Source organism: Crinia signifera, chromosome 6 (genome assembly GCF_055691185.1).
Source record: "Crinia signifera chromosome 6, ASM5569118v1, whole genome shotgun sequence".
NCBI lineage: Eukaryota > Metazoa > Chordata > Amphibia > Anura > Myobatrachidae > Crinia > Crinia signifera.
Window position 1 is genome coordinate 38319119 of NC_139222.1, and position 144179 is coordinate 38463297.

The 144179-nt window shown below is 48.1% G+C and overlaps 3 protein-coding genes across 4 annotated transcripts; all 3 read right to left on the reverse strand.

Annotated features, from left to right (window-relative positions):
- Positions 1-50356: 50356 nt before the first annotated feature.
- LOC146007563 (gastrula zinc finger protein XlCGF66.1-like) lies at positions 50357-59328 on the reverse strand. 2 transcript variants are annotated; one of them, XM_083146022.1, is made up of 7 exons: positions 58969-59328; positions 56480-56617; positions 55664-55855; positions 55459-55582; positions 55125-55189; positions 54215-54308; positions 50357-51475 (listed from the first exon to the last, which is right to left on the reverse strand). In XM_083146022.1, the coding sequence occupies exons 2-7, from the start codon at positions 56555-56557 to the stop codon at positions 50733-50735; spliced, it is 1296 nt and encodes a 431-aa protein (XP_083002148.1). In that variant the 5' UTR covers positions 56558-56617; positions 58969-59328; the 3' UTR covers positions 50357-50732. The 2 variants fall into 2 exon arrangements, with proteins under 2 accessions (XP_083002148.1, XP_083002147.1); XM_083146021.1 differs by having other exon boundaries at positions 58919-59326.
- An 8517-nt stretch (positions 59329-67845) lies between these two features.
- Positions 67846-97306, reverse strand: LOC146009588 (uncharacterized). Its single transcript, XM_083150035.1, has 7 exons — positions 96978-97306; positions 92013-92090; positions 91770-91905; positions 88126-88308; positions 86287-86410; positions 81627-84322; positions 67846-71839 (listed from the first exon to the last, which is right to left on the reverse strand). Exons 3-7 carry the CDS (start codon positions 91848-91850, stop codon positions 70103-70105), a joined length of 4821 nt encoding a protein of 1606 aa, XP_083006161.1. The 5' UTR covers positions 91851-91905; positions 92013-92090; positions 96978-97306; the 3' UTR covers positions 67846-70102.
- Positions 97307-104079: 6773 nt separating this feature from the next.
- Positions 104080-116115, reverse strand: LOC146007570 (uncharacterized). Its single transcript, XM_083146033.1, has 5 exons — positions 115902-116115; positions 113136-113254; positions 107470-107643; positions 107199-107277; positions 104080-105417 (listed from the first exon to the last, which is right to left on the reverse strand). Exons 2-5 carry the CDS (start codon positions 113211-113213, stop codon positions 104114-104116), a joined length of 1635 nt encoding a protein of 544 aa, XP_083002159.1. The 5' UTR covers positions 113214-113254; positions 115902-116115; the 3' UTR covers positions 104080-104113.
- Positions 116116-144179: the final 28064 nt, after the last annotated feature.

A 144179-nucleotide genomic window follows, 5' to 3' on the forward strand; every position in this document is an offset into this window, starting at 1 on the left:
TGGATTATCAGATGGGGGGGTGCATTTCTGGGTTGTGGGCCCCCCTGGACTGGTGTGGCTGTTTGGCCTCAGGAGCAACACAAATTAACACTTATTTTCATTTTCACTTTCATCCCTATTGTGTGTTTTATTTCAATGTAATTCATTTCTAACCTTTACCTCTCACTACTTCACCTCTCACTACTTTATCTCTCATTTTTTTACCTCTCACTTACTTATCCCTGCTATCTTTTAGCAGCCTCTCTCACTAACCTATCCTCACTTTGGCCCTTATTCTGGTTGGTGCGGTCAGAGCCGCACACGGGGCTCCGACCGCACAAACCAAGGGCCGCCCACCGGACGGATCGCCACGGCCGTCCGTACACGGACGGCTGGCGATCCGCACAAAAATGGTGGAGGCTACGCCTCCACCATGGTGGGAGCTGCCCCCTGCCTTCGATGGTCGACGACCATCGAAGGCAGGCCCGCACGCCGCGGCAGCTCCCGCAAGCTCAGACCACACGGACAATCGTCCGTGTGGGAGCTTGTAAGGGGGCTGAAAGCTGACATCCGGCGACGTCAGCTTTCCGCCCCCATGTCATGGTAATGAGGGCGTCATGCCCTCATTACCATGCATACGCCCCGCGTTTTCATGGGAACGCCCATGAAACGCGGGGCGTACACATAGGGAAATGAGGGGCTGAAGCCCCTCACGCCCCTATACGCCCCCTTTGCGGCGGACGAAATCCGTCTGCGGCGAAGGGGGCTGCACATGCGCAGAATGACCTCTGCGCATGTGCAGACCACAAACATCGGCGGTACGGCCGCACGCGGGCCGTACCGTGCCGATCAGAATAAGGGCCTTTGTTTCACTATATATTTCTTTCAGTCTTGTGTTGCCCTGGGGTCACTCAGCTGCACCATTTTTGGGGTGCCCTGTGCCCTAGATTTGTACCCCGCAAAATGTTAGGGACTTGCCCGACTAATGAGGTCACCTGGTCGCGGTGGGCAAGCCGTTACTTATGGCCATAACTAAGCGAAGAACCTCGCTAAAAATGCAAAATTTTATTGCAAAAATTTTGAAATTGGGAGTTTAATTTGTGCACCTGCACCTTTGACTTTGTATGCAGTTCTACTGAAAGGTCTCCGCAGGGTCGCACCTCTCAATTGGTGTGCACCCCAGGACCCCACCCCTGTATATCTAATGCCGTGTATTTCCATACACATTAGAAGGCCAGAGACCCCTTCTGCGCCTGGTGGTAGCACCCACGCCCACCTGTCCTATATATTGGTTTTAATTGGGTTCCTGACATTTCTTAGACTGCATGCAGAGCAAGGTGAGACCTGCACAAATGTTTAATGGATTATCAGATGGGGGGGTGCATTTCTGGGTTGTGGGCCCCCCTGGACTGGTGTGGCTGTTTGGCCTCAGGAGCAACACAAATTAACACTTATTTTCATTTTCACTTTCATCCCTATTGTGTGTTTTATTTCAATGTAATTCATTTCTAACCTTTACCTCTCACTACTTCACCTCTCACTACTTTCTCTCATTTTTTTACCTCTCACTTACTTATCTCTGCTATCTTTTAGCAGCCTCTCTCACTAACCTATCCTCACTTTGTTTCACTATATATTTCTTTCAGTCTTGTGTTGCCCTGGGGTCACTCAGCTGCACCATTTTTGGGGTGCCCTGTGCCCTAGATTTGTACCCCGCAAAATGTTAGGGACTTGCCCGACTAATGAGGTCACCTGGTCGCGGTGGGCAAGCCGTTACTTATGGCCATAACTAAGCGAAGAACCTCGCTAAAAATGCAAAATTTTATTGCAAAAATTTTGAAATTGGGAGTTTAATTTGTGCACCTGCACCTTTGACTTTGTATGCAGTTCTACTGAAAGGTCTCCGCAGGGTCGCACCTCTCAATTGGTGTGCACCCCAGGACCCCACCCCTGTATATCTAATGCCGTGTATTTCCATACACATTAGAAGGCCAGAGACCCCTTCTGCGCCTGGTGGTAGCACCCACGCCCACCTGTCCTATATATTGGTTTTAATTAGGTTCCTGACATTTCTTAGACTGCATGCAGAGCAAGGTGAGACCTGCACAAATGTTTAATGGATTATCAGATGGGGGGGTGCATTTCTGGGTTGTGGGCCCCCCTGGACTGGTGTGGCTGTTTGGCCTCAGGAGCAACACAAATTAACACTTATTTTCATTTTCACTTTCATCCCTATTGTGTGTTTTATTTCAATGTAATTCATTTCTAACCTTTACCTCTCACTACTTCACCTCTCACTACTTTATCTCTCATTTTTTTACCTCTCACTTACTTATCCCTGCTATCTTTTAGCAGCCTCTCTCACTAACCTATCCTCACTTTGTTTCACTATATATTTCTTTCAGTCTTGTGTTGCCCTGGGGTCACTCAGCTGCACCATTTTTGGGGTGCCCTGTGCCCTAGATTTGTACCCCGCAAAATGTTAGGGACTTGCCCGACTAATGAGGTCACCTGGTCGCGGTGGGCAAGCCGTTACTTATGGCCATAACTAAGTGAAGAACCTCGCTAAAAATGCAAAATTTTATTGCAAAAATTTTGAAATTGGGAGTTTAATTTGTGCACCTGCACCTTTGACTTTGTATGCAGTTCTACTGAAAGGTCTCCGCAGGGTCGCACCTCTCAATTGGTGTGCACCCCAGGACCCCACCCCTGTATAGTTAGCAATCTAACAATATCGCATAGAGGGGAGTCAGTATAACCAATCAGCCTTCGGCAGCTATCCATTCTATGGCTTACTCCACTATTGAGCCCTTCTGTCTAGGCCACACACAGTAACCTATCACTGTTACCATAACAACACAACAGAGACGTTCTGCCAATGCGCATTTCACTTTAATGGCTTTATCAAGGTCGCACATGACCAGTAGCGGTGCCCGAACTGCCCTTCTGAGAGCACAGAGGCTGAAGCAGCACTGAAAGACCCCTACCCAAACTTTAGTATAGTACTTGGAAAGGCCTGATCCCATTCACAGCATTAAGACATGTTACATTGGTATAAAAAAAAACGCCCCAATCTGCATAGCTCCACCCAATTTGTTAATAATTTTGCGCCTTTCATGGTTGTAAATTAAGGCAGGTAGGAGATATGCTATTCTGCCCTTGCTTATACGTACACACAGTCTAATACTTTATTTTATACATATATTTGCCTGTATGGCTGCTGCTAATACCTATGTGATGACATCACAATGGTTCTATGATGTCACAATGCCTGGTGAGCCAGGACGGAACACTAGGAGTCATTCTGTTGCCTGGTCCCGACTTGTGCAGTCAGAGCTTTTGAATGTGCCTGAGTATTCAGCATTTTCAATTCTTATATTGATTTTGGAGAGGAGCAAGGAGAGAGAGGAGGAAGGAGGAGACAAACGGGAGCAGCCGTGCGCTGCGTCCCGTTCTATAGTGGCAAGGTAAGTAAGTGTGCTCTTATTTCTATTTGTACTTTGTTGTTTGAGCAATTAGGGTTCTTCATGGATTTCTTAAGGGGCGAGGCTCACCTGAAAGTGAGGTAAACTCCAGCCCACCAAAGGCACGCCCACCCCGCCACCCAAATACCCAACACTATGCTGTCACGTGTACGCTTACACATTCACGCGTATGCGCCCACACACTGGAAAGATCGTTCGATGGTTAATCACCATTGACTGATTTTTCCTCTGTTCATTGTGAAAAGTCAGGATTTACTTTTCAGATGAACGCTTTCATTTGGGGGCAGGCGCTGAAATCAAGTGACCTCATCCGCCCGTCCCGATCACGCAGGGTCATGACTGCGTGTGCTAGTCTCTACCCAGCATTTCTATGGGCCTGCCCACTGTTTTCACATGCGCATTATTGAGCAGACCCCCACCATCGGGGACCTGATAAAAGTAATGGGCACAATGTGAACACTCCTGCTGAAATGCCTGCGCCAGCACTTGGTCGCACTACAAATGGGAAAACAATTCAGTAGCACCTTTTGAGCCATCTACTGTGCCGGCGCTGAAAACAACTAGATTCCGTCCATTATGACTAGAAGGAATATTTGTGTATAGCTTATTTGTTATTTACTATTTTTATTTAATCTTTAATTAAGGTGATGCAGAGTGTGTCCAAACTACCACTAGAGAGAGAAATGGCCCAATTAACATCAATGGGCCAAGCCAAGCAAGAGCCCCGGGAGAGGCAGATGCCCCCGGCACCGCGGGTAAGACAGGTCCCACCACCTCCCCGCGCGAGAAAGGTCCCACCACCTCCTCGCGAGAGAAAGGACACGCCGACTCCTCGCGAGAGAAAGGCCCCACCAGCCCCGCGGGAGAGACAGGCCCCACCGGCACCGCGGGAGAGACAAGCCCCACCGCCTCCCCGCGCGAGAAAAACTCCCTCACCATTGAGGAATTCGCCGCCGTCAACATCCACGGAAAGGCAAGAGCCCCCGATACCAACCACGGAAAGGCAAGAACCACCGTTACCAACTACAGAGTGGTGGTCACCCCCGTTATCAACCACGGAGCGGGAAGACATCCCATTTTCAACCATGGAATGGAAAGAGTCCACGTTACCAACCACAGAGTGGCAAGTGGACGTGTTACCAACTACCGAGTGGTGGTCACCCCCGTTATCAACCACGGAGCGGGAAGAGAACCCATTTTCAACCATGGAATGGAAAGAGTCCACGTTACCAACCACGGAGTGGCAAGTGGACGTGTTACCAACTACCGAGTGGTGGTCACCCCCGTTATCAACCACGGAGCGGGAAGAGATTCCATTTTCAACCATGGAATGGCGAGAGTCCACGTTACCAACCACGGAGTGGCAAGTGGACGTGTTACCAACCACGGATCGGTATTCACCCCCGTCAACATCTACCGAGTGGGAAGAGTCCCATTCAACGTCCACGGAGTGGCAAGAGTCCCCGTCAACATCCACAAAGTGGTATACACCCTATGTCACCACCCACGGAGTGGCATGCGCCCCAGTCACCATCCACGGAGTGGCATGCGCCCAAGTCACCATTTACGGAGTGGCAAGTGTCCCTGTCACTGGAGTGGCATACACCCCCTTCACCACCCAAGGAGTGTTATGCACCCCTGTCACCATCACCGAGTGGCATACGCTCCCAATGTAGAGTCGTCGCACTACATCTTATCTAATAGATACAGACTACTTATTTATTTAGTATTGTCTAGGAGATACAACCTGATTGGTTGTTATGGGCAACATCCCATCTTCAATACATCTCCCATCTTAGTAAATTCACCCCATAATGTGCGATTTCCAACACCAATTTGTGTAATAAAATGAGTGGTGAATAATACTATCTCTCTGTGTTTATTTCCTCAATTGGAGCATCTCCATGCTGGGTGAATGCTTGGGGGCTACAGTGTCAGAATATGTCAAATAAAACGTGGAAATTTACAGTACTTTTTGAAATAGGCCTACACACATTTCAAAGGGTTCCTTGGTCTATGAGGAGACATGGCAATTACCTATGATTCTCCGGTACTTATGTAGTATCTGGGCGTCCGATTTTGTGATTGTATGCCTTACCTTAAGGCATACAATCAGATGCGATGCGATTCGATGCGATTTTGCATAGGATTCAATGTTAAGAAGGTCCTGTTCATTTCCCCACTATCCAAGTGGGCATAGAGTTGATTTTATATAGCGTGGCGAGCCACCGAGCCCGAAGCGTGGAGAGCGAAGCAAGCCCCGCGAGGGGACGCATATTTCTTAAAAAGTATTCTGTGTCCCCTCGCCACAGGTTTATATCCAACTCCATGCCCACTTGGATAGTGGGGAAAGGAAAAGGACCCCTTTTTCCCATTGAATTCTATGTTAAAATGGACTCAGACCATTTTAACATTGAATCCTATGGAAAAATCTTGACCATCGCATCGCATACGATTTGGTCGCATGCGATGCGATCCGATCCGATTTCTAAATCGGACGCCCAGATACTACATAAGTACCGATTCTCCTGTCTACACACATCTCAGATGGTTCCTTAGTCTATGAGGAGACATAGCCATTACCCGATTATTGTACTATCTTTTTTTTTTTATTATTTAATATTTTTTATCGATTTTTTGCATAAGAAGACATAAAAGAAAAACAAAAAACTAAACACCAAGTACAGCACACCACAAGGTACTAAATCATATCATGATAGGCAAAATTGGTATATATGAGGAGTGTTAGCACAGTTGCAAAGTGGAATAAAAGAAAGTGTATGAAGGAGATACATCATAGATATAAGGATGAGAGGATTCATAAGATAACAGTATAGCCTCACAGGTTCCTGTAGACGCCATACGGGCACCAAGAGACACACACATCTGAATAAATGGATCAAACACAGGACAAATTCTGCCGTACCCAACTAAAGCCTTGGTAACTAAATAGGTGCCCAGAATAAAATAAAATATATATCAAACTCAACACAAAAGAGAAATCCCAAAGCAACCCTCCCTGTATAATCGATCCCCAACTCAGGCATACTTGGATGCCTAAACTCAGAGCCGGCCCTAGGCATAGGCAAACTAGGCAATTGCCTAGGGCGTTTGGAATGCCTAGGGGCATCAGCAGATTCTGCTGATTAAAATGATATGCAGCATGCCTATATTCTATGTGTGAGTGAGGCTGTATCTGCATATGAAATAGTGTATTCATGGAAACCACTGTAACATAGCATTCCGTATGCAGGTACAGCCACAGTTGCACACAGAATATAGGCATGCCACATATCATTTTAATCATCGGAAGCTCCTTGTGTGTGCTGGTCATAACAATGCAAATAAGATGAATTTTCAGCAAAAAAGGCACCCAACGTTAGCAGAACTGGCCAGGAGCTGCATGGCCTATTGAGGCAAGATGTATGCGGAAACATCTGTATCCAAGCAGAGGCAGAGGTCACAGTGTTAGCGGATGTGCAAGTGCTATCTGCGGGTGGGTTGCTTGTGCAAAAGTGTTCGGCATATGTGTAAGGGGCATTATGTGTGTCATGTATAAATGCATTAATAATGTGCGACATATGTGTAACAGGCATTATGTGTGTCATGTGTATAAGGGCATTAACAATGTGCAACATATGTGCAAGGGGCATTATGTGTGTCATGTGTATAAGGGCATTAATAATTTGCAACACATGTGAAAGGGACATTATGTGTGTCATTATGTGTATGAAGGGCATTAATAAAGGTTGGCATAATGTGTAAGGGGAATTATGTTTATAAGGACATTAATAATGTGTGTCATGTGTAAGGGGCATTACTGTGTGGTATTATCAGGGGTGCCGAGAGAAAGGGGTAGGGGGTACAAATTACCCAGGCAAAAGTCTGATGGAAGTGCCCAGTGGGGACCCCAGGCCCCCTCCCCTTAAGTGACAGCAGCAGCTGCAGCTCTTCTCCTCTGCCCAGCACACACTGCTTTGTGCTGGTCTACAGTGTGGCCATGGAGGTGCTTAAAATACAATATTTTCTCAGGATTTTTTTTCCAAGGGTATAATGTGAATAATGTGAGGAGTAATGTACATAAGGTAAAGTGGTACTACTGTGTGATGTAACGTGAATAAGGGACACTATAACATGATATAATGTGAATAAAGTTGCACTACTGTGTGGCATAATTTGAATTGGGGGTACTATTGTGTGGCCATGCCCCTTCCCAGGAAGAACACACCCCTGTTTGGGCTGCGCACCGAATGTGTGCACTGTTTCTATTTAAAATATTGCGGGTAGGAGCACCGAAATGACGACTGCTATGATGAGGGTTGATGGTGCTGGGAAAGGGGAGCAGGGTCAGAGGCGGAACTAGTGGCGGTGCTAGGGGGCACCAGCCAAAATCTTGTCTAGGGCGTCATTTAGGCTAGGGCCGGCTCTGCCTAAACTTACTACATACCTTCCCCACTACCTAACCACTCCCATCCCCCACCTCCTCCTAGTGTGAGGCAAAAAAACGAATAACCCTGTGTCAGGATACGCCTAGCTCTCCCACAAAATATTAATTAAAGCAGCCCCCCCTCCATAGAAGGGTCAGAATAGACAAGCAGGATGTCTCAAAGACAAGCAGGATAAATGACAATACTAGACAGGTAGTAGAAATTGGAAACACAAGCAGGATATATGGTTATAAATCAGCTAACGGGCAATTATACATCAACATGCAGGTAAATAAAAATAATAAACTTGGTGGGAAATGGCAGCATCATGAGTACAGAGTTGAAAAGTGTCAGTCCGGCCAGCTCTCGACATCCCGACCTAAGATGGAGAAAGTACCAGGTTTGCTCCAGGGCCCTCCAGAACCAGAATAAGAAGTGTACCATACCGTAGGCATAAATATCAAGTCCCAAAATCCAAAGGCATCCAGCAAGAGCACAGGAGAAGTCTTTGAGGACTCTGCGGCATCTTCACAGTAGCTAGATACAGTATGCAGTGACTAGAATCTGCACAGTTAGGCAGTAGCGTGTCCAGAATAGAATCAGCTACAGCAGGCATGCCCAAAGTCAGGCCCGGGGGCCAATTGCGGCCCGTGCTGTCATTTCAAGTGGCCCTCCAGCTGGAAGCGGGCAGAGCATCAGATGTGGGAAGCACAGTACAGGACACTAAAGGTGGGGCCCCAGCGAGCGCGCCTTTACCTTGCTGTCTGCTGCAGTGAGGAGGTGCCGGCCGCCACAGTCAGATGTGTTTGGTGTCCTACCCCTGCTGCTGCAATCGTATATCACCCTACTTCACAATCACAGTGACAGCAGTGTTTGGGGAGGGGGGCAGCAAGGGGGAAGCTTGCTCCCATAACATGCAGAGTGAAGGAGGACAGCAGCGGGAGCCCAAGCATCTCCTGTTCTTGCAGTGTGTGCTTTGCCTCTTCTTCCTCTGGCTCACACAAGGGGCTGGGAAACATACAGAGAAGGGAGGGGGCAGAGTGGGGGACATACGGTGGAGAAGGGTCAGGCTGGGGGACATACAGTGAATGGAGGCAGTGATGGCCATTCAGAGACGGGGTAACTGGGGCAGACTGGGGGACATACAGTGAATGGGGGCAGAGAGGAGTACATAGTGAATGGGGGTCATACAGTGAATGGGAGTCATACAGGGGTCAGGCTTGGGGACATACAATGAATGGAGGCACTGATGGACATTAAGAGAACGGGGGCATGCTGTGGGACAGAGTGAATGGGTGCAGAGTGGGGAACATACAGTGAATGGGGGACATGCAGTGAAGGAGGGGCAGGCTGGGGGATATACAGTGAATGGGGGCAGGCTGGGGGAAATACAATGAAGGGGCAGGCTGGGGGACATAGAGTGAATGGGGGCAGAGTGGATGACCATTCTGATGTGATTAATGATTCAAAGAATGTCAGGCTGAATGGTCGGCCCCCACACATTTACACTTCACCAAATCTGGCCCTCGTCACAAAAAGTTTGGACACCCCTGAGCTACAGGTATAGGCCCAGATGTATCAAGCTTCAAAAAGTGATAAAATTGAGAGTAATAAACAGCCAGCCAATCAGCTTATACCTGTCATGTTACAGGCTGGGTTTGAAAAATAACAGGTAGGAGCTGATTGGCTGGTTGATTATCAAACTCCATTTGATCACTTTTGAAGCTTGATACATCTGGCCAATTGTGAGAATGGAAGGCTCAAAAGATATAGGTATATCTATTTTAAACTCTGCAGCAGGGGTGTAAGAGGAGGAAGAGTTATCCACTGTATGTTCACCAAATATTTTGAGCAACCTGTGAGTAGAGGCATGTCTATCCTCAAGATGGTGTACATAGTGAGGCATGATGTATGCGAATGATACGTAGGAGATTTCCAGCACAATAACGAGGCCAAGCAACCCTTTCAGGGATGACCCACAGGAAGGTGACGGTGGCTAGCACACAACCCAGCAAAGTAGGATATCCGATAAGTGTGAAGTTGCAGGCCATAGGGTAGCTGAGGACCTCATTCCATGAAGGTCCAAGATGGCAGCGGTCACACCCCAGACAATCTCGCCACCGAAGGTCAGGTTTTGCTCATTCGCAAGATGAGAGAAGGCCCTGCTCGTGAGCGCATACATTTTAAAAGATAGTGACACAGTCAGGTATGAGTGACACAGATGGGGGAAGACAGTGGCCCTTATTCAGACCTGATCGCAGTAAAAATTTGTTCCCAAAACGGGCAAAACCATGTGCACGGCAGGTGGGGCAGATGTAACATGTATAGTTAGCAATCTAACAATATCGCATAGAGGGGAGTCAGTATAACCAATCAGCCTTCGGCAGCTATCCATTCTATGGCTTACAGGTAACTCCACTATTGAGCCCTTCTGTCTAGGCCACACACAGTAACCTATCACTGTTACCATAACAACACAACAGAGACGTTCTGCCAATGCGCATTTCACTTTAATGGCTTTATCAAGGTCGCACATGACCAGTAGCGGTGCCCGAACTGCCCTTCTGAGAGCACAGAGGCTGAAGCAGCACTGAAAGACCCCTACCCAAACTTTAGTATAGTACTTGGAAAGGCCTGATCCCATTCACAGCATTAAGACATGTTACATTGGTATAAAAAAAAACGCCCCATTCTGCATAGCTCCACCCAATTTGTTAATAATTTTGCGCCTTTCATGGTTGTAAATTAAGGCAGGTAGGAGATATGCTATTCTGCCCTTGCTTATACGTACACACAGTCTAATACTTTATTTTATACATATATTTGCCTGTATGGCTGCTGCTAATACCTATGTGATGACATCACAATGGTTCTATGATGTCACAATGCCTGGTGAGCCAGGACGGAACACTAGGAGTCATTCTGTTGCCTGGTCCCGACTTGTGCAGTCAGAGCTTTTGAATGTGCCTGAGTATTCAGCATTTTCAATTCTTATATTGATTTTGGAGAGGAGCAAGGAGAGAGAGGAGGAAGGAGGAGACAAACGGGAGCAGCCGTGCGCTGCGTCCCGTTCTAGAGTGGCAAGGTAAGTAAGTGTGCTCTTATTTCTATTTGTACTTTGTTGTTTGAGCAATTAGGGTTCTTCATGGATTTCTTAAGGGGCGAGGCTCACCTGAAAGTGAGGTAAACTCCAGCCCACCAAAGGCACGACCACCCCGCCACCCAAATACCCAACACTATGCTGTGACGTGTACGCTTACACATTCACGCGTATGCGACCGCACACTGGAAAGATCGTTCGATGGTTAATCACCATTGACTGATTTTTCCTCTGTTCATTGTGAAAAGTCAGGATTTACTTTTCAGATGAACGCTTTCATTTGGGGGCAGGCGCTGAAATCAAGTGACCTCATCCGCCCGTCCCGATCACGCAGGGTCATGACTGCGTGTGCTAGTCTCTACCCAGCATTTCTATGGGCCTGCCCACTGTTTTCACATGCGCATTATTGAGCAGACCCCCACCATCGGGGACCTGATAAAAGTAATGGGCACAATGTGAACACTCCTGCTGAAATGCCTGCGCCAGCAGTTGGTCGCACTACAAATGGGAAAACAATTCAGTAGCACCTTTTGAGCGTCATCTACTGTGCCGGCGCTGAAAACAACTAGATTCCGTCCATTATGACTAGAAGGAATATTTGTGTATAGCTTATTTGTTATTTACTATTTTTATTTAATCTTTAATTAAGGTGATGCAGAGTGTGTCCAAACTACCACTAGAGAGAGAAATGGCCCAATTAACATCAATGGGCCAAGCCAAGCAAGAGCCCCGGGAGAGGCAGATGCCCCCGGCACCGCGGGTAAGACAGGCTCCACCACCTCCCCGCGCGAGAAAGGTCCCACCACCTCCTCGCGAGAGAAAGGACACGCCGACTCCTCGCGAGAGAAAGGCCCCACCAGCCCCGCGGGAGAGACAGGCCCCACCGGCACCGCGGGAGAGACAAGCCCCACCGCCTCCCCGCGCGAGAAAAACTCCCTCACCATTGAGGAATTCGCCGCCGTCAACATCCACGGAAAGGCAAGAGCCCCCGATACCAACCACGGAAAGGCAAGAACCACCGTTACCAACTACAGAGTGGTGGTCACCCCCGTTATCAACCACGGAGCGGGAAGACATCCCATTTTCAACCATGGAATGGAAAGAGTCCACGTTACCAACCACAGAGTGGCAAGTGGACGTGTTACCAACTACCGAGTGGTGGTCACCCCCGTTATCAACCACGGAGCGGGAAGAGAACCCATTTTCAACCATGGAATGGAAAGAGTCCACGTTACCAACCACGGAGTGGCAAGTGGACGTGTTACCAACTACCGAGTGGTGGTCACCCCCGTTATCAACCACGGAGCGGGAAGAGATTCCATTTTCAACCATGGAATGGCGAGAGTCCACGTTACCAACCACGGAGTGGCAAGTGGACGTGTTACCAACCACGGATCGGTATTCACCCCCGTCAACATCTACCGAGTGGGAAGAGTCCCATTCAACGTCCACGGAGTGGCAAGAGTCCCCGTCAACATCCACAAAGTGGTATACACCCTATGTCACCACCCACGGAGTGGCATGCGCCCCAGTCACCATCCACGGAGTGGCATGCGCCCAAGTCACCATTTACGGAGTGGCAAGTGTCCCTGTCACTGGAGTGGCATACACCCCCTTCACCACCCAAGGAGTGTTATGCACCCCTGTCACCATCACCGAGTGGCATACGCTCCCAATGTAGAGTCGTCGCACTACATCTTATCTAATAGATACAGACTACTTATTTATTTAGTATTGTCTAGGAGATACAACCTGATTGGTTGTTATGGGCAACATCCCATCTTCAATACATCTCCCATCTTAGTAAATTCACCCCATAATGTGCGATTTCCAACACCAATTTGTGTAATAAAATGAGTGGTGAATAATACTATCTCTCTGTGGTTATTTCCTCAATTGGAGCATCTCCATGCTGGGTGAATGCTTGGGGGCTACAGTGTCAGAATATGTCAAATAAAACGTGGAAATTTACAGTACTTTTTGAAATAGGCCTACACACATTTCAAAGGGTTCCTTGGTCTATGAGGAGACATGGCAATTACCTATGATTCTCCGGTACTTATGTAGTATCTGGGCGTCCGATTTTGTGATTGTATGCCTTACCTTAAGGCATACAATCAGATGCGATGCGATTCGATGCGATTTTGCATAGGATTCAATGTTAAGAAGGTCCTGTTCATTTCCCCACTATCCAAGTGGGCATAGAGTTGATTTTATATAGCCTGGCGAGCCACCGAGCCCGAAGCGTGGAGAGCGAAGCAAGCCCCGCGAGGGGACGCATATTTCTTAAAAAGGATTCTGTGTCCCCTCGCGGGGCTCGCTACGCTCGCCACAGGTTTATATCCAACTCCATGCCCACTTGGATAGTGGGGAAAGGAAAAGGACCCCTTTTTCCCATTGAATTCTATGTTAAAATGGACTCAGACCATTTTAACATTGAATCCTATGGAAAAATCTTGACCATCGCATCGCATACGATTTGGTCGCATGCGATGCGATGCGATCCGATCCGATTTCTAAATCGGACGCCCAGATACTACATAAGTACCGATTCTCCTGTCTACACACATCTCAGATGGTTCCTTAGTCTATGAGGAGACATAGCCATTACCCGATTATTGTACTATTTTTTTTTTTTTTTATTTAATATTTTTTATCGATTTTTTGCATAAGAAGACATAAAAGAAAAACAAAAAACTAAACACCAAGTACAGCACACCACAAGGTACTAAATCATATCATGATAGGCAAAATTGGTATATATCAGGAGTGTTAGCACAGTTGCAAAGCGGAATAAAAGAAAGTGTATGAAGGAGATACATCATAGATATAAGGATGAGAGGATTCATAAAATAACAGTATAGCCTCACAGGTTCCTGTAGACGCCATACGGGCACCAAGAGACACACACATCTGAATAAATGGATCAAACACAGGACAAATTCTGCCGTACCCAACTAAAGCCTTGGTAACTAAATAGGTGCCCAGAATAAAATAAAATATATATCAAACTCAACACAAAAGAGAAATCCCAAAGCAACCCTCCCTGTATAAATCGATCCCCAACTCAGGCATACTTGGATGCCCAAACTCAGAGCCGGCCCTAGGCATAGGCAAACTAGGCAATTGCCTAGGGCGTTTGGAATGCCTAGGGGCATCAGCAGATTCTGCTGATTAAAATGATATGCAGCATGCCTATATTCTATGTGTGAGTGAGGCTGTATCTGCATATGAAATAGTGTATTCATGGAAACCACTGTAACATAGCATTCCGTATGCAGGTACAGCCACAGTTGCACACAGAATATAGGCATGCCACATATCATTTTAATCATAAGAAGCTCCTTGTGTGTGCTGGTCATATCAATGCAAATAAGATGAATTTTCAGCAAAAAAGGCACCCAACGTTAGCAGAACAGGCCAGGAGCTGCATGGCCTATTGAGGCAAGATGTATGCGGAAACATCTGTATCCAAGCAGAGGCAGAGGTCACAGTGTTAGCGGATGTGCAAGTGCTATCTGCGGGTGGGTTGCTTGTGCAAAAGTGTTCGGCATATGTGTAAGGGGCATTATGTGTGTCATGTATAAATGCATTAATAATGTGCGACATATGTGTAACAGGCATTATGTGTGTCATGTGTATAAGGGCATTAACAATGTGCAACATATGTGCAAGGGGCATTATGTGTGTCATGTGTATAAGGGCATTAATAATTTGCAACACATGTGAAAGGGACATTATGTGTGTCATTATGTGTATGAAGGGCATTAATAAAGGTTGGCATAATGTGTAAGGGGAATTATGTTTATAAGGACATTAATAATGTGTGTCATGTGTAAGGGGCATTACTGTGTGGTATTATCAGGGGTGCCGAGAGAAAGGGGTAGGGGGTACAAATTACCCAGGCAAAAGTCTGATGGAAGTGCCCAGTGGGGACCCCAGGCCCCCTCCCCTTAAGTGACAGCAGCAGCTGCAGCTCTTCTCCTCTGCCCAGCACACACTGCTTTGTGCTGGTCTACAGTGTGGCCATGGAGGTGCTTAAAATACAATATTTTCTCAGGATTTTTTTTCCAAGGGTATAATGTGAATAATGTGAGGAGTAATGTACATAAGGTAAAGTGGTACTACTGTGTGATGTAACGTGAATAAGGGACACTATAACATGATATAATGTGAATAAAGTTGCACTACTGTGTGGCATAATTTGAATTGGGGGTACTATTGTGTGGCCATGCCCCTTCCCAGGAAGAACACACCCCTGTTTGGGCTGCGCACCGAATGTGTGCACTGTTTCTATTTAAAATATTGCGGGTAGGAGCACCGAAATGACGACTGCTATGATGAGGGTTGATGGTGCTGGGAAAGGGGAGCAGGGTCAGAGGCGGAACTAGTGGCGGTGCTAGGGGGCACCAGCCAAAATTTTGCCTAGGGCGTCATTTAGGCTAGGGCCGGCTCTGATCCTACTTTTCAGATCAAATATTACCCTAGTTGTATTAGAAGACTGTAACTTTAGAATCTGGGGCCATGGTGGAAACAGGTCAGTCCTGGGTCTGTCAGGCACTGCCCAGTCTGACACCTGTAGCTATGAAGTGTGATAGCTGCAGGCATCGTTGTCCATCCACCACCGCACGGACAGAGCTGTCCCTGGCTGCATCAGCTTCCGGCTCTGGACTGCATGGGAGAGCTTGTGATAGTAGGGAAATCTGGTGCATACCCAGTGAGCTGGCTGTGAGGAGAGACACAGCACATCAGCACTAGTCTGTTGTGCTGGAGGCGGTCATGCAGGGATCCCCAGCTACATCAGACGTGATGGTAATACATCTCATCACTGGTGCTTCCTGCTTCGCCAGGGTAATGAGACGATGCCGGAAGTGTTATCGTACCGGCATAATACATTTACCCAGGTGTTCCGAATCTCTGGTCAGGCTCAGGACTTGGCTGGAACAGAGGTATTACACTTATACAATACCAGAAATAATACAATGGATAGGCCAGTAACGCACTGCCAAACTCACTCCTATTCACTGGAATCATAAATATGGCTCTTCGTTATTAGGACACATGTTTCACGTTCTCCTGTCATTAGTCCATATAATACCCCCATCACATCAAGCTTCTGACCCAGGATATTGCTGGGGCAACCCCAGGCCTGGCTTTCCCGCTACCCAGGAATCCGATCCTACCATGTTGAACCCAGCAGTGACCCGGGAGCCTTTGGTGTGAACAGTGCGACCTGGGTCATGCTATAAGGACAAGAGAGTGGAATGACCTCATCTACAAGCAGCGGCAGATCAGGTAGGCTACACACGGGTGCGGTCTGAAAGGGTTTACACGGTAATATTGCCGGTCCAGCCTGCAGTGGGAACAGGGAATTAGTGTTTGGGACATGGCTTGTAACCATGTTCAATGATTAGTGTGAAAGGGGTATTATGAGAAAGAGGAAAGGGTTCTGCTGCTTCTCATTAAGGACCTCGGCTATCAGGCTGGACCCTGAACATTTATAAAGGAAAAGGAAACCCCTGACTGATACAGCAGAGGAGACTGGGCACCCCCTGACTGATACAGCAGAGGAGACTGGGCACCCCCTGACTGATACAGCAGAGGAAACTGGGAACCCCCTGACTGATACAGCAGAGGAGACTGGGCACCCCCTGACTGATACAGCAGAGGAGACTGGGCACCCCCTGACTGATACAGCAGAGGAGACTGGGCACCCCCTGACTGATACAGCAGAGGAGACTGGGCACCCCCTGACTGATACAGCAGAGGAGACTGGGCACCCCCTGACTGATACAGCAGAGGAGACTGGGCACCCCCTGACTGATACAGCAGAGGAGACTGGGCACCCCTGACTGATACAGCAGAGGAGACTGGGCACCCCCTGACTGATACAGCAGAGGAGACTGGGCACCCCCTGACTGATACAGCAGAGGAGACTGGGCACCCCCTGACTGATACAGCAGAGGAGACTGGGAACCCCCTGACTGATACAGCAGAGGAGACTGGGAACCCCCTGACTGATACAGCAGAGGAGACTGGGAACCCCCTGACTGATACAGCAGAGGAGACTGGGCACCCCCTGACTGATACAGCAGAGGAGACTGGGCACCCCTGACTGATACAGCAGAGGAGACTGGGCACCCCCTGACTGATACAGCAGAGGAGACTGGGCACCCCCCGACTGATACAGCAGAGGAGACTGGGCACCCCCTGACTGATACAGCAGAGGAGACTGGGCACCCCCTGACTGATACAGCAGAGGAGACTGGGCACCCCCTGACTGATACAGCAGAGGAGACTGGGCACCCCTGACTGATACAGCAAAGGAGACTGGGCACCCCCTGACTGATACAGCAGAGGAGACTGGGCACCCCCTGACTGATACAGCAGAGGAGACTGGGCACCCCCTGACTGATACAGCAGAGGAGACTGGGCACCCCCTGACTGATACAGCAGAGGAGACTGGGCACCCCCTGACTGATACAGCAGAGGAGACTGGGCACCACTGACTGATACAGCAAAGGAGACTGGGCACCCCCTGACTGATACAGCAGAGGAGACTGGGCACCCCCTGACTGATACAGCAGAGGAGACTGGGCACCACTGACTGATACAGCAAAGGAGACTGGGCACCCCCTGACTGATACAGCAGAGGAGACTGGGCACCCCCTGACTGATACAGCAGAGGAGACTGGGCACCCCCTGACTGAAACAGCAGAGGAGACTGGGCACCCCCTGACTGATACAGCAGAGGAGACTGGGCACCCCCTGACTGATACAGCAGAGGAGACTGGGCACCCCCTGACTGATACAGCAGAGGAGACTGGGCACCCCCTGACTGATACAGCAGAGGAGACTGGGCACCCCCTGACTGATACAGCAGAGGAGACTGGGCACCCCCTGACTGATACAGCAGAGGAGACTGGGAACCCCCTGACTGATACAGCAGAGGAGACTGGGAACCCCCTGACTGATACAGCAGAGGAGACTGGGCACCCCCTGACTGATACAGCAGAGGAGACTGGGCACCCCCTGACTGATACAGCAGAGGAGACTGGGCACCCCTGACTGATACAGCAGAGGAGACTGGGCACCCCCTGACTGATACAGCAGAGGAGACTGGGCACCCCCTGACTGATACAGCAGAGGAGACTGGGCACCCCCTGACTGATACAGCAGAGGAGACTGGGCACCCCCTGACTGATACAGCAGAGGAGACTGGGCACCCCCTGACTGATACAGCAGAGGAGACTGGGCACCCCTGACTGATACAGCAAAGGAGACTGGGCACCCCCTGACTGATACAGCAGAGGAGACTGGGCACCCCCTGACTGATACAGCAGAGGAGACTGGGCACCCCCTGACTGATACAACAGAGGAGACTGGGAACCCCCTGACTGATACAGCAGAGGAGACTGGGCACCCCCTGACTGATACAGCAGAGGAGACTGGGCACCCCCTGACTGATACAGCAGAGGAGACTGGGCACCCCCTGAATAATACAGCAGAGGAGACTGGGAACCCCCTGACTGATACAGCAGAGGAGACTGGGCACCCCTGACTGATACAGCAGAGGAGACTAAGTACCCCCTATACTCCGCACTACATCACTACACTATATACCCCCTATACTCCTCACTACATCACTACACTATACACCCCCTATACTCCTCACTACATCACTACACTATATACCCCCTATACTCCTCACTACATCACTACACTACATACCCCCTATACTCCTCACTACATCACTACACTACATACCCCATATACTCCGCACTACATCACTACACTATATACCCCCTATACTCCTCACTACATCACTACACTACATACCCCCTATACTCCTCACTACATCACTACACTACATACCCCATATACTCCTCACTACATCACTACACTATATACCCCCTATACTCCTCACTACATCACTACACTATATACCCCCTATACTCCTCACTACATCACTACACTACATACCCCATATACTCCTCACTACATCACTACACTATATACCCCCTATACTCCTCACTACATCACTACACTATATACCCCCTATACTCCGCACTACATCACTACACTATATACCCCCTATACGCCGCACTACATCAGTACACTACATACCCCCTATACTCCGCACTACATCACTACACTATACACCCCCTATACTCCGCACTACATCACTACACTATACACCCCCTATACTCCGCACTACATCACTACACTATATACCCCCTATACTCCGCACTACATCACTACACTATATACCCCCTATACTCCGCACTACAACACTAAACTACATACCCCATATACTCCGCACTACATCACTACACTATATACCCCCTATACTCCACACTACATCACTACACTATATACCCCCTATACTCCACACTACATCACTACACTATATACCCCCTATATTCCGCACTACATCACTACACTATATACCCCCTATACTCCGCACTACATCAGTACACTACATACCCCCTATACTCCACACTACATCACTACACTATATACCCCCTATACTCCACTCTACATCACTACACTCTACCCCATATACTCCGCACTAGATCACTACACTATACACCCCCTATACTCCGCACTACATCACTACACTATATACCCCTATACTCCGCACTACATCACTACACTATATACCCCCTATACTCCGCACTACATCACTACACTATACACCCCCTATACTCCGCACTACATCACTACACTATACACCCCCTATACTCCGCACTACATCACTACACTATACACCCCCTATACTCCTCACTACATCACTACACTATACACCCCCTATACTCCTCACTACATCACTACACTATATACCCCCTATACTCCGCACTACATCACTACACTATACACCCCCTATACTCCGCACTACATCACTACACTATATACCCCTATACTCCGCACTACATCACTACACTATATACCCCCTATACTCCGCACTACATCACTACACTATACACCCCCTATACTCCGCACTACATCACTACACTATACACCCCCTATACTCCGCACTACATCACTACACTATACACCCCCTATACTCCGCACTACATCACTACACTATATACCCCCTATACTCCGCACTACATCACTACACTATATACCCCCTATACTCCGCACTACAACACTAAACTACATACCCCATATACTCCGCACTACATCACTACACTACATACCCCATATACTCCGCACTACATCACTACACTATATACCCCCTATACTCCACACTACATCACTACACTATATACCCCCTATATTCCGCACTACATCACTACACTATATACCCCCTATACTCCGCACTACATCAGTACACTACATACCCCCTATACTCCACACTACATCACTACACTATATACCCCCTATACTCCACTCTACATCACTACACTCTACCCCATATACTCCGCACTAGATCACTACACTATATACCCCCTATACTCCACACTACATCACTACACTATATACCCCTATACTCCGCACTACATCACTACACTATATACCCCCTATACTCCGCACTACATCACTACACTATACACCCCCTATACTCCGCACTACATCACTACACTATACACCCCCTATACTCCGCACTACATCACTACACTATACACCCCCTATACTCCTCACTACATCACTACACTATACACCCCCTATACTCCTCACTACATCACTACACTATATACCCCCTATACTCCGCACTACATCACTACACTATACACCCCCTATACTCCGCACTACATCACTACACTATACACCCCCTATACTCCGCACTACATCACTACACTATACACCCCCTATACTCCGCACTACATCACTACACTATATACCCCTATACTCCGCACTACATCACTACACTATACACCCCCTAAACTCCGCACTACATCAGTACACTACATACCCCCTATACTCCGCACTACATCACTACACTATATAACCCCTATACTCCACTATATACCCCTATACTCTGCACTACATCACTACACTACATAGCCCATATACGCCGCACTGCAACACTACACTATATACCCCCTATACTCCACAAGAGGCAAACGCAGGATTTTCATGGGTGAATTTCCAAATATCAACAATAAAATAAATGATTAGGAGCTAAATATATTCATATCAATCAGTAAAATATTTAATGTGTGTAACCACAAACAGCTGGAGGTACCCGCTGCGTCTCAGTCAGGTCATAGCACAACAGATTGTATTCAAACAAGCAGCATAGCCTAGTGCTTTTTGGGACGTAGCCCCATTCTCAGGGCAACTGCAGATACCAGACCAACAGAGAATCAGTGACACTTACCCCCATATGTACCCCACAGTCTCTGCCATCTCGTTTTCTCATCGGGCACCACCCTGCCAGAAGCCCAACAGCCACACTTCAGGGTTCACGGGCCGCGTTGCCAGGATCTGTGTTCCACCCACCACACTTTTGCATTCCACAGCAGTCATGGGCACCAGGAGTATGACACTGGGGGAAGCCAGCACCCTGCAGGAATAAGAACAAATGACACACATGAATAACATACATATTATAGCACTATTATACCTTTATACAGAGACATGTTATATAGCCAGGCGTTGCACATATTACATTTATTACACTATACAATGTAATCGTGTCTGACAACTGCCAAGGACTGGCCAACACCCAGACTTAAGGTGCCCATACACAGGTCTGATTCGGTCTGTTTTCACCCGATTCTGACGGATTGGGCCGATATATCGGATAAAAACTGGAGGTGTGTGACATCAGATGGGATCCGATGCCCATTCCCGCACGCATCGGATCAGACCCCGGAGATCTTATGTGCAGCGCACTGGAACACCAGCCGCACATCGTGGGGGCTTTTAGCCTCCCATTTCCCTTGAACTCCCCCAGCAGCTCCCTGCCATTAAGTGCCAGGTTAGATGGGGCCCTCCCGGGGAGCTGCCGAGGTAGATCAAGGTAAATCAGGACCGACAGGGTCGGATGGTCGACACAAGCAGCCAAAAGGCCGACATGAGTTTTCACTTCTCTTTGTCCAAAGCAGGCGGTATATCCGACCCTACCATCCACTAGGGCACGGAGGGAGAATATTATAGTGTGCCGAGCGCAGCATATCACTGCGCCCGCAGCATGGCGAGGGCAGCGCGCTATGCGAGGGGACGCGGTGCACTGATACAGCGTCCATGCCGACTTATGTCACAATATAGGATAACAAATAGTGAGTAATTCATGTCAACCATTTGACTGTCGACCATCCCATTGGCCACCTAATGCTTGTGTCGACCTTTAGTAGTTAACCCTGTGACCCATACCCTCAGCTCCATTTACATTGCCACTTAGCACCCTAGTAGTGCTGGTAACGGCGGCAGTGGCATCAATCGCAGCCTTGGCGGTGGAGGCAGCAGCGGCTCTCACAGGTTCTCCTCTTCCTGGTGTCTCTGTGTGGGTGACGCCATCACTCCCAGAAGGCAACGCTGCTCCCACAGTTCCCAGGATTCGTGCACCTGAAAAAGCTGATCACAAAATCCTCCCATCATGCAAACAACCAGCCCCTCATGCATTATATAACGTATTCTTCCCCTGACCACTGTTTGCTGGATATTAATATTGTGACCTTCCATACGCACCATAAGCAAGTAGCACCTTTGAATATTACATTATATCCCATTCACACCGGCCACCCAGCAGTTACCCGGCATTTTTAAGTGGCGGGTAATTTTGCCGGGTTTTAGCCGGACCCCATTCACACCGCCCGCAAATTACAGAGTTAAAGGTTTGCTGGAAAACCCAGTTTTTTCGGTGGTGTGAAAGGGTCTTAAATCCCAGCACTCTGTTCAAGAGCAGGGTCGGGGTGCCGGGATTTAAGACCCGTGCTGACCGTTTCACACCACAGAAAAAACCTGGGTTTTCCTGCAAATTAGTGGGTTCAAAAACGTTAACCTGGTTATTTGCTTTGTGGTGTGAATGGGGTATTAGAATGCTACAAGACGCTAATCTGGCAGTTACATTCCTACGTGTATAGATGATGGCCCTGGTGATACACTGATATACATTGTTTTGCCCCTCGCATGTACTGTGAATATAGATGGAAGCTGAGTTATTATTCCCGGCTTCTCTGAGATCCGTCATTAAGCAGTACTATTACCCAGAGTGCACTGCATGAAGATGCTATATTTGCAATGTCTATCCCAGGGTACACAAGCCCTCATGGGTATCATAGTGTATATCTCAGCCTTGTACATTACTCAGATGTATATCACTTATTCTAGTCTTGTACAATGTCATTATCTGTGTTTTCCTATCTCCGCCACTGACTCCAATCCATAAATCACCAAATAAGAATCATTTATCCTGATCCTGAAGGGGTGAATGCACTGAAACTGGCGATTTAATAAACCAACTTCATCAAGTCTCAGAGTGCCGCTGGGCTTATATAGCTGTCTTACCTGACTCTGTGGCGTCTGTGGTACACCTGCTAATATACCAGGTGTACTTGGGTTCATTCCCTGAATACAAGTTTGTGTGGACATTTTTGGCAGCATTATGGCGGACAACACCTTTGAGCGTGTTGTATTGGATGTCGGAGATCTCCATTCATACTCGGATGTAGAGGCGAATGACATTATCTATAAAGACAAAGTCTTCTCATTTGCTGAAAACTCTCCACCTGCTGAGTTATTTCGAGACCTTGCCCGGCTGAAACGCAGGGAGGTAGATTTCTACTACCATGGAGCTACTTTGTCTGAGTACTTTACAGAAAAACGTATTCCACGCGGTTTCCGTATCAAAAACGTGCCTACCATCGGCCGACATAATGTGCAATTCTGTAAAAAATGGTGCGCAATCTTAAACAAATGCTCCTTTGACTTATTATTACTGGTTATCGAAGAATCCAAGAAGGAATTAAGCATCACAAAGGAGAAGATTGCCCAGTTTGAATCCTTGCACCAACATACTTTGGTGGACGACCACACTGAGGATTGGTTACAGAAATTGCACCAGCAATTGGAAACTTATAAAAAAGATCTAATAAAGTACAAACGCGAGAAGCATTCAAAAGTGGTGGCTGATTATGATGCCCAGAATGTATATGGTTGGCTCACAGGTTCTACATCTGAGAGAGCCTATCCATCTCGTCGCAGATACAGACGTGGCAATGCGGGTGACTCGTCTAATGATTCAGCAGCCTCTGCCAGTGATGGTGAACGGCGTGGTCGTGGCCGTGGGAGACCCAGGAAGCCATTTGTCCCTTTAGGGATACGTACCCGGGCTCAACGTGCAGAGGACGGCGACCCTGTAGAAGAGGGGGGCAGTGGAAGCGGCAACAAAGCAAGCAAACCCCCGAGTCGCAGCAAGAAGTAGTATTCAATCTGTCATCAATTCCCCTTACCCGAGATGAATACGATGTCCTTCAAAAGGGACTCAGTTTTGTGCCTACAACTAGGTTTGATCCCTTTACATGGAAAATTGAAACCCACAAATTGAAGCGTCAACTAAAAGTGCAGGAGTTTTTCGGGACTCATAAATCCATTCAAACACAGGATACTATACCTCCTGAACTTTATAAATTGGCCCCCAAGTCACAGTTTGATCCCCCTTCTGCAAGTGCTTCCATTAAATCGTTCGTGCGATTGGTTGATAAATCTGTGTCTGTTTGCAATAATACTGGGACGCATGCCAATCTGAATAAGAGTCAATTTGAAGCTCTTCAATCCTTAAGTTCTAGGAGGGATATAGTTATTCGAGCCGCCGACAAAGGTGGCTCGATTGTTGTACAAAATGTATCTGACTACAAGTCAGAAATTGCCAGACAATTGAGTGACACCACCACTTATCGATTGCTTGATGCTGACCCCACTAACGTTTTTAAACGCGAGTTGGATCAGTATCTTAATAATGCATATACGGCAGGTGTTATTACTGAAAAAATTAGCAAATTGCTCACATGTGATTTTCCAAAAAAACCTTTATTGTACACGCTTCCAAAGGTTCATAAAAACCTGGAATGTCCCCCTGGCAGACCTATCATCTCAGCCAGGGGGTCAAATTTCCAGGTTGTGTCAGCGTATCTTGACACGTATCTACAGCCTGTGGTGCAGCACTCTGCACACAGCCTACAAGATACCACAGCTTTGTTGCTGGCCTTACAAAAGTTAATTAATGTTCCTGCTAAGTGTGTGCTAAGTAGTATTGACGTGAGCTCATTATACACCTGCATTCCTCACGTAGAAGGTATTGCCGCTACACGCAAACTTATTTCAAACAGTATGTATTATAATGGACCACCGGTAGAATTTTTTTGCCATCTGCTTGAGATGGTGCTGACCAAAAATTATTTTTTTTATGATGGCCGGTACTATCTACAGGTGGCGGGGTGTGCGATGGGGTCCTCTGTGGCCCCATCGTACGCGAACGCCTACATGATGGCGAAGGAACATGACATTTTTCTTTCTAACCCTGACATCTATAGCAGCGTGTTTTATTACGCGCGCTATATAGATGATATGTTATTATTGTGGAGCGGCACACCTGACACGTTGGCGGACGTCATCTCTAATCATAATTGTAGTAACAGTCCTGTCAAACTCACTCACTCTTGGTCCTTTTCCTCCATCGATTTCCTTGATGTCCGCATTTCTTTGACAGAAGGTATTTTACACACCTCCCTGTATGTTAAGCCGACGGACCGTAACATGCTGTTGAGCCCAACCAGTTTCCATCCTCCAGCTGTGGTTAGGGGTCTGCCGTACTCACAGCTGTTACATGTCCGCCGCATTTGCAGTGACCCCGCAGACTTAGAGGTTCAGATGGATAGGATGATTGCTAAGTTCATCGACAGGGGTTGTGATCGTCACCAGCTGCTATTAACCAAACAGAAGGTTTTGGCAATCCCCCGCTCTAAGACCCTCAAACGCAAACCTAAGTCTGTTCATAAAAATAATATTTTTTGGCCCAACAAATATAACACCTGCAGCATTGTAGCCAAAAAAGCCGTTAAACAATATTGGCCGATTGTAGGAGGAGATGCAGACCTGCCTGGCCTGTTTAACAAAAAACTGGTTACCAGTTATTCACGTGGGAGAAATCTCCGTGACTACCTGGTACACAGTGACGTCACTGATTTTGAAAAATCAAACATTACTCCCTTCTTCGGGGCTCCTAAGAGGGGTTGTGTTAAATGTACCGGCTGTACCACTTGTGGGTACATGTCGGTGGGAGACTTTATTAAACATCCTGTTACCAACAAAAAATTCAAAATTAATTATAGGTTGACATGCACCTCAAAATTCGTGATATATGTCCTTATATGCCCGTGTGGCAAATATTACGTTGGTAAAACCGACTGTCAATTTAAAACTAGAATGGCCCAACATCGCCAGGCAATACGGGCAGCAGTTTTAAAGGGTGACAGTGAACAGCCAGTCGCTCGGCATTATGCGCAGATGGGTCATTCACCCACTGCACTGTCTCATAAAATCATCGATCATGTTCCCCCACTTACCAGAGGGGGTAACAGATCGAAGCTGCTTCTGCAACGGGAATCCAGATGGATTTTTTTGCTTAATACGCTAAGACCAAATGGTCTGAATGAATCTTTGGGTCTAAATTGTTTCCTGTAATCTCGATTTAATGTATATATCATGGATATTGATCTCCGCACCTTTATATACATTTATACATGATTATTTATATTTCTGCCATTAAGTTTATTGTATGTCTGTTCCATAGCTTGTATGTAACCATGGTGATGGGTGCACTGCGGTGACGTCATCATGAATAGCCGGCGTGGCCACGCTGGCGCGCGGCTTCTGCAGACGCTGTGGTGTGGGTGTGAGAGCACATAAATGGTGAGTTGTTTTTATTCATTTTGTATCGCCCTGACGAAAATGCACCAGCATTGAAACGTTGGCAAAGTCCTGGCTGTGTGTTGTGTATTTATTTCCTGAGTGCCGCCGACAATTCTGCATTATATATATATATATATATATATATATATATATATATATATATATATATATATCTCTTATATATTTAGCCAGATCTGTCACTCAACCCCTGTGGAGAACGTTCCTGTGTAGAACAGTTTCACTTTCATGTGTCTGACGTTCCACCCCCTTGACATCACCTCCCCCCGCCCAGCCAGGGCTACAGTACACGCCCACCACCCACCATTACTCCACAGCCACCATCCACCATTACTCCTGCACATCCCTACCCTCTGCCAGGACCCCCGCGACCCCCCTCCCGCGATTCGCGCGACCCCCCCCTCCCGCGATTCCCGCGACCCCCCCTCCCGCGATTCGCGCGACCCCCCCCTCCCGCGAATCGCGGGACCCCCGCGACCCCCCCCCTCCCGCGAATCGCGGGACCCCCGCGACCCCCCCTCCCGCGACCCCCCCTCCCGCGATTTGCGGAACCCCCGTGACCCCCCCTCCCGCCATTTGCAGGACCCCGCACCCCCCCTCCCGCGATTCGCGGGACCCCCGCTTTCCACCCTCCCGCAAGTCGCGGGACCCCCGCGACCCCCCCTCCCGTGATTCGCGGGCCCCCCGCAAACCCCCCCTCCCGCGATTCGCGGGACCCCCGCGACCCGCCTCCCGCGATTCGCGGGACCCCCGCGACCACCCCGGTATCCGGACTATTGTTAGACAGCACTTACATCGACAGCCATTACATCGACACCATTAGTTCGACACCTCAATAGGTCGACATGGTTTTAGGTCGACATACCATTAGGTCGACATGTCATTATGTCGACAGCTCATTAGGTCGACTGCTCATTAGGTCGACAGCTCATTAGGTCGACAGCTCATTAGGTCGACACTGTCTATGTCGACAGTCAAAAGGTCGACATGGGTTTTTTCACTGTTTATTGAGCCGATATGTGCCGACAGGCGGTATTTCATGCCCTACTATCCACTAGGGCGTGGTGGGAGAATAAAATAGTGTGCCAAGCGCAGCGAGGCACCTTGCCCGAAGCATAGCGAGCGGCTGCGGTACACTTCAAACTGTGTCCATGTCGACTGTGTCGACATTTCGGCCAAAAAACAGTGAAAAAACCCATGTCGACCTTTTGACTGTCGACATACACTCTGTCGACCTAAAAACATGTCGACCTAATGAGCTGTCGACCTAATGAGCTGTCGACATAATGACATGTCGACCTAATGGTATGTCGACCTAAAACCATGTCGACCTATTGAGCTGTCGAACTAATGGTGTCGATGTAATGGCTGTCGATGTAAGTGCTGTCTAATATCCGTCCCAGACCCGACCACCCCCTCCCGCGATTCGCTGGACCTCCGCGACCACCCTCTCCCGCAAAACGCGGGACCCCCGCGACCCTCCCGCAAATCGCGGGACCCCAGCGACCCCTCCCTCCCGCGAGCCCCCTCCCGCGATTCGCAGGACCCCTGCATCCTCCCCTCCCGCGATTCGCGGGACCCCTGCGACCCCCCCTCCCGGCATTAAAAGGGCCCCCCGCGACCCCCCCTCCCGCGATTCACGGCACCCCCCCCTACTGTGATTTGCGACCCCCCTCCCGCAATTCGCGCCGCCCCCTCCCGCGATTCACGGAACCCCCCGTAGCGCCCCCCTCCCGCGATTTGCGGGCCCCCTCGGCACTTCTCGCGATTTGCGACCGCCCCCTAATTCACACATTCGGGGACCCCACCTCCCGCGATTCATGCCCCCCTCACGCAATTCACGGCACCCCCCACACCCCCCTTCCTGCGATTCGCAACCCCCCACGACCCCCCCTCCCGCGATTCACGAAACCCCCCGTAGCGCCCCCCTCCCGCAATTTGCGGGCCCCCTCGGCACCTCTCGTGATTTGCGACCGCCCCGTAATTCACACATTCGGGGACCCCCCCTCCCGCGATTCATGCCCCCCTCACGCAATTCACGGCACCCCCCATACCCCCCTTCCTGCGATTCGGAACCCCCCACGACCCCCCCTCCCGCGATTCATGCCCCCTTCCGCGATTCACGGACCCCCGCACCACCCCCCTGCGCCCACACTCCCTTGATTCACGCCCCCCTCATGCAATTCACGGAAACCCCCCACACCCCCCCTCCTGCGATTCGCAGCCCCCCCACGACCCCCGCCTCCTGCGATTCATGACCCCTCCCGTGATTCACGGACCCCCGCACCACCCCCCCTTGACTCACGGCACCCCACGCGCCCCTCCCGCAATTCACGGACCTCCGCAACCCCCCCTCCTGCAATTCTCTAACCCCGACAACCCCCCTCCCGCAATTTGCGGACCCCCCTTCCCACGATTCAAGCCCTCCCGCGCCCCCGCCCACGATTTGCGGACCCCCGCCCCCTCCCGCTAACCGCGGATCCCCACACACCACCCCCCCTCCCGCAATTTGCAGACCCCCCAGACCCCCTTCCGGCAATTCCACCCCCCAGCGGACCACCGCGGCCCCCGCTCCCGCATTTCACGTACCCCCGTGACAATGGGGGATCCTGTACCACCACAAGCAGCTACCGCCCCTAGGTGGGAAATCCGGCCCTGGCTGCCGCACTGCAGGTTTCCCCACTGCCCTCTGCACCAGCGCCACAACTTTTATCAATGTCTTGCCCACATACCACTATTATACAGCCTCCTGCTCTCATGCACGCTCACTCCCTCCCAGTGGGAGGAGACGCTCACCCACTGCCGGGAGCTGCATACTGTCCCCCACCCTCCTCCAGTTCTAGGGATGCCCATCGACCATCAATGATTTTTAAATAATCGATGGTTTATGGCCGATGTTGAATACTTTTGCCATCAATGTGGGAGGACACTGCCCTGCCTCCTGTTCTCCTGCCCCGTAACTTCCGCCAGTGGAGACCCGCTCACCCTGTGTTGTCCACATTCCCCTATCATGCTTTACCGCCCAGCCTCCTGCTCTCATGCACCCTAACTCCCACCCAGTCGGAGGAGACACTGACTCCTGCATTTCTGTGCTGCCACGCTGGACCCTCACCCACTGGCAGAAGCTGCACAGTGTCCACCACCCTCTTTAGTCCCCCGTATGCCCACACACCCCTATCACTACCCAGCTTCCTGCTCTCCTGAACCGTAACTTCCATCACTGGGTAATCGCTGACGCTGTGTTGCCCACATACCCCTATCATGCTTCATATCCCAGCCTCCTGCTCTCATGCACCCTAACTCCCACCCAGTAGGAGGAGACACTGACTCAGGGCCACCGTCCGGTACTCCTGTGCTGCCACACTGGACCCTCACCCACTGCCAGAAGCTGCAATACAGGGCATCTTTCATACAATTCTAACCATATTTCTCACAATACAAATGTTCACAAATTAAGGGGCGTAGCCCCTTACGCCGGTGTGAAGAGCGCCCGTAGGGCGCGATGAATCACCTAGTATATATATATTTATACAGCAAGTCCTTGCTGGCTGGACTCCAGAGAGCACACACATCCAGGAGAGAAATAGGGAAGACTTTCCAATTTCGTTTGATCCAACCGATATACAACTGAGATTTTGTTTGTTGAAAAAAAGTTTGTTTGGACTGAAGGTCTATTGGGATTGGGAATAATTGTATGTACTGGAGCAGTATCATAATATATTGGGCCTCCAATACTAGGTGCAGTAGCACTCAGAGACGTTTTCTCGTCTTTCAATACACCAAGGTATTTACCATTGTAAAGGACTGAGTCCAGTTTTCTCGGTCCAGTAGGACAAATATTCAGAGCCTAGTTAGGCGCTTAGTTTGTAAAAGAAAAACCCCCGATGAAGTCTCCAAGAGAGACGAAACGCGTGGGTCTGTCGTAAAGCTCTTTGAAAATAAAAGAAAATTATTCTTCAACAAACAAGAAGCTACAAGTGTATTGCTTTTTTATTCGTTTATTGATTTTATTGAAATATTATTGAAGACATCACGTGGTTTAGGGCGCTGAAGACACTATTGTTGGTGTATGTTTGTAGTGTTAGTTCCGACTAGTGGGGAACTAAGTGTCTACAGCAACCGATTGAGTTTTTTAGTAGCGCAAATTGGAGATTCTGTTATATATATATATATATATATATATATATATATATATATATATATATGAAGCAAGACTGTAAAAAAAAGCGCTCAAACTGATTAAAAAAATTCCAGTCCAGAAAACAACCTGTGTACCACACAGGAGCAGCAAGCACCAGAGTTCCCAATATAAGGATCCACAGCAATATCTTCAAATGCCTCTGGAATCCACAGAGGAAGGAAATCTAGTGGGGGATAGAAGAAATGCGCTTCATGGTGCAGTTTGTATAAATAAAACACACTTTAATATTTATAGGGTCCACAAGTGAAACAACCGGGACTAGTAACAAATGAAAAAACACTGTGGGCTGGATGCCACATGGAATATATATAATAAAACCAAGGCAAGAGCTGCTCACGATACGCCGGGGATCATCAGCCGTTTTCTCTGTTCAGGGACAGGATCAGGTGGATGGATGGAAACACCGGTAAGCGTGTCAGTCTAGAGAGCATAGCAGGCCATATATATATATATATATATATATATATATATATATATATATATTATATAATTAGGGCATGTGCCAGTCCTCCCTACAATGATATATACAGTATCTATGTGCGGATACAGTCCCGGCACTCCCCTCCATGCTCTGGTGCCCTCTTACAGCTTAGAATAGCCCAACATATGTGGCAATGAAAGCGGCACTCAGGAGGCTTCTTTATTGCAGAACCAACAGGTTTCATGTCAGGGATAAAGGGCCTTATTTTGATTCATTCTGTCCTCCGCACCCTACACGCTGAAGGGGGGGGCAGAGAAGGCGGGGGGTGCCAGGGGCAGCCCCATTGGGCGTTCCCAGGCTAATGAGGCCTTGACAGACATGCCAGCTGCCCTCCCTGTCCTTGCACAGGGCGCCCGCAGTTTACAGTGACTATATAGGTCACTCTGAACTGTGCGCACAGGAGAAATCACTCGATGGTCTGCAACCATCGAATGATTTCTCACTGCCTGCGAATGGATGATTATGTAAATCAGTGGTTCTCAACCTCGGTCCCCAAGGACAACCAACAGTGAACGTTTTCCAGGTCTCCTGGCAGTTGCACAGCTGCACTCATTATTCACTGACACATTTTAAAAGATCACAGGTGGAGCTAATTAAGTCGCCTGTGATTCTGTGAGGAGACCTGGAAAACGTGAACCATTGGGGGTCCTTGAGGACCAAGGTTGCGAACCACTGATGTAAATCATCCATTCACAGCTGTGCGGGGGCACGGCGTGCGAGGGGGGGGGGGGCATCTAATGGAGTTCCAAGGCTGTGAATTTCGCAGCCTTGCAAGTCAATCAGATAAGGCCCAAAGGGAAGTGTAACAAAATATACATATATACAGGGCTATTTTTCAGCAGGCTCCAGCAGGAACTGAGGCCCTTATTCTAGTTCACTCTTTCTGACAAAATCTTTCTTAGATGGACAAAACCATGTGCACTGCAGGTGAGGCAGGTGTAAAACCCCACCCAAATCTAATTATCTCTGCACAAGTAACACCTGCCTCACCTGCAGTGCACATGGTTTTGTCCATCTAAGAAAGATTTTGTCAGAAAGAGTGAACTAGAATAAGGGCCTCAGTTCCTGCTGGAGCCTGCTGAAAAATAGCCCTGCATATATATACCCCTTAAGTCACACCCACAAATGTAATGAAACTCACCACAGCTGTGCGGCTCTCCGTCCTGGTGTCACACCGGCGTATCATGGAGGATACTATACCTGGGGCCCATATTTAGTGTTCCCGCTAGGCTGTTTTAGCGGGGCGCTGCGCCCTGCCCGATTTTTAATGGGCAAAATGCGCCCTGCCCCTCTAGCAGCGCCCCGCTAAATCAGCCTGCAGTCTGTCCTTTTGGAGTGCCCGGGCCGTCGCATCGCTGAAGGGGGCTTGCCCGGCCATGGCTACGTCCCGGCAGCTCAGTGACGTAGTCATGGCCGGGCAAGCCCCCTTCAACGATGCGGCGGCCCGGGCACGCCCCCATGTGCGATGCGGCGGCCCGGGCACGCCTCCTGTAGTGATGCGGCGGCCCGGGCACGCCTCCTGTAGTGATGCGGCGGCCCGGGCACGCCTCCAGTAGTGACGCGGCGGCCCGGGCACGCCCCCTGTAGTGACGCGGCGGCCCGGGTACGCCCCCCGTAGTGACGCGGCGGCCCGGGCACGTCCCCCATAGTGACGCGGCGGCCCGGGCACGCCCCCCCCCCCGTAGTGACGTCGGCGGCCCGGGCACGCCCCCTGTACTGACGTCGGCGTGCCCGGTCCGCTCCTCCAGCACCCTGCCTCATTTCGTTCCTAGAAGGAACACTACATATTGCCCACATGGACACAGGTGAAAGTTTCAGTTTTTATGATATTGAGGCTGATGGTATTTTATATACACGCACTTTAGACCAGGACGCCACCACCCCTGCAATGGATGATTTGTACAAGGAATGGTACCGACTTATAAACGGGAAATTGACTTTCTCTATCATGGGATCACTTTGTCGGATTATTATAAGGGCAAACAAATTCCCCGTGGCTTTAGGGTCCGAAATACTCCAACGATAGGACGGCACAACATACCATGGATAGGCATTTTAAATAAATGCTTTATGGACCTCCTATTACTTGTGATCGATGAGTCCAAACGGGAGCTGGGCGTCACACAGGCGCAGACTACTGCAATTGTACGAAGTAATAAATCCATAATTGTACAAGATACCAATACTACCTGGATAGATAAATGAACTACAGTGGTGGACAATTATAAGCGGGAACTAATAATATTTAAACGGGACAAACGACGTGAAGTCCAAATGGACTATGAGACTAACACAGTTTATTCCTGGTGAAACCCACAAAGACACCCCCGCCCATCCTTCCTGCAACGGAAGACCACATACAATCGTGGCCCTAGTGCAGGGCTGGGCAATTGCGGCCCTCCAGGTGTTGAGGAACTACACATTCCAGCATGCCTTGCATCAGTTTCAGCAGGGCCACATAGCAAAACTAATGCAAAGCATCCTGGGATGTGTAGTTCCTCAACATCTGGAGGGCCGCAATTGCCCAGCCCTGCCCTAGTGCCTCCAATAGTGATGCAGATTCACAGACATCTATTACTTCGGGACAACAACACCCTTTAGGGGTCACTACAAGACAGGCAGGCTTAAAACCTCTAATAGCCGCACAAAGAGGGGGGGCAAAACCAAAGGGAGAAAAAAAATCAAAAATCTGCCACGTTAATTTCAACTGTATTTAACTGATGTTCCACTGACTCCATCTGAGCAGAATATATTGTCAGAAGGACTCATTTGTGCCAACAAATCCACATGACTCCAGTGGAAAGTGGACAGTTTCATATTCAAAGTCTGAGACTCAAAGAATTTTTTGGTAACAATCCCCAACCCATAAAGATAGATGATATTCCCACGCAAGTATGGAAATTACAAAAAAAAGTCCACTTTTGACCCACCTTCGTCCAGTGCAACTATTAAAACATTCTACCGACTTATGGAACAGACAATACCAACTTCACCCAAAAAAGACACCACTAGACCAAACCTTACAGAATTAGGCGCTACAGGACTTAAGGCCCATCCATGCTGGGTGACTCTGAGCTAAAAGCGGCTCAAAACAGCATGTTTCAGCCAAAAGCCGCCCAGTGTTTATGCCCCGGAGATGAGCACTGAGCGCTGCTGCGCGCTCCCGCATCATCGCTGGGAAAGCCGCTCATCTGCTGGTATTACCAGCAGATGAGCGGCGAGGACCGCTTTGCATAGCTCTGAGCTATGCAAAGTCGCAGGGGGAAAGCTGCTCGGTGTGTATGCACTGATTGGCATTCCCCACAGCGATGAACACCATCATCACTGTCCATACACGCTGGGCATAGTCGCCCAGTGTGTATGGACCTTTAAGCAAGCGCACCGATATTGGCCCTTATTCTGATCGGTGCGGATATATCCGCGTGCGTTCGGCCCGCCGATGTTTTGTGTCTGCGCATGTGCAGAGGCGTCTCTGCGCATGTGCGAGCGGGGCGTACGGCCAAATCCCGCATGATATGTGAACACTCCGAACAGGGGGTGGAGAGGGGCGTGAAGGGCTATTTGGGCTCATTACCATATGCATACGCCCCGCGTTTCATGGGCGTTCCCATGCAAACGCTGGGCGTACGTATGGTAATGCAGTCGTGACGCACGTGTAGGGGGCGGACATATGACATCGCCGGATGCCCGCCCAGATCCCTGCTTTTGCACGGAAAAATGTCCGTGTGGTCTGAGGTTGTGGGAGCTGGTGGAGCACTCAGTCCTGCATTCGATGGTCTGCGACCATCGAATGATGGGGGAGGTTCCCTTAGATGGAGGAGGCGTATTCCGTGAAAAATACACGTGCGGTCCGTTCGGCCAGCTTCTTACCGCATACGGACTGAGTTGGCGATCCGTATGGAAGGCGGGGTTTCGCACGCACGGTCCTGGCCGCATAAATCGGCTCCGGCCGCACCGATCAGAATAAGGGCCATAGTCATTAGAAATGCTGACAAGGGTGGGGCAGTGGTTCTACACAATGTCGATGCCTTTGTTAAAGAATGTTATCGTCAGCTTGATGATTGTCAGGTTTATGATGTATTGAGTTGTGATCCAGCTGTACAATTCAAAGGTGAATTGGATGATATGTTACTAACAGCTGTTACATCTGGGTACATCACTAATGGATTAATTACTGCATTAACAGTAGGATTTCCGGTAGTGCCTCTTTACTGTACGCTGCCGAAAATTCGCAAACAGACCCATCATATCTGCCAGGGGGTCATTATACCAACCAATATCTGTATACTTAGACCAGTATTTGAACCCTTTCATCCAACAGGGTTCCTCATATCAGGGATTCCACGGTCCTAATTCATAAGCTGCAGGAGGTAGATGTGACTGAGAGCAATTACCATCTTATGTAGTGCTGACGTTGTCAGCCGTTATACATGCATACCTTATGCGGCTGGAACTGATCACTGACAACCCTCATTATAGAGGACCACCAATCCATTTATTTGTGGAATTATTGAAACTAACGTTAAGGAGGAATTACTTCTATATTGATGGGAGGTTCTTCCTGCAGAGGCGGGGCTGTGCAGTGGGGTCCAATGTGGCCCCATCGTATGCCAATGCCTTCATGATTCATTTGTAGACTCAACTGATATATCATCTACCGTAGAATGACAGCATTGTATTGTTTATGAGATTCATTGATGATCTCTTGTTTTTGTGGAAGGGTAGCCAAGAGTCCCTAAAATTGCTTTTTGATTCCCACAATAGCTCTGATAGTGTAAGTTCACATATAACATCAGCACAACAAGGGTACAATTCTTAAATGTCGACATACAGGTAGACAATGGGAGAATTGACACAGATATATACATCAAACCCACAGACCGCAATACAATCTTGCGCTCTGATAGCTTCCATCCCCCGGCCATGAAATTTGGGTTACCTTATTCACAGATGCTAAGAGTGAGACACATTGTGAGTAACCCAGATAAGGTATAACCAGCTTAAGACAACATGGCGGAAACATTAAAACAAAACAAAAGTAGTGATAGAGATTTAAAAAGCCTATATAATACAAAACTGATGCCTGCTTATACAAGGGGCAAAAACCTCAGGGACACGTTGGTCAAACTAGATGTGACCCATATGAATAAGCAGGCTCCAATACAACATTTCTAAACGTCCCCGGTGTTATCGTTGCACAGGTTGTACGACCTGTAGCTCATTGTCCACAGGTAATACCTTCCATCATTCGTATACAGGCAAAAAGTTTTTTATTAAATATGTCCTAACCTGCACACCCAAATATGTTGTGTATACCTTGACATGCCCTGGCGGATACATATATGTGGGTAAGACAACAACCACTTTTAAAGAAAGGATGGGGAACCATCGCTCCACTATCCAGGCTGCCTTATCCACTAAGACTAGTGAACATCCCATTGCAAGACACTGTGTAGAGGCGGGACATTCAGTGGCTAGTATAAGATCTAAACTTATTGACCAAATTCCTGTCCACGTATGGGGAAAAGGGGGGGGGGGGGGTGTGACAGGTATAAAAAACTGCTTCAGTGTGAATACACAAATGTGGATACACAAATTAGACACTGTCCCGAGAGGGTTAAATGAACCCTTCCAGGTGTCGCGCCTCCCGTCGCCGGCAGTTCTGCGTCATCAGAAAGACGCACCCCAGCCACCATTACCAAGATGTCCACAGATTTCCCAATTGCCCCCATATTCTACATGATCCCCAAAATTCACAAAGATGCACAGCACCCGCCTGGCACACCCAAACATAAGAAAATTAACTAATGGTCGGATTGTGAAATATCATCACCTATTAGCGTTCTGAATTAGGTCATAGTAATGATATAGCTGTCATATAGCCTTTATGTCAATCGGGAGCAGTAGTGCCAGTCAGGGCCAGACTACCAAACTACCAGTTTACACACTAGACCAGGGATCCTCAAACTATTTTGCTCTGGGACCCCATCAGACAATAAAAATAATGACAGGACCCCAGCAAGTTACTGCAGAAGGTCATCACATCACATGTGTAGTCAGCAGACAGAACATACAGATGGAACCGGCCTGGTCTTTGCAGGGGATGGCGGCAGAATCGCCAGCCGCCATCTGATATGCGAAAGGGGACCCTCGCGCACGAGATGCGCGCGCGTCCCCTTCCGACTGCGCTTCCCCCGGGTCCCCACCGATTCCCCCGGGTCCCCACCGCCTCTCCGCACCCCCCCCCCCCCCCTAACCCTGTCCGTCTCCCTGAAGCGGAGACGGACAGGGTTCCCGTCGCCCGGAAACTGAGACGCACGCGCGTCTCAGTCAGAAGGAGCGCCTCGCTGCTGGCGGATCGCCAGCGGAGACAGTCTGGCAATTCGCCAGCAAGAGGGAGCCCAGCTCCATCTGTACATGGCAGCATTGTGGAGGCACAAAATGATGGGAGGAGTCTGAAGCAACAGACAATTAAACAGACATTTCAGACAAAATGGGACATACTAAAAAGAATGACAGTGGAATGACAGTACTGAGATTAGAAAAGTCATCAGCCTGAGGTTGGTTTCACACACCCCGGCTCCTGCCGGACGGTAAAATCCCGCACGGCGAGGGGGTCGGACCGGGCTGCGTCACGTAAAGGGGCGGGCCCAGCCGGCGGCGTCACGTAAAGGGGCGGGCCCGACCAGCGGCATCACGCAAAGGGGTGGGACTGGCCGGCGACGTCACGCACAGGGGGTGCATCCTGGCCACCCGGACAGCTGTACACTGCCGGGGAAGTGCTGGGCATCGCTAAGTACAGCGACGCCGGGCTTCCCCGGGCACAACAGAGGGTACAATGCAGGCTGTTTTAGCGGGGCGCTGCCAAAGGGGCAGGGCGCATTTTGCACTTTAAAAATCGGGCAGGGCGCAGCGCCCCGCTAAAACAGCCTAGCGGGAACACTAGTGTCCGTTCACACGGGACGGCCCGGCCGCACGGCTGCAGCCGGATCCCGCCACTGGAAGGGACGGTTGCCAGGCTGTGGCCATCCCCTCCATGATAAACTACTGTGTGCGGCACGGCTTCCTGGCCGTGCGGGATTTCACCGTCCGGCAGGAGCAGGAGTGTGTGAAACCAGCCTGATGGTCAGCCACATGGAGTCGCGACCCCACGCGGAGAAGGTCGGGACCCACTTTGGGGTCAGGACCCACAGTTTGAGAACCGCTGCACTAGACTTCACTAGTAGGGTTATAACACCCAATGTGTATTTTGGCCATCCCTAACAGCTACACTATCTGCATTTATTTTAGTTTTCATTTATTTTTGTTTTGTTTGTGGTTAAATTTAATGCACATTGTGAAGCATCGGTGCACACATTGGTAAATATCATGTTGTTTGTCTTCATTTCTTTAGGCGCACAAAGTCTGTGTGATACGGCTGTCATTTGGCTAGTGTAAAGCACCGTAATGAGAAAACTGTACACGATGGGTTTGACAGGTTTTTTATACATTACAATGGCAGCATGGTTCTAGAGTTATCGAATCATAACATCAGTCAAGTAATATCACCTGAGTTTTTCACACAGTTTGTAAAAATAATTTTTTAAATTTTTTAACATCTCTGTTGACAGCTCCCAGCTGACCACAGGCTTGGATGACCAGTGGTGCGACACCTGGAAGTTACGCTGGTGGTCAGATGGTGGAGCTCAAGGGTGTGGATCGTATTATCGACCACACTTAGGTCGACAGTCATTAGGTCGACACCGTTGGGTCGACAGGTAGCAAAGTCGACAGGATTCTAGGTCGACATATGTGAAGGTCAACAGGTGTCTAGGTCGACATGGGACAAGGTTGACATGGGTTTAGATCGACAAATGCGTTAGGTCGACATGGTTTTTTTCACTGGTTTTTACCCGAATGTCGACCCAGTTGGAAGTCAACCGCAGCCCCTCGCATCGCTCGTTTTTCTACAAACAACACAGTCTCTGAGTGCCGCTTTGTTCATTCATCCATCTCTCTCTCTCTCTCTCTCTATACAGTATCTATCTATATATAGATACCAGAAAGAACCCCCACTGGGGGAATAAGCAACACTCACCAGTCTATAGTTGAATGGAGGTACAACCAGTTTTTCTGCAAGAGAGGTCTGCCGACGTTTCGGTCCCCGCTGGGACCTTTAAGGCAGCCACTGAGTCAAATAGTCACCACCTAAATCCGTGTGGGAAGGGGGATATATAGCCTTTGAGTAAAAATAAATTATAAAAATATATGATACAGCCAGTGACAGGGACTATAGAGAGATGCATAACCCACAGCAGAGAGAGACGGCACCGGGAAGGGTGATCCCTGGGCAGGACAAGGGCCTGTGCAGTGCTGTGAGCTACTGACCTGTAAGGAGCGGGGGCTGCGCAGCTGTGTGACCAGGAATGGCGCCAGGAGAGCCAGGCTCCTCCAAGTCCCCTACTGCTGCCACCTGCCAGAGGGAAGGGAACCGCGCTGCCCCCACTAGCTGCCAACCACAGGAGGAGCCCCAAACCCAGAGAGAACAGAATGATGTGTGCTGCCAAGGTGTCCTACATAGTGCCTGCCCGTGGAGGAGCCGAGAGGTTGAAGACTAGAACCTCAAGGAAGAAGGTGCTGAGGGGGTAAATTACCTGGGAGCACACCCAGCCGGAGGATTCTCCTGGGGTTGCTCCGAAGAAGATAGAGGACGCAGCAAGTGGAGACCAAGGCACACAGGCACCGCGGAGGACACCCGCTCTCTAGGAACCAGAAGTGTGGAGGACACGCAAAGGACCCCTAGCTGGAGAGACCTGTAGAAGCCCCCTCAGTGGTGCGGAGCTGCCCTGTGAGCTGCCTGCTCGAAAGTGAGCTTTGAACACGTTGCAACATCAAGGACAGGAGCTGCGCACATATATGGGCAGTGATTTTCAACCTTTTTACCTTGCGGCACACTAAATAGGACTTTTAAATTGCCAAGGCACACCATGAGATCCCCACAGGGCAAAACACATTGGCCACCACAGGGAAAAAAAAAACCTATTGGCCCCCACATTAAAAACAATCACACTGGTCCCCACAGGTAACAAAAATAAAATACATTGGCCCTTTACATGAACACAAGAGACCAGTAAATAACAGTTGAACTGGTGGTGGCTGTAAATGGGTTTGGGCATCTCTAGATCTGGGGGCACACTTGAGAACAGCTCAAGGCACACTAGTGTGCCACGGCACACTGGTTGAAAAACACTGCCTTACGCCATACCTCCCAACTTCTGTCTGTATGAAATAGGGACGCTCGCGCGGCGAAGCCGCGCGAGCGTCCGAAAAGGGGGCGGGGCGTATGCAAATGAGGGCGCGGCTTATGCTAATTAGCCGCGACCTCATTTTCATACGAGAATAGACGCTGTGCGCATGCGCACAGCGTCTATTCTACTAGATTGGGGGTCTCCCAACTGTCACCCCCCCGCAGCGGGACAATGCCTGCCGCGGGTGGGACAGCGGGACAGGACCCGAAAATCGGGACTGTCCCTCCAAAATCGTGACAGTTGGGAGGTATGCCTTACGCTGCCATCTCTGCCCATGGCATTCCTCCGCCCCACGAGGCTGCCCCATAGAATTCCACTGCCCACTCTGCCCATAGTATTCCTTCCCTTCCTCCGCCCCTAGCATTATGCTGCCCACTCTGCCCCCTAGCATTCCACTGCCCCCACTTAGGTCGACAGTCATTAGGTCAACACCGTTGGGTCGACAGGTAGCAAGGTTGACATGTGTGAAGGTCAACAGGTGTCTAGGTCGACATGGGACAAGGTCGACATGAGTTTTGGTCGACAAATGCGTTAGGTATACATGGGTTAGGTCGACAGTTCGACATGGGTTTCTTTCACTGTTTTTTTTACCCGAATGTCGACCCAGTCGACATGGACACAGTTGGAAGTCAACTGCAGCCCCTCACATCGCTTGCTTCGGGCACGGTGCCTCGCTGCGCTCGGCACACTATTTTACTCTCCCACCATGCCCTAGTGGATGGTAGGGCATGAAATACCACCTGTCGGCACAAACAAAGCAGTGTAAAAACCCATATCGACCTAACCCATGTCGACCTAAAACCATGTCGACCTAGACACCTGGCGACCTTCATCCATGTCGACCTTGCTGCCTGTCGACCCAACAGTGTTGACCTAATGACTGTCGACCTAACTGTGGTCGATAATACGACCGTATCCCGAGCTCATCACGGGTGGAGGGTAAGTGTTAAATGTACTCTATTATATAGATATGTAGTTTTGTATTTGTTATTTGATCCTGAAGACGGGGCAGCACTCACCAGTCTGTAGTTGAATGGAGGTACAACCTCCATTGGCAGACCTCTCCCACTGCCCACTCTGCCTATAGTATTCCTTCCCTTCCTCCGCCCCTAGCATTAAGCTGCCCACTCTGCCCCCTAGCATTAAGCTGCCCACTCTGCCCCCTAGCATTCCACTGCCCTCTCTGCCCCCTAGCATTCTGCTGCCCACTCTGCCCCATGGCATTCCGCTGCCCACTCTGCCCCATGACATTCCGCTGCCCACTCTGCCCCATGACATTCCGCTGCCTACTCTGCCCTGTAGATATTCCGCTACCCGCTCTGCCCAATAGCATTCCTCCGCCCCATAGCATTTCTCCTCCCTATAGAATTCCGCTACCCGCTGTGCCCAATAGCATTCCTCCGCCCCATAACATTCCGCTGCCCATTCTGCCCCATAGCATTCCTCCGCCCCATAGCATTCAGCTGCCCAGTCTGCCCCATAGCATTCCTCCACACCATAGAATTCCTCTGCCCAATAGTATTCCACTGCCCACTCTGCCCCCATAGCATTCATCCACCCCATAGCATTCGACTGCCCAGTCTGCCCCATAGCATTCAGCTGCCCAGGCTGCCCCATAGCATTCATCCACCCCATAGCATTTGAATGCCCACTCTGCCCCATAGCATTCAGCTGCCCAGTCTGCCCCATACTATTTGACTGCCCACTCTGCCCCATAGCATTGTCAACATCAAGGACACATCAAGACACATTGAGGCAACATCAAGGACAAGAGCCACGCGTAGGAGAGGACCCAGGAAGATCCCCAGCCTGGTAGGAGCCGGTGGTGGAACTTGCATAGGCCGACCCAGAACAGCACGACAGGCGGAGCCGAGGACGACCCAGCACCTCCTGCTGCAGGAGCTGAGGACACAAGACAAAGCCTCACCTGCTGTGGTGCGAGTCCAGAAGGAGTTGTGATGCAGAAGCGCTACAGGTGGCAGTGAGTACCCCCTTATCCCGGGTGCTTGTACCCCTCCTTCCTGATATTGCCCCATAGTCCTTACGCTGCCCACTCTGCCCATGTCATTCCGCTGTCCACTCTGCCCTGTAGATCTTCCGCTACCCACTCTGCCCCATAGCATTCCTCTGCCCATAGCATTCTGCTGCCCACTCTGCCCATAGTATTCCTTCCCCCCATAGCATTTCTCCGCCCCCTAGCAGTATGCTGTCCACTCTGCCGCATAGCATTCCGCTGCCGACTCTGCCCCATGGCATTCTGCTGGCGACTGCCCCATCGCATTCCGCTGCCCACTCTGCCCTGTAGATCTTCCGCTACCCACTCTGCCCCATAGCATTCTGCTGCCCACTCTGCCCATAGTATTCCTTCCCCCCATAGCATTTCTCCACCCCCTAGCATTATGCTGTCCACTCTGCCGCATAGCATTCCGCTGCCGACTCTGCCCCATGGCATTCTGCTGGCGACTGCCCCATGGCATTCCGCTGCCCACTCTGCCCTGTAGATCTTCCGCTACCTGCTGTGCCCCATACTATACTACTGCCCACTCTGCCCCATAGCATTCCTCCGCCCAATAGCATCCCGCTCCCATTCTGCCCCTTATCATTCAGCTGCCCACTCTGCCCCATAGCATTCCACTGCCCACTCTGCCCCATAGCATTCCTCCACCCCATACAGTAGCATTCTGCTGCCCACTCTGCCCATAGCATAACTCCCCCCCCCCCTTGCATTACTCCACCTCATAGCATTTTGCTGCTCTCTCTGCCGCATAGCATTCGACTGCCCGATAGTATTCGACTGCCCACTCTGCCCCATAGCATTCCTCTGCCCCATAGCAATGTGACACCCACTCTGCCCCATAGCATTATAATGCCCGCTCTGCCCCATAGCATTCCTCTGCCCCTTAGCAATGTGACGCTCACTCTGCCCCATAGCATTCCGTTGACCACTCTGTCCCTTAGCATTCTGCTGACCACTCTCACCGATAGACCTAGCGCTGTCCACACTACCCAGAAGCCCGCTGGCCACTCTGCCCTTTAGGCCTTCTGCTGCTCACTCTGCCCATACCACTACCGCTGCCTACTCTGCCCATAGACCTTCCACTGCACGCCAGTGTTTCTGCTCAAAAAGGGTTTGGTTTGCACTAACTCCCCTGTTAGTTGCCTACACAGACTGAGTGGCTGCTAAAACAGATCCAGCCTCAAGCCCGCTGTGGCAGCACCTGGATACACTACTGTCCTAAAGAATGTATCTTCTACTGCAGTTACTCCAGTGTGAGGACCAAGAATGTAGCATGGGGTTTTTACACCTACTAGTACAAGTACTGGGGAAGAATGGAAGGTACATAAGGGGGATACGGTCATATTGTCTACAGCATTTAGGTCTGCAATCATTAGGTCTACACCACTAGGTCAACTTGCATTTAGGTCGACCTGCATTTAGGTCGACATGACTGAAGGTAGACATGACTTAGGTCGACAGGGTCATTAGGTCGACAGGGTCATTAGGTTGACTTTTATAAGGTCGACAGGGTCATTAGGTCGATATGGGGAAGGTCGACCGGCAAAAGGTCGACATGGGGTCATTTGACTGTTTTATGAGTCGACCTGTGCCGACAGGCGGTATTTCATGCCCTACCATCCACTAGGGCGTGGTGGGAGAATAAAATAGTGTGCCGAGCGTAGCGAAGCACCGTACCTGAAGCATGGCGAGCGCAGCGGTGCTATGTTGACTCTGTCGACGCTTGAAAAAAAAAAAAAACATGTCGACTTTTTCACTGTCAACCTAATGACCCTGTCGACCTTATACCTGTCGACCTAACGCATGTCAACCTAATGACCCTGTCGACCTAATGACCCTGTCGACCTAACCCAGGTCGACCTAAATGCAAGTCGACCTAATGGTGTAGACCTAATGCTTGTAGACCTAAATGCAGTCTGACGAATGATCCCATTCCCATAAGGGAACCTGTACTTGGGGGGGATGCGAGGTGCATAAGGGAATTTGTATTGAGGGCTAATGGGAACTTGTACTTTGGAGGGAAATCAGAGTTACACAGTTTTGCCTGTGTTGGAGAGAGGGCAGGTACCAGCTACACATACAGCAGCTATGCTGGAACACAGCACCTGGCATCCTTTGCAGTGCTGAGCGAGTGCAGATGCGGGGGGTGCTTATAATAATTGCAGGTACCGAATGGTAGCACAAGGATTGTGGGTGTTGGGCAGGGCCGGACTGGCCATCTGACCCTTCTGGCAAATGCCAGAAGGGCCGATGGCCAGGTGGGCCGATTTGGAGTCCCGCTTTCTGCTGTCGGCGGCTGGGACTCTCTTCACTTCAGCGGCGCTGGCCGCTGCTTTATGGATATGGCCGCAGCTTCGGGAAAATGGCCGCCAGCCTCCTGCACTGAGGACCTGTTTAGACAGTGCAGGAGGCCAGCGGCCACTACAAGGCTCAAGGCTGTGTCAGCCCCTCCATCCTCTCCCCTCCCCCTCGCTCCCTTGATCAGGTCCATCCGGCTTCCTCTCACCTCCCCCTCAACCCCGCTGCATCCGGGGTCCTTGAGGATTGGCTCGCTCATCCCGCTGCTCACGGATGTTCTAGGCTGGAAAAGTGAAGGTTCCCAGCCATTGGAGAGGGGTACTGGCCACAGCTCCAATGTTACTGTTACTTGGGCTGAGGCGGGAGAAGGCACGAACGCATTGAAGCAGCTGTGAGAGGAGCGGTACCAGTGCTGTGAGGACAGAGGAGCATTACCACCAGAGCCAGCCTATTCTGAATGTGTGTTGTGAAAACATAAAATGTAAATGTAATGTTCTCAGGAGTTTTTACTTATGCCCTTTGTTGTGCAGGGGGAGCAGCCTGTGGTGTTCTGTTATTGTGCAGGAGGAGCAGTCTGTTGTGTCATGTTATTATACATTGGGAGATTGTTTTATATTCTGTAATGGGCATTATGTTGTGTTCCATAATGTGTAATGGGCGTTACAATGTGTTCCATAATGTGTAAGGCCTCCTTTCCATGAGACCACGCCCCCTTTTTGCCGCGCAAGGGTCCCGCCTACTGCAGGTGGGCCTGTGTGCTCAAAATGCCAGGGCCGATTTCTGGTCCCAGTCCGGCCCTGGTGTTGGGTGAGGTCAGGGGTGCGCTACAGTGATTGCGTGTGCTGGAAGGGACCTGACCGGTAATGTAGGAATGCTTAAATCCAGCAATGATCGAACTACTGCGCATGTGTATGACTGCGCATCACGCATGTACAAGGGTGAATAACGACAGAAATTGCGTATGGGTCAAAAACAGATCCCCCTGCAGTATGACAGACAGGAAGCCGGCGTTGGGGGTGTAACCTGCCATATAGGAGGAGTAGCCTCCTAAATTTTTGTAGGCATCTACCTACCAGAAGGGAGTCCCAGCACCGTTTCAGGTACCAAATAGCAGTTTGGCTGGTTGTATTGTTGCGCTAATGCCTTATGAATATTTTATTTGTGTAATGATGATTTATGCAGTCCTGTGATAACCACATATGATCCTATCACCACTCTGTGCCCCGCAGGACCATCTGGTGTGCTCCCCCCCCCCCCCCGGTACGCTGGCATTGGGGGCAGACAACTTTCCAAATGTGATACATGTGTGTGGTGACTGAGACACACATCATACACCGTGCAATCAGTGTTGTTATGCCTCATAGTATACACTACTACAATTGTCACATTACAGTGTGTTATACTGTGCTATACTGCATTTTACCTTGCATTGTGTCACATTGCACTGTTATTACATTATATTCTGTTACATTACACTGTGCTACACATTAGACATTATGGCATGTGGTATAATATGTAATAGGTATTATGGCGTGGCATAATGTATAATGGGCATTACGATGTGTGGCATAACGTGTAATGGGCATTGCGGCATGTAATGGGTGTGCGACGTGTAATAGGCCCTTAGTTTTGGTGGGTGTTTGGTCGTGTGGGCTGAGACTTTTTTTAACTGCAATGAGTGCCAGTAGGCGGTGCTTAACACGCCCCTCTCACACTGCAGCGCAACCACTATTTTTATTGCGAAGACCCCCACCCGGCTACTTCTTGATGCCACCCAGCTGGAAAAAAGTTTCTGGGGAGAACACTGCACAATTAAGAATCACTATTCAGTCCAATGGTAATTCCTAATTTACTATCCAGCCGTATGTAATATACGGCTGGTAATTGCCGCAAAATACTCCTCATTTTCCAGGCATATTTGACTTTATCCTGCATGGATCAGTCAGATCCGTGCAGGCTTCAGTATAAAAAAATAGATAAAATAAATAATTTTAAAACAAAATGGCGTGCGGTCCCCCTGCCCGGCAATTACCAGCCCCGGGCTCAGAGCCGGTCCTAGTGCCAGAAATTCATGGGGAAAATGAAGTTGGGGTCCCCCTGAATTCCTGAAATCATCACCAGGCTCTTGGCCTGGCCTGGTTCCCAAAATATGCAGCACAAAAGGAGTAGGTTTCCCCTTTATTTTGAGAACCAGCCCTGGGCTCAATGCCCCAAACACGCAAACAGGCTTGTATCCTGGAAGGAAAAATAAGGGACACAAGAAGTAGCCACCAAATGATACACTGTATGCCATCTTTCCACATTTTTATGTAGCAAATGCATAGGTGTATTGCATCAAATGAGTCTGAGCATCCTAAAACGGCCTGCCTTCCTGCATTCATCAATCAATCAATGATTCAATGACAATTACTGGCGCAGTGCAGGACTGAGAACGCTCGGAAAGCGAAGGCAGGAACTGTGAGCGGCGGCTGAGCGGGCAAAATAGCTGCAGTGTGGAGCGGGCAGAGCAGCTGGAGTGTGTCCCCATGTGTCCCATATCTGTCCAGCGGTGCCCCCATGTGTGCTGTGTAATTTCTGACTCATTCCCTGTGTCAGAATGTGAATTTTGAGCTCATTCCCTGTGTCACAATGTGAATTTTGGGCTCATTCCCTGTGTCACAATGTGAATTTCATGCACATTCCCTGTGTCAGAATGTGAATTTTGAGCTCATTCCCTGTGTCACAATGTGAATTTCGGGCTCATTCCCTGTGTCACAATGTGAATTTCAGGCTCATTCCCTGTGTCACAATGTGAATTTCGGGCTCATTCCCTGTGTCAGGATGTGAATTTTGAGCTCATTCCCTGTGTCAGAATGTGAATTTCGGGATCATTCCCTGTGTCACAATGTGAATTTTGGGCTCATTCCCTGTGTCACAATGTGAATTTCGGGCTCATTCCCTGTGTCACAGTGTGAATTTCGGGCTCATTCCCTGTGTCAGAATGTGAATTTTGAGCTCATTCCCTGTGTCAGAATGTGAATTTCGGGATCATTCCCTGTGTCACAATGTGAATTTTGGGCTCATTCCCTGTGTCACAATGTGAATTTCGGGCTCATTCCCTGTGTCACAGTGTGAATTTTGGGCTCATTCCCTGTGTCACAGTGTGAATTTCGGGCTCATTCCCTGTGTCACAGTGTGAATTTTGGGCTCATTCCCTGTGTCACAGTGTGAATTTTGGGCTCATTCCCTGTGTCACAGTGTGAATTTTGGGCTCATTCCCTGTGTCACAGTGTGAATTTTGGGCTCATTCCCTGTGTCGCAATGTGAATTTTGGGCTCATTCCCTGTGTCGCAATGTGAATTTTGGGCTCATTCCCTGTGTCGCAATGTGAATTTCGGGCTCATTCCCTGTGTCACAATGTGAATTTCGGGCTCATTCCCTGTGTCACAATGTGAATTTCGGGATCATTCCCTGTGTCACAATGTGAATTTCGGGATCATTCCCTGTGTCAGAATGTGAATTTCGGGATCATTCCCTGTGTCAGAATGTGAATTTCGGGCACATTCCCTGTGTCAGAATGTGAATTTCGCGCTCATTCCCTGTGTCAGAATGTGAATTTCGCGCTCATTCCCTGTGTCAGAATGTGAATTTCGGGCTCATTCCCTGTGTCAGAATGTGAATTTTGGGTTCATTCCCTGTGTCACAATGTGAATTTCGGGCACATTCCCTGTGTCAGATTGTGAATTTCGGGCTCATTCCCTGTGTCACAATGTGAAATTTGGCTCATTCCTTGAGTCAGATTGTGAATTTTGGGAATTTCCCTGTCAGAATGTGAATTTCACCGCAGTCCTTGTGGCAGGATGTTAGTTTTGGGCACATTGTGTGGCTTAATGTGTAAGGGACGTTTTGCATTTGGAGGGGTATATTTTACAAAGGGAGAGATGCTGGTAAATCCCCAGTTGGGGAGCTTTGCTGGAGTCGCCGGCAGCGTGAATAAGAAGCAAGAAGATGGAAGAAGGCCTGGACTACGTCGGACCAAGCCAGAAGAACTTCCATGGAGGACCTGGGTGAGTTGGATTTCCTTCCACAGGTCCACCATGGATTTCTTCGGACCCGGACCTGACGCCGACATGATGAAGAATGACGACATGGATCCGGAACCAGGACAAGGCACCGGATCAAGACTCTGGGACCTACCTACGGGATCAAGATAGGTAAGTATCAGTGTGTGTGTGTAATGTATGTATTAAACTTTTATTTTTCAGGTGTCAGTGTGTATTTATTTAACTATTTTTTTTACTGTGGAACTACAAGAGCCAGCGGGCCCTTTAATGCCCAGCAGGCTGGGTTCTTGTGGTTCTCCAAGTCCCAGCTTGCAGGGGAGGCTTGCTGGGACTCATAGTTCCACAGTTTAAAACAATTGTTTATTCATCTTTTTTTTACACCAAGATCAGCCCAGGGTCACCGGGGACAGCACCAGGCTTCAGCCTGGTCAGGTAAGTCCTGGAGGGGGGGGGGGGGCTGGTCAGAGGGTTAATGCTTTGGCCGTGGGAACTTGTATAAAAAGTCTCCCCCCGGCTGTGGCATTACCCTGCTGGCTGGTTTGGCCTGGGGCTGGTTCTTAAAATACGGGGGACCCCTATTTGTCGGGTTCCCTGATTTTTAATTACCGGCCCCGGCTCTTTCAGCCTGGTGCTGGTTACAGCTGTGGGGGGGACCCCATGCTGGGTTTTTTATTTATTTATTTAATTTTTCTATTTTTTTTACACTAAAGCCTGCACGGATCTGACTGATCCGTGCAGGCTTAAAGCAAATACGACAGGGAAAGCAAGGTGTATTTTCCTGTCGTATTTGCGTGGGTGTTTCACACCACTTAGCAGCCGTATTATCAGTACGGCTGCTTAGTACATCAGGAACCACCATTCTTTTGAATGGTGATTCCTGTCGCATCCTATCGATGGTGTGGACATTCGTATTTGTAAATACAAATACGAATGTCCCATCTTTAGGAATACGAATTGTTGGATTTTCGGTATTGTAAATCCCGAAAATACAAATGTGTAAAAAATAGGTGTATTTCTGCCTACGAATACACCTATTTTTTATGAATCCATATTGGTAAATTTCCCCCTAATTGTCCAAACCTGTTCTATAGACATAAATGCCGAAATCGTGACCAGTTGGGGGTACTTGAGGACTAAAGACATCCGTAACAGACCTATGTCATTAATTTACAGTTATTTACTACATTATGAACATATTAATTACATGCAAACATTCCCAGCTTTCAAAACATGACAGAAGTGACTTCTCAAGGGAATGGGTGTTCTGATGAATAAAAAAAAGCTATGACTTTTGGGTAAAACATTTCCCGTACTCAGGGCATGGAAATGGTCTCTTTATGATACATTTGCCACACCAGGTACATGAAAATGGCTCCTCATCAATGAAAGTTCTCTGAGTGATTTTTCTGTAAAACATTTCCTGCACTCAGACCTCTTTCTAAACCTTTTCCGACATTCAGGACAGTAAAATGGCTTCTCAGTCTTGTGGATTCTCAGTCTTGTGGATGTTATGATCTCTGTACAAAACATTTTGTTCAAAGAAATTGTTTCTCCACAGAGTGGACTCTATGGTGTTTAAGAAGGACTGACTTCTTTGTAAAAGATTTCCCACAATCGGAACAAGAAAATGGCTTCACCCCAGTGTGGCTTTTGTTATGCTCGAGAAGAGTTGATTTCTGTGTAAAACATTTCCCACACTGAGGACAGAGAAACGGCTTCTCCCCAGTGTGAGTTCTCAGGTGTTCCACAAGAACAGATTTCTTTGCAAAACGTTTCCCACATACAGAGCACGGAAACGGCTTTTCCCCTGTGTGAATTCTGTGGTGCTCCACAAGAATCGATTTCTTTGTGAAACATTTCCCACATACAGAACATGGATACGGCTTCTCCCCTGTATGAGTTCTCCGATGTTCCACAAGAATTGATTTCTTTGCAAAACGTTTCCCACATTCGGTACATAAAAATGGCCTCTCATCTGGGTGCTTTTTCCGATGTTCAACAGATTTTGCCACATGTTTAAAACATTTGTCATCTTCCACATGAGCAAAAACTTCACCACCACTGAAAGCTGTATGAGAAGCCGTAGTGGAGATACTGGGAAAACATTCGCCATACACAGAGTTCTTGGGTAATATCGATGAATTATCAGGTATTGGATATATATTTAAGGTATCTGGTATTTCTCCTGGAGAATTGCTAGTGATGTAGTCCTCATCCAATTCACAATACGGAGAGAAGAGGAGTTGTCCATCCAGCATAGTGCCAACGATCTGTCCGTCTGTGACACATACAATAAATATTTGTTACTAGCTGATAAATCCTTCCCAGCAAAGCTAAGGTGTCACACTGCCTCATTCACGTTTCACTATCTAAAATCAGCACAAAAAGAGTCTTTAGAACAAATAGTAGAGAGACAATCCGGAAGGGAAGGTCAGTGTCCTCCAATAAATTTTGGGATTAAAAAGGTCTCTGGGCTGGTAACAAACAGTGACATGATGTGAGGGGAAGAGCAGGTGTATAATAGGGGCTGATGGCTCCTGATGTATGAGATACACCAGAGAGTGTGGGGAGGAGACTGGTCAGATCTCTGGGCTAATAACACACAGTGACATGATGTGAGGGGGGAGAGCAGGAGTATAATAGGGGCTGATGGCTCCTGCTGTATGAGATACACAAGAGAGTGTGGTGAGGAGCCTGGTCAGATCTCTGGGCTGGTAACACACATTGACATGATGTAAGGGGGAGAGCAGGAGTATAATAGGGGCTGAAGGCACCTGCTGTATGAGATACACAAGAGAGTATGGTGAGGAGCCTGGTCAGATCTCTGGGCTGGTAACATACATTGACATGATGTAAGGGGGAGAGCAGGAGTAAAATAGGGGCTGAAGGCTCCTGATGTATTAAATACACCAGAGTGTGTGGGGAGGAGACTGGTCAGATCTCTGGGTTGGTAACTCACAGTGACATGATGTGAGGAGGAGAAGGAGTCTAATAGGGGCTGATGGTTCCTGATGTATGAGATAAACCAGAGAGTGAGGAGGAAACTGGTTAGCTTTCTGGGCTAGTAACACACAGTGACATGATGTGAGGGGGAGAATGAGTCTAATAGGGGCTTATGGCTCCTGCTGTATGAGATACACCAGAGTGTGAGGAGGAGACTGGTCAGATCTCTCGGCTAATAACACACAGTGACATGATGTGAGCAGGAGTATAATAGGGGCTGATGGCTCCCGATATATGAGATACACCAGAGTGTGAGGAGGAGACTTGTCAGATCTCTGGGATGATAACACACAGTGACATGATGTGAGGGGGAGAGCAGGAGTCTAATAGGGGCTGATGGCTCCTGATGTATGAGATACACCAGAGAGTGTGGGGAGGAGACTGGTCAGATCTCTGGGATGATAACACACAGTGACATGATGTGAGGGGGAGAGCAGGAGTATAATAGGGGCTGATGGCTCCTGATGTATGAGATACACCAGAGAGTGCGGGAAGGAGACTGGTCAGATCTCTGGGATGATAACACACAGTGACATGATGTGAGGGGAGAGCAGGAGTATAATAGGGGCTGATGGCTCCTGCTGTATGAGATTCACCAGAATGTGAGGAGGAGACTGGTCAGATCTCTGGGCTAATAACACACAGTGACATGATGTAAGGGGGAGAGCAGGAGTATAATAGGGGCTGAAGGCTCCTGATGTATGAGATACACCAGAGAGTGTGGGGAGGAGACTGGTCAGATCTCTGGGCTGGTAACACACAGTGACATGATGTGAGAGGAGAGCAGGAGTATAATAGGGGCTGATGTCTCCTGATGTATGAGATACACCAGAGAGTGCGGGAAGGAGACTGGTCAGATCTCTGGGATGATAACACACAGTGACATGATGTGAGGGGGAGAGCAGGAGTATAATAGGGGCTGATGGCTCCTGATGTATGAGATACACCAGAGAGTGCGGGAAGGAGACTGGTCAGATCTCTGGGATGATAACACACAGTGGCATGATGTGAGGGGGAGAGCAGGAGTCTAATAGGGGCTGATGGCTCCTGCTGTATGAGATACACCAGAATGTGAGGAGGAGACTGGTCAGATCTCTGGGCTAATAACACACAGTGACATGATGTAAGGGGGAGAGCAGGAGTATAATAGGGGCTGAAGGCTCCTGATGTATGAGATACACCAGAGAGTGTGGGGAGGAGACTGGTCAGATCTCTGGGCTGGTAACACACAGTGACATGATGTGAGCAGGTGTATAATAGGGGCTGATGGTTCCTGATGTATGAGATACACCAGAGAGTGCGGGAAGGAGACTGGTCAGATCTCTGGGCTGGTAACACACAGGGACATGATGTAAGGGGGAGAGCAGGTATATAATAGGGGCTGATGGCTCCTGATGTATGAGATACACCAGAGAGTGGGGGGAGCAGGATGGTCAGATCTCTGGGCTGGTAGCACAGTGACAGGATGAGAGATGGAGAGCAACCGTGTAATAGGGGCAGATTGGCCCTTATTCTGGTTCACTCACAAAGGCAAATTCCTTCTCAAATGGACAAAACCATGTGCACTGCAGGTGGGGCAGATGTAACTTGTGCAGAGAGCATTAGATTTGGGTGGGGTTTTACTTCAAAGTGAGCTCTATATTGCAATGTAAAAATAAAGCAGTCAGTATTTTCCCTGCACAGAAACAAAATAACTCACCCAAATCTAAATCTCACTGCACATGTAACATCTTCCCCACCTGCAGTGCACATGGTTTTGTCCATTTGAGAAGGAATTTGCCTTTGCGAGTGAACCAGAATAAGGGCCATTGTTGCTGATGTATGAGATTCACCAGAGATTATGAGGGAGATTAGATAGTGGGATAATAACACACAGTGACACGATGCAAGGAGGAGTGAATGAGTCTAATAGGGGCAGATGGTTCCGAACTGCCCCACTTGTACTGACAGAGGCTGTAGTAGACTGCTGTAGTGACCATACAGAAAATATGTGAATTAAGTGTGCTTTACTCACCTGTGCTAATAACCTCCTTACACTTCTGATCACCCAGTACACACATCTCTTCTACCTCTATGTCTTCTACTTTAATAACAGTCACATCTTCTATCTAAAAAATACACAAACAGAATGTCTGAAGTTACACATAGTGTGGGAATCAGTTGTAGATAGAGGACTATCCCTATTGTGGTAACTCCGGGAGAGAAAAGACAGCGCCGCAGGACCAATCTCCACCAAGTCAGTTTTCATTCTAGCATCCTGCATCATACAAAACCCATGCAGTTCCTCTTCCCTGCCTGGTCTGGTCTGCATAACAGTGCTGAAATACAGACCACACTGTGCTAAAAGCATCATTGAGGGGCGAGACACCAGGCAGGGAAGAGGAACTGCAAGGGTTTTTTAAGATGCAGGGTGCGAGAATGAACACTACAAGTTACTGATGCAGGGCAGATGGGGGTTGTGTAACAAGCAGCAGTGAGGGAGAGATTGCGTCTGCTACTTTGCTCCAGCTGGCACCACTGGCAGTAATGGGCTGGCACCACTGGCAGTAATGGGCTGGCACCACTGGCAGTATTGGGCAGCTATCTATCAGCAATGTGAGATCTTATAGCTTATGTATAAGGTAAGGGATATACAAGTATCAGGGGTAATACAGGCATTTATAGTCTAAAGCAGTGGTTCTCAAACTCGGTCCTTAGGACCCCATATAGCTCACGGTTCCCAGGTCACCTGACAGGTGCGCTCATTACTGAATGACACAGGTGGAGCTAATTATGTCACTTGTGATTCTGTGAGGAGACCTGCAGCACAAGCACCGTGTGGGGTCCTGAGGACCGGGTTTGAGAACCTGTGGTCTAAAGGTTGAACTTGATGCTTATGTTGTAGCACAATCCTATCTGATAACCAAGTGGGATATTATAATTACCTCTGAGTCCCAAGAGTATAGAAGATGGGGACATCTCTCGGGGGTATTTTTGCTGCTGGACCCATCTGTAAGAGACACATGGGGTAAATGTACTAAGATGGCAGTTCTGTTATAGATGGGAGGTTTCCCATAGCAACCAATCAGATTCTATCTATTATCTTCTAGAAGGTGCTAAATAAATAAGAAGTACAGTAGAATGGGATTGGTTGCTATGGGCAATATCCGATCTTCAATAGGACTCCTATCTTTGTAGATAAACCCCACAATGAGTACACATATTATTTATATAAATGTGAAATCTCTTTATAGAGCCCACACAGCAGAATAACCTTACCCAGTGATGGGAGAGGCCGGTCATTATCCATTAGTACATCCTGGTACCGATCCTTATGTCCTTCTATATACTCCCACTCCTCCATGGAGAGATAGACCGTGACATCCTCACACCTTATAGGAACCTGAAGCACACACCATGATACAGTTATCACCCAGACACATCCCCCGGTTATACTGTATAATGTCCCATCCCCAGCGGTCACCTCTCCAGTCAGCAGCTGGATGATCTTGTTGGTGAGTTCCAGGACTTTCTGGTCATTGTGTCTCTCATGTATCAGTGCGTGAGGTGGAGGCACCGTGATGGGGCTCTGAGTCTTGTTCAGTCCTCTCGACACACGGGGACTATTACTGGGTGTCACATGCTCTCTAGATGTCTTCTTCACCATTGTGTAATCCTGAAATTTGAAAAATGTATTAAATATGAATAAGTGTAATTATCGGCACAATGGTTGAGATCAGAGTAATTCCCAGAATAACTCAAATCTCCAATTGAATGTCTGTTTTATCAAAATATAAATAAAATCTCTACTATATCATTACAGGTTGTTGAGAAAATCTGGGACACTCTCATATCTCTTCATCCCTCCAATTAGGTCCCTGTATTAGTAACAGAGCGTAAGAGAGAGGAGTGATGTCACTGTGATGCTCCCAGACTCCTGTCACCTCCCCAGTCTGGTCCCTGTGTCAGTAATAGAGATACGAGTGATGTCACTGTGATGCTCCCAGACTCCCCTCATGAGTCAGGTCCCTGTGTTAGTAATAGGGATGAGTGATGTCAATGTGACACTCCCAGACTCCCCTCATCTCCCCAGTCAGGTCCCTGTGTTAGGAATAGAGATACGAGTGATGTCACTGTGATGCTCCCAGACCCCCTCACCTCCCCAGTCAGGTCCCTGTGTTAGGAATAGAGATACGAGTGATGTCACTGTGATGCTCCCAGACTCCCCTCATGAGACAGGTCCCTGTGTTAGTGATAGAGATAAGAGTGACATCACTGTGATACTCCCATGTTCTCTTACCTCTCCCGTCAGCAGGTATAGGATCTCCAGGGTGATATTTAATATCCTCTCAGTCATGGAAGTCCTGTCTTCATCCATTGGAGGCTCTTAAAGTAAAGGCTCTGGTTCTAGTGGCAGACAATGACCCAAAGGTGTTCTCTATAAACATAGAGATGCAATAAAATGGTATGATAATGGAAGAGGCATAGGAATCAAAGGTAACCGGGCAAAAGTATGGTAACACGCTGAAGCTAGCATAGGGCAACCACCTCTGGTATTACAAGATACAGTGCAGAAATCATGCCATCTGCCTGGGCTATCCCAGAAAGGCCATATCCAGGAATGAGTGATATAAGTGTTGCTAACAAGTTCGCCTGTCAGCCCTCTCTGCTCACAAGTCCCATGATTCTTAAAAATAAGGAGGGGGTAAATTTATGAGATGTTTCCCATAGCAACCAATCCGATTATATCTATTATCTTCTAGAAGGTGCTAAATAAGTAGAATTTGATGACGAAACGCGTTAGGCGCACACCTCTACTGGACCCTGTGGAATACAAATAATTCTTCATACATTCTCGCTTGAACCAGCTCTCTTTTACCAAAATCAAGGTACTGGACTTTCAAACAAGGGACACCACCACCTGCCACTATTGTGAAGCCCTCCATTCCGTGAGACGTGTGCCATCTTTCCTCACGGAGTATTTACATCAGGCTACAAGTCAGGTTTATGGACACCCGCCATTCCAGGAATCCCAATTAAAAACAGGAGAGCATCACCAGGAACAAGTGAGACTTATCCACATCCATTTCCCAATCAGGTCCCTGTAGGGGTGATTATTGTCTTATATTGATTTTTACCATATATATTGTGTTTTATTCTTTTTTATAGGATATGTTTATTAAAATACCATTGTAATACCCAATTGGTCACTTAGCCATAATTTTATTCAGTAGCGCTCCACCATTCACATCACTTATGAACATGTGCAGGCACCTTCGGAGACTTGAATAGTCTCTGTGGCGCTCAAAAAAGTTGGGGGAGTGGAGGAGGCGGGCAGTGGGTGTTCTGGGCGTACCCAGGAAAGGAAAACGCTGGGCGTCCCTATGCAAATGCAGGCGGGTACTTGCCTTTCCGGGGGTGGGCGGCTGACATAACCCAGACTTCAGCTGCCCGTCTTGTTCTCAGAGCAGCACGCCACAGATCTCAGTCAGCAGAGGCTGACTAAAGGCCCCCATACATTAGTCGGACCTGATTTCCCCAGAACACGCTTAGACACTTGATGTGCCAAGTTTTGCATATGATAAATCGCATACAATTTATCATATGCAGTCCCCGGGGAGCAGCAGGGAGCGTCGGACACAGAGGTGAGCCGGCGAAGGGAACAGAGAGCTGCAAGAAGAAAAAAAGCCCATGCAAATTAATGGGAAGCCACTGATTGGCTGAGAGCTCTCTCAGCCAATCAGCATTTATCGTCTACAGTTTCCCTCTCTGCAAACAAACCCCCAGATATACAGTTACGTTCACTGAATGCTGGGCGCACCACCGATCAATAACTACTAGAATTCTTCATAGAGTAGTTTTATATATTAGTTTCATACAAAATTAATAACTATATCATTTAGTCCTACCAGCCAACCATTTGTATTGGTTTTTCTTCTTCTTGCAGCTCCCTGCTCAGCTCTCCGTTTCCCTCGCCGGCTCACCAGCGTCCCCCGCCTGTCGCCTCTGTATCCGCTGCCCCCCTCTCTGATTGGCTCACAGTGTCCCCCGCCCGGAGGCTGCATATAAGATTTAGCCAATCTTATGTACAACCGGTCTGATCTCAGGATGTCTACACATGCGATTTGGGCCGATTTCCAGGCCCGATCCATCCGATTTGCGAGCACTAGAGAAATCATCAAATGATTTTGGGCGCGCACACTAGTCTGCAAACGGATGTTTATACAAAACATCCATTTGCAGTGCGGCAGGGGGGGGGGGGTGGATGGTGTTACGAGGCTTGCTAAGCAGCGAACTAACACTGCTTAGCGATACAACCAGAATGACCTCCAATGTGGGAAAACCACAAGGAAACAGCCAGTACGCAATGTACACAAAAAGAAAGATTCTGTCACATTTATAATTCAGTGTTTATTATACAATGCAAATAAGAAACTAGAAACTTCATATTCAGTTCTTTGCATGAATACAGACCATATTTGTGGACACTACCACAGACTGTAAACTGTACAGGTCAAAATAAATAAAAATAGATTTGCATATGGTTTACTACTAATAGGAAATGTAACCCTTAATGTATCTATCTAAAATAAGTACATTTTAATGGTTACAATTTCTATTGTTAGTGCACCATATACAGACCTCTTTTTCTTTCCCCACACCCTCCCCTCAGCTCACTCCTGAATATTCATTACTGCTGATTAATTAATCATGAGGTCAGCAGCACCCTTGCACTCACCTGCAGCGCCCCGCCCCTCCTATGGTCACACTGCTCCTTATCGGTCTCACCTTCAGGCACTGTCTATCTGGTTCCTCCTGGGACTGTGTGACTGGTCAATGAATGACTTAAAACCACGAACTCCGCCCGGGTCAGCTTCAGTGCAATCACCTACTGGGTGACGTCATCAGCACTAGAGCACCGGGTCATTGGGGGCTCTTATGTGGTTGGTAGAATGTTTCCCAGAAAGTTGCGGCCATTTTGTTGTAGCACAAATCTTAGACCGCATAGCAGCACTCACCGCCCGTCTTATTGATTATAATTAGAAGCACTCCCCATTCTTCTCACCCACTATGTGTTCTACAGGCGTAAATAACTGTATTATTGTATCACCCGGAGCAGAAAGAGTACAAGGGAGCGGCCATCTTACATGAGTCTGTGTGTAGTAGACACAGTGAGCATCTGACTGGGCACAACACGGAAATCATTTGGAACGCACAACACGGAAGACATTTGGAACGCACGAAAGAGTAAGTCACATGGGACGCTTGGCCCGGAAGTGTTTTGTTATGTTCTTTTTCAATGAATGGACTCGGTGGACGATGCATATAGAAGAGATTGTCAGTACTGTACTGGTATAGTATAGCATATATAGAACTGAAGTTAGACATAATTTTATTTAATTCTGCTGTTTATTTTTTGATTTTTAGAACATGGGATCCCCTGGTTGAGCACAACTGAACTGCTTCAGAACATCATTAAACTTACTCGGACCATTATATCGCCACAGTTTACTACTCCTAATAGATTTCCACACGGATAGTGCATCTAAATAATAGTTGTGATGAAACAGTGATACGAGGAAACAGCAGCACTCAATGCAGTCTTACCCAGTCTTGTGGCATATTGTGGAGGAGGGGCCCTAAATTGTATTTTTGCACCAGAGCCAACCACTCACTGATCTTAAAACTAGCATATTTTGAGAGACAATGGGCAAATCCATGCCTTTTAAATGATTGCTCCTTTAAAAAAAAAAAAAATCCAAGTTTGGCCCTTATACCGCACGACCACTGAAAGTGGACTTCATTACATCCCGCCCAATATGTGGGGGGGGGGGGGGGGGGGGTTGCTGATCTTTTGGACTCTCCTGTACAGTACAGCCACCCCTTATGTAGAAGCTGTATCAATAAATTGCTTTACAACAGAAAAGGTGTAGTAATGGATGGCATAACCTTGAAGGTGTGCAAATGAAGACAAAAAAAATGAAGACATGATTAATAGACTATGGAGGTTATTCTGGTTCACTCCTTCTGGTAAATTCCTTCTCAAATGGACAAATCCATGTATTCTGCAGGGGGGCACATGTAACATGGGCAGAGAGAGTTAGATTTGGGTGAGTTATTTTGTTTCCGTGCAGGGAAAATACTAACTGCTTTATTTTTACATTGCAATACAGATCTCACTTTGAAGTAAAACCCCACCCAAATCTAATTCTCTCTGCACAAGTAACATCTGCCCCACCTGCAGTGCACATGGTTTTGTCCATCTAAGAAGGAATTTGCCAGAAGAAGTGAACCAAAATAACCCCGTATGACAGGAGACATCGTTGATGTTTTAAGAAAGATCTAACCCCAGGATAATTTAGAGTAGAATAACAGTATGATAATACAGTATAAAAAAGTTTACTAATTAACAGTATGTTAGTACAGGACATTTAGCATGATTGGGATGCATTCAAAAGTCAGACAACAGACAGATCCAGACGGCCAGAACCCTGACCATGCTCGACATTTATTACACACAAACGTGCTTGTGGTACCTATATAGAACTGTGTTATAGGTCCAGTATAATTTACCTGCTGATGAGTGAGAACTTATTTATTTAGATATACAGTATATGTAGGATAAGAATTAACATGGGGCACATGACGACCCCACACGCACTTTTTTAACTTGCACTTTATTCACTTGCTTGTGTATACGTTTAATGTTGTTTGTCATACTTCGCAGTCTTTTAATAAAATTAATAAAAGGTATATTTTAAAAGAATCTTCTCTTTTTTGGTGCACCGCACCATGGCAAACCTTGTTCTATCTCATGCTATAATAGGGATGAATGAGGTGGTAACATATAATATTTATGAATGAATAATAATGGAGTGGTAACAGAAATTTTAGAGATTAAAGGGATAATAATAAAGTGTGGTATTATAATGATAATATAATATAAATGAGCTGAGAAGAGTGCTGATTATATACACTATATATACACTGTGTTGCAATCAGACCCATTGCCCCAGGTGTATAAAATCAAGCTCAGCAACGAAGCAGGCATTGAATACTACCCATTGTCTACGTCGACAGCCACTAGGTGAACCACTAATGGTCGACATTGACCAGGTCCAAACCTGGAAATGGTCTCCATTGACAAACGTTCGACACAAGGTTATGGTCGACATAGACATGGTCAACATGAATAAGGTCGCCATGCGTTTTTCAGCTTTTTTGGTGTCTATATTGACATATGTCGACATGGACACCGTATAATGGTAATGTGTCCCTTAGCATTATAGTCCCACTCTGATAGTAAAGTATGAAAAAAAAACACCTTTTTCATGTTGACCATGTGTGTGTCGACATTTTTATTCATTGTTAGCAGATATTTTGCACATCAGAGATGTCGGCACTCAAAGGGTTAATATAAAAACAAAAACCGTGTGGCTGAAGCTTAATGCAATGGGTTACCATGGCCGAGCAGCTGCATGCAGCATCACATCACCAAGTACAATGCCAAGCGTCAGATGGAGTGGTGTAAAGCACCAACACTGGACTTTGAGGCAGTGGAAACAGGCATACCTCCCAACTTTTGGCAACAGGAATGAGGGACAGCCGCGAAGCCCGAAGGCACGTGGCCGAAAATAGGGGTCGTGGCTTTCCGGCAAGGGCGCGTGGCCTAAAAATCAAAACTGACCCCTGCACCATCAGTCTGTCTGAAGCGACGAGAGCAGACAAGGGGCTTCTGTCTTTAAGCCATTTCAAATATGGCACCGACTTGTGATGTGAGCCAATAGGAGCTTGCGGTCTTTCAGCCAATCACTAGTCGTGGATGATAAACCACAAGCTCTGATTGGCTGGGGGCTAACACCACACCGCTGCGTTCCATATGGGCAGTTGAAGGAGCGGAGTCGGCGGCTGCTGCTACTCTGGCTGGGGGGAGGAGGAGGGGGGGAGCAGAGTCTACCGCTCTGACCTGGCATAATTTATTACTGCAATTACCTGGGTTGAAATTCATTTATTACAAACAATATAGTTCAATACAGGTGATGCCAATCATCTACGGAAAAAGGCACTTGGACCTCCATCTTTATTTCCGGATTTCTCAGCATACACACTGCTCCATGAAGGGAATGGTCATCTTTGCACTGAATATTGTTTGCTAAAGGGGTCCTTCTCATCTGGACACAGACTGGACAATTATCTGCCATTGCTGAATTGGCTACAATTTCAAAAGCCACCATGACTATTTTATCTCTGGCTGTGATCTAAACTCTAGGGACAACAAAATGTATTTATCTCCACATAAACGGAGCTATGTACCATTAAATTACATTTTTTATGCCATCATTTACATTTTTATTTATATGTTAACATTGTTATAGTATTACATTAAATCATGGCTTGACAATTTTTTTTAGATCTAGGAGCCAGGATGAAAGTGTAGGAGCCAGAAAAATTAGACACATCATGCATTTTGATTTAGATCACAAAAAGGGACAGTGCATGTTGGAGGCGTGCTCCTTAGACACACTGCAGCAGAACACATTGTGCCACCCACCACCTGCCTGTTACACATTGCAACACCCACCGTGATGCCCGTTACACAATGTGCCACCCACCGTGATGCCCGTTACACAATGTGCCAACCACCGTGAAGCTCATTACACATTGTACCACATAAGTGCCGCTTACCTACATGCTCAATGTCAGGGGTTTCATGCTCCTGGCACAGGAGGGGGGGGGGGGGGGGGAGAGTAGGGTTGCCACCTCTCCAGGATTTCCTGGATTCTCCCTGAAATTGATGGCAACCCTCCAGGACGTTTTTGCAGTCTCCCAGATTCTGGGATTCTCCCGGAATCCGGGTGACTTTGAAAGCCTCCACAGCCTCCCAACTGAGTGTGCACACTGTCAGTGGCATAGGGAGGGTGGTTCCAGCAGAGCGTGAGCTCCGGGTGCCAAAAAGGCCACAGGGCATGCACAGTGTGTCTCCAGCACTTGCAAGTTGCTGCCCGCCCCACAGATCCCTCTACCTCCAGAAATATTTAAACTGGGCAGTGGGAGAGGAGAGGACGGAGGAACACTGTGCAGCTAACAGCTTAGTATGCTGCAGCAGCGCTTCCTCCCAAACTGAGCCTCAGAGATAAGCCTGCTGCTACTGTGTATCACTCCCAGGGGCACTCTGTGGTGTCAGCTGAGAAAATGGTGAGGCCAGTGTTGAAGGGGGGATTTGTGTGTGTGGACGGTCAGTGTTTGGGGCAGATATGCATGTTAGAGAAGTGAGGGGGTGGGGGAGGTTGCTGTGAAGTTGTTGTCACTGGTGTCAGGGTGAGGGAAGGATGTATGAGGTATCTCTGTGTAGGAGTTGTTAGTAGGGGAAATGTGTTATTAAATGTAACAATAGGGACTTCAATACATGTCTGTATTAGAGGCCATGCCCACTTTTCTGAAGAGGTCATGTGTGTTTTACAAAGCCACGCCCACTTTTCTGGGAACGCACGCGCACATGGTGTGTGAGTAGGGGGGAAACTCCAGGAATCGAAGATGCCTGAGGTGGCAACCCTAAGGGGGAGTGAAATGCTCCTGGCACAGGGGGTGTGTGAAAGGCTCCTAGCACAGGGGGGAGTTAAAGGCTCCTGGCACAGCGGGGGGGGGGGAGGCTCCTGGCACGGGGGGGGGGGGGGGTGAAAGGCTCCTGGCACAGGGGGGGGGTGAAAGGCTCCTGGCACAGGGGGGAGTGAAAGGCTCCTGGCACAGAAGGGGAGTGAAAGGCCCCTGGCACAGGGGGTGTGTGAAAGGCTCCTAGCACAGGGGGGAGTGAAAGGCTCCTGGCACAGCGGGGGGGGGGGGGGGTGTAAGGCTCCTGGCACAGCGGGGGGGGGGGGAGTGAAAGGCTCCTGGCACAGGGGGGGGGGGGGGGGAGTGAAAGGCTCCTGGCACAGGGGGGGGGGTGAAAGGCTCCTGGCACAGGGGGGGGGTGAAAGGCTCCTGGCACAGGGGGGGGGGGGGGTAAAGGCTCCTGGCACAGGGGGGAGTGAAAGGCTCCTGGCACAGGGGGGGGGGGGGGAGTGAAAGGCTCCTGGCACAGGGGGGAGGGGGGGGAGTGAAAGGCTCCTGGCACAGGGGGGGAGTGAAAGGCTCCTGGCACAGAAGGGGAGTGAAAGGCCCCTGGCACGGGGGGGAGTGAAAGGCTCCTGGCACAGGGGGGGGGTGAAAGGCTCTTGGCACGGGGGGGGGGGGGAGGGATGAAAGGCTCCTGGCACAGGGGGGGGGGGGGGGGGGGGAGTGAAAGGCTCCTGGCACGGGCCTAGGGGCGGCACCTAGTATGGGCGGCAGCTGCTGCCTGTGAGTCTGTCTGTGAACAGGCAGGCCGCATCTGCAGCTTGGGCAGCGGCAAGTGACGAGCAGCGCCACCGATGCGATGCAGTCGGCGGCAGAGCTGCTCATCACTCGCCGCTGCCCGCTCACTACCCGCCACATCATTAATCACCCACCGGTGCGTCCCGGGGGCTCCTTCGCCGCTCAGGCTCACTAGCGTCCATCTCTCCCCACGCTGTATGCTTCCTCATCATAGCCCTTCATGTCCACCTGCCTCTATAACCTCCCGTGCTGCCCAGTTTCTCCATCTCCATCCCACGCTGTCTGCACTAGCGCCTGGTGCCCATTCCCATAAACTGTACTATACATACAGCCTATTGCTGCCTGCTGTGTATAGAACAGGGGGGTCAGCTGAGCAGCTAACTGACCCCCTGTTTCCTGAATATGTTGAATATGAATATGCTGAATATGGTAGTGGCGGGTTGGGGGGGGGGGGGGGTAAGGGGCGGCAAAAAATTTTGTGCCTAGGGGCACCCTGACCCCTAAATTCGCCCCTGCCGATGCCGCTGGTGCCAGGAGGGAAAAGGGGAGTCGGACACCGCTGCCTGCGCAGCCACTGGTGTCAGGAGGCGGAGACAGCAGTGAAAGCCGGGTAGACAGGGGTGCCCTGCCCGGCTGTATTCATACTCAGCTGCCGCCAGGAGGGGGAGAAGGGGGTAGGGCACCACTGATCGCGATGCCGCTGGTGTCAGGACTCGGAGGGGGAGAAGGGGGTCGGACACCGCTGCCGGTGCAGCTGCTGTGGTCAGGAGAGTGAGAAGGAGGTCGGACACTGCTGCCAGGAGGCTCCCTGCAGTGACAGACGGGCAGTGATGTCCGATGCCTGCCCAGCTGTATTCATATACACAGAGCAGATCCGCGCCTCTGTGCTATTTTGAAATCTCGCTCTGGCTCGCAAGCCAATCGGAGCTCGCAGTTGGCTCGTGAGCCAGGGCGAAATTTCAAAACAGCCATGGACCTGTTTCAAGTCTGAATACATCTGGGCAGTGCATCACTGCCCGCACTGCCGTTGGTGTCAGGAGGGGGAGACGGGGGGTCAGGCACCATTAACCTCGCTTGTGCTGATCTGCCCAAGACCAGATTCAGCTTCCTCCGTTGCCCCTGCAAAAAATCTGGTCGCCATGGCGACCTGGCCCCCGGTATTTGTCGAGCCCTGCATTAAATGGTGTGTTTTTAAATCTATCCTTTTGAAGTATATGGGCAGCACGGATCGTGTAATGGTTAGCATTACTGCCTCACAGCACTGAGGTCATGGGTTTAATTCCCACCATGGCCCTAAATGTGTGGAGTTTGTATATTCTCCCTGTACGTGCGTGGGTTTCATACGAGTACTCTGGGTTGCTCCCAGAATCCAAAAATACACTGGTTGGTTAATTGCCAAAATTAACCCTAGAATGTCTGTGTGTGCGTGTACATGTGGTAGGTAATATAGATCTTAAGCTCCACTGGGACAGGGACTGGTGTGAATGTTCAAATATTCTCTTTAAAGTGCTGTGGAATATGCGTGCGCTATATAAATAACTATGCTAATGCTACAGCTTATGGAAACAGATTGAAACACGCACCAATGACATTGCAGATCCTAATCAACCATCTGAGTAAACCATAAGAATGGACTCCATACTATCTACATACGGGGTCACAATTTAAGGCTGCATGTGCGCATTGCGGCCAAGAAGCATACCCAGACAGCCGATAATCGTTCAACTAGGAGAACATATTCTACCCGTACTGTACATACACTATGCACAGCGTTTACCAAAGATGTTCCACCAATACCTTTATGTAATATAAATATACGTATACACTTCAGCTTTTGTGACTAAAAAGCAGACACATTTTATTCGAACTATACTTTTACTGTCAATCAGTTTAGTTATTTCTGATTATCAGACGCTTTCAAACGTCAATTTATCCTGTGGAGAAATCACTGTTTACATATGGAAAATGTTTTCCAAATTCAAAGCAACAGATGGTTTTCTTCATCTATGTACCATACAATGTACTCTATTATTATTAACCTTTATGTAAATGATGCCACAAGGGATTGTGGCACCTACGTACATAAACAAATTAGCACCCATGAAAATAATTCAATGCGACCGGCAAGGGTGTTAGATGGCGGGGATCGCCGAAAACAAGCAATCCTCGCTGTTTAACCCCCGCGCCGGCCGCTCACCCTATTCAACGATCTGGGGGAATCCTCTCTATCAGATGACGGTGAGGATTCCCCCGAACAGCGAGGCTCGTGGCTAATGCAGGGAGCCTGCTACATTTAGCCGTGAGCCTCGCTGTTTTAGGGGCCGCACACGCCATTTACCCCTCGCTCCAAAAACCTAGCAAGGAGGGAAATGGCGTGTGCAGGGGGGACAGTTGAATACTGACCGTGTGGGAATTAAGGGAAGAGCTTCCATTACAAAGGGGAGGGGCAGACAGACTGAGGTGACACAGATGAGGTAAAATGTGAGCAGTACGTGGGTATTGAGAGTCCATTTGAAGTTCAGCAGAGAGGTGGAGTCTGATAGGGAGAGAATTCCTGAGGTAGGGAACAGCACAGGCAAAATCTTGGCGGACGTAACGGGAGGAAGTAATCATTCGGCATCAGGGGCAGTAGTCACTGATGGAACAAGGAGGGTTGGCGGGAACGTGAAGGAAGAGGAGTACAGAGCTGTAAATGGGATGTCAAGGGTAGGGTGGCCAATCCCGGGATCGGGATCGTCGGGATCCCGGGATTTGGCCCTAAAAATGCCGGGATTTGAATCCCAGGATTGGATCTTCCAATCCCGGGATTGGATCTTCCAATCCCGGGATTGCGGGATTGTCCTCCGCATGCACAAATCTAATGTCGGGCAGCGCTGAGACCAGCTCAGACGCTGCCCGGCTTCTCCCATACCCCGGCGCGCTGCTCTGCGGCTGCGTGACCTGATGTCAGAGGTCACGCTGCGCAGCCTGTCTGCGGCTCCGTGTCCGCCCACCGCCCGGTACCCGTGCCGCCTTCACTGCCGCCCGGCTACTCCAAGTCCGCCTCCAGTCCACCGCTGCCTGGCTCCCGCACATCTGCAGGCCTCCAGACCAACCGCACACGGCCCCCAATGAAAAGCCGGCCTCTGAACATCACTGCCCGGCTCCCGCAGCAATGGCCGGGTGAGTTAGACTGGGTTTGGGGGGGGGGGGGGGGGGGACGACTAAAGTTTGTCATTCTATTGACAAACTCAATCCTGGGATTAGGCATTTTTCAATCCCGAATCCCGGGATTGAAAAATAGCCCCGGGATTGGCATCCCTAGTCAAGGGTAAGGCTTGGTGAATGGGAGAAGCTTGATTTCGATTTCTGAAGAGGAGCCAATGTACGGCTTATAAAATAGGGGAGACGGACTCAGGGGCCGATTCAGAGACTGCCGCAGGGCAGCGTTTTGCAGCCCTGATGATGATCAGAAGGCCACGCATGTGCACTGTTCACATTGCACATGCGCGAGCCCACAGCCAGCCACGTCCTGTGAACGCAGGCCGTACGTTGGCTGATTGACAGCTGGCCGCAGTGTGTGGGTGGCACCCCAGTGTTTTCTGGGATTGCTGCAAAAAAACATAGGCGGACCCTGCCATTGGAAGGGAGGGCCACTGACATCAGCAGTGGCCCCGATCTCCCCAGGGCCAGTGCAGCGCAGAGTAAGTCTACACAAGGGATGGGGAACCTTTGGCTCCCAGCTGTTGTCAAATAGCATGGCCAAATAGCAAAACTGTAGCATGCTGGGATGTGTAGTTCAACAACAGCTGAGAGCCTACAGCCCTGCAATCAGGTCTGAATCAGTGCCTTAGTACGCCTTGAGATAGAGAGGAGTCAGGCTGCGGAGCGGAGGACTAATTGGCTTGGAGGGAGCGGGGATTCAGGGAGGCCAGCTAGGAAGCCGTTACCTTGCTTAGTCCAATCTGGAGATGACCAGTGAATGGAACAAGGTCTTGTAGCACCCAGGGTAAGAGAACATTTCATATGATATAGTATAGATATTCTACACATACACAACAGAAAGATATGATTTGCTACAATGTTTCAAAAGCAAAAGAAATAATACATATTCTATTCATCTGAATGGCTATTAAACACGTTCTTATTTCATCACTTCCTATTTCTATTATCATCATCCTTTACCTATATTGGCCACACAGGGTCTGCAATGCCTTATGCTGGCCACACATCAGGCCAACTTTCCTCCAACCATCCAACTAGTTGATTGGTTGGACTGAAAATCTGGTACTGGATGGGGGTAAATGTCAATAAGTAGTTTGCTCACAAACTCAGGAGAATGGACAAAAACATTTGGTGAAATTTTTTTAATCAAACAGGTCCAACTACAGTACATTGTCTGAGTGACAGTTGATGTCCATTTTCTGAATTGGGAAACAAATGACTTAATTACAACTTACATTTGCTCCCATCCAGTACCATGGTTTTATCCATCTGACCAACTAGTTGGATGGTTGGAGGAAAGTTGGATCAGGTTCATAAACATTACCGCTGCCGAAGCAGCAGCAGTCATAACGCCGTAATCAGCAGCAGGACATCCAAGATTTGGCACCGCCATTGGCAGTGGCGAGGAGAAGACAATATAAACAAGGGCAGGGGCACAGAGAGCCACAGCCAGCCCGGTAAGGGGGGAGTGGGGTGGCTTGAAAATGTGGACGTGACATCATTTAACACAGGGGGGGTGGGGGGTGCGGGGTGCAGGGAAGGGCAGTACAAAGCAAAAACTCTGTACCACTGTACTGGTTCCTGCATTCGGGATACGGTCGGTTGGTCGGCCTAAAGATGGTCGATAGTCATTAGGTCGACACCACTAGGTCAACATACTGCAAGGTCGACATGGTACAAGATTGACAGGTCATTAGGTCGACACAAGTGTTAGGTCAACGTTAGGTCAACATGGTCTAGGTTGACAGTCAAAAGGTCAACATGGGGTTTTTTTGAGCCGACAGGCGGTATTTCATGCCCTACCAGCTACTAATCTACTAGGGCTTGGTGGAAGAATAAAATAGTGTGTCGAGAGCAGCGAGTCATGTGAGGGGGGGACGCGGTGCACTTAATACCGTGTCCATGTTGACTGTGTCAACATTTGGGTAAAAAAACTGTGAAAAACCTTGTGTCAACATTTTGACTGTCGACCTAGATCATGTTGACCTAATGCTTGTGTCAACCTAATGACCAGTCAACCTTGTCCCATGTCGACCTTGCAGTATGTTGACCTAGTGGCGTCGACCATCTTTAGTTCCACCATATGATCCTTACCCCTGCTTTCAATATTCAGCCCATAATAACAAAGAAATCACTGGGAAGATAGCACCAGCCACAGGTATACTCCGGGGGGGGGGGGGGGGGGACTGCTCCACCTGCCTAGGTAACTAGCACCCGTTCCCCCTCTCAGAGCCACTGGGCAAGGGAAAGAAAAGTATATGAGAGAAGAGGGCCTAGCTGGTGAGAGCTTAGTGTAAAGGGGAGTGGCAATGAGGCATAGGGGAACGCAAGGCATCTCCTGTGCGGGAGAGTGGTGACAGTCATACAGTTACTTCCGTCCAGTGTGAATCCTCTGATGCGTCAGCAGCTGGGATTTGGTGGTGAAATGCTTCGCACAGTCAGAGCACGAGTATGGCTTCACTCCTGTGTGAACTTTCCGGTGTTTAATAAGCCCTGAAATGTCAGTGAAACTTTTCCCACACTCGGAGCAGGAACATGACTTTTCTCCGGTGTGAACCCTGCGGTGGGCCTTAAGGTTGGAGCTGGTGATGAAGCCTTTCCCGCACTCGGAGCAGGAGTACGGCCTCTCCCCTGAGTGGATTTTCTTGTGCCTAATGAGACCGGACTTGTCGGCAAACTCCTTCCAACACATTGAGCAGGAAAACTTTTCCCCAGTGTGAATGACCTGATGAATCTTGAGATTTGATTGGTGGGTAAAACATTTCCCACATTCGGGGCAAGGATAGCTTCTTTCTCCAGTGTGAACCTTGCGGTGCCTAGTGAGGGTCCCGTTGCCTGTAAACCGTTTCCCGCACTGAAAGCAGGCATACAGTTTTTCACCAGTGTGGATTCTCTGATGCGTCTTGAGGTGTGATTCAGTGATGAAGCATTTCCCGCACTCAGAACAGAAATATGGCTTCTCTCCAGTGTGGCTCCGGTGATGTATGGCAAGAGCCGAGTGCTGGGCAAAACACTTCCCGCACTCCGAGCAGGAGTAGGGCTTCTCCCCGGTGTGAATTCTCTGATGTACTACAAGATCCGATTTAAAACTGAAAGATTTCCCACATTCGGAACAGGTAAAGGACTTACTGCCAATGTGGCTCCTCTGATGGGTTAGGAGGTTTGACTTTTGGTTAAATCTCTTCTTACATACGGAGCAGCAAAATGGCTTCTCTCCGGTGTGGATCAGCTGATGCCTGGTGAGGTTGGCTTTCTGGGTAAAACATTTCCCGCAGATAGAGCAGAAAAACGGCTTCTTCCCAGGGACGCATTTCCCAAACTCAGAAGGTGGGGCCGGTGTTTTCTGCGTATGAGCGGCCTTGTGCTTAAGTAGTTCGTAAAGGGCTGTAAATATCATTCCACACTCAGAGCACTTGTAGGTCTGGTCTCTGTCCTGGACTGTCTGCGGAGTTATAGCATTACTGCCTTCGACACCAAGGTCACAAGTAGAATGTACATTACCTCCTGTCCATGAGGCAGATTCCTCCTCAATATGAGCAGCTGTATACAATGTATGATCTGTGGTTGTGTATATGTCAGTGTCTGTGAGGTCCCCTCCATCACATAAGACTGCTTCATCCTTAATATGTGCAGATGTATACAGTGTATGGTATGTGGGTGTATACATGTCAGCGTCTGGTTCTCCATCACACGAGGAGGATTCCTCCTTATTATGTGAAGTATAATGTGTATGATATGTGGGTGCATACATGTTAGCGTGTGTGAGTTCACATGATACCGATTCCTCCTTAATATCAGTAAATGTGTACTGTGTATGACCTATGGGTGTATACATGTCACCGTGTGTGACGTTTCCGCTGTCACATGATCCAGACTCCTCCTTAACATAAGCAGATGTATACTGTGTATGATATGTGGGTGTATACAAGTCAGCGCATGTGAGGTCTCCTCTGTCATAGATTAATTCCTCCTTAATGTGAGTGGATGTATACTGTGTATGACCCGTAGGTGTATATATATCAGGTACATGTCCATTATATAACATTGGTTTTTCTGTAACGCTCTCTGGAGAATTGATCATGTTTTGCTTGTATGTGATCCTCAGTCATACAATCAATCTGGGTGAAGGAACAGGGGTGCGGGATCCTGCAGATATTTTTGTATCCTCAGTGGGACCTGTGTGAGAGAAAAACATTGTGGTTAGATGATTATATATGCACAGGGATAACAAAGAGGAGCAAAGGCTCCTGGGAGTGACATTGCTGCACAGGACAGGATGTCCGTGTTACCACCTGCTGTAGGTGCAATAGGCTGGGAGAGGATGAGGTGTAGACCATGGAAGGACACAAACAGCTGTGACCATATTCACATTGTGATCTCCTAATCTTCTTAAGCAACCACATTTTCGTCATTTCCCCTTCATTTTGGGGTCCATGTCTACAGAAACATCAGCTGTGAGAATGGATATACATTGACTGAACGGAATGGGATCATTCATCAGACTGCATTTAGGTCTACAGTCATTAGGTCGACCCCACTAGGTCGACTGGCAGGAAGGTCGACCTGACTTAAGGTCGACATGGGCCAAGGTCGACATGACTTAAGGTCGAATTTGCATAAAGGTCGACATGAGGAAGGTCGACTGGTCATAAGGTCGACATGGGTTTTTCACTGTTTTTTTATCCGAATGTCGACACAGTCGACATGGACACAGTTGGCAATGAGAATCGGACCCTCGCATCGCTCGCCATGCTTCGGGCACGGTGCCTCGCTGTGCTCGGCACACTATTTTATTCTCCCACCACGCCCTAGTGGATGGTAGGGCATGAAATACCGCCTGTCGGCACATGTCGGCTCAAAAAACAGTGAAAAACCCATGTCGACCTTATGACCAGTCGACCTTCCTCATGTCGACCTTTATGCAAATTCGACCTTAAGTCATGTCGACCTTGGCCCATGTCGACCTCAAGTCAGGTCGACCTTCCTGCCAGTCGACCTAGTGGGGTCGACCTAATGACTGTAGACCTAAATGCAGTCTGACGAATGACCGCATCCCGACTGAACACTGAGAAGATGGGTTTGATTCACAGGGGAGTTGTCCACCTCTAGCTAGATGAACTGCAGCCCCAGATTGTCACTCAGCACCCGGGTGTAGAGCTCCAGCGTGGCCTGACAGTGTCCACCTCCCTGGTCTTCTGTGTACTGAGAGCCTGCTGGCTGAAGGAGTGGGGATGGAGCGCATAATGGCATGTGTCCTACTCCCTAGCAGGCTCCTGGTGTCAGCACCACCAACATTATGTCGGCAACAATGCTGCTGTTGCAGCCAGGAGAGTCTCAGGATGGCCAAAGGGTATGGTGTGCCGCACCTGAGCATCAAGGTCGACACAAGCATTAGGTCAATAATGGGAAAGTCCACAGCCAAAATGTCGACATGAGTTTTTCACTTTTTTTGAACCGACGTGCTGATAAACGGTATTTCGGCCCCTACCATTCACTATGGTGTGGTGGGAGAATAGAACAGCGAGCCACTGTGCCAGAAGCATGGCGAGAACAGCCAGCCATGGGAGGGGAGGCTGTACACTTTGACACAGTTCATGTCGACTCTTCCGACATTGGAGGCGGAAAAAAAACATGTTGATTTTGCCAATGCTTGTGTTGACCTTAGCCACATAGACCTATTACAGGTGTCGCCCTAAGCCCTGTCGACCATCAGTGGTTGTCTAAACAAATGTTGACCTCAATAGGCAGTATGGATGGTGTAACGGTTAGCATTACTGCCTCACAGCACTGTCATGGGTTCTATCCCCACCATGGCCCTAACTCCTCACAGCATTGTCATGGGTTAAATTCCCACCATGGCCCTAACTGTGCAGAGTTTGTATATTCTCCCCGTACTTGCCTGGGTGTCCTCCGGGTACTCCGGTTTCCTCCCACCAATCCAAAAATATACTGGTAGGTTCATTGGCTCCCAACAAAACTAACCCTAGAATGTTTCTGTGTGTGTGTGTGTGTGTGTGTGTGTGTGTGTGTGTGTAGGGATGGCCATCTTTGCCTTTGCCATCGATGGTTGCCATCGATGGCAAATGTGCAACTGGCCATCGATAGTGTATAAATATTCAATGGATGACCATCAATGTTTTTGTATATCGATGATCATCCATTTTCTGTGATTGAGTAGCCTGTGGGCCAATCAAAATGCAGGGGAGGGGCTATGCTCAGTGTCCCGACACTTTAGGGAAAAAGCAAAAACGAAACTATTCGTTTAAGCTTTACATCGATGGTGGGAAACTATCTGGTTCTCCCCCATCGATGGCAAAACTATTCGACATCGGCCATAAATTATCGATGATTTCTAATCAACGATAGTCGATGGCCATCCCTATGTGTGTGTACATGTGGTAGGGAATATAAATTGTAAGCTCGCCTGGGGCAGGGGCTGATGTCAATGTTAATATATTCTCTGTACAGCGCTGCGGAATATGTGTGCGCTATATAAGAAACTGTTAATAATAAATAGGGTCGACCCAATGACCCATACCCTTAGAGAACATGCAGGGATCAGTTGAATATTGGTTGCAATTTGTGTTTAGAAGTTGAATGAATCCCCCCCCCTACTGTTTGTGCATATATTCTAAACATACAGTATTCCCTATTCTATAGTGAAATGAAAATTCAAACGAGAGTAAAAACGTGACTGAATGCAGCAGCAGCAGCACCTTTTTCAATGGCACAGCTCTGCAAGGCGCTGCCTGTTACTAATACTATCAACTGTTATATATATCAACATAATAACAACCTGTAATAAATGTTTTTACCTGGTGTCACCCACAGTCACATCAGCAGCAGCATTATCTCCTATCTTGCTATTACTTCTGTCTCTCAGCCAGGATGTTGTCAATAGAACATTTCCTGTCTGTGCGTTCTACCTGACTTCCTGGTTGTGCGTTCCACATCACTTCCCTGTTGTGCGTTCCACATAGCTTCTTGGTTGTACGTTCCACCTGATTTCCTGGTCTTGCGTTCCATCTGACTTCCTGGTCCCGCGTTCCATCTGACTTCCTGGTCGCGCGTTCCACCTGTCTTTTACTTAAACCTCTTCTTAACTATATGTCTATGGTTCTGCCTTAAATGAAACGTCTAAATTATTACCATCTACTAGCCTGCTCTTGTGTTGAACATGGTTCCTTCAGTATACTGTGTCCACTTAGTGCCAGTATGTTATCCATTGACAGCATGCAGTAATGAAGGAATGGTTCCCCCTAGTTTGAGTACGTTACAGAGGCAAACGTTTTTACAGCAATCAGTCAGTATTCCCTCCTATGGGGTGATGAGATTAATACTAAACAAACCACCTACAGTAGGGATGGCCATCGACCATCGATGATTCGAAATCATCGATGGTTCATGGCCGATGCATACCCTCCAACTGTACCGATTTAGCCGGTACAGTACCGTTTTTTAATGGTCTGTACCGGCTAAATCTAACTGTACCGAATGTACCGATTTTTTTTGTAGCCAGCCAGCGCCTCTGGGAGTTGTAGTTTTGGAAACTGTCAGCAATGCATCCAATCAGAGTGAGGATGCTACTGTGAAAGTGCGAGCGACTTGACCAATGAGGGCTGTGCTGGGCAGAGTGATGTGTGCTGCAGCCAATGAAGCGGCTAGTTGTAGGCTGTGTGGGCGCGTGTGAGACTTGGGCCCTTATTCTGATCGGTGCGGATATTCCCGCTTGCGTACGGCCCGCCGATGTTTATCGTCTGCGCATGTGCAGAGGTCACTCTGCGCATGTGCAGGCGATTTCGCCGCATGGATTCTTTATACGCCGCACAGGGGGCGTGAGGGGCTACTTATCCTCATTACCCTATGCATACGCCCCGCGTTTCATGGGCGTTCCCATGCAAACGCGGGGCGTATGCATGGTAATGAGGCCGTGACGCGTGGGTACGGGGCGGGCATCTGACATCGCCGGATGTCAGCTGCCCGCCCCCATACAAGATTTCACACGGACCATGTTCGGCGACCATCGAATGCAGGGGCTGCTCCCACCATGGAGGAGGCGTATCCCCGTCCACATTCATGCGGATCGCCACATATCCGCATACGGACGGAGGTGGCGATCCGTATGGAAGGCGGGGATTCGCCAAGACGGACATCACCGCATATTTCTGATCGGGCCGCACCGATCAGAATAAGGGCCTTGGTGACAGTAGCCGAGTGCGCCGGGTGTATCTATCGGTCTGTGCAGGCGAATACGGGACATGGCTGCAGCGCTGGATGAGATGCCAGTGCCCTGCGCCAGCTTCTCCCTGATACCTGCTTGACATACTAGCGGCTTCCTTGTCGGGTGTGAGGGCCGCCCCGCACCTGATGTGCGGTGACCGGGTCTGGGTGCTGGGGAGTGGAGCGCTGGTGAGTCCTCCCCGGGGTTAGGGCGGCATGGTTAGAATATAAAATCATGCTGAGCAGGGAAAACGGGGATGGGGCAGCCAGGCAAGGAGTATGGAATTAAAAAAAAATGCACAGTACACATTCGGAAAGGGGGTGTGAACACGCCCACTTCCCCTGTGGCCACGCCTACTTCACACATGGCCACACCCCCTTCCCGAATGTGTACCGATTCCTGCCCTTCAGATGTTGGAGGGTATGCCGATGTCGAATACTTTTGCCATCGATGGGGAAAAACCAGATGGTTTCCCTCCATCGATGGAACAGCAAAACGATGTTTTGCTTCTTTTTTTTTTCCAAAGTGCCGGCCACGTGTTTTGATTGGCCCACAGGCCAATCAATCAAACACAATGGCTGACCATCGATATGTAAAAATATCGATGGTCAGCCATTGCACAGTTTACCACTATCGATGGCCAGTTGCTGAATTGCCATCGATGGCAACCATCGATGGCAATGGCAACGATTCCCATCCCTAACCTACAGTAGGTAGGGTTACCACCTTTGTGTTGAGAGAGTCTTGGCCACGGCCAGTGGCCCATCCCATGACCTGCCCCAGCCCTGCCCCTTGACCCATCTTATCATGTTTTTTTTTAACCTTTGCTTCAATTCTATTCTTGATTTTGCACACTGTAAACGTAATGCAACTTACACGTCACACACTGTAATGCCCATCATGCGTTATGTCAGACAACATAATGCCCATTACATGTTACGCCACAATTACACATTATGCCACAGACCATGAGGCCCATTACACGTTATGCTAGGACTGGACAATTTTGAAACAAATTTTTATACAGTAATGCCTATCACACGTCACATGCCCATTACATATCAAAGCACATGCCATAATGCCCATTACACGTTTTGCCAGTGCTCAACAATTTTTCTTTCTAAATCAGGACAACAGGGACAGTGCACACAGAAGGCACGTGCCAGAAATTTACACCGTAATGCCTATTACACTTCACACACCCATTACATAGTATACCACATGCCATAATGCCCATTACATGTTATGCCACACACCGTAATGCCCATTACCCTTTATCCCAAACACTGTATTGCCCATTGCACATTATACCACCGTAATGGTTATTATTTTATGCCATAGAAGTGCCGCTTACCTACATGTTAATTGATAGGGGTTTCTTGCTTGATGCCAGGGCCTTCATGCTCCTTGCCATGGGGGAGTGCAATGCCTGTTGCCATGGGGGAGAGCAAATGCCTGTTGCAAAGGGGGAGTGCAAATGGCTGTTGCCAAGGTGGGAGTGTAATCAATGTTTGTTGCCAATGGGGAGTTTAATTAATGCTCATTGACAAGGAGGAATTTAATTACTGTTCATTGCCAAGAGGGAATTTAATTCATGCTCATTGCCAAGGGTGAGTTTATTTAAGCTTGTTGCCAAGAGGAAGCTGAGCGCAGTGACAGGCAGCCAGAGCCCAGCTATATCAGAGCGCTGGAACATGGGAGAGATAGCTGCAGATCTGGCTGCTCATTTGCTATTTCAAATCTCGCGCCAGCTCGCGGTCCGGCAGCCAATAAGGAGCCACCACTGTCACTCCCAATTGGCTCCTGAACCGTTAGATTTGAAATAGCCGATGAGCTGCCAGGTCTGCGGCTAAGTATCTCTCCAGTGTCCCGAGTCACCCTAATGGCAGCACTGTTCCTGGACATTGTATAGTCCGGGAGCGCCACCCATCCAGCTTCTGAGCTTACTTACTGGACTGTCCGGAGTAATCCCGGACGAGTGGTAACCCTACGACCACCCCTTCTCCTTCTTTAATAGGTCTCAGGAGGTTGATGCAGTAGCTGTACAATTAGCGGCCCAACATTGGCTTACATGTTATGTCCTTGTTCACACACCCTTCTATTCTCACCTTGTAGTCTTTCCCAGTGTAGCTACTGTATACGAATGGTGTTTCCTATGGCAATGTGATCACTGCTGAACATGTATACAGGACACTTGCACCCCATGTTCGTCTTCAAAGCAACCATGTCCTTGGTATATACCCTCCTTATATAATTTCACACTGCCCTGACACAGTTTGTAATTGCTATGCCTTTGTATGGCACAGATTATGTGGGAGGGAAACATTGGGTATATTTAAAGGGCAGCCATCTGGAGTCTAAATGCATCTCGTGGCATGAGCACAGGGTTTGATTACAACAAGGATATTGTCCAGGGGCATAATTCGACCTTTCTGAGCTTTGGGGGTACAGCTATAGCCAAACCAGGGGCGGAACTTATTGTGGTCTGGAGGCGGGGTTTAACATAGAGCGGAGCTTTCGGCAATGCAGAGATAGGATTGCACATCGGTATCCTATCATCAAATGATGGCTAGACTTCCACACTTTTGATCGCAATAAAGGTATTCGATGGAAAAAAATATTCATATAATATGGAGGCAGCCTGGGCCCCAAAGCAGCTGCATCCCCTGCACCCAAGGTAGTTACGTCATTGGTAGTGTCTGATTTTTGAGACCCAATGCTTGACCGTACAACATGTAGTAAGGGAAGGATCCCCTTGTCCATAAAATTAATTATCCTGCTAAGATGCAGCACGGAGTGTGGGGAGTAGTCCCTTTGTCCCTACATTATCCTGCTGAGATACAGATGCGATTTTTCATTGTAAAGACCCGGTTTTTAATGGTATAGTCACCCATGGGTGATTTGATACCGTGTGGCGAGCACAGCGAGCTACCGAGTCCTAAGCGTGGCGAGGGGACGCGGATGACTTTACAAGTATTCTGCGGCTGCACGCCACGCTTCAGGCTCGCATCGCATGAATTGTATGCCACTATATTGCAAGCAATGCGATGCGATGCAATACAATGAACAAATTGGGCGCCCAGATATTACACAAGTACCCATTGTTCTGCTGAGATGCAGCATGGAGAGAGGGAAGTTATCCCTTTGTCCCTACATTATCCTGCTGAGATGCAGGGGAGTGGTCCCTTCATTGTCCTGCTGAGATGCAGTATGGAGAGAGGAAAGTGGTCCCTTTGTCCCTACATTATCCTGCTGAGATGCAGCATGGAGAGAGGGGAAGGGTCCCTTTGTCCCTACATTATCCTGCTGAGATGCAGCATGGAGAGCGGGGAGTGGTCCCTTTGTCCCTACATTATCCTGCTGAGATGCAGTATGGAGAGAGGAAAGGGGCCCTTTGTCCCTACATTATCCTGCTGAGAGGTAGCACGGAGAGTGGAGGGATCCCTTTGTCCCTACATTATCCTGCTGAGATGCAGCATGGAGAGCGGGGAGTAGTCCCTTTGTCCCTACATTATCCTGCTGAGATGCAGCATGGATAGAGGGGAAGGGTCCCTTTGTCCATATATTATCCTGCTGAGATGCAGCATGAAGAGAGGAAAGGGGCCCTTTGTCCCTACATTATCCTGCTGAGAGGTAGCACGGAGAGTGGAGGGATCCCTTTGTCCCTACATTATCCTGCTGAGATGCAGCATGGAGAGCGGGGAGTAGTCCCTTTGTCCCTACATTATCCTGCTGAGATGCAGCATGGAGAGAGGGGAAGGGTCCCTTTGTCCATATATTATCCTGCTGAGATGCAGCATGAAGAGAGGAAAGGGGCCCTTTGTCCCTACATTATCCTGCTGAGAGGTAGCACGGAGAGTGGAGGGATCCCTTTGTCCCTACAATATCTATCCTGCTGAGATGCAGCATGTAGAAAGGGGAGGGAAACTTTTGTCCCTACAAAATCTTTCCTGCTGAGATGCAGCATGGAGAGAGGAGGGATCATTTGTGCCTCAGTAGAATAAATCAGGTAGACACAGATGTTCCTCCCACATAGGCGCGCGCACATTGAGTGTTAGGGGTGCACAGGCAACCCCCCTAATGCTGTGCTGTGCCCACCCATATGAACACATCCCTGCCGTTAGCAATACCTTTTACCAAAGATGTTTGGTTTTTTGGAACTGTATTCCATTTAAAGAAGCGTCCAGTAATCAGTAATGTGCGTTTGCATTGCTAATTGGACTAGACCATTGTCATATACATACCCGAGTCATCCATATATGTTTTTGACATTATTTGCATGTACTGTTACACAGAGTAATTAGTAGACTAAAACTGAAAAAGGCAGGAGATTATGGTGTGGCGAGTGCCAATAGATGGTGGTAGGCATGTGTGATTGGCGGTGTTGGACACACCCAATAGGCGGTGCTAGATATGCCCAATAGGTGGTGCTAGACAAACCCGTTTGATGGTGCACCCCCTAATAAAATGAGCTGCGCGCGCCTATGTCCTCCCATGATGCTATCTATCAACTAAGAAAGAAAATATTCACAAAATAGTGTCTTACGTATATGACAGGCTCCCAATTTCATTCATTAGGATCACCCTAAAAGTAATGACAATCACACAGCTCCGGGAACAACCTTCTTGCGGAGTCTGTACAGCAGCAATCCCACGAAACCATGTTTAGGTTTAGTCAAACACTTTTAATCACAATAGATCAATAACATTAGCTCATTCACAATAACCTTTATCCGATCACTCATATTTACTAGATAGTAGGTAATGATCGTATTCCTGCAGTTTACTGCTCACAAAGCATTTCGGCAATAACTGTTGACTTTATTAGACAAGTGGATCAAATATGGTTTGAGGTAACATGTTTATAAAAGGGGCAGACTAGATGGGCCAAGTGGTTCTTATCTGCCGTCACATTCTAGGTTTCTATGGATAGACAATATCGTTATCGTGCCATGTACAGATGGAGCCTACCTCATCCAGGCTGGGGCTGGCAATGGAATCCCCAGCCTCCGCCATCTGCCACCGGAGGGGGCCGTGTGTGCATGAGACACTCGCGCGCCGCGTTCCGACGGAGCTGCCTTGTTGGTCCCCGTCGGTTGCCGCCGCCTCCCTGCGCCCCCCCTAACCCTGCCCATCTCACTGAAGCGTAGACGAGAAGGGTTTCCGATTCCCGCCGCTGAGTGACTGGGACGGGCGTGTGTGAGACACTCGTGCGTCCCAGTCAGGTGGAGTCCCTCTCAGCCAGCGGGGACATTCTGGTGAACGCTGGAGCTGAATGAGAGGGGTCCATCTGTATGGCCTGATTCTGTGCTGGGCCTTTTATGCTGGTCTTGTGTAGGTAACTTTACTGCCAGTCCTTCCCTGGTGCATCTGATCCTGCAAGGAACAAGACGCCCACTTTGAGCATCTTAAGATGCAACTATTGGTCGAATAATCAAAATTTACAATGTGAGCCTAAATTTTCCCCATATACCCTGGATTCCACACAGCTGAATTGCCTCTGTACTTACACACTGTGGGAATTGGGGGATTCACTGTCATTCTGATTATTTATTATTACATGCAGGGAAGTGGTAACTGCTATACATAACGTGCACAGTTTATTTGATGCATAACAACTGACCGTAACTCTTACAGGTAAAACATTTGCAACACTCAGCATTCAAGGTTATGATTTATCTTTTTTGTGAGTTCTCTGATGCGCAGCGAGATTTGAGCTGCTGGTAAAACATTTCCCACATTCCCCACAAGAATACGGTTTCTCCCCTGTGTGGCTTCTCTGATGTATAACAAGATACGAGTTACTGACGAAACGCTTGCCGCATTCAGTGCAAGAGTATGGTTTTACCCCCGTGTGATTTGACTGATGTCTATGAAGGAGTGACTTTTGGGCAAAACCTTTCCCGCATTCCGGACAGGAAAATGGTTTCTCCCCTGTGTGAGTTCTTTGGTGTATAATAAGCTTTGAGTTGCTTACGAAACCTTTCCCACATTTCGAGCAAGCATAGGGCTTATCTCCAGTGTGAATCCTCTCATGTATAACAAGGTGTTCCCTCCTGACAAAACACTTCCCACATTCAGCACAAGGATAGGGTTTTTCTCCTGTGTGGCTTCTCTGATGTATAACAAGTTTTGTATTAGACGCGAAGAATCTACCACACAAAGAACAGCCATATTTTTTCCCCCCGGTGTGACTGAACTGATGTTTAACGAACTTTGGCTCACTGGTAAAACATTTCCCACATTCAGAGCAGGAATATGATTTGGCTCTTATGTGAATGATCTGATGCCTATCCAGAGCTAAACTACTGAGGAAACGTTTTCCACAGTCGCCGCAAGAAAATGGCCGCCCTTCGTTGTGTGTATGTTGATGTCTCGAAAGGGAGGATTTAAGCTTATAGCACTTCCCGCATTCAGAACACATGTATAGCGTCTCCTCGTTATGATTACTCTCGTCTGCACTACACACAGATTTATGTGGTGTCTGATGGACAGTATCTATGAGTTTTACATTATCGCACAGGACTGAATCCTTCTTAATCTGTGTAGAGGAAGAGTTTGACTGTGCAGGATCTGTGGATTTAGAGATCTCTAGGTCTATGAGGTTTTCCCCATCAATTATTACTGCTGCTTCTGTAATATCAACTAATGTATAGTCTAACGTGTCATCGTCAGAGGTCACAGCTGCTGTGACAGGGGTCACTGCGTACGTGTCTTCACCTGCTTCAGTGGAAAGGGGCCCATCTTGAATATGAGCAGGGGCGTACGGCGTTAGTGTATTACATCTTTGTGTCTCCCCACTGTGGATTCTCTGGTGTAAAAGCAGATAATCTTTCCTGTTAAAGTGTTTCCCGCACACGTGGCAAGAGTACGGTTTTTCTCCTGTGTGGGTCCTGCAGTGTTTCACGAGATCGGAATGATACAGGAAAGACTTTCCGCATGTCGTACAAGAATAAGGCCGGTCTTTTCGGTGGATTCTTTGGTGCTTAGCCAGGTTTGTGGCACTGCTAAAGCATTTTCCGCACTCGTCGCAGTACAAGGACTTGTCGCTGGCGTGAGTATAACGATGTCTTCTGAGTTCCATGCTATGACTGAAAGATTCCCCGCACTCAGCACAGGGATAGGTTGCCCCTTCTCTGTGACTTCTCTGATGCCTGAGGAGATTGGATTTACTGATGAAGAGCTTACCACATATAGAGCAACAGTAGGGTTTTTCCCCTGTGTGGACCCTCTGATGCTTGTGGAGATCTGAGTTGCTATTGAAACGTTTCCCGCACTCAGAGCAAGGGTAGTGTTTCTCCCCTCTGTGGATCCTCTGGTGTCTGTAGAGATTAGATTTCCGTTGAAAACACTTCCCGCATTCGGGACACATGGCTGCGTCCACTCTGGCCTGACGTTTCTTGCCACTAGTAGGCGGCGGTGGTGGTGTGGGGGTACAGACATCAACAGAGGAGAGATCCCGCTCTGCGCTAGAAACAGATTCCTGCTTAATATGAACCAGGGTGGACTCCATTGTTGTATTCTGTGTGGTCGGAACCTCAGCATCTGGATCTTCTCTAATTTTAGGCAATATGTACTGTGTCTGTGTATGATCTGGGTCTGTGGAATTACCTTCTGCCCCTGTGACCAATTCCTCCTTTATAAGAGCAGAACCTTCTTGTATACATTTCGGGGGTAAACCATTATCTGTGTCTTTCATATCGCCAAAGGAGACCGGTTCCTCCTTAATATTAATGGGTTCATACTGGTTCTGTGTGTGGTCTATGAGATTTCTCTGATCACATGACACCGGTTCTACCTTAATATAAGTGACTGCATACTGGCTCGGTGTGTGGTCTATGAGATTTCCCTCTTCACATGACACCGGTTCCTCCTTAATAGAAGTGACTTCATGCTGGATCTTTGTGTGGTCTATGAGATTTCTCTCATCACAAGAGACGGGTTCCTCCTTAATATAAGTGACTGCATGCTGGTTCTGTGTGTGGTCTATGAGTTTTCTCTCATCACATGACACCGGTTCCTCTTTAATGCATGAGGCTTTGTATTGTCTCTTTGTATGAGCTGCGTGTGAATTAATGTCATTGTCACTGAGGTGTCCATCCTGACACGACACAGGTTCCTCTGTAATCGGTGTGGATGTATATTGCGTCCATATATCATCTGATTGTACATAATTGTCACTGTCTGATAGATATTTAAAACAGTGTATGAGTGATATGTCAGTATTGGTTGGCTGACAGCTGGTGGCGCTATTTTCTGGTGATGAATACTTTGAAGCCTGGACCTTTGCAAAAAGGCTGTGATCTTCTTCTGGTGAATAGATAGAGTTGTGTAATCCTCCTGGTAGTTCGGGGACGTCCTGTAAATCTGTTGGAGAGAAAGAAATGCAGAACGGTCAAACTTACAGATTTCTCTAAATGACACGGCTGACAATTCATTTTATAGCCTGTGGTGTCATAGCTGCTGATGACATCACACGCATTTCATCAACAAGGTGGGGAAGGGAACCACCAGTGTTACAGATATCACCAAAGATTGCGATAAACTGTCTTTGTTAACTCTACTGTATACTGCTGATGGCATGACTTTATATTAAATATTGAATTTAACTATATAAAAATTGGCGATGACAGATCTCATCTTTGCCATGTGCAGTGGGAGTGGGGGAGCATACAGCAGGTCCCCAATGACTACCAATGCAGCAGCAGTCCTTTAGATCCAATGGGACTGCATCAGTGAGGCCACCCTACGCATTTCATCCCCAAGACTTCATCAGGGATATGTCGTCTCACCTTTGATGTTGGCTTTTTATAGGTTGATTACATGCTTTATTGAAGATAGAATCATTAAGTATATCACAGAAAATGAAATATTGGTGAAATAACAAATAACGTATGGGTGTGTTATAAAAAAATAAATAATAAAAAATCTGAAATCTATCCCCCTGATCCTATGTACCCCTCTGTTACTATGTACCCTCCCCCTGTGATACTGGCTATTGCAGCTAGCCGGGTAGCCAGATGAGCAGAGGGTTCCGCCGGAACCCTTCCTGGGAGTGGGCGCTGTCAGTGAGTGTTCATAGGGTCACTGTCTATCGTGACAGCGTGCAAGGCCTGATTCTTATGGGGTATACACATGGGGCGTTTCTATCCGATCTGACTATGGGGCCGATTCTGGTTCATTCGCAGTGAACTGAAATCGGTCCCTGCCTCGATGGCCGGGGTTTGCACCTGCGCAGTTCTGCACAGACGCAAACCCCGACTGCGAACAGCTGCAGCGATTTGCAATTTCACCGGGTTTTTCGCATGGAGTGTTTGACGGCGGGCTCGGGAGTTGCCCATGGGATACGCAGCATTTCATGGGCGTCCCCATGGGATAGCGGGCGGTACGAGGTGTGCCGGGGGCGGATGGCTGACATCACATGAAGCCAGCCGCACCACCTTTTCTTCGGCCCGCACATATAAGTTAGTCTCCACCGACTTATATTTGCGAGGCCAGGAGAAATCATGTGATGATGGACACTGACCATTGAATGATAACTGTTGCTGCGAACACATGCCAGGCGATGTGTCCTCATGAAGGCGGTGGAGGGGGGATAAGGCATTCGCCGGTGTGGCGCCACAAGGACCCGTAAGCTGTGAGGGGAGGTTTTCATGCGCATCCCCATGAAAACACTGGGAAAGCAGGTGTGGCGTTCCTTGCTTGGGGCGGCGGCTTACATCACATGACGCCAGCTCCCGCCCCCTCTTGGGCAGACTGTTATTTCCGAAGGGCAGAGAAATCCTCGAATGTTGGCGACCATTGAATGACTTCTCTCCCATTCGGCCACATCCAAGGGGATGTGTTCATGTACAGGGGATTCGGCAGGTGGGGGGGGGGGTTTCTGCCGGGCGGCGTTTATGGGCTCGCTAAGTATGAATGACCCCTGCTTAGCAAGCCTTGTTGAATCAGGCCCTGGGATGGTTTGTGATTGTTTGATGCTTTTGTAATGTTTGGATTCTCTCTAAGCGTCAAAAGTAATAAAATGGAGAGTGATAAACAGCCAGCCAATCAGCTCCTACCTGCCATGTGACAGATTGTGTTTGAAAAATGTCAGACAGGAGCTGATTGGCTGGTTGTTTATCACTCTCCAGTTTATCACTTTTGAAGCTTAGAGAATCTGGCCCTATGTCTGATACAAATAACCCAGGGATCGGCTAGAAAGATTAAAATACGAGTCATTACTTTATGTTACAATGTTATATAATGTCTGCTCAAGATCTTCTTTTAAAAGTGGTTTCGCTTTATATACAGTACCTGTATATACTTGACCATAATTATTCTCCTCTTACCTAGTGATGTAAGTATCTTGTGATTCTCCATCATCACGTCCTTATAAAGGTCCTGGTGTTCTTCTATGTACCCCCACTCTTCCATAGAGAAATACACAGAGACATCCTTGCACCTTACAAAAACCTGCGCACACACAATGATACAGTTATCCCCCAGTGTTACTGTATAATGTCCCATTCCCAGCAGTCACCTCTTTGGTTACATCCCCCGGGGTTACTGTATAATGTCCCATTCCCAGCAGTCACCTCTCTGGTCACATCCCCCGGTGTTACTGTATAATGTCCCATTCCCAGCAGTCACCTCTTTGGTCACATCCCCCGGGGTTACTGTATAATGTCCCATTCCCAGCATTCACCTCTCTGGTCACATCCCCCGGTGTTACTGTATAATGTCCCATTCCCAGCAGTCACCTCTTTGGTCACATCCCCCGGGGTTACTGTATAATGTCCCATTCCCAGCAGTCACCTCTCTGGTCACATCCCCCGGGGTTACTGTATAATGTCCCATTCCCAGCAGTCACCTCTCTGGTCACATCCCCCGCTGTTACTGTATAATGTCCCTTTCCCAGCAGTCACCTCTTTGGTCACATCCCCCGGGGTTACTGTATAATGTCCCATTCCCAGCAGTCACCTCTCTGGTCACATCCCCCGGTGTTACTGTATAATGTCCCATTCCCAGCAGTCACCTCTTTGGTCACATCCCCCGGGGTTACTGTATTATGTCCCATTCCCAGCAGTCACCTCTCTGGTCACATCCCCCGGTGTTACTGTATAATGTCCCATTCCCAGCAGTCACCTCTTTGGTTACATCCCCCGGGGTTACTGTATAATGTCCCATTCCCAGCAGTCACCTCTCTGGTCACATCCCCCGGTGTTACTGTATAATGTCCCATTCCCAGCAGTCACCTCTTTGGTCACATCCCCCGGGGTTACTGTATTATGTCCCATTCCCAGCAGTCACCTCTCTGGTCACATCCCCCGGTGTTACTGTATAATGTCCCATTCCCAGCAGTCACCTCTTTGGTTACATCCCCCGGGGTTACTGTATAATGTCCCATTCCCAGCAGTCACCTCTCTGGTCACATCCCCCGGTGTTACTGTATAATGTCCCATTCCCAGCAGTCACCTCTCTGGTCACATCCCCCGGTGTTACTGTATAATGTCCCATTCCCAGCAGTCACCTCTTTGGTCACATCCCCCGGGGTTACTGTATTATGTCCCATTCCCAGCAGTCACCTCTCTGGTCACATCCCCCGGTGTTACTGTATAATGTCCCATTCCCAGCAGTCACCTCTTTGGTTACATCCCCCGGGGTTACTGTATAATGTCCCATTCCCAGCAGTCACCTCTCTGGTCACATCCCCCGGTGTTACTGTATAATGTCCCATTCCCAGCAGTCACCCCTCCGGTCACATCCCCTGGTGTTACTGTATAATGTCCCATTCCCAGCAGTCACCTCTCCGGTCACATCCCCTGGTGTTACTGTATAATGTCCCATTCCCAGCAGTCACCTCTCTGGTCACATCCCCGGTGTTACTGTATATTGTCCCATCCCCAGCAGTCACCTCTTCGGTCACATCCCCCAGTGTTACGGTATAATGTCCCATTCCCAGCAATCACCTCTCCGGTCACATCCCCTGGTATTACTGTATAATGTCCCATTCCCAGCAGTCCCCTCTCCGGTCACATCCCCGGTGTTACTGTATAATGTCCCATTCCCAGCAGTCACCCCTCCGGTCACATCCCCTGGTGTTACTGTATAATGTCCCATTCCCAGCAGTCACCTCTCCGGTCACATCCCCTGGTGTTACTATATAATGTCCCATTCCCAGCAGTCACCTCTCCAGTCAGCAGCTGGATGATCTTGTTGGTGAGTTCTAGGATCTTCTGCTCATTGTCTCTCTCATGTACCAGTGAGTGACGCGGAAGCTCCGTAATGGGGATCTGGGTCCTGCTGAATCCTTGGGATAGATTGCTGGTTGTTGCACATTCTTTAGATGTCTTCTGCACAACTGTGCAGTTCTATGTCAAACAAAAAAATATGATATGCCTTGATCTGATTGGTTACAATGGACAACATCCTACCTTCAATAGAACTCCCATCTTAGTAAATTTACCCTTCTGTGTTATATGCAAATGTGTTTTCTATCATTGTACTGTCTGCCCTCACTGCCGCTTCTGGGTCAGCCCTGTCAGCGCCCCAGGCACCCCCCCCGCTCGTGCGCCTCCCTCTCCCCTCCGCTCACCCACTCGGAGGGGGAGGGAGGGTGCGGGCGCTCCCCGCAGGTTGCTGTGGATTGTCTGTCCAGCACATGGGGGATGGGGACAGTGGGCGCCTGCAGCGGAGATTGCCGCTCTGACTGTCCAGCACGGGGCTCCAGGGGGTGTGGGTGCGAGCGCGGGGGACAGCGGTTTTAACACTGATGCCGGCAGAGAGGGGTGCGGACGCTCCCCGCAGGTAACCTCTCTGCGACATCACAGAGTGGGGATCAGCGGGTGGCTGCGTGGAATGTCTGCTGTCCGCGGAGATTGCTGCTGACTGCAGGGTTTAATGCTGATCCTGGTGGGGGCGGGGTGGGGAATCCAACTCACCTGCTCCCTGCTGGATTCCATCCTGGGTACCCTGGTCTGCTGCAGCTTTTTATTTTTGCTCTCCTCAGCGGCTAAGTACCGCCCTCCAGTGGCCGGCGCCCTAGGCAAATGCCTAGACCTGCCTAGTGGTGGCGCCGGCCCTGCTTCTGGGGCTCCACTCCAACTATTGTTCCTCCTTTCTCTATACTCCAACTGCATGCAGAGCTTCTGTGAGTGCCTTGTGCTGCCCACTGTAATCCTATGTCATGTAACTAAGTTGTCTGCCGTGCTTTCAAGGGCAGGATGAGCAATCCATTTAAGATGTAATGCAAGGGTATCCAGTTAGCGTTCTGTCCATTTTATTCATAGCTTCATGTTTTATTTGTTTGCACATTGCAACCAGTGTAATGCAACCAACATGGCTGCCTTCCCTGCGGTGCTCTGTGTAGAATTAGGAATGCATTATGAGGAGCTTGCTGGGATCTCTCCTAGTATTTTGAACTTTCCTGTGACGGGCGAGATGTACTAACTGAACCTTGAAAAGTGATAAAATGGAGAGTGATAAACCACCAACCAATCAGCTCCTACCTGTCATTTTCAAACACAGTCTGTGACATAACAGGTAGGAGCTGATTGGTTGGTGGTTTATCACTCTCCATTTTATCACTTTTCAAGCTTAGTACATCTGGCCCATTGTGAGTCAGCGACACCAGGCTTTACATGTTCTGCCCAGTGTGATCCTTTGGAGGATCCTTTGTGGGTAAGATGATTGCTCCTGCAACTTATGATCCAAAATGGCTGCCATCCCCCTATTTTTTTTTTCTCCATGGTCTATCCTGCTTTTCATGCAACAAGCAGTATAGTTTCTGTCCTGTTTTGAAAATGTAAACCTCTGTATTATCTATTACAGGGCTGGGCAATTGCGGCCCTCCAGATGTTGAGGAACTACACATCCCAGGATGCTTTGCATTAGTTTTGCTATGTGGCCATGCTGAAACTGATGCAAGGCATGCTGGGATGTGTAGTTCCTCAACATCTGGAGGGCCGCAATTGCCCAGCCCTGATCTTACAGCCTGTTACGTGCCTTGCATCCTAAAAACAAAAGTTTGGATGTTCAGTAAGACTAGAGGGCGCACTTATTAACAAGAAATCTTGTAGCAACTACAGATGGAGCAGGCTTTATCTTTGCCCGGCGCTCGCCAGAGACTCCTCTCTGGCGTGCGCCGGCGATAGACACTGGGATGCGCGCGCGTCCCAGTATCACAGCGGCTGGGCAGTGTCTCCCTGCCCGTCTCCGCTTCAGGGAGATGCTGCCCAGTTCGGGGGGGGGGGGGTCAGGCGGCGAGGGGGACCGGTGGCGACGGAGGGGGAGGCAGCGAGGACACCCGCCAAGCTCCGTTGCCACGGGGCGCGTGAGCGTCTTGTGCGCGCATGCCCCTGGCGGTAGCCGGCCACTGGCAGTGGAAGGCGGTAGAATCGCCATCCACTGCAAAGATGGAGCCGGCTCCATCTGTAGCACACTTATTTTCCCTACTGAGTGAGGAGGCATTTAGGTACTGATTCAGACCTGTTTGCTAGGCTGCGTATACTCGCCGCATAGCGAATAGGTCAGCGCCGCCCTGATCCAGTCCTGAACTCTAATCTCCTAGTACAGGGATGGGGAACCTTCGGCCCTCCAGCTGTTCTTGAACTACACATCCCAGTATGCCCTGCTACAGTTTTGCTATTTGGCCATAATAAAACTGTTGCAAGGCATGCTGGGATGTGTAGTTTAACAACAGCGGCAGGGACAAAGGTTCCCCATCCCTGTCCTACTATATTACGTAAACAGTATTTTAGGGATGGTCATCGACCATTGATGATTTGAAATCATCGATGGTTCATGGCCGATGTCGAATACTTTTACCATCAATGGGGGAGAACCAGATGGTTTCCCTCCATTGATGGAACAGCAAAGCGATGTTTTGCTTTTTCTGCTTTTTTTCAAAGTGCCAGGACACGGAGCATAGCTCCGCCCCCAGACACACCGGAATCCCCGCCCCCCGTGTTTTGATTGGCCCACATGCCAATCTATCAAACACAATGGTTGACCATCGATATGTAAAATCGATGGTCATCCATTGCATAGTTTAGTACCATCGATGGCCAGTTGCAGAATTGCCATAGATGGCAACCATCGATGGCAATGGCAACGATGGCCATCCCTAGTATATTTCAAAAAGGCAGACAGCTATTTACATACAGTAAGTAGGAAGTTCCCAGAAGAGTGGAGGTGAGATGATTCCAGTGCTACAGCGTAGTGCCTTTCTGAGGACTTCTCTACTTAGTGGACTGTCTAAACCAGGCGTGTCTAAACTATGGCCCTCCAGCTGTTGTGAAACTACACATCCCAGCATGCTTTGCCATAGTTTTAGCATTCCCTAATAGCAAAACTGTGTCAAGGCATCATGGGACTTAAACAAAACTAATTAAAACTGTGCAGTTTATTATAGTTTAGAAAATTAAACTTTACATTTTGGTTGGAATTCTTTTTAAATAAGAATTCAATTTAGAACTCATCACCACAATATACAAACAGCGGCCATTTCATTTCATGTTGGTCTCCCCCACGGCCATCTTATTGCTTAATTCTGTTGGATCCCTATTTTCAAACTTTTTCCTCTTCTTCTATGTTTCACTGTCTGCTGTGGCTTGAGGCGGCAGCGATAGCATTCGCAGCGGTGTACATGGGCGGGATTTCATTCTGGCAGGGTGGCGGCTAACCAATCTTCGGAGCTCAGGTCTGAAATATCCCCAGTGTGTGCCCAGCTTAACATCACTGACACTGGTGCTAAAGGACCAATGTGATAACACAATTTTTATTCCTCATCAGCTTTATATATGTGTAGATGTCACAGCCCAACTCCTCTCACCTTTCCAGTCAGCAGATAGATGATCTCCAGCGTGAAATTCAATATCTTCTCAGTCATGTGACTCCTGTCTTCACCCATCATCAGTGAGTAAGGCAGGCGGTAGACATACAGCAATGCATTCAAGTACAATTATTGCCTAAGAAAATCAGTAAAAACACAACAAATCAACAATGGGAATATGAATGAGCAAGTAAGGAGAAAAGGTTGTCCTCAACATCTGATGAAATGTTTAAAGGTGCATACCTACTGGCCATTATTCTGGTCCACTCGCAAAGGCAAATTCCTTCTCACAAAACCATGTGCACTGCAGGTCTGGAATCACTAGAATACAAAGATAGGTTCACCAGGCTGTATATGTTTTCACTGGAGAGACGGAGGTTGAGAGGTGATATGACTAGTATGTTCAAATACAGGATTGGGAATCATATGGAACTGGGAGATGATTGGTCAATAACAACCTATACTTAGGACACGCCGGCATGTACTGAGGCTTGAGAAAAAGAAATTCCGTACTGAATTAAGAAGAGGATTCTTCACCATTAGAGCAGTAAAATTCTGGAACTCATTGCCAGTGGGGGTGATTACAGCAACTACTGTTAATTAATGGATGCATTTTTTTGGCCACTAATACCCCTTTTACAGAGGTTGGACCCAGGATATTGCCTCTCCAGTCCGGGGCAGGGACTGAAATGGGCTGACAAAAAATAACGCAGGGGTCCTGTTCCCCGGGGAACTGGCAAATGTTCAGGGTCAGACACGGGGCTTATCCGGGGCTCAGGGTGGTGTAAATGGTCATTATCTGGGTTATTTGGCGGGGTGAAGGCCGCAAAGAGCTGATTGGTGCTTCTGCGGCTCTGGCAGATGATGTCATCTGCCGGAGACCCGCACAGGGCACATGGAGCATCGCAGCAGCAGCGGAAGCAGCGTTACCATGCTGTTTGCAGCCTGTACCCTACACTACAGCAACAGTCCGGCACCATTCGGGACGCGGTGGTGTATCGCAATATTGCAGAGTTACTGCAATCCAGAGGTTTCCATTGCATGCTACAGCAGGTTGTAAATAAATCTCTAAGGAAGCAGTTCACCAAAGTGAATGACCAGAAGCACAAGAAAAACGCTGCTAAGCCCGATTGGGGGCACTATGACCTGTGCTACAGTGCATTTGGGAACACGGCACTCTGCAACCCAGTAGCCCTGTCCTCCTTCATAGCACCGCATTGCAGCCAGATGGACAATAGCCAGGACAGCCATGAGGTACCGACTACCCACGCTTCCCAGCTGTCCACGTCATTCTCACCGGCTTCTGAAGCCAAGCAGATGTCAGCACACATGAGCCCGGCTTCACCGCTGCTGTTTGGTGATGATGGTGCAGCATAGAATATGATGGATTCTTTGATGCATTCTGACAGCGTCCAAACAGCCATAGATGATGTTGTGGAAGCAAACAGTCAGACGGCGCTCCCCAATCAAAGCACTCCATTACGTTCTAATTGTAAGTAGACATCTCTTATATATTTACACCCATTTCACATAGTAAAAACACTGTAATACAACCTGGGGGTGGGGTGGGATGGGGCCCAGTATCTGTTGCAGAATGTTGCTAGCATGCAGGTGGAAGAAGCTAAGCCGCACGGCGAAAAGGGGGCGTGGTCTCATGGAAAGGAGGCATGGCATGAGAAAAAGGAGGCATTACACATTATGGAACACACCGTACTGCCCACTACACATTATTGAACACACCGTAATGCCCATTACACATTATGGAACACACCGTACTGCCCATTACACATTATGGAACACACCGTACTGCCCATTACACATTATGGAACACACCGTACTGCCCATTACACATTATGGAACACACCGTACTGTCCACTACACATTATGGAACACACCGTAATACCTATTACACATTATGGAACACACCGTACTGCCCATTACACATTATGGAACACACCGTAATGCCCACTACACATTATGGAACATACCGTAATGCCCACTACACATTATGGAACACACCGTAATGCCCACTACACATTATGGAACACACCGTACTGCCCACTACACATTATGGAACACACCGTACTGCCCATTACACATTATGGAACACACCGTAATGTCCACTACACATTATGGAACACACCGTTATGCCTATTACACATTATGGAACACACCGTTATGCCCATTACACATTATGGAACACACCGTACTGCCCATTACACATTATGGATCACACCGTAATGCCCATTACACATTATGGAACACACCGTAATGCCCACTACACATTATGGAACACACCGTAATGCCCACTACACATTATGGAACACACCGTAATGCCCACTACACATTATGGAACACATTATGGAACACACCGTAATGCCCACTACACATTATGGAACACACCGTAATGTCCACTACACATTATGGAACACACCGTTATGCCTATTACACATTATGGAACACACCGTAATGTCCACTACACATTATGGAACACACTGTTATGCCTATTACACATTATGGAACACACCGTTATGCCCATTACACATTATGGAACACACCGTACTGCCCATTACACATTATGGATCACACCGTAATGCCCACTACACATTATGGAACACACCGTAATGCCCACTACACATTATGGAACACACCGTAATGCCCACTACACATTATGGAACACACCGTACTGCCCACTACACATTATGGAACACACCGTTATGCCCATTACACATTATGGAACACACCGTTATGCCCATTACACATTTTGGAACACACCGTAATGCCCACTACACATTATGGAACACACACCGTACTGCCCATTACACATTATGGAACACACCGTAATGCCCATTACACATTATGGAACACACCGTAATGCCCACTACACATTATGGAACACACCGTTATGCCCATTACAAATTATGGAACACACCGTACTACCCATTACACATTATGGAACACACCGTAATGTCCACTACACATTATGGAACACACCATTATGCCCACTACACATTATGGAACACACCATAATAATGCCCATTACAGAATAATTGTCATATGTTATGCCCATCACATATTATGACACATACACACACATTAATGCCCATTACATGTAAGTCTTCACAATTCGTTATACCCATTACACATGGTGGCATACCCATTAAACATTATACCTTTGAGGAGAGGGAGGGAGAGAGGGAAGGAGGGAGGGAGGCTTCCCTGGGTTCAAAAAGTGCAGTTAGAGACTTAGGGGGAAGCTTACCCTCAGTGTTCACACATCAGTGTTCTGGGAGCAGAGACCCAGACAGAAGCCCGTGCAGTCTGACTCCAGAGCGCTGCGCAGGACACTCACCACCGGCACCTTGCAGCAGGCAGCCCGGGAGGACGGATCCACCACAGGTGATGACTGCGACTGGCTCTGCGATGCGGCCCCGCCGGTCACCTTCTCCCAATTACAGCTGGGTCACATCGCGGTTATGTGGCCGGCAACACAGCTCCCCGTCACCTCACATGCGCTGCTCAGAGGAGGGTTAGATGTGTGGCGGTCGCGTCATGAAGTCAATATGTAAATGACGTGGCCGACCAGCGTTATTCACAGGAGGCGGCGCCGGTGCTGTAAGCACTGAAAAAAACATGCACAAAATCGGCCCACACGGCCCTGATGGCAATCCTACATTACCAGGGAAGTCCAGGAACAGAGCATTTTCTCCCTGAAGGAGAGGATCAGGTAGGCAACCATAAGATTGGTTGAACTTGAAGGACTAATTTTTTTTTCAGCCTTACTTACTATGTTACTATTTAACTTGTGCAGAGAGAATTAGATTTGGGTGGGGTATTACTTCAAAGTGAGATCTATATAAAAATAAAGCAGTCAGTATTTTCCCTGCACAGAAAAAAACAACTCACCCAAATCTAATGCTCTTTGCACAAGTAACATCTGTGCATGGTTTTGTCCATTTGAGAAGGAATTTGCCTTTGCGAGTAAACCAGAATATGGGCCACTGTGCAATTTACCCAGCGTCTATACACAGCGATGATGGGGCATGCATACACACTGAGCGATTTTTGCCCGTCTAAGCAATTTTCCCGGGGGTGGCTGGCTTTCCATAAAAGGACCACATAGGATGTATTGTATGCTGTCAAGCTGCCGGGGAACCCAGCGTGTCTCCGCTGGGCAGTTGCCGAGGTATCGCATGCAAAGCTGCATTCAATACCTCAGATAAGTGTATAGGGGTCTAAGGGGCGCATTTATCATTATATAGCGATGCCGGCATGATGACATCGCTGGGCATCGCATTGCGGTATCATGTGATACCGCCTGGATGTATCAATTTAAGGGCGCAGGGACAGGGCTCCGAAAGGAGCCCGTCCCTGCGAAGCCCTGACCCGGAAGCCGGGGGGTCTGCGCATGCGCAGTTATGCGCTGACCCCCGCCGACCTCTCTGACCGCACTGCCCTGCTCGGGCAGTGCGATGTGTAGCCATAGGCTACAATGGGCTTTCGCCATCCCAGAATGGCGATAGCCCAGGGATGCGAAGCCGGGCTGCCCGATGTTGATACATCGGGCAGCTTCGCATCCCCCATAGAAACCTATGGGGAATGCGGCCGGCGGCGCTGCAGGGGGGGGGGGGGGATCGCAGCAGGGATTGGAGCCCACCTTTGAATACAGCAGCCTACAGTTTTCATTTAATACAAAGATGGGGAACCTTTGACCCTCCAGCAGCTGTTGTTGAACTACACATCCCAGCATGCCCTGTTTTGATATTTGGCCATGCTAAAACTGTAGCAAGGCATGCTGGGATGTGTAGTTCAACAACAGCTGCAGCGACAAAGGTTCCCCATCCCTGTATTAATTGAAAGCTGTAGTCTGATTGGCTGCCATGCTGTTTAGAAGGTGTGATAAATCTGGAGGGATGAAGGTTCCCCCATCCCAGCTTTAATAGAACATGGGGGATATAGGCAACATGCGGCAATTCAGCTGCTGTCAAACTACACTTCCCACTATGCCTAACAAGAAAACTAAAGCAGAGCATGCTGGGATGTGTAGTTTCACAGCAGCTGGTTGGCCCATGTTAGTTACCCATGCTCTTCTAGAATGTATTAGATAGCTAGAGTCTGGTTGGAACCCTCGCTGTTCCTTGTTAACGGGTCTGATAAAGCAAATCTTTTTCTCTAATAACATAGGTAATAAGCATGAATATAAGTTACCTGCTTTAACCACATAAGAGTAGCAATAATCTTCTTGTCGTTCTCATGTATGTGGACAGGAAGTGGCTGTGTTCAGAAAATAGATTCCTGCTGGTGCATTCCACCAGCTCCCCTCCTCCTCCCTCTGTGTTCCCACTCTTAACTCTGTTCTCTCTTCTGTTTTTTCCTGGCCGAAATCTCAATTCTCCCACTTTTTGTTCCTGTCCAGATGCTGCTTTTGTGTCCAGTCTTACAGACAGAATGACCCTGTATGGGTTCCTGTGCAAAAAAAGGCTAGTGACTACATTCCGGCTGCCTGTACTGATTGACTACTCCACCACCCCTCCCCTCTCCATTTCCTTCCCCTTACAGCTCCAGTCTCCTCTCCCCACCCCTTCCCTCTGCTAAACAGCCACAGAGAACCGATGAGAGAAGGGACGTACAGTCCATGCTTGCCTACATTTGAAAAAGCATGTCAGGGAGATTGTGAAGGTGGCACCTAGAAGCACGGACGTGTACCTGCTACATCTGGGAGGCGTGTCATACAATGACTGACATCCAAATGTAAATGAGCCCCAAAGCAGTAAATAAGATCTACTGTACTTGTCGATTGGTTGTTTATCACGCTCCATTTTATCACTTTTGAAGCTTTTGCTATCAATATAAAGATTTAATTCCATTGATTGGTTTTATACGTGTCATGTGGATATGTGCATTGTGAATTTACTGGTTTATCAATTTATGTACTACTATTATTAAATTCATGGACTTTTTACTCACACAATATTACTCTTATTATTATTATTATTTTTTTTTTATTTAATTGAAAGTACTAGATTTGAGTGCTGCTCACCTTTGTCTGCAGCTTTTATATCTATTAGTTGGTGATTCTGGTTGACTTACTAAGCAGCATAACTTCACTGGTTAGAGAGCAGACTAAGGGCAGTATTCAAATTCGCCGTGCATGGCGAGAGATTTTTTCTCTCGCCATGCACTCGCCCTGTTCCGGAGGGCTCGCTGCCACTCCTGCTCCCACTATTCAATGTGGTTAAGACTCGCCGCCACTCGCGGCGAGTCTTAACCCCTGCAGCGGACGAGCGTCCGCGGCAGGGAGCTGGCAGGGAGCCGGGGGACGGTGGCAGCCAGGGAGATTAAAGCCTCCCTGGCTGCCCCAAAACATATGTGGAGGGCTCCCCGGAACCCAGGCAGCACAAGCTGCCCCCCCCCCCCTATAGCCAGCGGGGACCCAGTATTCACTGCACCCGATCGTGCATATGTTATGATCGGGTGCAGTGAATATATGAATATCTAATGAGCGGCTCAAGAGCTCCGGCCCCCTGCTGGCTGCTCTGTGTAAAAAAAAAATTTTTTTTTAAATTAAATATATATTCATGTGCACATGAATAAAAATAACATGCCCCTTCACAGAAAAAAAATCCTGATTTTTTTGACACCAAAATTAAAAAAAAAAACCTTTTAGTTTAAAAGTTCACATTCCAGTTCTCCATGAAAAGATGGAGAATTGCTACACGGAGAGACACGGCGAAAATCACTTAAAAAGACGGCGAAAATATCACATTGAATAGGGTGGTTCACTTTTGGAGAGCAAAATGCTCCTTCCAACGCGAAAATAGCACAAACTCGCCATAAAACACGGCAAATTTTTCTCATTGAATGCTGCCCTATTGCTGCCTGTGTGAATGCCCGCCCCCTGCGCATCCCCGCTGCTTTGCGAATGGATGGCTTGCATAAACAACCATTTGCAGGGTAGCGTACGGGGCCAAAATCATGAGAGGTATTTTGCCTTTTGTAAGACAAATGGTACATGCCTCAGAGGCACACGCAATATCAATGTCTACATAGACAAGCAATGAATTGCAATTGCGTATGTAAGAGATGCAGAGAACCCCCACTGCTCCGTATGTGTGAGAGATGCGGAGAACCCCGCTGCTGCGTATGTGTGAGAGATGCAGAGAACCCTGATGCTGCGTATGTGTGAGAGATGCAGAGAACCCCCGCTGCTGCGTATGTGTGAGAGATGCAGAGAACCCCAGCTGCTGCGTATGTGTGAGAGATGGGGAGAACCCCCGCTGCTGCGTATGTGTGAGAGATGCGGAGAACCCCAGCTGCTGCGTATGTGTGAGAGATGCGGAGAACCCCCGCTGCTGCGTATGTGTGAGAGATGCGGAGAACCCCCGCTGCTGCGTATGTGTGAGAGATGCAGAGATCCCCCGCTGCTGCGTATGTGTGAGAGATGCAGAGAACCCCCGCTGCTGTGTATGTGTGAGAGATGCAGAGAACCCCCGCTGCTGTGTATGTGGGAGAGGTGCGGAGATCCCCCGCTGCTGTGTATGTGTGAGAGATGCGGAGAACCCCCACTGCTGAGTATGTGTGAGAGATGCAGAGAACCCGCTGCTGCGTATGTGTGAGAGATGCAGAGAACCCGCTGCTGCGTATGTGTGAGATGTGGAGAACCCCCGCTGCTGCATATGTGTGAGAGATGCAGAGAACCCCCGCTGCTGTGTACAGTATGTGTGAGAGATGCAGAGAACCCCGCTGTTGCGTATGAGTGAGATATGCAGAGAAACCCCGCTGTTGCATATGTGTGAGAGATGCAGAGAACCCCCAGTGAGAGATGCAGAGAACCCCCCACTGCTGCGTATGTGTGAGAGATGCGGAGATCCCCCGCTGCTGCGTATGTGTGAGAGATGAGGAGAACCCCCACTGCTGCGTATGTGTGAGAGATGTGGAGAACCCCCGCTGCTGAGTATTTGTGAGAGATGCGGAGAACCCCCGCTGCTGCGTATGTGTGAGAGATGCGGAGAACCCCAGCTGCTGCGTATGTGTGAGAGATGCGGAGAACCCCCGCTGCTGCGTATGTGTGAGAGATGCGGAGAACCCCCGCTGCTGCGTATGTGTGAGAGATGCGGAGATCCCCCGCTGCTGCGTATGTGTGAGAGATGCAGAGAACCCCCGCTGCTGCGTATGTGTGAGAGATGCAGAGAACCCCCGCTGCTGCGTATGTGTGAGAGATGCGGAGAACCCCCGCTGCTGCGTATGTGTGAGAGATGCAGAGAACCCCCGCTGTTGCGTATGTGTGAGAGATGCGGAGAACCCCCGCTGCTGCGTATGTGTGAGAGATGCGGAGAACCCCCACTGCTGCGTATGTGTGAGAGATGTGGAGAACCCCCGCTGCTGAGTATTTGTGAGAGATGCGGAGAACCCCCGCTGCTGCGTATGTGTGAGAGATGCGGAGAACCCCCGCTGCTGCGTATGTGTGAGAGATACAGAGAACCCCCGCTGCTGTGTATGTGTGAGAGATGCGGAGAACCCCCGCTGCTGTATATGTGTGAGAGATGCAGAGAACCCCCACTGCTGTGTATGTGTGAGAGATACAGAGAACCCCCGCTGCTGCGTATGTGTGAGAGATACAGAGAACCCCCGCTGCTGCGTATGTGTGAGAGATACAGAGAACCCCCGCTGCTGCGTATGTGTGAGAGATGTGGAGAACCCTGCTGCTGCGTATGTGTGAGAGATGCGGAGATTCCCCGCTGCTGCGTATGTGTGAGAGATGTGGAGAACCCTGCTGCTGCGTATGTGTGAGAGATGCGGAGATCCCCCTGCTGCTGCGTATGTGTGAGAGATGTGGAGAACCCCCGCTGCTGTGTATGTGTGAGAGATGTGGAGAACCCTGCTGCTGCGTATGTGTGAGAGATGCGGAGATCCCCCTGCTGCTGCGTATGTGTGAGAGATGCAGAGAACCCCTGCTGCTGCGTATGTGTGAGAGATGCAGAGAACCCTGCTGCTGCGTATGTGTGAGAGATGTGGAGAACCCTGCTGCTGCGTATGTGTGAGAGATGTGGAGAACCCCCGCTGCTGCGTATGTGTGAGAGATGTGGAGAACCCTGCTGCTGCGTATGTGTGAGAGATGCAGAGAACCCCCGCTGCTGCGTATGTGTGAGAGATGTGGAGATCCCCCGCTGCTGCGTATGTGTGAGAGATGTGGAGAACCCTGCTGCTGTGTATGTGTGAGAGATGCGGAGATCCCCCTGCTGCTGCGTATGTGTGAGAGATGCAGAGAACCCCCGCTGCTGCGTATGTGTGAGAGATGCAGAGAACCCCCGCTGCTGCGTATGTGTGAGAGATGCAGAGAACCCCCACTGCTGCGTATGTGTGAGAGATGCGGAGATCCCCGCTGCTGTGTATGTGTGAGAGATGCGGAGAACCCCCGCTGCTGCGTATGTGTGAGAGATATGGAGAACCCCCCCTGCTGCTTATGTGTGAGAGATGTGGAGATCCCCCGCTGCTGCGTATGTGTGAGAGATGCGGAGAACCCCCGCTGCTGTATATGTGTGAGAGATATGGAGAACCCCCCGCTGCTGCGTATGTGTGAGAGATGTGGAGATCCCCCGCTGCTGCTTATGTGTGAGAGATGCAGAGAACCCCGCTGCTGCGTATGTGTGAGAGATGCGGAGATCCCCCGCTGCTGCGTATGTGTGAGAGATGTGGAGAACCCCCGCTGCTGCGTATGTGTGAGAGATGCAGAGATCCCGTGTGCAGGGTGCGTGCAGCGGGCGTGGGGCTGCTCCATTAGCATATGGGAACACTGGGTGTTCTCATGCTATTGAGGCCATGACGCAGGTCCGGCGGGCAGGCACCTGACATCACCGGATGTCAGCTGCCCGCCCATTTCCTTCCCAGCATGCATGCATATGTAAGTGACTTGAGAGTCACTTTTATATGTGTGCGTCTTCCACGTCTTTCAATGGTCGGCGACCAGCGAAAGATGTGGCAGGTTTCCCCCTAGGCTCCGAATAGTGTGTAACATCCATTCACAAGTCCCTGTGGCTAGTCGCCCTTGCGAATGGATGTCGCCAGCCTTGCGAATCATCCAGAATAGCCCACTAAATCCGGTCAGTGTCACATGTGGAGCCTATTGTGAAGGCAGTAGGCAGAAGATGTGCAGTTCATGTGTCACTTATTAAAAAGAACTAGGTGATTCATCGCGCCCTACGGGCGCTCTTCACACCGTCGTAAGGGGCTGCGCCCCATTACTTTGTGAACATTTGTATATGAGAAAGATGGTTAGAATTGTATGAAAGATGGCCTGTATTGCAACTTGAGTTATAGGTGAAATGTGTTAAATAGAGAGCATATGATGTGGAAGGGGGTGTGTATTGTTTTGTTTAATTAAAAAGCGGTTACAGAGTAAGATGTACATTGATAGTGTGGATGGTACAGTGACATTTGTGGGTGTGGGGGGGGGGCTGTGTGTGCATGTTGTTTAGGTGTGTGTGCAATAGTATAGTAGGGTGTTTCTGAGTCAGCGGCTCCCCACTGGCGGAGGTCACGACACAGGAAAACAGGAGGCTGGGTAGTGATAGCGGTGTGTGGGCATAAGGGGGACTAAAGAGGGGCTTAGGGGTGCCGTGAATTGCGGGAGGGGCGCGGGGGGTGCCGTGAATCAAGGGAGGGAGGGGGCGCAGATGTCGGTGAATCGCGGGAGAGGGCGGGGTTATATATTTTTGTAGAAGGATGGTAGGATGTTGCTGTCATTCAGAATGCATTTACATAAACAGTAATAGTAGCAGTAAAAGGTCTGACTTAAAACACCTACAGTAAAACAGAACAGGTGTTATATATTATACAAAGAATTGGTTGATGATGTGTAGGTTGACGTGCACATAGTTCATAGTTGTCACTGGAAAAAAATTGCTCCAAGAAAAAATCAACACAGAAAGTTCAACACATGTAAATGTTGACATAAAAGTGTGGCACTTCATTGGTGTCCATGTCGACACATGAGAATGAATATGAAAACATTGAAAAAGTGAAAAATACATTTTGTCAACCTTTTTCATTGTCGACCATAGCCATGTCAGTGTTTTGCATGTGCCATTTAATCGTGGGGATGCCGTGAATGGGGGGGGGGGGGGGGGGAGGGAGGTAGGTGCATACCCAATATGCATACTCAATATGACCCAATGAGGGACACATTGCTCTGTTTCTGGACTTTCTTCTTAATTTATGGATTACCATCACCTGTGCTTAAACACCTTTCTTATCAATTACCCTGTTTAAAATGACAGGTGATGACAATCATAAATTAAGATGGAAGTCCACAAACATAGCATTCTGGAGAGGGTCATGTTGGGAGGTATGGAGGTGTGGGGCGCTCACCTGGTGTGTCTGGTGTGTAGCTGTGTCTTTGCTGTGTAACATGGAGAGGCAGAGGGTGTCTGGCACTGTCTGTGGGCTCACTGGGCTGGTTCTCTGTCATGTGAGTCAGTCATGTGAGTCAGAGGCTCCACCCAGGGTTATATCTCCAGACACACTTTGAGTGACAGATGTAGCCAAATATATAAGAGATGTACTGGCTACATTAGTAATATAACCCACCAGTTCTCAAACTCTCATTTCACATTTTTCCAACAGGTCATGATTTCAGGATTTCTGTCCGATGAAGCTGGTGGTATATTTAGAGACCCAGCAACATAGATAAATGGTCTGATTCAGATGGTGGGGGGGAGTATGCACATGTGCATGTGTGAATGCCTTCAGCGAATATCACATGCGCCAAAGCCTTCACACTGTGAGGGGGGGGAGGGAAGCGTTTTATGGGCGTTAGCCTGAGAACGCAGGCGTGGCGATGCCTGTTCGGGGCGGGTGGCTGACGTCACATGACCCCAGTTTACCTGTTCGCTGGGCAGCAAATACCTAGCGAACAGCTCTGAATCAGGCTCAAAGTCACCTATGCAGGATTAAAGCGATCCACTTTACATGGCCCGGAACCACCGAATGTATAAAAAAAACTTGTTCAAATAAAGCAGTATTCCACTAAATGGTCTGTTCTCTGAATTTAATGGAACGCCATGTTTTTGTTCAGTGGCTACCAGGAAATACATAGATTCAATATTACACATATGGGTGACAGAACTGTACAGCAGGTATTTGATACACACACATTGTATACACACTTAGGGCCAGATGTATCAATCTTCAAAAAGTGATAAAATGGAGAATGATAAATAGCCAGCCAATCAGCTTCTACCTGCCACGTTACATGCTGAGCTTGAAAAATGGCAGGTAGGAGCTGATTGGCTGGCTGTTTATCACTCTCCGCTCTATCACTTTTTGAAGTTTGATACATCTGGCCCTTAATATCTTTTGTGAATTTTCTGATGACGAAACGCTTGTGACTTCTGGGCGAAACGTTTTCCGCACTCGGCGCAGGAAAACGGTTTCTCCCCCGTGTGAACTCGCTGATGCCTGCTGAGATCTGAGCTGCTGATGAAGCGCTTCCTGCACACTGCGCAGGAATACGGCTTGTTCCCGGAGTGAATTTTCTGATGCGAGACAAGACAGGATCTGACCGTAAAACATTTCCCGCATTCGGGGCAGGAGAACGGTTTATCTCCAGTGTGATTCTTTTGATGGATCACCAGCTTTGAGTTACTGATAAAACATTTTCCACACTCCGCGCAGGAATGGGGACGCTCCCCCGTGTGGATTTTCTCATGTGTAACCAGATTTGATTTGGTGTTGAAACATTTCCCGCATTCTGAGCAGGAATAGGGCTTCTCCCCGGTGTGGGTCCTGTTGTGTATAATAAGGTCTTTGTTACTGGTAAAACATTTCCCACACTCAGCGCAGGAATGGGGTCTCTCTCCAGTGTGAATTTTCTGATGCGTGACAAGGTTGGATTTGACAACAAAACACTTCCCGCATTCGGCACAGGAGTAGGGTTTATCCCCAGTGTGGATTTTCTCATGGTTAGCAAGATGAGACTTAATACTGAAGCGCTTCCCGCACTGGGCGCAGGAGTGTATTCTCTCCCCTGTGTGAGTCTTCTGATGTCTAACAAAATTCGACTTACTGTTGAAGCTCTTCCCACACACAGCGCACAGAAACGGTTTCTCTCCGACCTGAAGCCTCTGGTTGTCTCTGGTGTGCATCCCAGTAAGAGGGGCGGTGTATTGTGGGTAACTATCAGCGTCTGTGAGATTTCCTTCTCCGCACCAATCAGATTCCTCCTTAATATGAACCATGGTATACTGTATTGGCGAATGATCTGAGGGTGTACAGCTGTCAGCATCTGGGAGAGTCTCCTCTTCCGATGATACAGACACCTCCTTAATGTGACCATCAGTAGACTCGGTCGGTGTGTATATGTCCTCATCTGTCACAGCTTCGTCTTTGTGTGTAGGGGATTCCTCCTTAATGTAAGCGGGTAGATGCTGTGTCTGAGTGTGAGGCTCTGGGACTGGGAGACTCCCTGCCCGGCAGGAGTCAGACTCTGCTTTGATAGACGTAGGTGAGTACTGTACATGTGTGTGATCTGCGGATGCAGAGCGTTCCGTCTCCCGGTGTTTTATCGCTATGCCGGGATCCTCACTTATACAATCTGGCGAAGAAGCAGAACGCTCTAATCCTCCGTAGGACGTTGTAGCCTCAGTGAGAGCTGATGAAGAGAAATGCATGATGGTTAGACGGCAACAGATTAAGACCACGTTTTCAGCTCACACTGGCGCAGATGTGTCAACTAGCATTAAGTGCTTTTTCTGCATTCAGCGCTAGTTAACTGGGGGCATTGTTTCTTTAAATGTACTAACCGCGCATCTGATGTTTGCTAGGGACAGCCCGCAGAGCGGTTGTCCCCTGCAGTCCGCCTCAGTAGTTAGCGACCGGGGTGACATATTAACATAAATCGCCCCGGCTGCTTCGCCAGCTCAGGGCTAGGGATGCCCTATCCCCACTGCGGGGACAATGCTAGCCCTGCTGCTGGCTCCGGGCTGCGCTGAAGATCTCGTGGTAATAGTGAGATCTCGCACATGCCTGGGGTGCCAATAAGGAGAGTCGTTAACGCTGGGCATAACGGCTCTCCGTATCAGCGCCGGGGGAGGTTAATACATTTGACCGTAACGGGTGCCCGTTATTGTCTTTGCCTCAATATGCAGGAGAAGCGGGACCCATAATTTTATAAATGGCCCTATTGATACATCTGCCCCAGTGACAACTGGTGGCTTCAGCCGCAGAGCTCACCGGCCAATGTGATCATCGTTACCGCCTGTAGTAATGTCTTATCTGTAAGAGTGAGATGCTATTGTAGCAGCAGGTGTGTGATAAGGCTGCCAGCCTAACAAACAAGATGGCCGCGATGCTGAACGGATCAGCACGTCCCTTAGCTATTTCTGTGTAGTAATCTAGGCTGAAGTAAATGGATGAGATGAAAATTAGCAGACTTATGCCCCTAACTGGAGAAATGGGAACCACAGATGACACACACACATGGGGTGATTCAGTACCGTGCGCTAAGCAGCGGTCGTTTATTTAACAAATAGCCATACAACAGTTCTGCCCTTGAGTTTAGTCATAATAAGGGGCTGCAAATGAGAAAAGATTGGGGAGGAGGTGCCTGTAGCCTCTTTTTCTATTCTTAAAGGCACTTACTGTGACTCGAGAGCAGGACTGACATAGTCAGCTAGGCCTCACTTCTCTCCACACTATTTTCTGACAGGAAGGCGTTTATTTACTAACATGGGATGTTGCTACAGGACACCAATCAGATTCTATCTATTATCTTCTAGAAGGTACTAAATAAATAAGAAGTATAATCTGATTGGTTGCCCGTAGCAACATCCCATCTTAGTAAATTGACCCCAAAATGTCCTCCTAATACACATGCGTGACAAAAAACTAAATATAAACAGATTCCCCTACATGTGTAGTGTTCCCCCTAGGAATTTTTTGGGGCAGGGCGCCGCTGTATGGGATGGGGGCAGACCGGGCCCGCCGACGTCATCGTTGTAGGCGTGCCCGGGCCGCCGCGTCATCAAAGGAGGCGCGCCCGGGCCGCCGCGTCATCAAAGGAGGCGCGCCCGGGCCGCCGCGTCATCAAAGGAGGCGCGCCCGGGCCGCCGCGTCATCAAAGCGGGAGTGCCCGGGCTTCCTCCGTCGTACAAGGGGGCGGACCTGGCCCCGCCGAAGTCCGTGAGCTGCCGGGGAAGCCTAGCGCCGCCGAGATTGCGGTGCCTGGAGCTTCCCCGGGCACAACATTAGTCAGGCAGCAGGCTCTTTTAGCGGGGCGCTGCTGGAGGGGCAGGGCGCATTTTGCCCTTTAGAAATCGGGCAGGGCGCAGCGCCCCGCTAAAACAGCCTAGCGGGAACACTACATGTGTCTCCCAGATCCACCAAACTCACACTATTGTAGGTTTCCCCAGACAAAACTAACCATCCCCTTACCCAGGGGTCCATCAGCATGGCAATTCCTCATCACTCCATCCATGTACAGGTCTCCATGTCCTTCTCTATACTCCCACTCCTACACAGAGAAACAGTCATTGTTATAATCCCACCCTCACACACAATGGTGCATAGATCATCCCCTGTCACCCTGTGCCCCACTGCGTAACTAAGGGCCTAGTGCACAGGGAACTGGCTCTGACCATAGCAGTTATGACTGTAGTGTTGCTTGCACGCTAACAGCCCATTCCCAGCAGTGCCCGGTGCTCACCTCTCCAGTCAGCAGCTCAATGATCCTATTTATGACTTCTAGAATCTTCTGGTCACTGTCTCTCTCCTGTATCAGAGGATCCAGGACGGGTCTTTGGGTCCTGCGGACGCCCCCTGTCACGCGGGGACAGATGGGGACACACTCACCAGATGTCTTGTTCACAACTGTGTAGTCCTGTGCATTGGGAGAGGAGTGCAAAGAGAGATTTTATATGAACAATATCATTTGTTGAAAACTACACCAATTACCAACCCCGTATTAGAACAATGGGATACGATAAGATAATGTATATCATTTCCCTTGCTCTCCCGTGAATGTGATATCTTATGTGCCCACTATACCATGTGACATAAGATCATAATATTTGCAGAGCATCACTCAATATCTCACCATCAAGCCTGCATACAGTATAGGACTATTAGATGTTGTCTCATAATATGCACGGGAGTGGGCATCTTACAACAGATCGTGTGTGCACATTATACAATATTGCAATTAAATCATTACAATCATGTCCAATATTGCAAAATGTATATGGACCCTAGTCCGAGAACAATTTAAGACTTCCTAAGTGTGTGCAGTCCAAGACCCTGCTCCCCATGACTTACTGAGTGTGTGTAGTTCAAAGCCTTCCTCCCCATGCCTTCCCAAGTGCGTGCAGTCCAAAGCCTTCCTCATCATGACTTCCTGAGGGTGTGCAGTCCAAGAGCTTCCTTCCCATGACTTCCTAAGTATGTGCAAATGAAGGCCTTCCTGCCCATGACTTCCTGTGTCTACAATCCAAGGCCTTCCTTCCCATGACTACCTAAGTGCAATCAGTCCAAGGCCTTACTCCCCATAACTTCCTAAGTGTGTGCAGTCCAAGACCCTGCTCCCCATGACTTACTGAGTGTGTGTAGTTCAAGGGCATCCTTCCCATGACTTCATAAGTGTGTGCAGTCCAAGGCCTTCCTCCCCATGCCTTCCCAAGTGCGTGCAGTCCAAAGTCTTCCTCATCATGACTTCCTGAGGGTGTGCAGTCCAAGAACTTCCTTCCCATGACTTCCTAAGTATGTGCAAATGAAGGCCTTCCTGCCCATGACTTCCTGTGTCTACAATCCAAGGCCTTCCTTCCCATGACTACCTAAGTGCAATCAGTCCAAGGCCTTACTCCCCATAACTTCCTAAGTGTGTTAGCTCTGGATGAAATCTTAGTGGAGAAGTCATTTTAGTTAAATAGAGGTAATCACTGATCTTAATTGTTAGTATAAAATCTGTGGGCATGCGCAGTACCAATTTATGTCTGGTAAACTAATCAAATTGACCTAAGACATCTCAGTATGAGCCACTGTAACTTTATTTTTAGGTACATTGAATAACACGAGAAACCAGCTGTCCTGGGTTATCAGATTAAAGATCAGAAGGGGGAAGCTGACCCATTGACCCAGCTGACCATACTGCTGTCCTCTCTCGTACAACTAACATCTTGGAGGCCCCCTGCTGGTCTCTGTGATAATGCGCTTGGTGCTGCTGTCCATGGTGCTGAACTACTGCTGTGGTCTGGTATCTCATCCTGCCTGCCTACTGTGGCTGATTGTACAGCTGGGATTGCAGGGAGGGTTGGCTTTCTTGTTTTTTTTTAATTTTTGTAGAAGTCTCTCTTGAGCCTTTTGGCCCTTATTCTGGTTCACTCGCAAAGGCAAATTCCTTCTAAAATGGACAAAACCATGTGCACTGCAGGGGGGGGGCAAATGCTACAGAGATTTAGATTTGGGTCATTTATTTTGGTACTTGTTTCCTATCTGGGCGCCCGCTACGTTAATTGCGCACCATGCTATTCTCCGTATAAAAATCGGATCGCATCGCATCGGATACCACAAATGCACATACACGATATTGAACGATGCGATGCGATTTCGTTCCCGCTTTTATGGTTGGCCCATAGGATATATAGGAAACCCCCCCTGATGGTTTAAAATGCGCCTCCATTGTTAACGCCACCCCAGTATTGACGTCAACCCGAAGCGTGGCGAGCGCAGCGAGCCCCGCGAGGGGCGGCGGTACGCGTCCTCCGACTTTTTCATACCCCCACTATCCACGTCGGCGTGGAGTTGAGAATAGAATAGTGTGGCGAGCGCAGCGAGCCACCGAGCCCGAAGCGTGGCGAGCGCAGCGAGCCCCGCGAGGGGACGCGGATACTTCACAGGTATCCGTGTCCCCTCGCGGGCTTCACAGGTATCCGCGTGCACTCGCCACGCTTCGGGCTCGCCACACTATTCTATTCTCAACTCCACGCCGACGTGGATAGTGGGGGTATGAAAAAGTCGGAGGACGCGTACCGCTGCGCTCGCCACGCTTCGGGTTGACGTCAATACTGGGGTGGCGTTAACAATGGAGGCGCATTTTAAACCATCAGGGGGGGGGTTTCCTATACAAATCGTGGGTTTGCGGGGTTATTACTTTGAAATCAATGTAAAATCGGGTCTCAGGGACCATTTAACATTGATTCCAATGTAAAAATCGGGGTTGATCGCGTCACCGCATGCGATGCGATCCGATTTAAAATGAAATCGGATCGGATAGCATCGTATGCCATCGTACATCATCGAGTACCGAATCCGATGCGATGCGATCATTACGGTGCCGTACGTTGAAAACCTGGGCGCCCAGATAGGAAACAAGTACCTTTATTTTGTTTATGTGCAGGGAAAATACTGGCTGCTTTATTTTTACACTGCAATATAGCGTTCACTTTGAATTAGAACCCCACGTAAATCTTATTCTCTCTGAGAGCAAAGTAACATAAGCAGCAGTGCACCAATAGGTACACCCGCGTGTGAATCCACCAATCCTCACACGTCAGAGACCATGTCACTCCATCTGTCTGATTGGTTAGTATTGCACTACCTCCTGTGCAACAAGGGGTTAAACTTGTGCCCCCTCTGACTGTACTTCGATTAGCACGGTAAATGGCAGGGACAGGAAGAGGTGGGTGCCAGCCATGTTAAATAAAACATAAGTCCATATGATATGTATATATACTAGCTGAGGTACCCAGCATTGCCCGGGTTTGGTTGTACAATAACATTACTTGGACTTTATCCTTCTTTTGTTTTATTCTAAGATTTATACCCCGGTCTGTGGTGGGCTCCCGGATCTGACCACAGCTTTTTTTCTCTACCCCCTTTTATGTTATGAAACGCTGCCATATCTTGCATCCCTGACCCACTTTGTAGTGGCCGGACCCCTTTATGGGCCCCTGGCAGTATCGGGATTGGAAGTGTCCGTGAACCTACTCGGAACCCAATTAATGTCCTCTACCTCCTCTATGTTACGCAACGTTGCTATAACTTGCATCCCTGACCCACTCTGTGTAGTGGACGACCCCTTTTTGGGACCCTGGGACCCGTACGGGGGTGGTTCGGGTATCTTACCCTTGCAGCATTTCTTTTTTACAGATTATAAATCATATGTGTACCAAGTTTGGTGTCAATTTCTGCAGCTATTCGAGATTCAAGCTAGAACATACACACACACACACACACACACACACAGACATCCATTGTTATATATAAAGAAGAATGTTGTAACGGTATGTGGTCATTTTGTATACAGCATAATGGTCAACAGTCATAAGGTCGACATGGTTCTAGGTCGAAAGGTCATTAGTTCGACAGGTCATTAGTTCGACAATGTCTAGGTCGACAGTCAAAAGGTCGACATGGAGTTTTTAACCGTTTTTTTGAGCCGACATGAGGTATTTCATGCCCTGCCATCCACTAGGGCAAGGTGGGTGAATAAAATAGTGTGCCAAGCGTATCGAGGCACCGTGCCCGACGCATCGTGAGTGCAGCGAGCGATGCGAGGGGATGCGGTGCAATTTAAACTGTGTCCATGTCGACTGTGTTGACATTCAGGTAAAAAACCCCATGTTGACCTTTTCACTGTCAACCTAGACAATGTCGAACTAATGACCTGTCGACCTAGAACCATGTCAACCTAATGACTGTAGACCATAATGCTGTAGACCAAATGATCCATACCCGTTGTAACCTATTTTCATAGGGTGACTGATGCGCAAATTGCTATTTCTGAAAGTGAGCTCTGAGTCTTGGCACATTCAGACACACAGTTGTTAACAAATGAGGGACACTGCAGTGGCATTAGCATACCGTCACAGACGGGCGACCACCAATAAATGCCGCTGAGGGCACTTCTGCATCCACCTTAGCGTCAGACCTTTACCTCTAAAGAGCTGCCGCCAACCTGGGGAGACCAATACCACAAAAACGATGTCCTAGAGGTGCGCTAACAGGACCAAACACTCACAGGAACCCTGCCCCTGCTCCGCTTCAAATCCCCTCCCCTTCCTGGTCATATCCCCTCACAACCATGCGAGGGGACGTGTCACAGAGACAACCGCATCCCCTCGCATGTTCCGCTGGCGGTGAAATCAATCGATGGTCGCCAACCATCAAAATGATTTCTTCAGGCCACGCAAATATAAGTCAGTGGAGGCTGACTTATATTTGCGGCCTTTCCGATGAAGACAGGGCGGGCGGCTGCAATGTCAGCCGCCCGCCCCCGACACACCTCCTCCCGCCCACAATCTCATGCGCAAATGGCCCGGCGACATTGTAAATGCCATACTGCCCTCAGTTACGAAGACCTCTGTACAATGCATACTGACAGAGGACATTGTTATCAACCCGCGGCAGCGTACAGACCGCTCAGCACACAGCGCTGCACCAAATGCCTCAAGGCCTGTGGGGTGCTCAACGTCAGCCATGGTGAGTACCTACCAGCAGTGATCTGCAGAGGGAAACCAGAAACCACTGAGCAGGAGTTGGGTGGCCTAGAGATTACTACTGGGAGCTGTGCATGATACATTCCTAATGGGAAGCGGTCATCCATTAGAATGAACTTAGGTCTACAGTCATTAGGTCGACCCCACTAGGTCGACTGGCAGGAAGGTCGACCTGACTTAAGGTCGTCATGGGCCAAGGTCGACATGACTTAAGGTCGAATTTGCATAAAGGTCGACATGAGGAAGGTCGACTGGTCATAAGGTCGACATGGGTTTTTCACTGTTTTTTGAGCCGACAGGCGGTATTTCATGCCCTAACATCCACTAGGGCGTGGAGGAGCGAAGCAAGCCACCGTGCCCAAAGCATCACGAGCGAAGCGAGCGATGCGAGGGTCCGATTCTCATTGCCAACTGTGTCCATGTCGACTGTGTCGACATTCGGGTCAAAAAACAGTGAAAAACCCATGTCGACCTTATGACCAGTCGACCTTCCTCATGTCGACCTTTATGCAAATTCGACCTAAAGTCATGTCGACCTTAAGTCAGGTCGACCTTCCTGCCAGTCGACCTAGTGGGGTCGACCTAATGACTGTAGACCTAAGTGTGGTCTGACAGATGTACCGATTCCTTCCTGATTGATGCATGATATATATATTGTTTTTAATTAAAATGTTAATCTGTGTACATTACATTGCTTGAAAGCTTCTAAAACACTATAGAACCACATAGTTTACCGTGTTTTGCTGTCAATATCCGTAACATTTTAAAAATCGATGGGTCAAACCCTCCAAGAATCTGCCGCTTAGTAAATATGCCCCACTGTCTGGTTACCCTTGTGATATAATAGCAGCAATATCCCCAGCATTCTTATAGGTCTCACCTCTCCGGTCAGCAGGTAGATGATCTCCAGTGTGAGACTCAGTATCCTCTCCGTCCTGTGATTTCTGTGCTTCTCCATCCCAGAGAGTCAGTCAGGTGATGTACACAAGCCTCGTCCCTCTAGATAAGAAGATTGTTACAAAGGACCTATACCCCTTTCACATCGCACTTTTAAAACGGTAAATTGCCGTTTTTTTCCCTTTTTAAAACGTTTAAGCCTGCACTGTGAATGCACCACAGCCGATTTACCGTTTAAAGTTAACTGGCATTTCGAACCGTGTAAAAAGCAGAGTCCTACACGGTTCCTTGCCGTTTTTTGTGCAATGTGAATGTGTACAATGCTATGCATTCACAGTGCAGGCTTAAACGTTTTAAAAAGGGTAAAAAAAAAACGGCAATTTACTGTTTTAAAAGTGCGATGTGAAAGAGGTATAAACCGGTATTTAAAACGGTAATCTGCGGCAATGTTAAGGCTCTGACCCGTTTTAATTACCGTTTTAAATACCGGTTTTTAAAACGTGTCGGCGATGTGAAAGTGGTACTATTTACACGGGCAGAAGACTCATTGAAAGCTACACAATTCCCTTTATTGCCGTTTGTCTGTCAACACTGTGCAACAAAACAAGTCGAGGGTCCCGTTAATTTTTGTCCAGCCCTTTTTATTGTATTTTATTTTTTTAAAATATTCTGATAAATAAAAAAACAAATGCACTAAATATTTAATAAACAATGAGGAACACCAATAACTTTAGTTAGTTTCAAGTAATTTGTTCACATCTTTAAGTTAATCAGCTAAAAAAAAAAAATTTTCCTCGCTGCTCCGAACAGAAGAGGAAAACCCCCCAAACCAAAACCACCTGGTGGGACATGTCCCGGATTCCTTATACCTTATTCCAATCAGGAATATGGGCCTAATTTAGCACCATTCGGAACAAGGCAAATTTGGCCTTGTTCCAATGGTGGGGGGTATGCGCAAGTGTGTATTTGCACATGTGCAGACACTCCGGCAACGAACAACTTTGGCAAGGTACACACTCGCATTTTGTTTCTGTACAGAGTAAACACTGGCTGCTTTATTCTACACTTCAATTTAGATTTCCGTTTGAACACACCTCACCTAAATCTAACTCTCTCTGCACATGTTACATCTGCCCCACCTACAGTGCAGCATGGTTTTGTCCCCAGAGTTTCATGGGCGTGCCGGCAAAAATGGTGGGCGCTTCCAAAGAAATGCTGGGAGTGTCCAACTTAAAGCAGGTGTGCTTTTGACCATTAGGACGACGGCACCTGCGCCTAAAATGGCTCTTTTGCTTTAAGTGTCCTAGTGAGTCCTGGGCTACGCAGAGTCTGGGAGCACCAGGGACAAGAAAAATCATTCGATGGTCAGTAAAAATCAAATGATTTTTCCTCTGATTTGCCCCATGCGAACCTGTACATGCATTGATACAGCTCCCCCTGAGTCATTAGCATCCCAAATCAGGTTTACTGTAAGAAACAATAATAAGGACCAATGGATCAGGGTGCTAGTAAATATAAAATGAAAAAAAAAAAAGTCACTGACATCTGTGACCCCAAATCTTCTTTAAACTCCTTAGATCCTGACTGTCTCCTGATTTAATGCCTGTATATATGACAGCACAGGGCTACCAGCTTGCTATAGATCAGTGGTTCCCAACCTGGGGTACTAGTACCCCTGGGGGTACTTTGCAGACCTGTTGGGGGTACTTGAAAATAATATTGATAATGGCGGAAAAATAAAAAGAAGTTTCCCGATGTTGGAAAAAATCTCCCATTGCCATTGAGACAAACCACGTTGCATCACTTTTGGTTCCGACGGCAGCATCATTAGCATCTCCACTTGCTTTTTGCCTGACCAACAATTCACTGGGAGCTACCCGCGGCTGCCCTCAGACATCAGCGATCTGACCCGGGTGGAGGAAACAGTGGCTTTAATTTTACAGGCGTTAGTGGGAACCCTTGACACAGCCAGTGGCCAGACACAGAGGGAACAGATTCCTGACCGCACACTACTCCTCTGCTACTCCTTAATATAAGTACACACATAGCACTCCCTTCCACTTCATTAAGAAGTTCTGTGGCTATTTCAAATTGAGAGGAGGGGGTACTCATAAATGAAAAGCCTAATCAAGGGGTAGGGGGGAGAAAAAAGGGGGACTATGTAAAAACCGGACCGGACTAAACCCCGGACTGCCGGACAGGACATAAAAATCTGCAGTCCGGAGCTTGTAGGGTCCGGTCCGGGGGGTTTCCTGTCCAGGGGTGTCTTGTCCGGGGGGGGGGGGGGGGGGGGGGTCCCTGTGATAGCTATCACCAGGGACATGGTGAAGGGTAGATTACAGCCTCCCCAGCTGGTCCGGACCGTCCGGTTTTTGCTACATGCCCGGACCATACAGGGAGGCTTTATTCTACCCCCCCCCCTCCTCTACCTGGTGACAGGTGTGACAGGCAGCCCCCCCGGACAGGACACCCCCCGGACCGGAGGCTACAAGCTACAAAATGCAGAGTTTGATGTCCGGTCCGGCGGTCCGGAGGTTTTGTGTTGGTCCGGTTTTCACCCATACCCGAAAAAAGGTTGGGAACCACTGCTATAGATGGTACATTACAGAATAAAGGCACATAGAACAGTTAAATGCATGATGTATAATCCCTGTACTATACAACCAAGGCCAGCGCCAGACTCACTGACTGGACCGAAAATCACGGCAGACAGAGATCTATAACAGGACTGCATGCATGACATAGTTACCAGTGTGTCAGATTGTCCCCAGCAATGCAATGTCCTGAGCAGGAAGGTGATTGCTAGAGATACACATCCGGGTGGGGAGTATCAGGCCTCTCCATTTGATTATATCCTATTTACTTCAGGTTCCTTAAGAAAGATCCCCCGGCCAGCCAGGTCAATACAGTATAAGGCAGTCAGGTGACATGTGCGGGTCACTGCAGCCAGTGCCAGGGCATTTAAACTACAACTCCCAGATTGCATTTCTCAATCGACTTCGTTTAGAACTCTGCTAATGTGCTGGTTATATGCGCGGCAGCGGCCTCTAGTGGTCTGTTCGATGTACTTTTTTTTAATTACTGTCCCCAATTTAGGGTTTACACCTTTTTCCTTTTACATGTTTCTTCTTGGAACTTTAGAGTCATCGTTGTGGAGAACAGATCTTCTGCACAGTAAATCAATGTTCGTTATTAAAGTAATATTTATTTTAATTAATAAATTGCCAATTTGAATTGCTGCAAATGTTTATTACATTAAATATTGTCTTTGATAGCTCTAGCCCATGTAATATGTTTAGCTGTTAGAATGTGTCCCGGACAGTGTATGGACTATGGGCAGTAAAAGTCTGAAATATGAAAACTGGTAATCGTACACGCCCATACTGTTTATATGACTGTTGTGACACTGGAAACAGGTGATAATGATGGCCAAAATCCTTTGTATTCTGCATGTGCGACATCGTGACGTGGCCATCATGTTATTTAATTGCTGGCCAATGTGGGGTTGCTCACCCTGGACTGATATGGGACACTGGGCAGGACAGCTGAACTGATACTGGGCAGCCCTGCAGTAAAAAAAATTAGCAGCCCCCTTAGTAGTGACACATAATAGTACCCTTAGTAATGCCTCCTTAGTTTCCACCAATAGTTGTACCCTGGCCTTTACTATTTTTCCGCTCTGTAGTTCTCCCTTAGTAAATGTACCCTTTAGGTACCACCTCATAAATGTGCCGCTTAAACAGCCCCCATTAAGTTAAGCAGCCCCCATTAGTTTGTCCCCCCTTAGTTTGTCCCCATTACAGTTATTTTGTCCCCCATAGCTTTACCCTCCTTGCAGACAGCACGGACACATCCATGCTGTCTGACTTTCATATGCCGAATGAAGAATGACACCGGGACTTATATATAGAGATCCGGATCTCGCGAGAATCCTGACGCCGGGTGATGACATTTTGGCCGCGCACCCGGATCCAAGGCAGGAGGTAAACTCTGAATACCTCTTGGATCCGGGCTCGGATACCTGGCGTTTGTGCGGGCTCGGATCTGGGCAATATAATGGCCACTGTTGCCCTCAGTAGTAGCGCTGGCTATACGCAACGCCCACACCAGTTGCCGAAAGTCTTAGCGCTGATTATACGTGACACCCTCACCAGTTGCTGACAGTAGTAGTGCTGCTTATACCTAATGCCCTCACCAGTTGCTGACAGTAGTAGCCCTGCCTATACCTAATGCCCACACCAGTTGCTGACAGTAGTAGTGCTGCTTATACCTAATGCCCACACCAGTTGCTGACAGTAGTAGCACTGCCTATACATAATGCCCACACCAGTTGCTGACAGTAGTAGTGCTGCTTATACCTAATACCCACACCAGTTGCTGACAGTAGTAGCACTGCCTATACATAATGCCCACACCAGTTGCTGACAGTAGTAGCACTGCCTATACATAATGCCCACGCCAGTTGCTGACAGTAGTAGTGCTGCTTATACCTAATACCCACACCAGTTGCTGACAGTAGTAGCACTGCCTATACATAATGCCCACACCAGTTGCTGACAGTAGTAGTGCTGCTTATACCTAATGCCCACACCAGTTGCTGACAGTAGTAGCACTGCCTATACATAATGCCCACACCAGTTGCTGACAGTAGTAGCCCAGCCTATACCTAATGCCCACACCAGTTGCTGACAGTAGTAGCACTGCCTATACATAATGCCCACACCAGTTGCTGACAGTAGTAGCACTGCCTATACATAATGCCCACACCAGTTGCTGACAGTAGTAGTGCTGCTTATACCTAATGCCCTCACCAGTTGCTGACAGTAGTAGCCCTGCCTATACCTAATGCCCACACCAGTTGCTGACAGTAGTAGCACTGCCTATACATAATGCCCACACCAGTTGCTGACAGTAGTAGCCCTGCCTATACCTAATGCCCACACCAGTTGCTGACAGTAGTAGCACTGCCTATACATAATGCCCACACTAGTTGCCGACAGTAGTAGCGCTGCCTATATGTTATGCCCACACCAGTTGATGACAGTAGTAGCGCTGCCTATATGTAACACCCACACCAGTTGCCGACATTACTACGCTGCTTTTACAGATGGAGGCAGCCTCAATGTTGCTGATGGCTCTCCAGATGCTCCAAAAAAGTGGGTGGCTCACCAGCATAAATGGACACGCAAGCGCCTCGATTGCTGGGAATGGGGCGGGCATCGGAGACGGACACATGTCAGAATCCCCAGCGCACCGCAGGTACAATGAGAATGGCTCCTTCTGGACATAATGCACACACGATTATGACAGTATACTCTCTCACACAAACTTTTTTTTACCATACTATCTGTGTGGCATTTGCTGGAAGCAGGAAGAGGGGCATTCAGTCACCTGCAGCGTTCGGCCTCAGGGGCGGACGGCCTCCCGGGAAACCTCCTGGTGACTTTAATGGCCAATCCGCCCCTGGGCCCATTAATCATATATCGTATTTACAATGCGATCTGGGCGGAATGTTACCTGCCAGTATTGCATTATAAAATGTGATAGTAGTGCTGGGAGGTATCATCCCACAAGCTAAAGGAGTCCTTCCCTGCGATGCGTTTAGCTGGGAGGCGAGGGGTCTGAGTATGCGCTTTAGCGCTGACCCCCTGACGGCCCCCGCCGTAGCCCATTGGCTTCAATGGGCTATCGCCATCTCAGAATAGTGAAACCTATGGGGGATCGCAGCAGGGATCAGAGATCAGGATGATACTTAATATTTGCAGGTAACCCCCATATAAGGGTGTTTTTGGGGATGTAGCCGCAAATATTGTTTTGATAAATGCGGCCCTTTATCCTAATTTTACAAGAAAATTTCAGTAAAGGACCTGGGGCCAGATTCTCTAAACTTCAAAAGTGATAAAATGGAGAGTCATAAACAGCCAGCCAATCAGCTCCTGTCTGACATTTTTCAAACACAGTCTGTGACATGGCAGGTAGGAGCTGATTGGCTGGCTGTTTATCACTCTCCCTTTTATCACTTTTAAAGCTTAGAGAATCTGGCCCCAGGTCCTTTCGGCTACACATTTCGAGCCCATTTATACATAGCTAGGCTAAATCCTCGGGGGCAAAGCAACCTAATTTTAGGAGCAACTTGTTCAAAGTACCAGGTCCATTTGGCCCAGTGATGTAACTTGAGCACGGGAGAGCCGGGAATGACCTCTTCACATAGGCGTGTGCACGGGGGGAGGGGGGTGGGTGTTGTGTGCACAGGCACACCATGAATGTCCGACACCCCCCCCCCCCCCCCCCCTCACGCAACCATGTTTTCTTTTCTAATGTGAATACACCAGACTTGCAGAAGGGAAGTGTGGGGTGAAGCTCCTCTATGTGGAGAGCTTGTGGGTTGGATGTCTAGGGTCAGTGGTGTCAGGGGGTGGGAGGAAAGTTAGTTACTGCCAGGTGCCACTGCCAACAAGTGTGGATCCATGGCAGGAACTGGTGATGTGACTAGCTTGGTTGGCACAGAGAGGAGAAGTGTAGCAGCTGTACTCATGGGGGACCAGTGGGACACTGAATAGCGGGAAATTGGGATGCACTGACTTAAGCACCACAGACCGGGGAATGGAACAAGTTATGCATACAACAAGCGGTGGGGGCAAGGGATGGGGCGTGAAGGCTAGAAGGGAGGGAGTGAAATAAAGGATAGGATACGGAAAGGAAAACTGTCAGAAAGGACACATATATTGGCAGGGTGGATTGAGAAGAGCTGCAGCAGCTGCTGGGCCCAGTACCCCTCTCTTGGCGCCACTGGCCAAAGTGCCCTCAGTGTTCTGTGATATGAGGGACTTGTTTCCTACTGTAATGGAAACTCTGTTAGAGTATGTCTTTTTTTTTCTCAACCAGAACAGGCATTAGTACATAGACCCAGGGCCGGAGCAAAGCACCTCAGCGCCCCAAGTGGTGGGGGTGGATGCATTAGCTGGCGAGTCGCTCCACTTGGGGTGGGTGCCACTTGGGGTGGGTGAGGGAGAAGGGGGCATGCCATCGACCTGTTCACCCGCACCACGGGTGTGTGTGTGTGTAATGCGTTAGCCGGCAAGTCGCTCCAGGGGGAGGGGGGGAGGGTTGCGCCAACCTGCTACACAGTGAGCCTAAAGCTGCCTTGTGGTGGCGCTGGCCCTGCATAGACCATGAAGGAGAGAACATATATATGTATATATATATATATATATATATTGATGTTATTCTGATAAAATCAGATCTGTCTCTCATGCAGAAGATTCAGTCTCCAGATTTGTATTGCTCCCAAGTTGGAGCCAACATACCTCAGTTTTGAGTGATCGTCGCCCTTCTCCTGCAACCAAGCTGCTGCGTGCAGTGACTGTGACATGTGCATTACAGCCCCAATTCATTCTTAGTCCCGTAATCATTGGTCACCAAAGTGGGACAGCATCCAGGGATAAATGCCGGTACTGAGGGCATTGTAAGGTGGACTGCAGGGCTACTATGATGTAATTGCACCTTTATGGTCGCACACCCCCCTCCTGTGTGACCTGGCTCCTCCTTCCACTGGGCACCGATGATTACTTTTCCAGAGCTTCTTGTCGATACTGCAGCCATGGCAAAAATCACCAGGAAAATGGCTACTCTGCGTGTGCCACCGTAGATAGGAGGTGGCTCCCCAAAAGAGAGGAAGGGTATGTCTCACATTGGCCTCCTCCTCCTCTGTTAACTAGGGATGGCCATTGTTGCCTTTGCCATCGATGGTTACCATCGATGGCAAAAATGCAACAGACCATCGATAGTGTATTTCTATTCAATGGATGGCCATCGATGTTTTTACATATTGATGGTCATCCATTTTCTTTGATTGATTGGCCTGTGGGCCAATCGAAATGCGGGGCGGGGCTTCGTGGGTGTCAGGGGCGGAGCTAAGCTCCATGTCCAGGTTCCTTAGTGAAAAAGCAAAAATGAAACTATTCGTTTAAGCTTGACATCGATGGTGGGAAACCATCTGATTCTCCCATGATTATCGATGGCAAAACTATTCGACATCGGCCATGAACCATCGATGATTTCTAATCATTGATGGTCGATGGACATCCCTACTGTTAACCTGCCTTTGGGTTTCGGTGGGGTTTGGAACAGGATTTCTTTTTAAAAAACTATATTTTTTTAAAATAAAAACAACTAAAATCATGTAACTTGGATCTGTATTGTTAAAACCAATCACATTAATTTCCATTCATTTTCCAACCTCACCATACACTTGCCTGAGTGAATGGCACATAAAATCACGAGAGGGTAACTTACATGCAATTCAAAACCCAAATTTTGCTGTTCAAATCTGAGTTTCGAACTTTCAGGAACACCGAACTTAGAGTTCAGTCCACTTGGATCCCCAAAATGTGTGTGTGGTCTTCAACAAAACTGATCCACTCATCTCTAGTGGATACAAGATAGAAAGTTGCAGCTGCTGCGTTAAATGAAACAAGGACACCAGGAAACAGAAGATGTCAATATAAGGAACAATAAACTGTAGCAAGACTGGTATTCCCTTCCATAAGTCAGCAGCTTTATAAGTCAAATGTTTCTTTCTGCAGACGTTTATTGGATGAGGCACTGGTAAAGCTGAGGTAAAAGAAAACCATAGCTAATATTTTGCTACAGTAGGACATGAATGCAGAAGATACAGCACAGGTCCGACAAAATGTAAGTATATACCGATCACTGTGTCTAACCATGAAGTGTAATTGCTCTTGTAAGAATCGTTATGGTTGATCAGGCCTAATTCAGCACGGATCGCTCTTTAGAGAATTAGCAGTCCGGACGATTTTTTAATTACTGAGCGTGTGCAGTATTCGCATTGGTCATGCGCGTATGCAAATTACGAATGAATATCCAAATACATAGCTGTTTGAGTGAAAGGAAACCAGTGTGGAAACACGGGGTCAAATGTAATAGGTTGAGGTAATCAGAAAGTGAGATATTATGGGAGAGGTTTCCCACTTTTTTAAAGCGGCAATCCTTTTCACTGGAAAACCAGGTTGATTTTCCATGTAATTTATTGCTGCTTTGAAAAAAATCAGAAAACTCCCCCCCCCCCCCCACTATCCACGCACCCCGAAGCATGGCTCCGACCTTATCTTTCCCCCACTATCCAGGTCGGTGCAGAGTTGGCTTTATACAGTGTGGCGAGCGCAGCGAGCCACCGAGCCTGAAGCGTGGCGAGCGCCGCGAACCCCGCGAGGGGACACGGATTACTTTACATGTATTCCACGTCCGCTCGCCACACTATATAAAATCGACTATACGCCGACGTGGATAGTGGGGTAATGAAAACTTAGGAGGAGGCATTCCGACGCCCTCGCCACACTTCGGGGTGGCGTGGATAGTGGGGGGTGCGTTAAACCTATTTTTGGGACATACAATCATATTATTGTATACCTCATGTCATGGCATCACACACCCTATAAAATCGCATGAGATCGAATGCGATTTAAAATTGTATGCGATTGCATGCGATTTTGCGGGCGATGCGATGGCCCGGGGCTGAGAAAGCAGTGAAAAAAATACATAGGAAAATCGCAACGGGGGTTGTGGACTCCTATGAGGGAAAATAGCCCATGCAAGTTGGGATTCCGACTATCAGGCTCCTGACAATTGGGATTCCAATGTCGGAGAATCGACCCTTGGAATCGTGACTGTGTGTGACTCATCCGACACCCCTGGTTCTTTATCAGATTTGTGGAAGCCACAGACTTACTCAGATGCAAAGTACTCGATGTACCAGGCTTTGGATCTGTTGCTGCATCACAGTTTTGCCATGGTCTTGTAATTATTTCTGGATAGTGACATGCTGAATTACAGTAGATCCATTAATAGATGTGCTGAAAAAATTGTAATGAAACAACAATTGACAGAGAATGTTGTTTTATACTGTATCATTTTTATAACTTAAGGCCCCCATACACTTATCCGTCTTAAGGAAAAGCCAGATCCGATTTACCTTCATCTTCCCTGGCAGCCCCCAGAGAGAGCTCACACACCATTTGGCACTTGATGTTCCATTATTTAAATGCAATTTATTGCATGTCAAAAGTGCCCCCAGGGGAGCTGCTGGGGAAGTTGGATGATCAAATGAATGGACAGCTGCTGATTGATTTGAATGGGAGTTTTGGTAGCAACGAGAGACCAGTAGATTTCAAAACTCACATTCAAATGAGCCCTCTCAGCCAATCAGAGGCTGCCCATTCATTTGAATGTGAGTTTTGAAATCTCCTGGCCTCCTGCTGCTACCTCAGTGCATCCTGCAGAGCGGGGTGTGCGCCTCTCCTGCCCAGCGCTTCCCTGCTACGGACCAGATCGGATGTGATACACAATGTACCACTGATGGGTCCGATTCCAACCCATCTTATGGTCTGCTCGGATTGGATGTCACACACATCTGATTTGAGGACGATTTCACTTGATTTCTCTACTCAACCTGTCAAAATTCACCTAAATCGGACAAGTTTATGGGGACCTTAAGACTAGATAATTATAATTTCTTCCCACTGCTTATTGTCGCCATAATGAAAAGATAATGCCTGAATGCTCTGTTAGAAGCCGATACCTGCTATGTGTAAAGTGATCATCAATGTTAATATTTATATCTTAACTGGCTGCGCTACTGCACATTTTTGGTCATCAGTGTATGCCCAGGACAGACCCATCTTCCAGGCAGTTTAGTTGACAATTATCAATGGCTTTATATTTAGCCACTGGTGCCAAGCTTAGTAAATCGTGTAATTATAGAAGCCCCCATTTGTGAGCACTAATATGCTGACCTTGATATCACTTCCACCTCATCCCCCCGCACGCACACCCCTGGCTGTCTGATCAAACAGTAAATGTCCCAAAGTGTAACACCAGTGGATGTGGTTTTAGATGACACAAGTTGAGAGAATCTACATTGATCTACTCTGCAGTGTGCAATAATTCCCAATGCATACCTCCAATCTTTGGCCAGCTGACAAGAGGGCCAAAATAGGGGACGTGGCTTTGTGACTAGGAGGGCGTGGCCTGCAAACTTTGCGAGGCCACATTCTGTTTTCACCACTGTGGCCACACCCCTTTGCCGTGCAGGGGTCCCGAGTTCAGTCTATTTTAAGGGGTATATATCTTGAAGTGCTGGTTTTTTTTTAGAAGTAGAGATGTTGTCCATCGCAACCAGAAACATTCCCAGGCAATGCAGTGGGCAGCAGGAATGCTGTGAGCCCGCACAGTAAGCCACCACCATGTGGTGATGTCACACTATGCATGCCAGATGGAGGAGGACGAACCTGATGAGCTGTCTCAATGTATTAACTTTTTATTATAATTTATTTAAATTTTAATACACCAGTGGCGAGGATGGTGGTGTGGGGCCAGGGATTTGTCAGTCCCTGGCCCCACAATTTCTGATGGCAGCCCTGGAAGGGCCTCCATCTAGAGTGGTAGTGATGGGAGGGCTAATGGGTCACATGCTCTGGGCACTGGATGTGATATCCATATGTGCATGCAGGGGGAGGGAGAGATGGAGAGGAGCCAAATTACTGCCTTGCTTTGGTGGCGAAAATCCTAGTTTCACCCCTGTTTTCAGCAGCCACAGGGAGGCAATTCTCCGCTTCTGAACAAACCCCATCCGGCAAAAGGAGGGTTAGGTTGTGGCAAAGGAGGACCTGCCCAAGAGTCTGTTAGCTGCCAGTAGCCATCAGCTCTGTTGACCAAAGCCTGCATAATGGTAGCATGTAGCCAATCAGGGATGAGTGGCCTGGCTTTCTCTGAAACAAATAAAAATGTGAAAAATACAATATCCTGGACTCCTCCATTAAGGCCCACTCCAGGGTAATCAGTTCCCGTTCCTCCCCCTTTTCTGCATCCCGTTCAGTGTCACACTGCGGTGCGGAATCGGGATGCCTTTGCCGCTTGATGCATTTATATGAGACGCAGGAGTGAATGAGATGCAGTGGTGACCACGTCAATCACCACGTATGTCGCATGTACTGATTTGAGTGGCATCAATGAGCGAGACTCCATCTGTAATTACCAAATATGGACAAAACAAGGTTTTGCCGGCCGCACTGGATAAATAATGATATTCTTCGTGTTGTGTTTTAATGACCCCCTTGGAGATAGACTACTGATTAATGGTATAATTGACGGAGGTGTGCTACCACTGGACAATAGGCAAGTAGTCAATAAAAACAAAAAAAGATTGTCTCTGTGTGGTGCACCTAGAAGAAAGAGTACAATAAAAATGAACATTTATTCAAAATAGTTAAAAGAGCGACATATAAAACCAATAAAATTTAGGGGTGAAGACATTGGACAATAGTCTTAAAAAAGGATAAAAATCCTAACACTAATATCCCAATTTAACTATATAATAATGATTCCACACGACAATATAGTGGTGCGTCTTATCCAGGGGCGAATTTAGGGGTCAGGCCGCCCCTAGGCACAACATTTTTGTGCCCCCCCCCACCCTATTTTAATGTAATCATATATGTATATACATTGTTATTTATATATTTCATTAAAATGTAACTGTAGCCCACCTTAATATTTTTTTAAGCGCTCTGGACTGCTCACTGTACGGAGGACCCGGAGGGAGGGAGGCACTTTTTTCGTACAGTGATTAGCACAGTATCTCTGTCAGTCTCTCTCCGGCTCACACACTGTGACTGACTGAGCGCAGGGAGGATCTGCGCGCCGCTCAGCTCAGCTGCTGGATACACAGCAGCCAATAGACTGTGTGTGTAGAGCAGCCAATGGGCGGGAGCCGGCAGCAGTGAGCCTGAGCCATTTCTGGACGCGCAGGCGGACCGTCGGACCCAACCACTAAGCGGTGATGTAATGTGCATGGCAGAGTGGGTGGGCAGTGGCGGGTGATGAGCGGCGCTGCCGCGACATATGATAATTCATGTCTGCGGCGGCGGTGCTCGTCACTCTCCGCTGCTCACCCGCTGTGCCATTTAACATAATGTCAGCCGGTGCCTCACGGGCCTAGGCACAAATCCGGCCCTGGTCTTATCTCTTTAGCATGTAGCTATATGGGTCTGGTCGGGCAGATATTGCAGATTGGATAGTAGGACCGTGGGTTTAAATATGTACTGCCGACGGAATTAATGAATGTATTATGCAGTGTGGCGAGTTGGTACTTTGAGTTCTGTCCTGCTTTGGGACCATCCATTCAACATGTCATATCAAAGCTACCCTGCTGGAGCTGTCTTAGAAGTGTAGCTTGTAAGAACACTATTAACCATGTACTGCGCATGGTTAATGCGCTGCCCCCCTGCACTGGAACAACCTCCCGCCACCCATCAGGCTATCTGATTCCCTTACCTCCTTCAAGCGCTCCCTCAAAACCCACTTTTTTCGACTAGCCTATCCCTCCTCCTAACCTCTTTTGATCCTCCTATCCTGCCTCCGTTCCCCTCCGTTCCTACTTATCCTATTGTATTTCGTTCGTCCACCCACCTCCTTTTGGTCTGTTATCTCTTATGAGTAGGGTCCTCCTTCCTCACATACTCACCCTACCTCTTTACCTCATCTGTGCTCCGGTCCTGTTCTTCCCTTCCTCTGCTTCATCTTCAGTCTCCTCGACAATTTTGACACCTACTTCTGAACTGATGCTGATTTTAGTTCTACCAGCTATACCCCTATTTATACTGTATTTTTCAACACACCCTGTACGTTACCTTGTCATTTGTTTTTTGTTTGCTATGTACGGCGCTGTGGACACTTTGCGGCGCCTTATAAATAAATGTACTACTACTACTACTACATGGGTTATTTGTTCATACTCAGTGACTTGTTGCACCAATTTTGGAGCAAATTCCACTCTTCCTATCTGGTGAACAAGGGGTGTGAATATTGCAGCAGATAATTTGCTGTCAACTAATAGTTGCCCGTGCACTCTATATATATGATGAGATGTAATATATATACTGTATATAAAGTCAGCAATGTGGGTGCTTCAACACGTGAACAATGTAAGTACCACTTTCCTATGTGGTGGAAAGTTATAACGTCAATCAGAAATTAACCACTGCGTGTCTGCCTGCACAGGTTTAAAAATAACGCCGTGGCTGTTAAGTAACAGTGGTGGGCGACTGGGGACATACTCCCGACAGGTCCGTGCTGCGGCACACCCCCAGGGTGGACACACGTCCTGCTGTCAACGGGGTTGTCACACACGGCCTGCCAGCGACTTTCCGCTGGTCACCAAGTTTTGTGAAGGGGCAGCGTGAGGTGGTAGTAGTAGTAGTATGTTTATTTATAAGGCGCCACAAAGTGTCCGCAGCGCCGTACATAGCAAAAAAAAAACAAATTACAAGGTAACGTACAGGGTGTATTGATAAAATATAGCATAAATAGGGGTATAGCAGCTGGTAGAACTAAGGTGCGCATATACTAGCGTCCGCACGCTGTCAGCGCCGTTGTAGTGAGAGATCGCGGTCAGTGAGTAACCGGCGTCTCTCCGCCCGGCAGCCCTTCCGACCAGAGGCTGGGAGCGCACTCTAGAGAAAGTCAGTGTTTACACAAATCAAAATGCATTCAATGAGGAGGGGGACATTGGGGTTCACACACTACGTGTGTTGGTCAACGCGCGTGTCGCCAGCAGCTTTATCAGGACCAACCGGGTGGTTGCCCAGAAGTCCTTTAAATACCTGCCCTTTCATGAATATTCCAAATCAAAAAGTGTGGGAGTGTCCTTACGATGACACTGCTCTCTCCATTGTGCTGTTCTGTATTGAATGCCTGTCATAGTATGATTGGCAACATTGTATTGCACTATATGATGTTTCAGACCTTTGTTACAATGGACATATAGAGGGAACGTGTGAATGTTAAGTTAGATTCATCAATTTGGCATAAATTGATGCCTTGGGGCTGTATGGCTATACAGGAATTATTATCCTCATCCAGATGTCTCCGGGATGTGTTCAAAGATTTATATATTTATATCTATAGCTCTCCAACATGTGAACAGGATGTATGAAAATTAAATTGAATTCATCAGTGTGATCTATATATGTAGATAAAAATATTACTGTCAATCTGAAGAACACATAGGACTGAGCACGGTAAATATTCTCAATGTGGATGTCTCTCTCAATGGGGGTTATTTTGGTTCACTCTTTCTGACAAATTCCTTCTTAGATGGACAAAACCATGTGCACTGCAGGTGGGGCAGATGTTACTTGTGCAGAGAGAATTAGATTTGGGTGGGGTTTTACTTCAAAGTGAGATCTATATTGCAGTGTAAAAATAAAGCAGCCAGTATTTACCCTGCACAGAAACAAAATAACTCACCCAAATCTAATTCTCTCTGCACATGTTGCATCTGCCCCCCCCCCCCCCCCTGCAGTGCACATGGTTTTGTCCATCTAAGAAGGAATTTGTCAGAAAGAGTGAACCAAAATAACCCCCAATATCCTAGTTGGCGAGTGATAAATCTAAATGGAAAATGTTTTTCTTAGTCTGGCATATAGTAAATCGAAGCTTTGGAACTATGGAGGTTATTCTGGTCGGTGCGTACTTTCCCGAATTCTTTCGGAGCGGGCCGCACGCCACGCTGTGCAGACATCGTCCGTAGAAACGCCCACCGAGCCTCCGCATTCGGACGGACTCACTCTTTAAGAAGAGGGCGTGTTTACGGACGACATCCAAACCTTGCATGTGCGGTGGACACACACATATTCTGCACGGTCTTACAGCGTATGCACGGTCTTACCGCGTCAGAACGGACGGGAACCTGGCCGTACGCACCGATGCGGTGTATTTACGCACAAATCACCACTATTATCAGAACACCCAAATCTGTAACATGACCCACTTATGCAATTAGGCAACCTCATTAAAAAGGGATTGTTTTTAATGGTCATCTATTATTTATCTAATTGATAATTAAACACTTTACTACCACTTTAGATTAACCCTTACATCATGCTAAATTCACCACATTCTTTCTCGCCCCTTTAAGCCCATGTGCTATGTATGCATATTACATCATCTATTATTCTTCACATTCAAACACACACATACACATCAACACACTATGTACATCTTTACATTACCCTTCACTTTCAACCACTTGTATGCACTAAACCCATCTTCATACTGTATATACCTTTTGCACCTTACATAAATAAACAGCACTATTTATACTTATATACTTATATTTATACTTATACTGTAAAATAATACAATAACACACAGACCACTTCTAACTTTTTTCACAAAAATTTATTAACATACAACATAAACTTAAAAAAAAAATGCTTCACAGCAGGAGGTCGCACAGGTCCTGCACCTCTGCAGCCATGACAACAAGGTGCTGGCGCAGCCTGAAGAGAGGGCCCCTCTCACACCCTTGCCTTGTTCTCTCTGGTCATCTGTGGGCATGTTAAAGGGGGTTCAACATTAATTATGCTATTCAGGTAGACCTTGTACAGTCAATCCTAAGTACCTACAGCATGATAAATCATACATACAAACAATTACATAGGCAATACTGTTTCTAATGGAAAAAAAAATGGTGCCACACACACAGTGGCTTACACTACAGAATATGTGACTGATAAAATTGCCAATGTATGTATCAAAATCACAACAACACTTGAGCCTCACTCACACTTCTCCTGCCAAAACACTCACCAATCTACTAGAAAGCTACATCCACTACAACATGCCACATGTTGCCATACATATATACCTGCATGTCACTGCTTAATAGCTAAACTGCATGATAGATAGATACATAGATGGATACATAGATAGATAGATAGATAGATAGATAGATAGATAGATAGATAGATACCACATTAAAAGGCTAGCCTAGTCCCTCTACCCCTTACTTCCTGAATCATTGTCACATTGCCAGATAGGTGAAAGTGCAGCACTAATCCGCTTCCATACACCAAACAATTTCTAAAGTCAATCCATCCTACATAATAGCTTTCAAAAATACATGGCAACAACACGGGCCAACTGGCTAGAGGGGGGCCCAGGGGAACTGCCCACTTGTGACTCCATTATAAATCAGGCCTGACCATACTCCATTGATGTTTTATTTGTGCTTGTATAGAAAGACCCTCCATAAATAAACACTCCTCACCTACGTGAGCCTCCAGATTCCACATTTTCAGCTTGGGCCCACTTTTGTTTATTAATTAATAATAGAGTAAAACACACTAGATTCAGCAGTGGTACCTAACAAATAGTAGTACCACCAATTATTAATGATGCCTTATGTTTACCTACCACTTTCTTCAAGCTCCACCACCTCGCACGCCTCCTCCTCGGCCAGCTCCTCCTGGGCCACCACCTCCTGGCCATGCTCCTCCTCGGCCAGCTCCTCCTGGGCCACCACCTCTTGGCCCTTCTCCTCCTCGGCCAGCTCCTCCTGGGCCACCACCTCCTGGCCCTGCTCCTCGGCCAGCTCCTCCTGGCCCTGCTCCTCCTGGCCCTGCTCACGGGCCTGTCTTGCACGTTCACGTGCTGTAAGAAAATTCAAAATGCAGAGTGTTAAATAAGGCACATGATTTGTTCATTCATCATTCACCAAAAACAATAACATATTAGACCCACATTACAGCATGTCAAACAGGAAGTACCACACATATAGTGTATGCCATGTTTAACTCATGATCAGCCAGGTTACCTTATTGGCTAAAAAAAGGTCATGAAAGCAATAATGTACAATTGGCCATTTAATGTGTAAACACTCACATCGTGCAATGCTGGCCCTGATTTGCTGGAGCAAATCTGTCTGTCTCCGCCTCAGATCTGACCATCGCCGCTCCAGCTGAGCGATGGTCCTGCGCACCTGGGTGCGCGCGAATATGCGCCTGCGGGCCACGGCATAGGCATGGCGCTTCTGCCTATTAGTAATAAAAGGGCCCGCACGCCACAGCCTGGTCTCCATAACGGAGACCAGTGCCCTCAGCTCCGCGGGAGAGAATGGGGCTGCTCTCCCATAGGCCGCCATCTTAGCAATGGCACAATTCAAGCAATCATGTCCTGTAATTGGTTGTTCAGAGTGATATTTGGTATTAACTTTATTGTTCATTTTGTCATTAACAGCGTGTATGCGCCACAACAGATGGCTAAACCATTGCATCGCAAAACAACACTTGCTGTAGCTTTGCATAGCTGAGCTGACCATGCCATTACTTAGTATCTCCAAAACAGACAGGGTAAAAGAAGTTTGCAATCCATTATATATAATATATTATATTCACCAAACATGGGTGAAAACAACAGGTGAAATAGTGTGCATCACTAGCCAGTTACACCTTACTCTACAAGGTACTAAACTAGACAGCTTTATTTATTTATTTTTTAAACACACTTTATTGGTAGGCACACGTCAGGATACAAACAAGGTCATATATAATGACATAGCTTAAGAGAGGAGTACAAAAAAACCCGAAATATAAGCATTGTACAATCTCAATATGTCGCTTAGATGTGTACCAGAGAAGAGAAAGAGGAAAGGAGAAACAGAGACAGCGAGAGGAGGACAGGAAAAGAAAGGAGATTTTTGTTTTATTAAAAAAGAGGAAAAGGAAGAAGAGAGAAAAAAGCTTAAGGCCCCTCAGTGGCGGACCTTCCATTTTGGATAGCGGGTGACTACGACCCCAAAGTGAGGCTTGAAGATAAATTGAGGGGGAGGGGTCTGGGGAAATTAGGAAGGGGGAAGGGGGGGCCTCCATTAACATGGGTCGAATGGGGGAGGGGAATTCTGAGAGGCCAACCATGGGGTCCACACCTTGTGAAAGGACTTAAGGGAATGGCGCATGGTGGCAGTCATGAATTCCATTCTATAAATGTACCATAACCGAGAAAGTATTGCTTGCATTGGGGCAGGGGACGTTTTTTTCCAATCGGCCGCAATTTGACAGGTCATTGATGAGGAGATGTGTCAGAGTAATTTATGCTGGTGAGAGGTAAGCGTAGGTGGCTTCAGTGGAATAAGGAAGTATTTAGGATCTAAGGGGATATCGGTACCCAATAGGTTTGTAAGTAAGTTTACCACCTCCTTCCATATAACTGCTATCTTCGGGCAAGTCCACCAAATATGGAGGAAATTACCTTCTGCAGAGCAGCCTCTCCAACATCTGTCGGATGTACCAGGGAACATCCTATACAGTCTTGAGGGGACGTAATACCAGCGATATAAAAGCTTATATATATTTTCTTTGATTTTCACACAGATTGAGCTAGAGGCCGCGTTATCACGTATTTCCTCCCAGTCTTCATCATCTAGGGAGAGACCTAGATCCCTTTCCCAAGCTATTTCGTGAGGAGCCCGGGAGGAAACCGTGTTGGAATCCAAAAGAGAGTACAATATTGAGATCAAACCACTGGAGGAGGAGCGCTTCCAACAGATGTATTCGAAAGACGTTAGAGGCCTAGATGTAAGGATAGGTGCAATTTTGGAGTAGAAGTGCCTAATTTGTAAAAACCGGTAAAAATCTATGTTCGGGATTGCGGTACCCCCCCCCCGTATGTCGGAGAATTGAGGGAAACTTGTGTCAACGGAAATATCGTTAAGATAGTCAATATTGTCCTTTAACCAACTGGAAAGGGGAGAACGGCCCAGGCCAGGAGGGAAAGCTGGGTTATGAAATAGCGGAATCAGTGGAGAGGGGAGTGGGGCTAAATTATATGTTTTATTAATCTTATCCCAAACCGACAGTGCTCGGGATATCACCGGGTGAGACTTAACTACTTGTGGGCGTTTGGGTCTGGGCAACCACAACAGGGATGACAAGGTAGATAACCCCATATCTTCTGCTTCTATGTTAACCCAGATCTTCTGTGCTCCCCAGGGATTACACCATTGAACAGATTGGTACAATCGTGAAGCATAATAATACCTCCGAAAGTCTGGGATCCCCAGTCCGCCGTGGTTAGTGGGCCTCTGAAGTAGTTTTAGCCTTATTCGTGGGCGTTTTTTGTCCCATATGAATTGGGTGGTTTGCTGCTGCAAAGATTTAAATACATAAGAGGGAACGTAAATAGGTAGGGTTTGGAATAAATATAATAGACGAGGGAGGACATTCATTTTGACGGAATTGATTCTACCAATCCACGAGATAAAATGCGAAGACCATGAGGATAAATCTGATTTGATTGTATCCAGTAGTCTTGGGAAGTTGGCCTGAAAAAGTTGATGATAGTGGTGAGTTAGGTATATTATCTCTTTCTGTTCCAGTTACACGGGAGCAGGTTCATTAATTCGGATTTAAGGGGTGCAGGAATATGAAAGTCAAGAACCTCTGTCTTTTCTACATTTATCTTGTAGCCAGAATATAGAGAATATTGCTGTATCTCAGATAATAGGGGGGAATGGAGCTTACCGGGTTGGCGAGGGTTAGAAGCACGTCATCGGCGTACAACGCTATTTTATGATCTGAGGAACCAGTTCTTATGCCAGTAATAGAGGTGCTATTACGAATCCTTGCCGCCAGGGGCTCCATAACAAGGGCGAAAACAAGCGGGGACAGTGGACATCCCTGACGGGTGCCATTCGTTATTTCAAAGTGCTCTGACATCACTCCATTGACAACAACCCGGGCGGACGGAGCGCGATACAGAGCTTTGACGCCCTCTAGAAAGGGTCCCGTGAAGCCCATCCGTTCTAAGACTGCAAAGGCAAAAGACCAGGAAATACGGTCGAATGCTTTTTCTGCATCTAATGCTAAAACCAAGGCAGGGGTTTTCTGTTTCTGAATAGCGTGAATGAGGTCAATCGCTCGTCTCGTATTGTCCGACGCTTGGCGGCCAGGAATAAAACCAACCTGGTCCGGGTGGACCAGGAGTGGGAGCAAGGAGGCTAGACGACTGGCCAGAATTTTAGCATAAATTTTTAGATCTACGTTCAGTAACGAGATCGGTACTAGACAGCTTTATTATAGTGAAAGCTATACACCAGAAACATAGCAAATAGTGCAAGCCCTTTTCCAATATTAGGCCATGGTGCCATGTGAACACTTACCTTCTACTGGCCCACACTAGAGATGTGGAATGAAATGTACCTAGCATCAAGCCAGTATTTGGAGACCTTTCACATGTGATTTGGATGCAAGCACTGATTACTATTGCCTGAGTGGTGGACTGGATTAACATATGGAATGGGTTAGTGTCATTTGTTGTACATACCAAACAAGTGCACAGTACAAATGTACATTCACATATACATTTCATGTGTGGCCACAGTTTTAGGTGTTTATTGGTGTTCAAATCTGCCATTAACTGCTGAATCAGACTTAGCAAGTATGCCTGTTTTTTTATATAAAGGTGTGCTAGAAAGGCAAAAAGTTGTTGCAAACATGGCTGGATCTCAATCTGAGGGAGACCACGAGTGCCAGGAACTCTTTGAACGCCTGGACTCCAGCACCTCCTATGTGCCCCTCACCACAGACCACCCAGTGGGTGAAGAGCAGGCAGCTGGGCCATCCACATCAGCCCAATCTGCAGCTGGCCCATCTTCTGCCTCAGCAGAATCATTGGGAACACAACAGGTGGCTTCCCAACAGAGTAGCCTGGCCAGCACTTCAAGTACAGCGACAGGTGGCTGTGGCCGTGGGCGTGGCCGAAAGATGCCAACAGAGGAACCAAGCAGCAGGAGCTTGCCATACTGGTACCCCGCGCACGGGATTGGATCGAGTGTCCACAGGACAGGTTGACACACACAAGGAGATGGAAGATCTGGGAGGACATAACGGCGGAGATTAATGCGGTGGCTCCACAAGTTCGTGAGACGGAGCACGTTAAGAAGAGGCAAGTTCATGTGTGTTACATTTGAGCAGTACAAGACCAGTAATGTTTAAATTAGATGTTAGATGGAGTTGGTAAATGGTCGGTCACGTTGCTTGGAGCCACAGACATGATTGCCATGTCATTTAATCGATAGTTATTGTAGGGTGAGTGTGAATGTATCTTCTAAGGGTTGGTTTTATATTTTAATAGAATGTAAGTTTTGTGTAATGAAGCACATGTTGTAATCTGTTGCAGATAGCTATGGCTGCTACAGCAAACATCAGGAGTGACATGTAGTAATATGTAAACTTTGATTGCAGGTGGCACGACTTCAAAACCAACCTCAAGAAGAAACTGACCAAACGGTGGGAACACAGCCACACCTCTGGGGCTGGCCCCATGCCAGGCCGCCTGAGCTCACCCCCCTGAAGGAGATGGCCGAGTGCTGCATTGCAGTAGAGGAGGTCCGGGGGGTGAGCAACATGGATAGCGAGGCCCCAGCGGAAGTCTTTGCTGCTTTTGTTGAAGGTAATTATTTGCCATGGCATAAGTAGTTGGTACTCATTTGCTTGGAATGTGTTGTAATTGTAATTTTGTCTTTCACCAGCATCCCTGCCGCTTGGTCAAGAATCTCTTGAGGAGGTGGAGGAGTCTGTGCCACCTGCCACCAGTGGCAGGCATGTGCAGCAGCAGCCACTGGCCGAACCGGATTACGACAGGTGGGTGCAGGTGCTTGGGCAGATTCACCAGCAGGGAGACTTAGCATCAGAGCGGATGCGTAGGACCGAGGAGGTCATGCAGGGTTTGGTCAGCACCCAGCACACAATAGCTGGGAGCCTGCAGGCTATTGCTGAGGCCCAGCAGGCCATGGCTGGCACCCAGCAGTCAATAGCTGCAAGCCTGCAGGTGCTGGCAGATCAAGCCCTGCGCCAAAATGACCTCCTCCTCCACCATAATGAGCTTATGGTGGAGCTAGTTTCCAGCAATAGGGCCCTATTGTCATCCGTTTCTGGTGCATTTCCACCAGCAGTACTCCCTGCTGGCAGAGGGGGAACACCATCCCCCCCCCCTCACCAGCATCTGCTCCACCTGGGCCACCATCCCAACGTGGCCGTGGCTGTGGCCGAAGAGCTGCTGCACGTGGCAAGGAGCCTACCAGGGCCAAACGTGCCCGCAAATGAACTTTTGTCCTCATTAATCTCCACCCTTATGTCTTCCCAAATCTTTCATTTAGCTGTGTGTGTCAGCTTCCTGTGTCCAATCCCGTGCAGAGGGTACCCACATTTGCCCTCGGTTTGAATGTCTTGTTTGGTTCCCCTGTTGCCCTCTTTCGGCTACCATTACTGTCTGCTGTACTTGAAGTGTTGGTGCTATACTTTTGTTGTGAAGCCACCTGATGTGTTCCTAATGATTCTGCTGTGGCTATATATGTCACAAATACATTTATTTGTATTTTTTATTTTTGTACATTCCTGCCATGGTACCTTTTTATTTGTTGCATGTGTCAAATAACATGCTTTCCATTTTATTTTTTAAGTTATTGTAATAAATTTATAATTTGATCCCCAAATGTGTGGTTTAATTGTTAAATGTAGAAGTGACATGTCTATTTACATTAGTGATAGTAAGTTCTGTCCATTGGTTGCAGTGTAAATGTGTGTCCAAACTGCAGCATATATGTGTGTGGTTAGTAATGGTCCATTTAAGCTGCAATGGTTCCAATTGAAGCACTGACAAGCGTGTAATTAATGAGTAATGAGTAAAGGAGTGGATTGTATTGTGTTCAGCTGACATTGGTTGTGATTAGGCGTTCCGATTGCCTAGCGCATGACCGAGTGGTGTCCGCAAAGAAATACTTGCTTATGGACACCGCATATTTCTAGCCTTTTGGTTCTTGTGCATTCGGTGTGCTGTCCGAATGCACGCCTACCAGAATGAGTGCACTCCCTCGTGTACGCCCATGTTTACGCCCAGTTTAGCCCACTTTGAAACTACGCCCCTGTGTAGTTCCGAATGACGCCCATAATACGCCCATATTTCCCGAGTGATTGCAGTGCACATTTTTGTACGGTATTAGGGAGAACAAGTACGGAGACCATGCGTGGCACATGCGCATAGCGTTGCCCACGCATGCGCAGACGGCTAAAAAACGCCATCCGAAAGAGTGCGCGAAAGTACTCAATCGACCTATGTCTTTTCAGAGACAAGTTCAGGTACAGGAGGTTGGGTCTCATTTACTCTAAGTGTGTCAGAGGTAACACCCTCAGTTCTTACTCTCTGGATGTAAAAAGTTAATTTTTAAACAAGTTATATAAACAAGTTATATAAACAATACTAAAATAGCATGAACATATAACAACGCGTAACAAGTAATGATGTAAGGGAAGTATAAAGTTATTTCCGTCAGTCTTGTTTTCACTGTTTTATACAGTATGGGGGTGTTTCAGTCCTGTTTTGCTAGGCTGCGTGTATTCGCAGCCTACCCAGCAGGTAAACTGTACCCGACTGAACGTCACCCGAATCTGTTCCCTAGCATGCCAGCAGATTCATTCAAATACACATCCGCTCGGATGCGGCCGAACTGGTGTCAAATCCTTCGATGGTTGCTCACAATCGAGTGATTTTTCTTGCGTTCGCTAATAATAGTCAGTCTAATCGGCCATTTACATGGAAATACACATAGGGCCTTATTCTAGTTCACTCTTAGTGGCAAATTCCTTCTTAGCTGGACAAAACCATGTGCACTGCAGGTGGGGCAGATGTAACTTGTGCAGAGAGAATTAGATTTGGGTGGGGTTTTTCTTTAAAGTGAGATCTATATTGCAGTGTAGAAAAAAAGCAGTCCGTATTTTACCTGCACAGAAACAAAATAACCCACCCAAAGCTAAATCTCTCTGCACATGTTACATCTGCCCCTCTGCAGTGCACATGGTTTTGTCCAGCTAAGAAGGAATTTGCCTCTAAGAGTGAACTAGAATAAGGCCCAGAGTGTAAAGCAGCGCTATAGAAATAAGCAAGTGATTGAAATAACAATAAAAATAAACTGTACTGTAGCATCGATTAATAAATATACACATATCTAAAATAAGAATAATGGTAAAATATCAACATTAGAATGAATGAGATAATAAAGCCTGGGTGAAAGAAATGTCACAGGTAAGTGCGCTTTACCACATGTGGGTGATATCACCGCTAGCATTCCAGTCCCCGATTGGGCTCAGTCCTCACTAGTTGTGCGGGGTCCTTTAACAGTCGCTGGGGGAAAGGCAGATGGAATGTCCCAATAAACTGGAGCTTGGGGTCCTCTCACACAGGTGGCCAGGGATGAAATAAGCCACTGGAGGAGTCCAGAGTACGGGTCCCAATTTGGAGCCGGGGGTGATGGAGCAAAATCCGGGGAAGTCCTGGAGGTGAAAGGCAAATGGCAGCTGACGCGTTTCACAACTTTCTGTAGCTTTATCCATTTGTTAAGCAGTGAACGGCCTCTACTTAGTGAGCAATCCGGAATCAAGGTCTATAACTAATGGACCTGACTATTACCATGCAACACTTGTCCATTATTTCCAGGATTGGTCATATATCTGCAAATATGTCCCTAGAACCTTTTTATTTTTACCTAATCTGTCTTTAGTGTCTTTCTTGCTTGTTTCATATTGATATCCCATCTCAGCTTCTCAAAAATCCGCTTCTTATGACTACACAGTCAATTTGTACTACATCAAAAATTCATACATTTATAGCACATCATAAATTCACATTGAATTCTCATCATGCTGTCCATTTACTATTTATGTGGAACCCCATTTATCAGAGAGGGGAGGCTTCTGACCCTTTCCGCATGTGGTGTGTGGAGTGACCCCATACTGTTGGCCATCCTTTTGACGCCCCACACCTGCTTTGCCACTTGATTTGACTACATTTCCTTTCTTCAAGTCCAGTACTATGATCGCACGGTTTTAAAATCTACATCTACTGGTGACTCAAGAAACCCTCTCGGCAATCCCCTCTTGAGACCTCCAACAGCTTGTGGAGCAATTTCTCTTCGTTGTGCATTTTTATGGACTCTTGTAGACCAACCAGCCCCTCAGACAGGTATTGCTCAATGGATGGAGTACTCTCCGCTTTGTCAACTGAAGACCTCCTTAAAATGTTATTGAAGTCCATGACCACTTTCCCTGCTGCTAAATATATTGAAATGGTTTTTAATATTTGTCAACATTTTGTATCTCCCTTCATAGAGTCTTCATTATGGATATTTTATAGAGCTCTACATTATTTGCCTCAATTTACCTCTACTGCTGTCTGGTCTTAGGCTCCCCGTAGGAGTCATTTGCAGTTATGGATCTAGAGTTCTCCACCTTCTCTGAAAGTATTCAAGGTAAAGCTTTGATTCAATATCATATGGACAAAAGTTTTACTGATATTCTCCCTCACACTGCTGGAAATCTATTCACCACTACTGGAAATCTATTCACCACTACTGGAAATCTATTCACCACTGCGTCCGTATAACCCTATGGTAGGAGACTAGAATGTACTTGAAAGTCCTGCAAAATTCCTTGATGAATTTTTTTTAGATTGGTTCTTCAGTATGCTTCTAGATACTGTGGGTGAGATTTAATAGAATGAGAGATTCAGAAAGTGAGAGATTTTGTGAGAAATCTCCAGTTTTTTTAAAGCGGCAATCATTAACACTGCAAAATCAAACTGGTATTGCAGTTTAAATGATTGCCGCTTTAAAAAAACTGGAGATTTCTTACCAAATCTCTCACTTTCTGAATCTCTCATCCTATTAAATCTCACCCTGTATGTTATGTGTTGTGTAAACCTCAGACCACACTGTACTTGGCATACTCTACCGTACAGTACCTGGATTTTCTGTTTTCCCAATTACTTTTTTATATGGGAATATAACCTAGGCACTCTGCTAATACTTCAGTAAAACAAAATAAGAAAAAAAAATCCAGTGTTAAAAATGGTTTATTACTTTGTGACACAAATGGTGACATAGTTTCACAATATAACATTATATGGCAATACGTGTGATTCAGATAACAGGTGTTATAAAAATATGACAACATAGGCTAGACTATTTTTAGAAGTTTAAATATAAATCCTCCTATTGTCCACACAACTTATATTGAACTCACATTTTCATTGCTTTTTTTTTTTTTTATAACAATTTTTATTTGGATATCGTATATTGCAAGTATACGTGAAAATATAATGATAGCACAATGTAACATCATATATAATAGTATCACTTTATAATTGGAGCAGTTACATTGCTGTCAAGATATAAGTTTTCTAGTACAGGTCGGGTATCCCGCATCCGGGCATCCCGTATCCGAATTATTCCAAAAACCGTGTTTTTTTGGAATAATTCAAATTCCCCCCCCCATACCCTCTTTTAATACTTACCAAGTCCTCCGGCGTCCACGGCGGGCCTTCAGCATCCTCTCCGGCGTCTCCAGCGGTCCCAGGAGTGCTTTGCGTGAGTGCGCGCCGGTGACGTCACCGGCGCGCCTGGGAACTTGCGCAAAGCACTCCTGGGACCGCTGGAGACGCCGGAGACGGTGCTGGTGGCCTGCCGTGGACGCCGGAGGACTCCATGGACGCCGAGGGACCATCGGGGACCCACCAGGGGCAGGTAATTATTGCTAAAAAAAATTATTCCAAAAACCGGAATATTCCCTTATCCGGAATGCTCGTGGTCCCGAGCATTTCGGATAAGGGATACTCAACCTGTATAACATAAGTCCAGCTATATAATAGAGGGGTGATACACATCGTAAATAAATGTGAACATTTCTGGAATAAAAGGCCATGGTTGTCCAATATCCTTTTTTTTTTTTTTTTTTTAAGAAAGAGGAGAACATAACAATATATCAAATATATAATTTTAAGTAAAATTATGTCTTGAAATAAACAAAGTTGACAAATATAATATAATTTACTATTGTAAAAGAGTAAAGGAAAGGGGAAAGGATTAGGTGGTAAGGTCTAAGGAGAGCTATATGAGTGACAGATAATTAAGATGAGTAGGAAGTATAAGATGAGGGGATAATGGAATATGTGGGGTTTAGAGAAGAGGTGAACGGGTGTCAGGATGTTAAAATAAAAGTGGTAAACATATAAAAATAATTAGAGTTATCGGAGAGTGAAGTGAAAAGGAATGAAGTTTGTGGAACTCTGGTACTGCAGAGGTTAACTTTTTCCCTCAGGTGTCTACATGAATACAGTAGCAAGAACTTCCTAGTACACTGATTGGCTGGGGAACAGGATGAGGTGAGGAGTCTGCAGGAAGTGAAAGTAAGAGGAAGAGACAGGTATGGGTGGTCATCATTGCCATTGCCATCAATGGTTACCATTGATGGCAATAGTGCAACTGGCCATCGATGGTACTATACTATACAATGGATGACCATTGATGGTTTTACCTTTTGATGTTCATCTATTTTCTTTGACTGATTGGCCTGTGGGCCAATCAGAACATGGGGGCGAGGCTTCACTGGTGTCACGGGCAGAGTTATACTCCATGTCCCGGCCCCTTGGGGAGAAAAAACAAATAAAACTATTTGGTTATTCTTGCCATCGATGAAGGGGAACCATCTGGTTCTCCCCCATCGATGGCAAAACTATTCTCCATTAGCCATAAACCAAACTTGATAAAATTTTCACCTTTGAAATCTAGGTCGACATTTGGGACAAAAACACGTGAAAAACTCTTTGACTTTCTACCTTGTCATTGCCGACCAAATGCTTGTGTGGTCCTTCCAACCATGTTGACCTTAGCCATGTCGACCTATTTCAGGTGTCAAACTAAACTGTTGACCTAATGATCGTATCCCCTCTTATGCTGCGCTGATGCAAAGTACATTCTACCACTGTGCAAGCAGTGCCGATAGCTCGCCGACAGAGTATTCAACTCCCTCCCCTTCACTCGCCATTTCCACCTCGCTGGTTCCCTTTGGAGATGTGGAAACGGCGAGTGTGGCCATTAAAACAGCGCCACAAAATGCTGTGGACTCGCTGCATTTGCAGCAAATATCTCCGTTTAAGGGGATCCTTGCCGTCCCCTCACAGCGAGGATTTCTCCCTTATGTTTAATACGGCGATGGGGTTTGATGGCGAGGATGGCTTGTTTTCACCGTACAAACCCCCCTGGCCGGCCGCATTGAATACCACCCAAGGTGGGAAATCAATGACTATGATATACGGGTTGGGATCATTTGGTCTAGAGCATGATGGTCGACAGTCATTAGGTCGACATGGGAAAAGGTCAACATGGGTCTAGGTCGACATGGGAAAAGGTCGACATGGTTTTAGGTCGAAAGGTCATTTGTTCGACAGGTCATTAGTTCGACAGGTCATTAGTTCGACAATGTCTAGGTCGACAGTCAAAAGATCGACATGGGGTTTTTAACTGTTTTTTGACCTGAATGTCAACACAGTCGACAAGGACACAGTTTCAAGTACACCGCATCCCCTCGCATCGCTCGCTGCGCTCGCAATGCGTCGGCCACACTATTTTATTCTCCCACCACGCCCTAGTGGATGGTAGGGCATGAAATACCTACCGCAACAGATATACGAACACATACACGTATACGCATTGGCGTGCGCAGACCATTTTGTTAGGGGGGGCACCATCAGAAGGGCGTGTCTCTCACCGCCTACTGGGCATCAATGCAAACTAAATAGAACGTGATTTATTTATGTATATTGCTTCAGAATAACTCACTCCCCCATACACACATACACTGGAAATGAGGACAGTGCACACCAAAGGCTCCCTACAAAAATTTACAGTGGGGGGGGAGCCAGTGAGGCCGGGGGAGAGTCAGTGGGGGGGGGGGGGGGGGGTTGCAGCGTAGCTGCAGAGTTCCCCCGAAACTGGTGCCGCCTGCTGCTGGGGGGGGGGGGGGGAGAGATCCTACCGGCCTCTGGGTGTAATTCCAGGGCCCCGTGGCCGATGCGCCTCCTGTCCCGGGAGGGAGGGATGGGTCGCAGAGTGTGGTGGGTCCTTCTCACCGAGTATGCTGGGTCCTCCACGTCCATGGAGAGAGGGAGCGGAGATGATCTACCATCTCCGGGAAGGGGGGCAGGCCAATGGTGCCGCCGGGGGCTGCAGTGCTCTCCTTCCTCTGGCCGGGTGTCTCCTGTGGCATGAGGATAGGCCTGGTGTTCTCAGCAGTAGGGGTGGTGGGCCTGGTCCAGGTGTTCCTAAGTTATGTGGTTTTAATGCAGTCGTTTAGAAGTATTGTTGGTGTGTTGTTTGCCTTCTGGTTTCCTTCAGTTGAATGCCGGTATAACGCTGCTATTAATTTGAAGCTGACCCTTCATAACTAGACCCTTCAGACACTAGAACCCTAATATCCCAAAAGACTGACATCCCAAGCTACACTGAATATATCAGCCTACGTAAACATGTGTCCATCCTGAATTAAACTGTCCTCAATGGCGTAGCACCAAATTTTGCTCCACCCCGCCGCAAAATGTTGGTGCCTCCCCCTCTCCCCCGTCTTACCTGTCCGTGTTCGTGGCTGGGAGTCGGAACTGCAGATCTACTTTGAACTCCTAGTCTCCTCCGGGCTCCGAGCCCTTATGACAAAATGTCGCTTAAAAAATGGCCGCCCCCTTACAGCAGACCGTTTTGAAGGATGCTAGTGGAGGCCGCTGCTGCCCCTCTAGCATCCTAAATACTGTCTGCTGTAAGGGGGTGGCCATTTTTTGAGGGACAATTTGTCATAAGGAGCTAGGAGTATACTAGGAGCGCCGGGACGCAGACAAAGTAGGTCCCGGCTCCCGGCCACAAACGCGGCATAGCTCCCGTAGACCCCTGCGCCCACATTACTCAGCCCCTCCCCACCACCGTGGGGTTTGCCGCACAGTGGCTAAGCCACTGACTGCCCCTCCCAACACACCTCCCCCACCAGCAAAAGGTGCTAATCAGACCTAAGAGATTTAAGTTTTGTAACACTATCCCAATATTTCTAAGTTCTTCTGCAGTATAATTACCCAGTTTTAAATCAGTGCAAGCAGCTGCGATATTCTGCAGTACAATTACCTGTTGATGAAATTAGAGAAGAGTAAATTTACACTCGATATCCAATGAAGATATAAGTTGTAATGAATAGAATGCCGGTATAACGCTGTTATTACTTTAAAGCTGACCCTTTATAACTAGACCCTTCAGACACTAGACTCCTAACATTCCAAAGGACTGACGTCCCAAGCTATACTC

Excerpts from the sequence above, each read along its gene's own strand:
- LOC146009588 (XM_083150035.1), bottom strand. The coding sequence starts at position 91,850 with ATGATGGGTGAAGACAGGAGTCACATGACTGAGAAGATATTGAATTTC. Across the intron at positions 88,309-91,769 it reads TCTATCTGCTGACTGGAAAG|AACTGCACAGTTGTGCAGAA; the intron begins GTGAGAGGAGTT and ends TGTTTGACATAG. Across the intron at positions 86,411-88,125 it reads TCCAGCTGCTGACTGGAGAG|GTTTTTGTAAGGTGCAAGGA; the intron begins GTGACTGCTGGG and ends GTGTGTGCGCAG.
- LOC146007570 (XM_083146033.1), bottom strand. The coding sequence starts at position 113,213 with ATGGAGAAGCACAGAAATCACAGGACGGAGAGGATACTGAGTCTCACA. Across the intron at positions 107,644-113,135 it reads TCTACCTGCTGACCGGAGAG|GACTACACAGTTGTGAACAA; the intron begins GTGAGACCTATA and ends CCCAATGCACAG. Across the intron at positions 107,278-107,469 it reads TTGAGCTGCTGACTGGAGAG|GAGTGGGAGTATAGAGAAGG; the intron begins GTGAGCACCGGG and ends TTCTCTGTGTAG.
- LOC146007563 (XM_083146022.1), bottom strand. The coding sequence starts at position 56,557 with ATGGATGAAGACAGGACTTCCATGACTGAGAGGATATTAAATATCACC. Across the intron at positions 54,309-55,124 it reads TATACTCTTGGGACTCAGAG|ATAGAAGATGTGACTGTTAT; the intron begins GTAATTATAATA and ends TGTATTTTTTAG. Across the intron at positions 51,476-54,214 it reads TAAGGAGGTTATTAGCACAG|ACGGACAGATCGTTGGCACT; the intron begins GTGAGTAAAGCA and ends TATGTGTCACAG.